At 36.1% G+C, this 144179-nt stretch overlaps 1 protein-coding gene across 2 annotated transcripts; it reads left to right on the forward strand.

The window, feature by feature from the left end:
• The first annotated feature begins 7061 nt into the window (after nucleotides 1-7061).
• LOC149575268 (uncharacterized) lies at nucleotides 7062-118277 on the forward strand. 2 transcript variants are annotated; one of them, XM_089815057.1, is made up of 8 exons: nucleotides 7214-7564; nucleotides 7652-7893; nucleotides 61590-61628; nucleotides 61763-61833; nucleotides 116706-116770; nucleotides 116862-116951; nucleotides 117184-117276; nucleotides 117616-118277. In XM_089815057.1, the coding sequence occupies exons 1-8, from the start codon at nucleotides 7361-7363 to the stop codon at nucleotides 118021-118023; spliced, it is 1212 nt and encodes a 403-aa protein (XP_089671183.1). In that variant the 5' UTR covers nucleotides 7214-7360; the 3' UTR covers nucleotides 118024-118277. The 2 variants fall into 2 exon arrangements, with proteins under 2 accessions (XP_089671181.1, XP_089671183.1); XM_089815055.1 differs by having other exon boundaries at nucleotides 7062-7893.
• The last annotated feature ends 25902 nt before the right edge of the window (nucleotides 118278-144179 follow it).

Consider the following 144179-nt stretch of genomic DNA (forward strand, 5'->3'; position numbering starts at 1 on the left):
AGCTATAGTGAGGATCTGAAGATGTATAGGTTGTTTGATCCTAATTCCAAAGATGTCTTGTTTTGGAGAGATTTTTAGTTTGATGAGAATTATCCTCCAATGGATCCTCCATCTCCAACTTCTTCCTCACTACCCAGTACTTCCTCTACTTCTCTACAAGATTACACATCCTCTAAGGAAGATATAGATATTGATCCCCCTTCACCACCTCCACTATATGTTCTACAAGTACCCAAGTAGGCTCATGATATTGTTGATGCAATTGGATCTTTAGTAGGTGATCCTATAGATGCTTGTCACATTGGTGCTCAGACTGCAGGTAGTGGCCTTTTGAGTCATGCCATTTCAGATGATCCTCAGAGTTTTTCACAAGTGACAAGACACCTAGAGTGGGATAGGACTATGGATGAGGAGTACTCTTCTTTGATGAAGAACCACACATGGGATTTTTGTCCTCTTTTGAAAGAAAGAAAGTTGGTTCGGTGTCGATGGGTGTACCATACCAAGTATGTTGTAGATGGTTCTATTGATAGGTATAAGGCACATCTTGTTCAAAGTTTTTTTCACAAGTTGAGGGTATTGATTACTCTAAGACCTTTTACTCTATTGCCAAGATGAATTCTATTCACCTTGTACTCTCTCTTGCAGCTTCATAGGGATGGATAGTTTTTCAGATGGACATGAAGAGTGCTTTTTGCCATGGAGACCTTCATGAGGAGGTCTATATGGAGTAACCTCATGGTTTTGTGTAGGACTCTTCATTGGTATGTTGGATTCAGATTTCTTTATATAGTCTCAAATAGGCCCCTAGGGCTTGGTATGAGAAGATGGATTCCTTCTTGCTTGCTTCATAGTTCACTCAGTGTCATTTTGATCCTATAGTTTACATTTAGTGTCATGTGGCTGACTTATTAATACTTGTGCTTTATGTTGATGACCTCATCATCATAGGAAGCTCAATCTCCATGATACAGGGTGTTCAAAAAGCATTGAGAGAGTAGTTTGAGATGACAGATCTTGGACTTCTACACTACTTTTTGGGCCTACAAGTTATTTAGTCTTTAGATGGGATAGCTATACTCCAATAAAAGTATGCTCTTGATATGCTTCACAGATTTGGCATGCTTGATTGCAAGCCTATTCCCACACCTTTTTAGTCAGGTGTTATTTTATCTACCACTTGCTCTACTCCTACAATGGATTCCCCTTTATACAAACATCCTGTGGGTAGTTTGTTGTACCTAACACACACACATCCTTATATTTCCTTTATGGTTTGAATTGTCTCTCGATTCTCCCATGATCATCATGAGAGTCATTAGCAAGCTTCCAAATGTATCTTGAGGTATATTAGAGGTACAACATGTTATGACATTCACTGCACATCAGGATCCTCACATTGTTGGTTTCACAAATTTAGATTGGGCTAGTGATATTGATGATCGCAAGTCTACTTTTGGTTTTGTATTTTGTCTTGGTTCTGGTTCTATACAATGGTCTTGCAAGAAGCAACATGCTCACATATTATCATCTAAAGTGGCAAAATACAGGGCAAGTTGTATTGGCTAGTTAGGAGGTTTTGTGGCTTTGATAGTTGATGACAGAGTTCGGATTTTCTCTTGATAGTACCACCTTTCTTTGGTGTAACAATTAGAGTGCTATACACATTTCACACAGCCTAGTTGAGCATCAGTGGATCAAGCACATTGAGCTTCACATGCACTTCATTAGACACTTGATTCAGGATGACGCTTTGAGCTTGGAGAACATTCCTACTACTTAGCAAGTTGTAGACATCTTCACTAAACCTTTTGCATGCCCACTGTATCTTGAACTATGTTCTATGCTTGTGGTGAAGGAAGTTGTCCTTGAGAGGTCTCAATGATGAGTCCTTCCTTCCTTCTTTTTCATGCTATCTCTTTTTGGAGTAGAGTTTTTCCCACTAAGTTTTCTCTATTTCTCCGTTTCATTGAGATTTGGTTGTGATTGGGTACCTCCCAAGTTTTCTTTCAACATTGCATTGTAGTTTCCTTGCTCTTTCTACATTGTTTTTAGTTGCATTATTGCTCATCTTAAGGGGGTGTTAGAGTAAAGCGTTAATTTTATTTTATTTATTAAATGTGCTTTACTCCCTTCTTAAGTACTAATTGTAATTGACCAAAAAATATAAAAATATATTATATTTTGTTACATCATATTAATATTTAAGTTTATACAAAATAAAATCACACGTTTAATAGGAAAAATAGTTTCAAAATTTAACATGTACTAAAATTTTGCATATAGAAGAAAAGAATTCTACACCCACACCCACCTCCCAAATATTGAAGTACTCATCCCCGAGACATGCTTGTATTGAGTACTTGCACACCCAAGTACTCCCACCTCTTCCATTCCAGAACCATGCTTTTGTTGGAATGGGTACTTGGAGTTCTATTTGAATTTTATTTTTTAAATGTTACTATGTTGAATGTTCAATTGTTCTAGTTCATGCTGCAATTTTGATATGTTAAAGTATTTTAGTTTGGTATGTTCTATTGAAGCATCATTGCATAACAAGCATTTCAAGTTCTTTATGTATACTATATAACACCCCTCCCCTTGCTATCATCCCTTGGTTGTCCCCCTGTCATCCCAAAAATGAGGCTCATTTTCTCTCCGTCCTGAAAACTCATCCCAACATCCCCCCATCCCGACATACCCTAGTACTAGGGTTACATTGAAATAAATTGAATTTTATTTTGTATATTTATGATTAAAATATAAATTAAATTTCAATTAAAATATTATATTAATTTTTTTTAAATATCAAAGAAAATTAACATTAGTAATAGAAAAAATGATATTTTTTATTTCGTATAAAATAATAAAAAGAATAGGTTTCTTGTAAACTAACAAACCCTTCTTCTAGTTTAATTATGTTTAATAAATGATTAAACAAAATTTTATTCTTCAACAAGTTATTAATAAAATAAAATAAATTTAAATGTAAAAAATAATTACCTAAAGACCAACTTTCTATTTTTACTAACAAAGTTAGATGGAAAAAAGTATTAAAAAGATCAATTACAATATTGTTTAACTAGAATAAAAGGTTAATTGTACAACATTAAATACCTTTAACACAAAGTGATTAAAGAAAATAAAAAATAATAATTAGATAACAGATAACTTGGTCCTAATAAAATTAACAAATAAATATTTTTGAAAATAAAATAAAATATGTATTTTTCATTAAACAATACATTACATACTCTAATTTTTTAAACCATTTTTTTTCTAATTTTATTTATGTAATAATAAGGCTATTATTCTTATTATAAATAAATAATAATTTTGTTTGAAATATATTGACATCCCCAAACTGTAAACAATAAAATCAAGAGCATTAGTTTTTAGCAATGTAACCAACATGATCAACAACTCTTTTTTTTAAAATATGACTTAAAGTAAGCCAATGGAACTTTTGTATGAATGATGTAAAGCAAACTCATTACTCCAAATGGATCATCTCAAATATTCAACATTTGAATCTTTTTAATGAACCCCTCAAGCCTTTCATGTGACCTCCCCCTACCTTTGACCTCATAAATGTTAAAAAAAATAATAATAATAAAAATATCTTCTCCTCAATACAAAAAAATAAACTAATAAAAATATAAAAATGTAACAAGGGGCGCAAGCGCCAAAGTTCTTGCCTTTAGTGCTATGCGTTTGAGGTAAGAGTTGAGTGAAGTTGTACATTTGATTGCAAACTTGAAGTAGAATGTCAAATGTTCATGGTGATGTACTGCATCAAATCTACTTTTGTAAGTTCTAAGAATATGTAGATATCAATATAGATTTGACAATCTACAATTTGGCTTTCAATGCTTACTACCTCTTCTTACAACATAAGCATGTTCACTTTTTTCATTCTTCTTAAAGGATTTTTCATGTATACACTTATTTTATGTATCATGTTGGCATGCATGTACATAAACCAAAGAGAAATCACCAAATTCTATGAGAAGTGTTGGTTTTACATTCTTGTAGTAGTTTGACTTATTGATTCTCAAAGTTTCAATATGTTAAGACATTTGTACATGTTTTGAGAATTTGGAGGAGTACGGAGGGGAGGGGGGGAGTGGAGAATGACAATGCACATGATGTATAAATATAATGTTAAAAAATTAATTTGTCAAAATTAGCAAGATAATTTTTTATTTAATACTTTATCATTAACAATATATAACAAAGACATTTTTTTTCATAGTGATTCTAGTTAGAATCAAACCTTTAAAATTGATTTGGCAAAGGGTAGGGATAAATGTGTAAATTGAGAAGTTGTAGTTTGAAATCAATTACCCATCATGCTTGAAAGCAATTAAGAATGAAAGGTTGGACTTATTCTTGAAACCATCCCCCATCGTATAAGTCCAAATGAATTTGATGCCAAAGATTAAATTAAGAATTTGTTGATTTTGACAAAGGCTATTAAATCAACAATTAATTGTCTAATAATGCAAAAAAATTGCAATTATATTAAAAAAGAAATTATTTATAAACATAAATAGAATCTTTAATCAAACATAGAAAACAATGTACATGCATTTTCTATGTTTCTATATTTCACACCTATTACATGGTATTCTAAAGTTTTGACAATAGTAGGCCATACATCTTGGAATGTGGAGCTTCCCATTATGTGACAATGATAGTGAGCTTGGTCTTTTTTTTTTCTTTTTTCCTTTTTGACTTTGGTCCCTGCAGTTTCAAAGATCTTGGATACATGTACAATTTTTCACATTTAGCATACATATGTACAAATGAATTCACCACTGAAACAATCACATATTCATGAATTAGCTCACCTTGTTTGAAATCTTCTATAATAGCAAATGCTGAGATAAGACTGGCAATAGTAATTGCATTGGGTTTGAAATGTGTAAGAAGCATTAATGTGAAAAGACTAAGAAAATGTAATAATAAATAATTATAGTAGTAATTGTAATTGACCAAAAAATAACAAAATATATTATATTTTGTTACATCATATTAATATTTTTAAGTTTATATAAAATAAAATCACACATTTAATAGGAAAAATAGTTTCAAAATTTAACATGTACTAAAATTTTGCATATAGAAGAAAATAATTCTTTCTTCCCAAAAAAATGTCCTATAATATTTTTTATTATTTTCTTATTGACACAATTAATAAAATACATATACAAAAGGAAAATCCAATAATAAAGTCTATAATAATAATAATAGATCATTATTTAAAAAAAAAAAATAAAATAAAATTTGTTTGAATTGGTATAATAACTTTTAATTTATGAATTTAGTTTCAAACTTTTATTTTAAAAATTAAATATATTGAAAAACAAAATTGAAAAAAATAATCCAATTTTTAATAATAATAATATAAAATAATAATAAGTATTATAAAATAAAATAAATAATTAAAACTAAACAATATTAACACTTCTTCATTAATAATAATAATAACAATTACAAAAATAAAATATAATTTTTTAATTTTTTTTTGAACTTATATTACATCATATCTCATATAAATCTCACTTCATTCTTTTCTTAATAGAAATTTTAAAAAACTAAAAAACACTAACTGAAAAATTCGCACACACAAACTTGATTAAAGCCAAATAGTATATACCGATGGGCTCTCAATAAACAAAATAATTATGCATTAAGTATTGGTAGCCAGTTCAGATATAATTCTCGAGCAATTATCACAATCCGCTCACAATAAAATATGTATTTTACAATTTTATTATCCATTTAATGATAGTAGCTATAATTTTAGTGACTTATATAGTACTAAAATTAATTTATTCATTGTCTCTTTTCTTGAAAGCCGATAGAATTGGAAATAAATTGCAATATTGACAGTTGTTAAATATAATAAAATTACAAAACTTTAATAAACATAAGTAAGCTTAAAAAATATGAAATCTAATTGGTGCATTTAAATGCAAATAGAATCAAACCAAAATAATAAAATAATAGTTACTTGCTGGCAAAAACTAACAATAATAATAAGGCAGGGGTCTTATGGGAAGGGCTTGGACTCTATTTTTGTAGAGTGGGTGGCTCATCGTAATTTTTCAGAGGGGCTAAAGCTTTAACTAGAATCTTTTCCTACAAAATAGGAGCCCCAAATTTTTAGCCCTTTCAATTTGAGCAAGTGAAAATGGGGTGGGGCTCGATTTAGCCTCACCAACTTAAGGGAGATTTCTGCCATTTGTCAACAACATCTTCCCACCAAAATGAAATAATCCCACTAAACAAAGTTGTGAAGAAATAATTTTTTTTAATTTTCAAAATTCATCTTTCTTGAATTTAATAACTAATATTGAAAGCAATTCACATATAAATCCATATATCCATAAGACCGCATCCCTTTTAAAAAATGTCTAAAAAAATCAGCCACACCCACTCTACTTTTAATTTTAAGGCCCGTTTGGTTGCAAGCGTAGGAATTGAGAATTAGAATAGAAAATTTGAATGAGAATGGAGAATGAAGAATAGGAATAGAAAAATGCAATCCAATCTTGTTTATCCCTTGTTTGGTTATGCAAGCTTAAATTGGAATAGGGTTAACTTGCAATCGGCGCCATTGGAAAATCGCTAAAATATTTGAAAATATTGTAAACAAACTTCCAACGCTCACCCCAGGTCAAAGCGGATTTGAAAATTTAATCAAATTTGAGAAAGCTAAAATGAATGTAAGAATAACAATTCCAATTACAAGTATTTTTTGGAATGGACAAAAGTTCATTTTGAAGCTAAAATGAGAATACGTATTTCTATTCCACGCACCAAACAAAGAATACAAATGATATTCTAATTTCCTATTCCTATTCCGGTTGTATTCCAGCAACCAAACGGACCCTAAGACCCAACAAGATTTTGCTGAAATAGCTCAAACAGCTCTTTGGCGGAGCGGTGAACATCCACTCCAAGCTGTAGGGAATGAATCTGAGCCTTCTATATGGTTATAGTTGGCTCCTTTATTGAACGCCTAAATAATACACGCGGTCCTGAATTCTGATGTAGAACGCAGTTGTCTGAACGCGTGGCATCGAATGGCAGGGAGTGCTACTTGTTGAATACGAATGCTCCCGAAGATTCAATTCCATCATGGAGCTCATTACCATTTGTTTAGAAGGATTACAAATTGATTGATGAATTTCCACCCATTCTTTTCTCAATTGAGATATCTTTTCTCAAATTTTGCTGCCTCTTTGTACGAGGATCTCCCAAATTTGCAGCAATTCGGTTCAAATTGCACTAAGTTTGATCATTTCGCTAAGAATTTGGTGTATATTGAGCTGTCTTTTGGTCAGTCTGTATGTGGACCCTGCATAGTCCCGCGGCTACAGAGCCGATTCTGATTCCGCACGGCAAATTATGCTGCCCTAGGCGGGAGAAACCGAAGCAGAAATTGAAACCCTGGGTGGAAGTCAGAGCATGGCAATTGAGGCCAAATTTGATGACAGTGGCGATGGGACGAGGTACTGCTGCGGTGGTTCTGACGTCGGGCGCGAGTGGTCACGTAAATGCCTTGATTTCTCGCAGACTTTTGAAGAGACTAGCGCTTTCCATATATGCCCTGTTTCTTTTAATAATTTCGTCCGCGAAGACAGAGGAAGGTAAGAGCCAAGCTTCGCATTTGAAATCATCTTCGGTGAAAAAAAGTTCTATTCGGTGGAAAAGTAACTTTCGCAGAGACGAAGAAGAGGAAGAAGAAGTTCGCAGAAGGCGGGCCCTTGCCATGAAAAGTCGGTCGTTTGATGGATCTGCGTGGAAGCATCGCCTTTTTATTAGCTCAAGAGAAGAAACTCTTTTCACTCAGTCCTGGACGCCACTAAATCGCGATGTAAAGTGAGTCAATCACTGTAGCTTTTCATACAAATCTTCTCTCCGTCACTTTTATGTAATTCATATAGAAAACGCATTATTGCACTTATGAGACTGCTGTTTGTACAGCTCTTCTGTAATTACTAGTATTTGTAATTTAATTATTTTCTTCCAAAATACACGTATATTTTTTCTTCAATTCATATTCATTCATGTGTTCAGTAATGAATCCTATCGAAGGAAGCATCCATGTATCGTCTTACAACAACGGGTTACACCATAGGTTTCTTCGTAGTACGTACCGTCGTCCATATCACAGATACTGACTGTACCCGGTACCGTTGTCCATATTACAGATACTGACTCACTATCGTAGCGGGTGTCTTATTGGCACAGGTTACGATTGCCGGTTACTTACATTACATCTGGTGGGGAAAATGTAGCGTCTATGCAGCAGATTATTTGCACCTGACGTCACAGTTTGTTTATATTTACTAACTAAATTAAAAATCACAGAACCATTGTTTGTTTTTCATTTTTCAATCTAATTAAATAAATGTCAACAAACGGTCATATCCGGTGCAAATAATCGGCTGCATAGCCAAGGGTAAAATATCTGACCCGTTCAGAAGATCACAAATAGGTACCTACAATAGCTTTAAGTTCATTAACATAGAAACAACAAGGTGCAGCATTTGTTGGCAGTTGGGTTAATTCTTTAACTAATTGATTCCATATCCAAGATAACATGGCTTATGATTTGAAATGTATTATAGGCCAATATTGGTCGGTAGAATTTGTAAAAGTGCATATACTTGTTTAGAAGATTTTGTTTGGAGGGGTACTCAAATAATAAACAAAGAACGTCTTAAAAGGTTTGTTTGATTGCATTGCTTTGCAGAATGAAAGAAATCATGAATAGGGTATAAACTAGATAGTTAAAAGTTGATAACAACAATTACTGAGTGAGTTGTATTTTGACATGTAATATTGTTACAGTTGTCGTTGCACCAAAAGATCGACCTATAAATGTTCAATGCAATCACTAGACTAATAGAACACAAGAGACGGTTAAGTCATGTTATGAATCCCGAAGGAGAATGTTGGCAGTTAGTCCAATAACTCCCTTCCAGCATTATCGGAGGAGATTTGAACATGTGTCCAAGCTCTAATAACACTTGTTACAAGCTAGAGTTTTCATTGCAACAAAAGATCAACCTATCAATGCCCAGTACAACCACTAGGCTTATAGAACACAAGAGGCAATTAAGCCATGTCAGGAATCCCAAAGGGAAATGTTGGTGGTTAGTCCAACAATATGGGTTCTGGCAAGCACTTTGCAATAGCTAGCCAGCTACGACACATACCAAGACTTAGTGCTTGGAACATTGTTTGCTCTGCAACTTGTTGGAGTTTGAAAAGTTATCCTATTCTCAATTTCACCAGTACTTATATCCCTTCTATCCCTTCTAGTGTTCATTACTGTAATATTTAACTGTTAAGCATACTTCAATACTATATGAAGCAAGCCCAGTATTTTAATATTGTAAAATTGAAAGTGGATGTCATATTAATTAAGCATTACCTGCATATATGATCATATCTAAAAATAGCAGCAAGAACGGGAATAAAAACTAAATAAAAGAGGGATAGTCTTGGAATGCTGATCACCGGCTTACAAAACATAAAAGGATCTTTTAAGACCTACCTCAACCAGAAAGGTGCTTTTGAATTTTTTTTGCCCTTTCCATCTTCCTTGAGTCTTTTTTACCAAATATACATTGACAGTGACTTTTGTTTACTTGAATCCCTGGCAACAGCGTTAAATGTTCACTGTCTATGGGTAAACTAGTTTCAATACATGTTACAGAGGTAATGGAAATGCATAACACAGAAGCAAATGTAACACAATGTTCGGGACACCACGCTGCTTATTCCATTAATATCTTCTCAAGTACATCCAAATGTAACACCAGACAAAAGATATTCAATAGAACATTATTACGAAGTAATTGGGAAATATTTGCTTGTTATTAACAGTGATCAAAAGATCAATTTATACAAGAGACTGAATGATGTTTCCTTAAGAACATATTCAATAGAACACAACATTGCTGCTCTCTTCCATCCGAGGGAATGTACATATAGTTTTCGAGGGGGTGCGTCATGAACCATTGTGACCACTACCTCCTACCCCTCATTATACAAACTACCAAAAAATGATTAACACTAACACATTTTAGACGACACAAGTTTTTCCAGACGGCTTAATATATTTTTACTGACAACAACATTCATTGCATATTGGGACTATGAATGTCCATTAGTTTTTACTGTGCTGTTCCTGTCAGGTTTTTACCTTTTAATCTTTTATCCTTAACGGCTCTGCTTTACTTTTATTTTTGAATTTTTAAACCAATTTATTCGAAGTATAAATGAAAACTCTACCCTAGCAACTTTTATATTTTAATGATTCCCAAACCAACTCTCCTATAACCGTCTCTCTGAAAAGGGATTTAAACTGGCACTTGGTTGTGGAGGACTTCTAAAGCACTTGGAACTTGAATTCTCATCTTAGTTGTTCTTCAACAGTTTTAGTGTGGTTCAATATCAACGGCAACACCCCTAGCTAGATTTCTTAGGGATTGCCAGTGCATAGCCAGTCAATAATGATACTGCAACAAATTCATTGACATAAGTATGCTAACTTTTATGTGGTGGAGCTCTTATGTCCAAATCCCATGTACCACTTTAATTGGCTATATACCTCCTAGATGCTTTGATTAAGATTGGATTTTGGTCAAGATTTGTTTTGTGAAATTTTGAATGACTAATTAATGTGCCCTGTAGATAACTAACTATTCCATTTCATCCTAATCTATATCTTTTTTATGTCTATATTCAGAGAACAGCTCTCCATTCCACAATATAATAATCCTTAGCTAAGAAGTGAAACTGCTTTTCACACAATCATAGAATTAATGGATCACAGAAATTTGATTTCTTTTTCCATTTTGTGATATGTTGTGCATGATAGCCATGGTTTACATATAGGGGCTTGAACTGGGGTCATCCTTATGATAAACACCTCATTTTACTCGATACTTACAGCCTGATGGACATGATTATATGTGTTCATGCTTCGGGGTGAGATTGTGTGTGAGTTTATCAGCATCAACGTTTCGGATCATACTCATTTCTTTCCATTCTTAGCTCTCTCGTCCTGATGATGGATCATTGAGTATGATCCGAAAAGTTGATGCTGATAAACTCACACACAATCTCACCCAGAAGCATGAACACAATATCATGGATTGTGGAATATTGTGGAAATCTGTTGCAATTAATTATTATATGTGTTAGAAGCTACAATTTACTTAGATTCAGATGCTATCAAGTAGGCAGTTGACTCCATGTATATGTCTCCATAAATTTTAGTATAACATTTATTATTATCAGTTACTGTCTATTTCAAGTTCTCCCATATTGAATTTGTGGTCCTTAAAGCACGTCTGTAGTTGGTGCATTGTTGAGCTGATAGTGTAATATCACTTTTCATAGAAACTTGAAAATATAATATGTTCCTCTTGAGAATAATTTTATAGATGCAGAAGTAAATTTCATTCAAATCACATTGTCCTATGAACATCTCTTTGTTTGGTAATACTAATAACCAATAGGTACAACCAATGTTTCCTGAGAAGATGATTTTCTTCTATCATTATTTTTTTTGGCAAAATACTCCCTGAGGGGGGAGCTCCCATTATTAATTCCATTAAAAAAAATATATAAAGTGGATCTTCAGCAATGGGGAAAGCTAGGAAGGAAATACCCCGACCAAGGCAGGAGCTAGCTTCAGGGATAATGATTAAACCTTTATAGACCACAGTATGGGGACAAACCCCCTAGCATGTTGAGCTCGTCAGTCTGGGCGACCCAGATTTGTGTATGATAATCTACCCTATTCTCATGGGAGAGAGCCGAATCAAGTAATAACTTCAGCCTCTCAACTGCCACCGCTGCCCAAGGTCCTTTCCAAAGGTCCTCATGTCTTTATCATGCTGGATTGAATTAGTCTTTCTTCCTCTTCAATTGCCTCTCTGGAAAGCATGTCAGCAGCCATGTTTGCTTCACAGAAAACATGCCTCAGCATGTAGTCCCTCAAAAATTCAATAGTGGCAAGATACCATTGATCCACATCCTAAATTTCCAGATAGGTGCCTTTTTGGAGACCAACGCATTTATGACCAAGTTGGAATCGCCCCCAATATCTACCTGTTTGATGTTTTAGCATCATTACTCCCCAAATTAAAGAGCCATTGTTATCTCAGATTTTCTTGGATGCCACATGTTGCACTGTTAAAATTTAGCTTTAGCCATCCTAAAGGGGAAGAAATCTATTTTGCTGCCGACCTATCAGTTTTCTTTTTTATTGCATTACCTTTGGGAGGAATTGATGAGGGAGCATCTTAACCATTAAGCTATTATGGGAGGTTCATAATATTGTAATAATTAAGTCATTCCTAAAACCATGTAACGAAATGGTTAAAAGTGCTTACAATTGGCATGATAATGTTTTTTTGTTTTTGAAAACAAGAAAAGTAGATTGGCATTGTAATGGGAGAGCTGAAAGAAGCATTGAGTATCAGGTAGATGGGTGGTTGAAATAACTACCTAGGATCTCTTTTAAAGAGATCACATTGTAACCAAATTAGGGAGAGAGAGTCGATAGGAAAATTGATAAGAAGTGGAAAGATAATCACTTTTGGTAGGATTAGTTAGAGCAGCCAAATGGCTCTCTGATGACAGCCAGAGAGTCATGTCATTTTGTAATCTGCAGATGATATCATAATGAAAGCATGTGTTTATAGTTATTTAGTGTGTCAATTGGCTTAGTCATATCTTATCGATTTTGGTTATATCATCTATGTAAACCTGATTTGTTTTGTTTTCTCTGTGCATGGTGATGGAACACAACAAATAGAAGCTTTGCGGTATTTCCATGTTTTACTGAGGATGAGAGTTGTGCCAAGTTTATGTTACAATCGATTCTTTGTATTGCAGATTCTTGAATTCGGTTCCTCTCTTTCTGCATGAACTTCTTGTTTATTTCCTCAATCTTGATATGTAATATCAAACCCGGTAAAAGATGAGATCGGTTATAATGTGGAGGGAGCCAGAAATGATGCTCAACATATGGAGACTGTTATAGCATGGTCAATGTGCTGTCAACCGAAAATGCAAGATGATGTCGTGAAGAGGCCAACATGCGTGAAGGAGTAAATAGTGTCATCCATTTTGGCAGGGGCTCAATAACAATGGAAAGGTGGAAGCATCAATGGTAGAACCGGAGAACAACAAGAGAGAAGAGATGGTTTTAAACTGATAGGAACCCGATGGTGAAGTGAGAACCAGGGGTGTGTAGATGGGATCCGATAAGAACGGTCTGTGGATGAGATGGACCAACATGTGCATGCAATTTTAAAGAAGTTTAGCTTTCTGACTATGATAAGCATGACAGTATAATGGTGAAACCCGATGTCATTGCAAGCTTGATCCACACATATCCATCTCGCTTGGATTATGTTGTGGGTGGTAATAGATTGTAGTTTTTTTGAAATTTCGTGAAAAGTAATTTGGAAGGGTCCCAACGATGCTAGGGAACAATGAGATAGTGGAAGGAATGAGCTGGTTAAAGAGATATGGATCGGGTCAAATGGTGGAGGGGGCTCGATGATAGAGTTCGAGTTCTTAGAATGGTGAACGACAACCCACTGGAATGCAGTGTTGAGTGGTTTGAAACACAAATTCTCTTCTTTGTGAATCTTGTGGTCTTAAAGAAGGTGATCAAGAGTCATTTGTGTGTGAATCTTGGCGAAAGAGATGGAACCCTCTAATCAGTGTGTCCATAGAATGGGTAGTTTTAAGATTTGATAAAACATTGGGGTGTTGCATTATGGTATAAACTCTAAATGTTAGTAGCTACGAAGAGCAATGAGTTTGTGTAACAGGCTATTTACATCAAGTGGTATCAGAGCCAGCAAAAGGTCTGGTGATTTGGTGAGTAGAATTTGTAACTGGTTGCTAGAGCAATCCATCAAAGCTGCAACAAAACAGATGTGTTGATGTCAGTTTTTATACCACATAACATATTAGCAATTGAATATCTGATACAGAGTATTAAACACACAATTCCTCTCTTGAAAAGTTAATACTCATGGGACATGAGAATAACTCCAATGTTCCTTACATCTGTGGATACTAATTTAGTATATCGATGTGATTTGCTAGTAATCATGTAGGCGGGCTTACGTTATTCATTCAAAGATAACTTGGTGGTACTTCACTTGCTTGACTTGTTCTTTTCTCCTTGATCACTTTCACTTTCAACTACTCCTACCACTAAATGCTTATTGCTCTACTACTGCTCCTATGGATGGAGAAATTAGGAAATGGATGGGGATCTAACCAAATGAAAGCTTGCCAGTAGCTCTACCTCCATTGGTGCGATGATTCTAAGGGATACTCTTAGGATTTTCATACTGACACCTATCTTCCAACCCAACTTGAAGTACAAGCGAAAAGATGATATGCAAGTAGAACTTAGGAGCGATTGGACCAGATTACCACACAAGGCTTCCTAACAAGCCGCTAGGATGCTAGTGGCCTAGTATATAGGTCCCTATCAAACATTCACTAACATCACCATACAATTAGCCATCTAATTCTACTCTAACAACATGAAATGAAATCCTACTTTAATTTGAGAGATGAGAACCATGCAATACACCAAAATGATCATGTATATCCACCATGCAAGCCACAACAATGAATAGAGAAGAATTTTGATAGTATTTTGGCACCAATTCTCCAACATAACTCCCTCACAAATGAGAGCAAAATGGCCTTATATAGAGGCTCCAAATTACAATGAATGGCCGAGGTTAAGAGGCAAAATCAAGGGCCAAGATTATATCTTACAATCTCTAATTAGGGTTACCATTATTCAACCAATTACTATGAGGGCACCAACTTTGTGGGCCAACGAGAAAATTACAATAATTTGTTAACCAATGAGAACATAGGACACTTGGCATGATTTGATTGCATGCACATGAAAGTGCCACCTCATCAACCTTATCTTATAAATCTATTGAATCCTTGAGATAAGGTGAAGCCTTAGATGCTTGAGCTTGTCCTTAGAAACTTTCTCATCGCCACTCAAACTTGCTTGTACTTGATGTCTTGACCTTGAAAGGATGAGGTCTTCATGCACTTGGGGTAATCTTGTCTTGGCCTCGGTGGCTTCCTTGGATGCGAACTTCTTTGCAACTTGAGAGCCTTTCCTCTTGGTCACTACCTTGAAATCGAACTTAATCTCCCCATTATCCTTGCCTTCCTAGTCTTCCAACCTTCCCATTTGAATTTAGCCAACCTAGCTTGCACGAATAGCCAAGCCTTGCCTAGCCTCAATATTTTCAAATCTCTTCTACTAATCTGCTCTTTCTTGAATTTGTTGGGCTTCTTGAATCTTAATCTTCAATCAAATTCGCCCTTCACCTGATTTCATTCTTCACCAAAGCTCGCACTTCAACCTTTTCCAGCTTGCAATCAACTAGAAGGGCGAGGACTCCATGTGGAATTGCTTCTAGTTTTGCACTGCCCTAAGTTGTAATTCTAGATTTTCACTTATAATTCTAGCTCAATCAAATTTGCCCCTTCCATTTCCAATTTCATCAATAAAGAAGTACATCTAGTTTTTGGATTGCATACCTTGAGTTAGGCCCATGGTCCGACTGAGAAGCACCATGAGATCGCCATATTCTGATTTGAAGTCTGTTACTGTGAGCCTCGATTATCTGGTGACTCCTTTCCTTCGTGCAACCAATTCCGCTTTTGTAGATCTTTCCCATGGGGAATTGTCCTTCCTTTAGTTTGTCCTTTACCTGTATCATATTTACTATACCGACATTGGTATCAGTGATTTGCCTCATTTTCGAGAAGAAAATTGTTTTGGGCATCATATCCTCTTTGTCTTTCTTAGTATTTGTTCCCTTAGGGTTCTTGCTTGCACTAGCATCTACCATCTTAAACACTTATTTCTGCCCCTTTATTCTAAGTGATATGGACTACCCTTATCAATCTCCAACCTTCTTTCTATCGATGGATTCTACACTTATTTCTGCTTCACCAAGTCCTATCACTACACTTATCAATCTCCAATCTTCAACCTAGGGGTGGGACTGCCACTTATTTCTGCCCCTTCGTTACTTAGGATGGACCACACTTATATCTCCCAACTTCAACTTAGAGTGGTCTAGCTTATTTCTACCTCACCAAATGCTCTATCATGAATTCTACACATATGAATCTCCAATCTTCAACCTAGGATAGGATGATGAAGCGGTGGATGATGAATGCAAGAAGAACCAAGAGAAGCAAAACTAGACAAGAACAATAGAGCGAAATCTGCTTAAGGACCACTTTCAACTCTAAATGAATTGAACTTACCTTTACCAATGGCCGGGTCTTCTTTTGAATTTTGGATCAGACCTAAGAATTTCAAGCCCCTTGCAAATATTGATGCCCTAGCTGAAGAAATCAGAATTCTGCCCACTTGAAATTGCCCATGCATGTGCCAAAAAATCAGACTTTAATCACCTATTTCCTTTGCCAAATAATACTGTCCAGATCTGATGCAAAATCAAAGCTCCTCAAGAAAATTAGAATTCCACAAATTTCGGCTCCACAAAAATTGGCTCCACAAAATTTGTAGCCCCACAAAATTCGCAGCTCTCTATGGAAATTAGACATCAATTAAGAATCATCTAGGGCAAGGAAAATCAGATCTGCTTTATAAAAATTGCCAAGAACTGCCCTATAAAAAAAATGCCAAGGAAGAAGAGCTGCTCACATATGCAAATCAACCCTTTGCCAAAAATCATCCAAGGAGGAAGAGCTACTCCAAGCATGGAAGAGGAAGATGGAAGGAGGAGACAAGGGGAAGGAGAGCCTTCTTATACCCAATTCACTTGCATTCCCTAGCTGGCTGATTTGCACCTAGGAGAGGGAAAAAAAAAAACAGAAAACATTAATTAGTGCCCAATCTAGTCCCAATTAAATGATAAGCCAAAAATTAATTTTGCCACAATGAGATTTGCATTATTAAATTGCCAGTTTGACTGAAATTGCAAAAATAAAATTAATAAAGCCTTGGAGATGCTAAACGTTTTCGTTTAATAACGATTTAGTAATTAATATATTATTAAAAATCGGATTTGGCAAGCCAAAATTGATTTTTTCAATTTTAAATTACTAATTTCTTTAAAGACTTTAAAATCTTAAAAGCAAATTTAATCCATTTAATGCCAATTTTTGCAATTTAATCCAAAATCGATTTTGCAATGCAATTTTAATTTTAACAAAAATAAATAATTTCTCTAATATCCAAAATCGATTTTTTTCAATTCAATTTCACTATCACAAAATTTTCATTTCACCAAAAAAAATTAAAATTTTCCAAAACAAATAAATCCAAAAAATTATTTTGAAAATGCTAAAGATTATACAATAATATCCAATTTTCAAAATAAAAATCGTGTAAGTCCCCAAATTCAGAATTTTATCTTGCCAAGTGTTGTTCTTTGTAATTTGTTCGACCTAAGGATAAAATTAGTCGTTCCAGAAAATCAGGCTTAAAACCAGGTGAAAAATAAACCTAAACCTTTCTCCCTTCGGGCTTGAAGGCATCCAAGAAGTAAAATTTCTAAGATCGGAAATTTTTGGACAACTTCAAAAATTATTGCCAAGGCAATCAAAAAAAGGGGGTCCCCAAAATTTTGGGGTAATGATGTGAAAACTTCACAACATCTAGCATCAACCCAAAAAAATGTTCCTGAACATTTCAAGAAATAAGTAACTTAGAACAAAATTTTCAGGATGTCCTATCCACAAATCTACTTAAGGACGAGCACTCAACAAAGGAAAGAACTCTTAAGTTGATCCTAAGCACCCTGACCATAGGTTACTCGCGTGTGTGCAAGTGATTTATTCCCCACTCGACAAGAACTTGATAATCTCTCAGATCCATTGAACTTAGCTATTGTAATATCTTTACTTCAAAAGCAACTTGGATAGAGCCCCACTACCAGTCAGGCGTCTATAGCCCCAATGGAGTTATCGCTGTGACACCACAATCATGGTTCTACCTTTAGTAATTATTTTTATAGCGCCGGTACAGATGATTGCACACCCTTAACCAAATTTCATATTTATTTTCACTTTGATATTGCTTTTTCTCTTTTCTCATAATATTTTCTCTTTTTTCTTTTCTTTTCAATCTTTTGTTTGGTTTGCAGGCAATGAAGCTTGCAGAGGGTTTAGAAGACCACAGTGGCACTGAAGCAGGTGTATGATTTTTACTAAGTCAAATTTCACTTCAAAATACCAAGAACTCAGAGTAATTAAGTGTGAGTAGAATGTTGTAACCATGTCAATGATAACTTAAGAACCTCCATCAAGTTTGACCCAAATTTAGTACAAGTCCTACCATAGACCAACGACTAAGCACATCCTTAAATCTCTGAGCCTTGTTAAATGTATTCAAGAAATGAACAAGATAGGCTTTGTTTTGTCACCAAAATATAGAATCTACACACCTCGCCCACGAGTGATAACATGGACCCCTTTTTCCCTTGCAAAGGCCCAAAACCAAAACTGCTCTCCAACTAAGGGAAGCTAACCAAAAAAAAAAATTCCCAAGTCAAATGACTTGATGCAAATCAAACTCAAGCTCCCTCACAACATCTTAACTAAACAACTAAAAGTAATCTACTCTAACCAACTGAAAGTCAAACTACTCTAACCCTGGGCCAAATGGTCCAAAACAAACTCTACTCTAAAGAGCGAAAAGCAAACTAAACTACTCTCTTGAACCAAATGGTCCAAGACAAACCTACCCTAACTATGTACAAGACTCTAAAGGGACAACACTAACTGATCTAATATATACACTAGATCTAACATGGTTTCTTAGGATGTTCAAAAGTAACAAGGTTGGGGTGATAGTTCTCAATCTCACAAACTCATCCTTATACTTTGAAAAAACTTTGGTCACCTCAAATTCAAACTCTAGAAAATTATCATGCAAGACCAACAATTGAGGCAACTCATAAGGTCCATGATTAATCCAAATACAAGTTGTTTCTCCGAAATTTCCATAATCAAAATAATAAAAAATTACAAACCTTTCATCTTTAAGAGCAGAGAAAGAAACAACTTAGTGTGCTTCAGGTGGTAACTCTTGTTTAAACCTCAATTGATCATCCACATACTTAGGACGTCGCAATTGGTGATGAATCTTCCCTCTAACATCTACATCGAACTCATTGGTAGTCTAGGTAGGATTAGTCTTGGAATCAAGCTCATGAAATATTGTCTTTGGGGGTTTGTCCCTGTGAACAATGAACCATGAATCCTTGTGAATCTCCTCAAGTGTATCCTCAAAAATCAAGGATTTTTTGATATTCACCCCATCAAACACCTCCAAGTTGCTCGAACACAATATCCAACTGTAGCATCAAGCCAAACTATTCTTTATTTTCCTTTTCCATGGGAGCAACTTGATCACCACTCAACAATCCTTGCATATCCTTGTCAATAGAAGCTTCATCATCTAGCATGTAATTTCCCTTTGAACTCTCTTTAGGAACACCTTGCCATTCTTTATATAGACTCTCACCAAACATAGCACCTTCAAGACTGATAGGAGAACCATCATACATCTTTATGAGTTGCCCATCAACTTCCATTTCAAGTGGCAAAATTTCTGGAGGTCGAAGTTGATGGTGAATCATGCCACTTGCAACAACTTGATGACCTTGAAATGCTTCAGGCAATGACTACTTTTGTATTTCTTCTATAGGATCTTCAAGCATCCCCCCAAAGAATGTGGTAGAGATAGCATCTTGTATCGGTTTATCAAATTTTTCCTTATATCTTGATTCTCTTGTGATATCTTGTAATTCCTTGTTCAACTCACCCACTTGATTGTCTTCCTCTTTAAGGATATTTGAAACTTCTTGCAACCCATCCTCAAGAGTCACCTCTTGAATTATGCATGAAGGCTCACCAAAGATTTCCTTTTCATCCACCTTTCGACGTTCCATTTGTAGTTCTTCGTGTGCCTTCACATGTTGACCTTTGCCTACCATCCTTTCTCTCTCTTGGATAAATTCAATTGTTTCCTTGATTTTCTTGTCAACCTCTCCACCTCGTGATATAATGTGTGAAGGTTCATCCACTAGTTTATCTTGAACATTAGAATCAACCATATCATCTTGATAAATCTTACCTTCTTCATTCATTGGTGTCCAACTTAAAAGCTGAAAGATATCTTTACCACCCCCCACTGATATTTCCTCATACCAACCCAATTGAAAGTTGACCAAGTCAATGGTGTCTTGGCAAGATGGGCAAGTAGACTCTGAATGTGAGAGACCGTGTACACTGCACCAAGAACTTTTTCCATATATGTTTTTCAGTTCCCTATTGATATCTTCTTTGAAGACAAAAAAATCTTTCTCCGAATTGACAAGGATCGTAGGCCCATGTATTTGTGAAAAATAAAATTTTCCTCTTAATGCCAAGTCCACTCTTAAGAGAAACACCAAACAATTCATCTCCTCATGGTCTATAGTACCATGTATCCTACACTTACCTTGTTGGCTCTTGATTTAACAGTGTTTTAATAACCAAGTATGCAGGGTAAGATTGCATCTATGGGCAGTTATCTCCAATAATGGACACAATTCACCAAGAACCCGGGCCAACTATAAGGCTACACTCCTTCACTTCAGGCTCTGCAAAACTTAGGCGGGTGAACCTTTTAGGATCCAATTATGTGACCAGTGCAATGAGCATAATCAGAATCCAGAATAACAGATGAAAACCCCTAAATCTTCTATACTTAACCAGGAATCACAAGCATGAAATAGCTAAGAACATGTCTCATGAAACTGGTAAGCTAAGTGCGGGTTAAACTTTGAATAACTTTCAACTTGAAAGGGGAAACGTTTGATTAATGATGTTGATTCAACACAACCTCAAATATGCAGCAGTATAACAAGTGATCCTATAACTGATCAGTGCCTAATCCATTGGGCAATTCCATGAATTCAAAACATACATCCGTGACATCAGGACATATTTCGTATACCCAGACATCAGATCTAATCACCTTGTGATTCAGACATCAGTGTTCATTTCAGATCTCATTCTCACAAAATATCCTTCTTAAGTAACCAATAACCTTGTTAAACATATCAAGCATTTACTTGGCCCTTTGTTCCAATAGCAAAATACATCAGACATACAACCTGAAGGGGATGCAAATCGATCTCAGATCTTTGTTCCAAAACTACATAAGACTACAGATTACTAAGACAGGAGATGAGAATCAGAATGAAACTAATGAAATGCTTGCTCATTTGTATTGATTTCCTTGAAACTATACATTCAGATGCATAAAATTAAAACATGAAAACACCTAACATATCAGAACTCGCTGTATTATCTGCACTACTGCTGTTCACATGAGAGAATTATGTTGAAGAATGGTGTCTCAGTATTGGGAATACATCAAAACTGGAACCAGAATATGGTATCATAGTAATGTGCAAAATTTCTCCAAAGAACTGGAACCAATGGTCTTACAACGAAAAATTGGACCTTGTACAGTGAGAAAGAATGAGAATGATATAGGATGAAGGAATTCCTAGATTTGCTCAGCATCTGACATGTGTCCACTTGAAATTCCCTCTCTGTGCCGTGAAAAAAATCTCTCTCTACCTTCTCTCCTCAACTACCAGAATCAAATCCCTGCATTTTACCTCTCAAAGGCATCAAATGTTTCAGAAACCTGATGATGAAAGAATGTAACTGATTTTGGTGTCAAAATGAAATCACGGTAAAAGTGAAAAACCAGTTACAGTAACCTCAAGAAGCCAAGATAACCTTGTCCAAATTGTTTTCTCCACATTCAGGCTTCAAAAGGCCTTCAAATTTTCCCTCTAACAAATTCTGATGCTCAATAATCAAATCTGCCTGTTCTGCTGCCAATACCCTAGGAATCGCAAATTGACCTATAGCAGAAACCAGTGAGCACCTATACAAAAATCGACCTCAGATTCAGAAAATTCATCTCGTTCTGGTTCTGGTGGTATATTGGAGCGCTCATTTTAGTTAAAAATTGCTCCAGTTATGGTCGTTTGAAAATCAGGCCTCCATTCACAAGGTTGCACATAAAAGAATAAAATTGAAAAATTTAAATTATTCTATAGTTTGCACTATAGAACATTCATCATTTGAAATCAATTTTTTCAAAATTGACTAAACGTGCACACAGAGGGATATATATATTTTTAATTTAAAACTCCTTTTCCTCCTCACCCAATCAAACAACGCCATCTGTCATTATCCTACTGGCTATGGTCTACACAACAGCGCCACATGTCACCTTTTTACTAGCTCTGAACTCGAGCGGGACCCACCTCTGAACTCTGTCGGTTTTCTTCAAATTTTTGGCAAGTTTTTCTGCGACTTCACCTGTCCACATCAACACCATGTTATCCACGCCACATCAGCGTCGCTATCTCGCCATACTAACTTCCTTGCATCTTTCCTATAGCGAGGTAGCGATGATCATTGGATTGTCCATGTGGCAACATCTCCTGAGTCTGGATCCACATCAGCATCTTTGCTTTTTCATTCAAAATTTAGCTTCGACAACCTGCCATCTGTCCGGCTGGGACCCACGCGCGCGTGCTGGCTTTCACAAAAGCCTCTTGTCTTGATACATTAAGCCTATGGTGTGGAATTGTATTTAAAGAACAAAAACCCCCTTGTACAAGTGATGTGGGATATATGTTATTTCATGGCTTTGACAATGCCTCCCCCATTTTTTAACTTCTTGTGTGTGATCTGTTCAATGCACTCTCTCCTATAAGTGGGATTATATGCCTTTGCGACATAATGTTTTGATTTGTGCATTTTAAAAGAGGGATTATGATTTTTGCTGTGGCTTTTACCTTGGACATCGTCCTCTTCTCCATGCCATGGATCACTCTTTATCACACTGCATTATTGTGTTTGCAAGTTTTTATTTTTGTTTTTAATGCCATTGATTTATATTTAAAATTTCTCCCGATGACCTCTATTTGATGTTTGAAAATCAATGGAAATACCCAAATACTTATCTCCTTTTTAAATCCATCACACTTTTATTTTAACACCAGACCCAAAGCGTACTCCATATTTACTATAATCACTCAGCCTTTACATTTTGTATAGTGTCGTCATTGATAGTGCTGGTAATATTGATAGTCTTTGAATCTTTATTAATATCCTTGCCTTTTACCGCTGCTCCCAAACAATTTGTTTACTTTCCAAATAGTCCATCATTATTTGTTTGTGGCTAGCTGTCTTCTTTGAATCAAACTTTCAATACTGCCGTAATCTTCTCACACATGATGATATATTTAATTTTATCATTTAACCATAGAGGATATATACATGCATAAATATTATTGCTGCAGCTTTGCTTTGTGTTTCTTTCTCTTTGATCTATGAAGATGTGCCCTACTATTAGCTTCACCTTTGCTGTTGTTATCATCTTCATCCATACTGTATTCTGCATCATCCGAAGAACAGGCATTCAGACTCTCCTGAGCTTGGTGCTTTAATAGCAGCAATGTTAATTAATACTCTTAATTTATTGACAACCAATGTAGCCAATGCCTCTTTTTAATTTGCAAGTCTCCTTCTTGCATTCATTAGTTTGTCTTCAACATGTGGTGCTCATTTGATGCAGCTTTGCCTCTACCCAGAATAAACTCCAAAGTGGCTCTTCTTCTACTGGCAATGTTTTCCTCTGTCATTTTAGAAAGGTATGGAATCATACAACTGGAAACTCCATTATTGCTCTCTTTACCATATAAGCTATTTTGTGTTTTGACTGCTATGCAGAGAAGGCGGCCTTTTTTAATTAAAACAAAAGTGAGACATTTGAGTTGGGTTGAGCACAAATCGGCATTGTAATATTTAGATAGAGAATGCTCCCTTGTCAATTATTTTCAAATTATAAACTCCAAAAACAAAATCTCGGCATATCTCATTGGAAAATAAAATAAAAAATTATTCTCCTTCAAAAGATCAAGATCACCCTTGATTTCAATTCTTTGCATCAACCACCATTTATTTCTTGCCTTTGAGAACCAACTCCCACGGATGAGTTGTTACACATGGGATTATATGCATTTTCTCCCAAGTCTTCACATGTAGAACAACCCACGTATCCACTTGATTTTAATCACTTCTGCAAATTGTGAATTTGCGTCTGGAGACCTGCCAGCTGGCCTTAAAAACTGATTCAATCAAGTAACCAGGCCACGCAAATCGGCATGAGTGTTCAATCCTACATACTCTGTAATATTGCAAATTTTTAGCCTATGAAGAATTTCCAGTGAAAATATTTTAATTGCCGAACATCCATACTTCAATTATCCTGCAGGCAAACTGTGTTAAAAAACATAAATTGGGCTCGGGTTCGGCATTATAAATTGGGTTATTGATCACTTGGGGTTCTAAAAACCAGGGTATAGGTTCTTTACCATGAAGAGAATATAATTCTGTGGTTTGGGTTCATGATGAATCATAGGACACATTTGGCGAATTTTCGAAAATAGGCACTTGGAAATTTTAAATTGGGAAATGTGCCAAAAAGTAATTTTTGGTAAATGGGCGGACATAAGAAAGTATGCAAATGGATTCGTCATGACTTGAGAATTGGCATACCTCAAAGATTTTCAGGACACAACATGATGGTACAATCAATTTAGGCTTATCAATCATAGGATCAAAGTTATAACGTGCCGAATAGGGGTACGGATCAATCTAGAGACCTGTCATAACAAAACAATGTAAACTGGGTTTTTAATCATGTTATCAAATTGATCAAATGGATTCGTCATGATCTCAAAATTGGAACATATGAAGTATCTGACCCCTAGAACACAGTGCAAAGAGAATTTCTTCATTTGGGTCAAGTGGGTCATAGATATAATTGGTCGAACAGGGCTTCCCAAAATTGTGAACAACTACACAAATGCACAAAACAGTAGATGACCAACTTTGAGGGGTTCGAAACCTAGTCAAACGGATTCGAAACGACTTAAAACTGGGAACATAGGTTCTCTGGTATGCATACTAAACATCCCCAAAGTGGTGGGTCATGACACATTCTTGGGTAAAAGATATTCAAAGACAAACTGGGCCTCCTGTCGCTATTTGACACTTGGCAGAATTGCAAATTTTGACACTAGCTCAAAATGGGACTTCACTGAATGATTTGGGATGGCAAAATAACATTGTGGATCACATGCATATGTCAAATGAAAGGTGTTAAGCCAGTCAAACACCATCTAGGCCTCAAACTGACAACTGGCTACATATGCATAAAAAGCACTTTAGGGCATTGATTCTTCAAAATTTTCAAAATGTGACTAAAAGTGGACCATGCAATTTTCAGTCCCAACATACCTGATGCTGCAAGTTGAGACAAATCCCATGGAGGTAACCTTTTTTTCAAATTAAACCAAATGGGAAGTACGCCCACTTGCCTATCCATTGATAAACTTTTTCTTTTTTTGATTTTTTTTTTTTTTGAATTTTGTTTTTTTGGGATTTTCACTTTAAAAGAGATCTCTCATCTCAAATCTAGCTTTGAAAGCTCATTCCTTGTCAACGTTTGCTCTGAATTTCCAAGTTGATCCAAGAATGAAAGTCATTCAGCCCTCCTAGCGCCAGATGATGTCAGTTTTTATACCACATAACATATTAGCAATTGAATATCTGATACGGAGTATCAAACACACAATTCCTCTCTTGAAAAGTTAATACTCATGAGACATGAGAATAACTCCAATGTTCCTTACACCTGTGGATACTAACTCAGTATATCGATGTGATTTGCTGGTAATCACGTAGGCGGGCTTATGTTATTCATTCAAAGATAACTTGGTGGTACTTCGCTTGCTTGACTTGTTCTTTTCTCCTTGATCACTTTCACTTTCAACTACTCCTAACACTAAATGCTTATTGCTCTACTACTGCTCCTATGGATGGAGAAATTAGGAAATGGATGGGGATCTAACCAAATGAAAGCTTGCCAGCGGCACTACCTCCATTGGTGCGATGATTCTAAGGGATACTCTTAGGATTTTCATACTGACACCTATCTTCCAACCCAACTTGAAGTACGAGTGGAAAGATGATATGCAATTAGAACTTAGGAGCGATTGGACTAGATTACCACATAAGGCTTCTTAACAAGCCGTTAGGATGCTAGTGGCCTAGTATATAAGTCCCTATCAAACATTCACTAACATCACCATACAATTAGCCATCTACTTCTACTTTAACAACATGAAATGAAATCCTACTTTAATTTGAGAGATGAGAAGAACCATGCAATACACCAAAATGATTATGTATATCCACCATGCAAGTCACAACAATGAATAGAGAACAATTTTGATAGTATTTTGGCAACAATTCTCCAATATAACTCCCTCACAAATGAGAGCGAAATGGCCTTATATAGAGGCTCCAAATTACAATGAATGGCCGAGATTAAGAGGCAAAATCAAGGGCCAAGATTATATCTTACAATCTCTAATTAGGGTTACCATTATTCAACCAATTACACGAGGGCACCAACTTTGTGGGCCAATGAGAACATAGGACACTTGGCATGATTTGATTGCATGCACATGAAAGTGCCACCTCATCAACCTTATCTTATAAATCTATTGAATCCTTGAGATAAGGTGAAGCCTTGGATGCTTGAGCTTGTCCTTAGAAACTTTCTCATCACCACTCGAACTTGCTTGTACTTGATGTCTTGACCCTGAAAGGATGAGGTCTTCATGCACTTGGGGTAATCTTGTCTTGGCCTCAGTGGCTTCCCTGGATGCGAACTTCTTTGCAACTTGAGAGCCTTCCTCTTGGTCACTACCTTGAAATCGAACTTAATCTCCCCCATTATGCTTGCCTTCCTAGTCTTCCAACCTTCCCATTCGAATTCAACCAACCTAGCTTGCACGAATAGCCAAGCCTTGCCTAGCCTCAAATATTTTCAAATCTCTTCTACTAATTTGCTCTTTCTTGAAATTGCGGGGCTTCTTGAATCTTAATCTTCAATCAAATTCGTCCTTCACCTGATTTCATTCTTCACCAAAGCTTACACTTCAACCTTTGCCAGCTTGCAATCAACTAGAAGGGCTAGGACCCCATGTGGAATTGCTTTTAGTTTTGCACTGCCCTAAGTTGTAATTCTAGATTTTCACTTATAATTCTAGCCCAATCAAATTTGCCCCTTCCATTTGCAATTTCATCAATAAAGAAGTACATCTAGTTTTTGGATTGCATACCTTGAGCTAGGCCCATGATCTAGTTGAGAAGCACCATGAGATTGCCATATTCTGATTTGAAGTCTGCCACTGTGAGCCTCGATGATCTGGTGACTCCTTTCCTTCGTGCAACCAATTCTGCTTTTGTAGAATTTTGCCATGGGGAATTGTCCTTCCTTTAGTCTATCCTTTACCTGTATCATATTTACTGTACTAACATTGGTATTGGTTATTTGCCTTATTTTCGAGAAGAAAGTTGTTTTGGGCATCATATCCTCTTTGTCCTTCTTAGTATTTGTTCCTTTAGGGTTCTTGCTTGCACTAGCATCTACCATCCTAAACACTTATTTCTACCCTTTTGTTCTAAGTGATATGGAGTACTCTTATCGATCTCCAACCTTTTTTCTATCGATAGATTCTACACTTATTTATGCCTCGCCAAGTCCTATCACTACACTTATCAATTTCCAATCAACCCAGGGGTGGGACTACCACTTATTTCTGCCCCTTCGTTACTTTAGGATGGACTACACTTATCTCTCCCAACTTCAACCTAGGGTGTTCTAGCTTATTTCTGTCTCGCCAAATGCTCTATCATGAATTCTACACATATCAATCTCCAATCTTCAACCTAGGATAGGATGATGAAGTGGTGGATGATGAATGCAAGAAGAACCAAGAGAAGCAAAACTAGATATGAACAAAAGAGCGAAATTCACTTCAGGACCACTTCCAACTCTAAATGAATTGAACTTACCTTTAGCAATGGCTGGGTCTTCTTTTGAATTTCAGATCAGACCTAAGAATTTCAAGCCCCTTGCAAATATTGATGCCCTATTTGAAGAAATCAGAATTCTGCCTACTTGAAATTGTCCATGCATGTGCCAAAAAATTAGACTTTAATCACCTATTTCCTTTGCCAAATAGTATTGTCTGGATCTGATGCAAAATCATAGCTCCTCAAGAAAATTAGACTTCCACAAGATTCACAGCCTCACAAAAATCACAGCTCCACAAAAATCGCAGCTCCATAGAATTCGCAACCCCACAAAATTCGTAGCTCCACAAAATTTGCAGCTCTCTATGGAAATCAGCCATCAATCAAGAATCATCTAGGGCAAGGAAAATCAGATTTGCCTTATAAAAATCGCCAAGAACTGCCTTATAAAAAAAAATGCCAAGGAAGAAGAGCTGCTCTCATATGCAAATCTGCCCTTTGCCAAAAATCGTCCAATGAGGAAGAGCAACTCCAGGCATGGAAGAGGAAGATGGAAGAATGAGAAGACAAGGGGAAGGAGAGCCTTCTTATACCCAATTCACTTGCCTTCCCTAGCTGACCGATTTGCACCTAGGAGATGGAAAAAAAAAAAAAAACATTAATTAGTGCACAATTTGATCCCAATTAAATGATAAGCCAAAAATTAATTTTGCCATAATGAGATTTGCATTATTAAATTGTCGGTTAGACCAAAATTGCAAAAATAAAATTAATAAAGCCTTGGAGATGCTAAACGTTTTCATTTAATGATGATTTAGTAATTAATATATCATCAAAAATCGGATTTGACAAGCCAAAATTGATTTTTTCAATTTTAAATTACTAATTTCTTTAAAAACTTTAAAATCTTCAAGGCAAATTTAATCCATTTAATGTCAATTTCTACAATTTAATCCAAAATTGATTTTGCAATGCAATTTTAATTTTTTAACAAAAATAAATCATTTCTCTAACATCCAAAATCAATTTTTTTCAATTCAATTTCACTATCACAAAATTTTCGTTTTACCAAAAAAATAATTTTTTTTCCAAAACAAATAAATCCAAAAAATTATTTTGAGAATGCTAAAGATTAACAATTATATCCAATTTTCAAAATAAAATCGTCTAAGTCCCCAAATTCACAATTTTATTTTGCCAAGTGTTGTTCTTTGTAATTTGTTTGGCTTAAGGATAAAATTAGTCGTTCCAGAAAATCAAGCTTAAAATCAAGCGAAAAAAAAACCTAAACCTTTCTCCCTCCGGGCCTGAAGGTGTCTAAGAATTAAAATTTCAAAGATTGGAAATTTTGGACAACTTCAAAAATTATTGCCAAGGTGATCAAAAAAGGGGGTCCCCAAAATTTTGGGGCGATGATGTGAAAACTTCACAACAAGATGTTCTTGTGCGAAGATCTCATGAGTAGATGTCTTGGTATTGTCTCCACCAAGATAAGGCTGGGTAGAAGGTGCAAGTGAGCAACCACTAAGCGAAGGGTGGTCTGTATTTTCCAAGATCTTGGGTGAGTAAGATGGCAATAAGGTGATGATGTGAAGCGACATTAAGCAATGTGGATACCGGCCTAGTTAGTTGCAACATCAGAGTGAGTAGCCGAAGCGTGACCCAAACAACATTTCCATGGGACATGGAAATCTTTTAAGTCTGGGAGTATGATGCGGGAGCATCTTAACCATTAAGCAATTATGGGAGGTTCATAATATTGTAATAATTAAGTCATTTAGAATTTCTTAAAACCATGTCTAAGAAATGGTTAAAGCACTTAAATTTGCGTTATAATGTATTTAAAACAAGAAAAACCGATTTACATTGTAATATGTAGGAATGCTTAATAGCATTGCATTTATTAATGAGTGGGAATGTCGGGTATAAAAAAGGTGGTTTTAATAACTAACTACAATTTTTTTAAAAGAGAGAAAAATGTAACCTTAAAGGGGAGAGATTGGAAAAGATTACAAAGTAGGAAGAAGAGAGCACAAAGGGAGTGGGAAAAGAGTCGGCTCTTTAGCCTCTTGCTAGAGAGCCATGCATCTTATGTATGCTGTGTATATTTCATGTTCAAGGCTTCAATAAATGGAATTTTTTAGAACCCATTCTCTCTATCTTTCCTGCATGATATGTTTTATGCAATCGGTTTTGCTCATGTGCAGTTGTTTTGGCAAATCAAGTTTCCAGATTTATGTTGCATTGGTAGTTTAGATGTTCTCGGTTTTGTGTTATCTCAATATGGCATTGAATTTGTTATGAAACGGTTATGGATTGAAGAATGTGGGAGTGTGAACCCAATACGCATCAATGGCATTCTTGTTCAATTTGTATTCTGTATGTATCTCAAAAAAAAAGACCCTCAGTACGAGGGCCATAACTTTCCAACCAATTGTTGGATCTTGATGAGCTTTGGATATGTTGTTTCAAAGCTAATTGCATTGTAATATGTAGGAATGCTTAATAGCATTGCATTTATTAATGAGTGGGAATGTTGGGTAAAAAAAAGGTGGTTTTAATAACTACCTAGAATCTCTTTAAAAGAGAGAAAAATGTAACTGTAAAGGGGGAGAGATTGGAAAAGATTATGAAGTAGGAAGAAGAGAGCACAAAGGGAGTTGGAAAAGAGTCGTCTCTCTGGCCTCCAGCCAGAGAGCCATGCATCTTATGTATGCTTGTGTATATTTCATGTTTAAGGCTTCAACAAATGGAAGTTTTTAGAACCCATTCTCTATATCTTTACTGCATGATATGTTTTATTCAATCGGTTTTGCTCATGTGGAGTTGTTTTGGCAAATCAAGTTTCTAGATTTATGTTGCATTGGTAGTTTAGATGTTCTCGGTTTTGTGTTATCTTAATATAGCATTGAAGTTGTTATGAAACGGTTATGGACTGAAGAATGCGAGAGTGTGAACCCGATACACATCAATGGCATTCTTGTTCAATTTGTACTCTGTATGTATCTTAGAAAAAAAGACCCTCAGTCCAAGGGCCATAACTTTCCAACCAACCGTTGGATCTTGATGAGCTTCATTGCGCCCATCTTCACCAGAGCGATCGAGGATTTTTCATCTAGTTCAAAAGTTATTCATGTTTGAGTGTGGGTCTATCTAGAGACCGCAAAAAAAAAAAAAACAAAAAAAAAAAACAATGTTTTGATAGAACCTGAACCCGATCATAATATGAAAGAAGCTTGGTTTGGAATCCAACATGCAACAAGCCGAGCATAGCATGGAGTAAGCTAAAGGAATTGTCATCTTAATTTCATGTTCTTGTATATGCTGAGATAGTTTATGGGGTGTATTTAAGAGGAGTTGATGAGTACATATTGGGAGAGTAAGTAGTTCTGAAGGCGCCTGATATGCATGATTTAGGGTCTATGTGTTGATATGGGGTGTCTCTAGTTATGTTTAGTAGCCATGAATGAGGAATGAGAGAGCATCAACGAACCTGTTACATCAGGAACCAAATAAATCCATTGTTTGAAAATTTGTCATCCCATGAATTATACAATTTGCATTTCTTATTTGCTGCGTTTACATTATGAAATTCATAAGTAGGAGATAATTTCCATAGCAAGTCAAAGTGTGATATTGCTATCAGGATTTAACTATGTGATTTTTCGAGTCACACTCAATGACCCATTTTCATGAGTAGTGATTCAACATGAATCCATCTCTCATGAGAATAAATGGAACACTTGGCATTGGATCTAGGTGATGCTCACAAGGGTGAAGCACCGAGACTTCCCGGGAGGTCACCCATCCCAGTACTAGTCCAACTTGAGTGCGCTTTGTTGTCGGTAAAATCTCTATTGTAGCTGACGGGTAGAATAGTATCCGAATAGGCACGTGAGGGTTGAGTCACCCCTTTGGAAAGGTATATGTACACCATCCAGAATGGATTTTGGAATTATCATTGAAATCAATCATATTGAATATTGTAGTATCTTATGTATACATGCGAATAATAAAAGAAATACTTCTATGTTACATGTTCTTGTCTATTGTCTAAATGCACTAATAAACCGTTTACCTTGTACGGTAAACATTTATGAAATATCACCATTTCCTCCATGGTTAAACCCAAAGCTTGCAACCCCATTTGCAAAACCTTCACCAAGTGTTGTGCCTTATAAACCATTCATTAGAAAGCCCCTTAAGCTCATCAATTGATAAGTAGGAGATAATTTCCATAGCAAGTCAAAGTGTGATATTGCTATCAAGATTTAACTGTGTGATTTTTCGAGTCATATTCACTAATCCCCACCTCAATTTTGGATAGTAAACCTTGAAAAAATTTGTATGGGCATCTTGGTAAAGTGACCATTTCATTGTTTCCATATTTGCCAAATTACCATTATCGGAGTTTTTTCAATAAACAAGACCGAAGGGTCCTTATACAAAATTGGCTAGTGCTTGAACAGGTTCCTTAAGGTATTGGGAAGGGCCCCTTGCCATTCGAGTAACCTTTGGAATTTTGTCTGGCAATCACGTGCCACTTCACAATTGACAAAGAGTTGGTCAATTGTTTCCTCATGTTCTTACATAAGGGTCACCAAAAGGGGCCAACCAAGCCCAATCACATAAGACGGTCGTCGTTTAGGACTCTGTGATGGAGGGTCATTCATGCAAAGACACTGGCTTTGGGAATGATGTTTTAATCCTAGCACAACAATGCTCCTGATCCTTTGTAGCAACAATACCCAAGCTTAGTTGAATATTCGCAGCGCACCAAATGTATCAATGGGTTGGTATTAAAAAAGAAAAAACTTGGTTTCTCCATATTTATTCGTTGTCCTTTATCATACATGTATTCCTTGAAGACCCGATTCATTGTATTTTCTTCTGCTATGGTGGCATAACTCATTGGAAGAGTGTCGTCAACAAAGAATTGATGGGTAATGGCTGCAAGAGAGTTAACTATCTTGATTCCTTTCCATCTGCCTTTAGCAACCTCTTCATGGATCCTTATACAATTATACTCATAGAGTTAGCCATTAATACAAACAAAAATGGGGATAGGGGATCACCCTACCTTTGTGAAGAATCCCCATACAATTCCATTGATTACAATTAAGTATCTAATGCATGAGATGCATTCGAAGATTCAATTTTTCCAGTCCATTCTGAATCAAAGTCTCTCCAAGCATTCATTTAAAAATGGAATAGCACCCAATCGTCAACTCATTGGCAATTAGATGTCATGGATCTCTTACAAAAACAAAGACACTTTGTTTCGGAGAGACAAGTTTTGGTAGCATCAGCTTTAGTCTATAACAATCACTTTGGCTATGATTTTGTAAATAGTATTGCATAGGGAGATTGACCATAAGTAAGCAAAAGATTTTGGATCCTCTTTCTTTGGAATGATTATAATATTTGTGCATTTCAAGTTCTTCAAAATCTTCTCCTCTTTCCTAGACTCCCGCACCACCTCCCAAATGTCTATGCCCATAAATGTCATGTCCCCATATTTATAAGATTTATAATAAAATAATAGTCCGAATAAAATAATAATATAAATAAAATAGAAAATTGATAACATATAATTTATATTGATTGATATAATCATATGGTTTTAAATATTAGTATGATGATAAAAGAATAAATTATAATAATTTAATATTATCAATAAATAAGATAATAGTTAACCAAATTATATAGAATGAGTAATTATATTCTATAGTTGATAGACAACTATTATAGGTAAGATATAATAAATATTAAATAAATAATCAAATATATTGAATCATATATTCTAAAGTATAAATATTATAATTTGAATACATAAAATATATGTATCAAAGCAGGATAATATGACATAACAAATACATGGTTAAATAAGCTAAAGTCACCACAGAGGAGAAGTCATGACTCTTCCCAAAAATATATAAGGGAGCAGAGAATGGAGAAAGGGGAAAAAAGGGGAGATATACAGTATCACCACCCAAAGATTCCCAACCAGAATTCAGAGCGACTAGAGACAGAGGCATGGACAGCGAACTACAGATAGTTTAAAGATGGAAATGGTGACATTCTTTTAGATGGCAACTTCAATCCTTGGAAAAGAGGAATAGAAGGGATAGAAATAGCATCAGAGGATATAAACAAAAGAGCAACGCAGACCCTATATATACTTTGGCATGGGGAGCTGATTCATTTCAAAGTGGTGCACAAGTGACTGACCCTATGTTGATTATCAGACGACAATAGAAAAACTCCAGTGATCAAGTCTTCTATGAATGCATCGAGCATAGAGGAGGGAGAACAATATCATCCTACAGTCATCAAAGCGGTTATCAGCCAATCACGGCAGCACAAAGATATCCATTAACAGCATGGGATAGGAGAAATAAAAAAATAAAGAAGACTTGATCATTAAGGAATCAGCTATGCAGAGGGCAAATGCAAAAGATGGGACTTTATGGGCAGCACATGTTATACTCTACGGTCAGCATTGGAGAAAAATGCATCAACGGGGGAGCATGCTCAGAAAATCCAATCACCACTTGGAGAAACATCGTATTCAGCAATCACTCATCCGATAATCTCAAGGAATGGACAAACAAGAAGAATTCCCAGGGATACCATCAATAAATATTAAGGAATGGATAAATTATCAAGGAGAAATGAAGCAGTGAAGATGGGATAAGGCACAACAGGAGCAACAATAGGGGAAATGCTAGAAGCATTAGATGATAGTATTCAGTGACAAAGAACATCAACATACAAGTGTGGGAAGCTTCAAAGAGTCAGCGATAATAAAATAAGGACGCAAAAACACATTACAGAATATATATAGATCTAATTATTATACAGCATGATGAGTGAGTGATGAGATGTCTAGTGGACAGAGGGAGATTCCACTTTCAATAAAGCAATGGAGGAACATACTTTTTCATTTCTTTTTATTGTGAATTAAGAAGGCACAAAGATTGAGACTGTAGCCAAGTTTCATAATAGACAATAAATGATTTGGTAGAGTAAAACACCAAGAGAAGATAAACTTAAGTGGCCAGCGATTGTCCAAAAATATAAACAATGATCATCTAAAATTTATCATTGACCATGTAAGGCATTGATACATGTATATATAAAATGCGTCCCTTCAGATTGCTCATGACATACACAATAGAAGATAAAACAAGCATATGTTGAATTGACACTAAGTAAGACATTCAACATTTATACATCCACTCAGTATTCTACAAACAGTACGCAAAATACCTAATCAGTAATAAATAAGGAGAAGAGAGCCATTTAAAATTATTATAACACCTTCAGATCATGGTATTTTATCCTTAGTAGGAATCACAAGAGATAAGAAAATATTATTCATTCCAAATGGGAGAGAGATAAACTAGATTCATTCCAAATGGAAATAAGAGATCAAAAAAATAGATGAAATTGAACAAAGATTATTTGTTATTTAGAATGGAAGGAACAATGATTTGAATCAAGTTTTATTTTAATAAAAGACATTTTTAATGTGTAAATTATATATTGAGCCACTCTACAATTCTTATTTAAAAAAAGAAATGATTCAAGAGCTAAATTTGGGGCAGCCTCTATGTTCCCGAGGATGCGTACCCGGCCTAAATCTAGGAGTTTCGGAAATGGGGATGTCCCGAGAACGGGGGGATGCTTATGGGATGTCCCCCAGCTGTCCCCAAAAAGGGCAAATTACCAGGGGACGTCCCCGAAACGTGGGGATGATTAGGAAAAAAGCCGTCCCTGGTACGGAAAGGGGCGCCTAGACGTCCCCCAACCGTATTGGGTATGGCCAGCCGTCCCTAATTTTTTTTTAAAATTTTTTATTTTATTTTTGATTTTTAATGCAAAAAAATTAAAAAGTTTATATTAAAAAAAAATTAAGCCTCCTTGCTAGGTCGCTGAGGTGGGCCCCACCCCTCCAAATCCGGTAGAGGTAGAATAGGAGCAGTAGTCTGTTTCATTTTTCTATGTTATGTTTTTTATGTTGAACATCAACATGATTATGATACATTGATACTTATTACTTTATGGCAGCGCTCTAGCCTTTGGGCATATAGCTTTAGGTATATTTAGATTTAGATTTAGATTTATCATGTTTATCATTATGATATTGTTCACTGATATTGATATGCATTTTGACAATTGAGTACAGAAATCAGATATTATTTCCTAGATGGCATTCAAATGTTGTATGTTACGATTCTATAGTGTTTAAATGACATGCTTTGTGCTTAGTTTCATATGAATGACATGTATATTTGCAAATTTCAATGTATACATTAAAATTTTCTTATATATATATATATATATATATATATAGCCGTCCCCCCCCGTCCCCAAAATCACCCAAAAAATTTGCCATCCCAGAAACCCGTCCCACTGTCCCCCGCCGTACCCATATTGGAAACTTGAGGGAACATAGGGCAGTCCCAACAGGGGACATTACAATAAATGTCTAGTTATTTTGGAAAATCAGCGTCATAAACCATCTAGCTTAGGGGCTTTATCCAGATGTATCTAGAATGCCACTACTTCAACTTCATCTCTTGTCACTGGGGCCATACGCATTTTGTTATCTTCATCCGGTTCCAACTTCTGCTTAGTTTGGTTGAATTGTTAAACATTTGTATGAAGATCCCCTTTGATGCAGAGATAAATTCAACAGAAGAAAAAACAAAAAGGAACCAGCACTAGAAAGAGATAGATAATAATTGTTCTTCTAATTAATTCATCAAATGAATAGTATATACACTTGCTCTCCTATAGATTTCTTCTTTCCGTAATTTCATATCCAAAAACTTGCCCCAAACCTAAACCTAAACCTAAAACTCTATTTATACTTGCTAAGACGGTCTACGAAACATTCTAGATTATTACAAAATAGGAGGAACAGCTTACAAAATACTCTTGATCAATATAGAATGGGGAAGAATGACCCCACAATGATTTGTATGAATCCCAAGAAAAGATCTTATCGTAATGACAAAATCGGGATAAATTCTTCTTGTAGAAATCCTATCCAAAATATTTTATGTGGGTGCTCCTGCACCATACTCCCCAGGAATTTTTATCTCAAGCCCACTTGAGATGAGCGCTTGTAGAGTGGTACCTTGCTTCTTGATATCTTGTTCGGTCATCCACACAGCATCTACATCCAAATAATCTTTGAGTTTTACCAAATACTGCTTGGACTCCTTTTCTCTTGTCTGCTTTATGACTTTGGTGTCAAGTATCCTTTCTAGCTATGTTGTCTGCGTAAATGGTAGATGTTGAATGTTTTCTGTATTAGCAATCTGTCTTGTATCAATTTCTTCAGTGGGTGCTTTGAATGGTGTGAGGTTTGCTATGTTGAAGATTGGAGAAATGTCAATCTCAGGTGGCAATCAAATCTCATAAGCATTGGTTCCAAACTTCTTCAATATTTGATAAGGACCTAGTTTTTTCAACGTAAGCTTGGTAGATTTACCTTTTGGTAGCTTCTCTTTCTTGAGATTTGCCCATACTAAATCTCCCACTTCAAATTCTAAGTGTCTCCATTTTTGATCTACATGCTTCTTATACTTGTCAGAGGTCGGTTGGAGTTGTGCTTTGACTTCATCATGGATTTCTTTTATGGCTGTAGCAAATTCTTCTCCTTGGGCACTAACTTCTTGTTGTGAACTCATATCTCTTAACTCAAAAATCCCTCTAGGATGAATTACATACACCACTTGAAATGGTGACTTTCCTGTACTTCTATTGATGGAGTCATTATATGCAAATTCAGCTTGGGGTAGGATTACATCCCATTTTGCTGCATGTTGTCTTGTGAGTGTTCTTAACAAATTGCCCTGTTGTTCATTTTCCTCACATGTTCAATGATGGAACAAATCATGATGGAAATAAAATGCTAAAGGTAAATTTCTCCCACACATCTGACTGTGAGAGTAGCCTCTATGTACTGATATACATCTATACTATACTGAAATCAGTAACATAAAAGAGGAAAAAAGGGGAGAAAAAGGTCATGGGCACCAGTCATTGCCTGTAATGACTGGTGAAGTGGCGTCCATCTGCATCCACTGTCTTGCTGTTCCGGATCTCGCCCTTTCCATGCTTCCAATCCTTGCGTCCACAAAAGAGAAAGGATTAGATCCAATGGATCTAAGTAATGCTGATAGCTCACTTCATCTCACTTTCATCATCTTACATGCTATTCATCTCAGTAAAATACAGACGTACATCAGCAGATAGAAAGATCGATCATGAAGAATAAAAGTATTAAAGGGACAATTCATTTTGTTTTGAAACCTTTTACTTATAAAAGCTGGTGAAAATAGGAGAAGTATAGTAGGTGAGATTGGTTTGCATATAAATAACAGCAAAGGAAACATTAAAGGGACAAACTTTCAAAGTTTTGAAACTTTTTGTTTCGCTCATATAGCAATAATGAAAGCCACGGTGAGAAGATTTAGACACAGCAAAAGATAAACATTTTCAGCCAACAGAAAGAATGCATGCTACAGTTTCAAAAGACAAGTATTGTTGAAATTGCAAAAGAAAGATGCCACAATAACAATAGAGGTGCCTTGTTTTTTATTTTGAAAGACAATGGTCTGTAGAAAAGGAGGTAACTGTTTCATTCCAACATTTCAAGTGAACCATGAAAAGTAATAATTAAGGAAACTAGCTGAAACTTTAATTTTTTGCACGAGAAGCACAAATTCAGATTACAAAGTAGAACAAAGCAAACTGAACATCTTTTCAAATAAGGAAAAAGGGCAAGCAATACAAACAGGAGAACAGTATAAGTTTTTCAGCAACCTATAAAATTCTAAAACTTATTTCTGTTACACACACCAAAGATTGTAAAAGAATTATTGCCCAAAGTGAAGTGATGCTTTTCATAACTGTTTTGTTTATTTTCAAGACAGTATTCAGCAAAAAGGAGATTCTTAAGCAGTTTCAGAACTCGTATTGAGAAGGTTAAAGAAAGAGATTGAAATGCATGGAGGAATGAGAAGAGTATTCTAAAGAGGAAGAGAATCTACATTCTAAGAGAGGGATAATGCAGCCTGAGAATTATCCAAAAGGTTTACACAGAATGCTCTGAAAACAGAGATGAGCCTAGTGTTATGGTGACTGTTAGCAAAATAAACATTATGTGTAACAGTTTTGCAAAGGTCTGAACAAAAAGATGCATATACAGCAGAAGACCACGGATGGAATATCATTTTGAAGCCAAAAAATCCTCATAATAAGGCACAGATTTGAGTTATCTGCAATGTCTTCATGCATAGTTATTTCCAGCAAAGATAAGACAATGGAATGTCAAACAAACAGAATGTTCATAACTTCTGTATAGTAACGTCCAGCAAGTCAACCACTATCTGGGTGTCTTATGAAATTTCATATGACAAAAGAAAGAAAAGATGAACAGATGGAATCATTTTTCCTACATACACATGAAGCAAAGAAATTTTCATAAGGAGATGAGGAGGAAAAGATAATTTAACAGGGTCACGATTTATTTTTTATGTTTCCAAGCAACAGAGAATCAGGCAACAACAGAGGAAAGCTTCATTAAAAAGAAATCACAAATCGGGAGGTTCACGGCATCCAGAATTCAAACCCAAGGAGAGCAGATATAAACAAAGATTGATTTTTAACGACTTTCAGCAAGGAGTTACTATTTACAAGAGTAGTTTTGCAAATATCTCTTTAAAAATTTCATATATAGCAGAATGGAAACTTACTTACAGCTTTAACAAAAGCTATATGAAAAGTCGAATCAGAGAAAAGGTCTCTACCTTCATACCAGCATAATGTAAGAACCAATAACTCAGATTTATGATAAACTTACAGCAAAGAACCACAAAAGGCATCCATGGAGTCGGCTTCAAAAGAAATGAAAGAAAAAAAAAAACTTCATGATTGCATACCATGAACCATGAATCTCCAGTCGTATCTTCCAGAAAAAAATGCAAAAAATGGTGTAAATCCGTGGCCAGGAATGAGTCCCATGGCGTCTAATGCCCAACAAGCAAAGGGAGAATAGTCTGCTATCAGAGCACAAAACCGAATATAACAGCATAGAGAAGAAAGGATGTCCAAGTCAAAGCAAGAGAAATTTATAAGAGAAGGTAGATTCGGCTTTAAATACCTGTCAAAAGCCTTCAAAGAAAAATCAAAACCCCCTTCTTTCTCCATGCCACGAGTCTTAGAAATATACATGGCGTCCAAACACTAAAGATCCTTAACAAATCGTGCCTTCCAGCAGAGGAAAATTGTATGATATACAGGCGGCTAGGGTTGAAAGAAACCCTCATTTTCTCTTATGCAAAATGCTAAAGACTCCAAGATAAGATAAAAAACCAAATAACTTGCCTTTCCTTTGCATTACACAAACTCGCCCTTATCAAATTTGATAAACTTTCGGGTTCGGCCACATATGAGGGGAGTTGGAGATATTTATTTTTGCATAGGTTTGTTATAATGCGATTTGCATTATTAATTATACTTTTGCATATATTTGTTTCAAATTATTATGCTTTAAAGTTGATTCATTCAATGATCAATTTAAAGATAATAAATTTTAAATTGCAAATTAGAAGAATAATACAAGTAAAAAGGGATAGACTCTTGATCAAGTCTTACTTTTACTTTATTATTACTTTTTAATTGCATAAATATTTAAAAGATTGTAATTATTATTTTTTATAATTGATAGTCTTATAAATCAATTATTAAAAATAATAAACATTCATGCAATTAAAAATAATTAAAAGTCAAGAGTCAAGACGAGTTTAAGGAGAGGTTGGTATTTTCAAATGCCAAATTTTAAGGGGCAGATGCAGTTGATATTTTTAGAGGCCTAAGTTTTGATTGAAGACTTCAGAGTGCATTATGGAGTGATTATTGGCAGTTTGGGGGACTTTTTTACACTTTTCTTATGCATGGTTGGTGAAACTTTCAGTTGGGGATATTTTGAACATGTTTTTGAAGTTTTCAGAGGTTCTTAATAATGAGTTAACTCATTATTTTGACTCAATTCTCCTGCTTTGAGACAGTTGTATTGTTGATATATACTCCTCTGATTTTTGAGGAAGGGGTTCAGATTTTGAGAGAGGATGCTTATGTGATTTCATCCTTAGTGCCTTTTTCTCCATTATTCTGATCCATTATGCAGATGTACTGTTTTGAGGGCCTTTGATGAAAATAAAGTTTTCATTGAAACCAGTTTTGGAGTTAACAGATTTAGTTGTATGCATTAAGGTGATTGATATTGTTCAAATTGTGTTTTGATAATAGACCTTTCTGAATGATGTCTTATCTTGTATCTTCTTTATCTAAAATGCTGTTCATAGGTTTTGAGTTGTGTTTCCATTATTGATGTATTCGATTATGATCAAATTCCTTTTCGTATATTTTCAAGTTCATGAGCCTTCTCTTAAATTATTGATATGAATTAGTGGATCTTCCAATAAGGTTTCTTGTGATTGTCTTGTCAAAACTTTCATTGTGTCTCAGGTATAGCAGTGTTTTTGTGTTATCAATCTTAGTGTATCACCTTATTTCTTTGAGTTTTTCGTGTTTTAGGTTGTTTTTCTAGCCTTTTCCATCTGAAAGTCTCACTTCTCCATTAGTACAAGAAAGGTCTAAGATATATCATACAGGAACCGGCCTAGAATCTGGAGGTTCAGCCAAGCTATAAGTTACCCACAACTTTTGGCTGATCCCATGTTTTTCCAAAATCGCTGCGAGTTTTAGGACTTAAGGCAAATTTTCAGGGTGCAGATTTTGGAGATAACATGCCCAATGTTCTATTAAATACCTCTGTTTGGCCATCAGTTTGAGGGTGGGAGGCTGATGAGAATGATAAATTGGTTCCAAGTTTGCTCCATTAAGTTCTCCAAAAGTGTCCTACAAACTTCACATCCCTGTCTGAAACTATGTTGAGAGGTAGCCCGTGAATCCTTATGACTTCCTTGAAAAAGAGATCTGCTATATGAGAGGCATCATAGGTCGACTTACATGGTAAGAAGTGAGCCATTTTGCTGAACCTATCTACTACAACAAATACACTATCATGCCTCGTTTGTGTCCACGGCAGGCCCATTACAAAATCCATCGTTATGCTTTCCCAGGGTCTAGATGGTATTGGCAAAGGTTGATAAAGACATGCATTTGTAGTCCTTCCTTTGGCCCTTTGACAAATCATACATGTTTCCACAAAATTTCTAACATTAGTCTGAAGTTTAGGCCAATAGTAGTACCTTCTAACCAATTCTAAGGTTTTATCCAAGCCAAAATGTCCACCCATTGTTCCACTATGCTTCTCTTTGATAATGTTTTTCATCATAGAGCACCTAGGTACACATAGTTGTCCTCCTTTGCAAATAAGTTTGTCTTGTATCAAAAAATAAGGAAAATCAGCATGGTATCTTTCACCAAACTCCATACATATCTTGTAGATGTCGCCAAAATCTGGATCTGCTACATACATGTCCTTGAGTGCTTCAATTCCCACACTTTCTAGCTGTATTTGGGAGACAGTCAGATTCTTTCTACTAAGATCATCAACAACCTTGTTTGATATGCCCTTCTTATGCTTAGATGGTGAAGGTATGAGCCTAAAAATACTCCACCCATTTCATGTGCCTACGACTTAATTTGTCTTGGCTATTCAGAAAACTAAGTGCTTGGTTATCAGTATACACAACAAACTCCTTTGGCAACAATTAGTGTCTCCACCTTTTGAGAGCTTGAATCAATGCATACATTTCTAGGTCATATGAAGAGTATTTCTGCTTGGCTTCATTGAGTTTTTCACTTGAGAAAGCCACTGGTTTTCTTTCTTGACTAAGAACTGCCCCTATAGCAACCTTGCTAGCATCACATTCTACTTGGAAAACTTTGTTAAAATCAGGCAAAAGAAGAATTGGCTTCTCACTAACCTTTTTCTTAAGCAATTCAAAAGCTTCATTTGCTGATTAACTCCATGCAAACTTACACTTCCTTCCTCCTTTAATAGTTTCTAGCATTAGAGGACATATATGACTGAAATTTCTTATGAATTTCCTATAAAATGTAGCAAGACCATGAAAGCTTCTAACATCTCCAACTGTTCTTGGGGGTGGCCAAGATAGTAGAGCACTTATCTTATCTTTATCCATCTTAAAGCTACCTTGGGAGATCACAAAACCAAGATATGTTAGCTCCTCTTGCATGAACAAACACTTTTTCAAATTTATTACCAATTTCTCCTCATGAAGTCTTCTCGAAATCATGTCAATGTGCTCTAGGTGTTCTTACTTTGTCTTGCTAAAAATTAATATGTCATCTAAATATACTATGATGAACTTGCCATTGAAGTCTTTGAGTATTTCATTCATAAGTCTTATGAAGGTACTAGGAGCATTAGAGAGTCCAAATGGCATTACCTTCCATTCATATAATCCATCATTGGTTTTGAATGCTGTCTTCCACTCATCTCCAACTCTTATCCTTATTTGATTGTACCCACTTTTTAAGTAAATCTTGGAGAAATACTTTGCACCTCCCAAACAATCAAGCAAATCTTCAATTCTTGGCATTGGAAACCTATATTTGATTGTAATCTTGTTAATGGCTCTAGAATCAATGCACAACCTCTAGGTTCCTTCCTTCTTGGGTGCCAAAACAACAGGTACAGCACATGGGCTTAAGCTTTTCACAATCAAGCCAGAATCGAGTTACTCCTTTACTTGTCTAGCAATCTCTTCATTTTGTTGTGGTGTCATCTTGTATGCAGCCTTATTGGGTAAAGTAGCTCTAGGAATGAAATCAATACAATGGCTAATGTCTCGTATAGGTGGTAAAGACTTTGGCATACCTTTTGAAATCAAACTTTCATATTTATCCAAAAGTTCTTTCACTTCATTAGGAATTGCCTTCTTTGTTTCAGCCTCCTTTTTGTCATTTCCAATGGATTCTTGTGGTTGTGGGTTAGGCATCAAAAGAAAACAAGGCTTATGTTCATCTTTCATGTCCTATAAGAATTCTTTTTTATCAACCATCATAATTTTGGCTTCCCTCTCTTTATTTTCTTCCACTTCTTCATGATCAACAAATGAAATCAATCTAATCACTTGTCCATCCTTCTTGATGGTGTATATATTGAGTTTTCCATCATGTTGTGCTTGTAAATCATACTGCCAGGGCCTACCAAATAATAGGTGGCATGCATCCATGTCAACTATATCACACAAAATTCTGTCCTTATACTTTCCAATCTGAAAATCAACCCATGCTTGCTCATTTACAAGAGTTTGTTGACCCTTTGTTAGCCATGAAACCTTATAAGGAAAAGGATGAGGTATCCTCGTAAGTTTTAACTTTTGAACCATCTCAAGAGAAACTAAATTCTTAGTAGATCCTGAGTCAATAATGACTTTACATACCTTACCTCCAAATTTGCAAGCAGTCCTAAAGATAGTTTTCTTTTGTGGTGGTTCCATGGTAGTAGGCACTTTCAAAAGTGTTCTTTTCATCATTAAACTTTCTCCTCTTTTAGGTACACTATTTGAGTCAGCCATCTCCTTCTCTCGGTATTCATCATCTTGTACCAAATGTGCTCTTTCACTTTGTGAACTTGAACTTGCTTTATCCAGACACCTAGATGCATAATGTCCCTTCTTATTGCAATCGAAACAAATAATCGGACTTGCCCTTCTACCACTAAATCCACCTCTTGAATTGTCTCTTCTACCTCTGAAATTACCTCTGAAATTTCTTTCGCTTTGACTGGTTTCTTGCTTTGTCTCCTTATGATTTTCATGGTTTTGTCCTCTTCCTTGGAAATTTCCTCTTCCCCTTTGATTTCTTCCTCTTCCTCTGCTATTTTGTTCTTGCCTTCTTTTCAATTTGGCTTCCACCTTCAATACTAGTTGATAACATTTCTGTACTGTATCAGGACACAATAAATTAAGTTCTTCTTGAATGTTCAACCTCAATCCATTGAGATATCTAGCAACTTTTACACTTTCACATTCACTCTGCTTTGCCCTCAGGCTTAAGTTTTGGAATTCTTCAATATAGGCTGTGACATCTAGCTCCTTTTGTCTTAAACTTTGTCTCCTTTGATGAAGTTGGATTTCATAATCCTCAAGTAAGTATGTTTCTCTCACCTTGGTGCACATCCTTTCCCATGGAGTTATCATGTTCTTACCTTCTTTGACCGTTTCTCCTTGAGTGAAATTCCACCAAGTGAGGGCTGGTCCCTTCAACTTTGACTTGGCAATCTTTACCTTGTCCTTTTCTACTAGGCTTCTATCCAATCCACAAAAGCATCAACATCCATCTTTCCTGAGAAGATGGGTAGGTTAGCTTTGGCATCCTTCTTACCAACTCTTTCAAGGGCTTCTATGAAGTATCTTTGGTCTGCAGGTAAGTTAACTGCCTCCTGCTCAGGGGTATCTTGTTCTTCCCCTTCTTCCTCTTGCTTTGAGGAAATCTTTGCTCTCTTTTCCATCGGGCCCTTCATCTTCTCAAATTCATCTAATAACCACTTATTGATCTTCTCATGTTCTTGCATCTTCTTTGCGAGTTTAGCATTGGTGACCATGTTTGATGTTTCAGCTTCTGACTTTGATCCAGACATAAAATCTAATTGCCTCAGGAGCTTTCCCCAAGCTCTGATACCAAAAATGATGTAGAGATAAATTCAACAGAAGCAAAAACAAAAAGGAACGAGCACCAGAAAGAGATAGATAATAATTGTTCTTCTAATTAATTCATCAAATGAACACTATATACACTTGCTCTCCTTCAGATTTCTTCTTCCCATAATTTCATATCCAAAAACTTGCCCTAAACCTAAACCTAAACCTAAAACTCTATTTATACTTGCTAAGACGGTATACGGAACATTCTAGATTATTACAAAATAGGAAGAACAACTTACAGAATACTCTAGATCAATATAGAATGGGGAAGAATGACCCCACAATGATTTGTATGAATCCCAAGAAAAGATCTTATTGTAATGACAAAATCGGGATAAAAGATATTTTATGTGGGTGCTCCTGCACCACCCTTCCTCTAGCCACATTTCTCTTGATTTCCCTTTCTAGTAACAATCCTCACATGCTAAAGATGGAAGATATACAATAAAGGAGGGTTACAAACTCTTACAATTGTTAAATATCAGCAAAGTTCCTAACCGTGCGTTCTCTTTTTTTTGGAATAAATTTGTTCTCCCCAAAGCTGGTTGCTTTGCATGGTTGGCTTTGAGGAACGTAATTCTTACTAGTGATCGACTTGAAAAACTCCACATTACTCATCCTTTCAAGTGTACTCTTTGCACGGTTGAAGATGAAACTGCGGACCACCTTCTTCTAAGCTGCCCATTTGCTCATGGCTGTTGGACTTTTGTGTGAAACAAGTTGAGTTTCTCTATGCCTCTTCCAAGAAAACTTTGAGACTTGTTTCAAACATGGCTTGTGCTTTTTTCTAAATCTTTTTTTTCTTCTATCTAGAGTTGTGTACCCGCTGCTGTGGTTTGGGCTCTATGGTGGGAGAGAAATAAACACATTTTTCGCCAAGATTTTAACTCCTTACAAATAGTTCAAGATGACATTCAAAAACTAGTCTCTGAAGTTGTTAACAACATCTTAAATGATAAATGCAATTATTTGTTCTCATCTTGGGATGGCAAAGTTATCAAGGAATGGGATGGTTTACTTGCTTTGTTCCAAACAGCAGCCTAAAGTATCCTCCAGATCGTTCATCAACCAAATGGATCCCCCCTTCTACTGATTTTGTTAAGCTCAACTTTGATGGTGCATTGAGAGGTAATCCGGGTAAATTTGGCATTGGCATTTGCATTAGGGATCATGGTGATATAGTGCAAGCAATCAAAGTTGTTCCAATTCGCCCAAGCACTAACAACATTGCTGAAGCTCAAGCTTTGCTCATTGGTCTAGTGTTGGCTAAGCAAAGACGGTTTAATAAACTCCATATCGAAGGTGATTCCATGATTATTATCAATGCATGCATCAAGAGATCACTCCTGAATTGGAAACTCATGTATATTATGAATCAAATTCGGAATCTTTTAAACTCTTTTGATGACCATTGTATCTCAGATATCTACCAAGAAGGTAATGGAGTCGCTGATTATCTTGCTAATCTTGGCTGTGATGATGTTAATTTTGAAGCATTCAGCCCATATACTCAATACTTTGAATGGCAGTGTTTGCAAGAGCTTATTGAGAATGAGAAGTCTTGACATTTTTGTCAGCAGTTGTTCACAACTTTCAGTCTATTTTGCCACAAATTGGCTCTTTTCTGTTCTCTTCTTTTCTTTCCCTTTTCCTATTTTGTAATTGGGCTGGGATTCAGAGTTTTCTTCCTGGTTCTTTCTTTGATGAGCTCTCAAATCAGGTTTAATTAATAAAATTTTCAGTGGTTAGCCCACTTTTTCTGAAAAAAAAATCCCCGTGTGCTAATATTTCGTTGTAGTTTGTGTTGAGTTCTTTCTCCTTGTATATTTCACTTTTTTCATCCCATTATTCATTACCACTTCACTCAATGTGGCCATTTCTTCCTTGTTTCTCAACTACCTAGCAAATATATTGTTGGAAGATGCTCGTTCCATACATTTAGTTTACATTTCAAAACTTGGAGCTTCTGAAGAAAGTAAACATCTTTATTCCTTCAAAGATGTCAAACTCAACCCTACATGATTCCATAAGGTTAATTAAGTCTGACCTCATGAATCACATTTTCTCGAATCTAATTTGACATATCTACAACAGACTATTTTCTAAGATAAGTAGCTCCACAGGAAAATGATTTGAGACTAGGATTGGTTTGATTGATGTTGTAAGTTGGTTGGGGGAATTTAATCAAGCTTTTGAGAAAAGAAACCTATCAAGCGTCTCTCCTATTTTAGAGAATCCATTGCATGTGTGTCTCCAAGTGTACAACCCATTGGTAACTTTTACCTTTGAGAGACTGTTTGTTATCACAATGTCAACAAAATCTTCTTGAGATTGGACTGTTTTGCCACTCCCACCTATCTTCTTACTAGAGTCTAATATGGTTGTAGAAGCCCATAGCCAACATGTATGTTTCTTTATTTCCATTAATGTCAATGTGATTGTATCCCATGTTAGGTTAGGTGTTTTATTTTCTTGGTTGGGTTTATTATTTTCCCTTTTTTCCTATACTTTTATCAAGTTTTCTTAGGTTAAATAAAGTGAGTTTAATTAGTGAGTAGGTGATTTGAGGTTTTGACATCCTACAAGGGAGGTGGCATTTGCTATCTTGGGAAGATTTTGTTGCTATCTTTAATGCACATAGTGACATCTTCCTATTGGTTAATTTTTCTATTGTCAGTAGATTCTATATTGTAGCCGACGAGTAGAATAATATCCAAACAGGTGCGTGACGATTGAGTCAGCCCTTCGGGAAAGTATATGTACACCATTCAAAAGGGACTTTGGGATCATAATTGTAAGGAATCATATCGAATATTGTAGTATCTTTTGTATACATGCAAATAATAAAAGTAATACTTTTGTGTTACATGTTCTTGTCTATTGTCTGAATGCATTTACCTTGTACGGTAAACATTTGGCACCATTGCCTATAAGGACCAGGTGTTATGAATGCCGAACACATTGAATAAAGATAGAAATAAGAATCCAGAAGATGACAACATAAGAGTGGCACAAGAAATATTAAACTGCACACAACAAAGCGACCGGAGGCACAAACTCCAACAACTCGCTGAAGGGTATGGTAGTGGTGTCACAAGAGGTGACCACAGTACCACGGGAGCACTGACGAACAGAGTGCAGTTGCCAAGTCAATCAAGGGAGAGGTTGATAGAAGAAGCCCGAGAAAGGCGAAGGGTGATCGAAGGAACAGAGGAAGCATTGGCAAACTGGTGTATGCTAAGGGGGAATCTGGACGGAAGGGAAAGGACCAGCACGACTCAGAGTATCGAAGAAACACAAGCATTGGGTGAACTCTTCGTCCCTGATACACCTGACGAACAAATACAGTTTGGTTGAAACAACCAAGTCCTTGAGGAAGCCTTTACGCCACTCGAGAACGTAGGTGTCTGTAATGCGGGTGTTCAAAGCGGGTACAAGAGTACAGAACAATGCGGGTACCAACAACATCGTACAACAAAAGAAAGAAAGGGTACCAATGGCTGGTCCAAAGGAAAAGTTACCAAAGTTTGACGGGGATGGCATGGCTGACCGAATCAGACACTACAAAACTTGCGAAACAATTTGGATAGTGAATGGAGAAAATGACCAGGATGAATGGGCAAGGCAATTTCCAGCCACCTTACGAGGTGTAGCAATCGATTGGTTTTTTGACACCGATCCGACAAAGCTAACCACATGGGAAAATATAAAGAAGGAATTTATTATAGAGTTTCAACTGCTACAAGACGACGATGAGATAGTAGCAGAAATCTACAACACAAAACAAGGAAGAAATGAAACAGTCTGTGTATATGCTAGAAAACTAAAAGAATTAGTAAACAAAATGGAAACTAAGCTAGCAAACGGGCTGAAAAAGAGATGGTTCATAGAAGGACGATGCTCAGAGTTAAAACAAAAAATGAAGATTGTACCACCATTGTCGTACACTGAAGTGTACAATCAAGCGATGGACTTAGAGAGTGAATAGAAAAAGAAGAAGAAGAAGAAAAGCAGATCATCCAACTTGGATGAATCCTCTTTCGAGAATAGTAGTAGTGATGAAAAGGGCAGTAAGAAGGTCCGAGCCCTCTAGAAGGATATGATCAGGATGATGAAAGAGTTTAAGAATATGCAGAAAGGAAATAGCCAGACCAAAGAAAACGAGCTATGGTGCACAGAATGCAAGACAAAAAGTCACACTAAGGGATCCTGTCTGAAGAATCAATTCTGTGATATCTACCAAATTGCGGAACATTCCACAAAGGAATGCCCGTTCAATATGAAAACAAGAGGGCCTCAACAAGTGCTCCTGACATGGGAAGCATCCACGTTAGGAGGAAACGAAAACACAAACAATGATAGTGCCACCTTGGGTGGGTACAGAAACAACAGAATGGGACAAAATAACACCACCACCAACAACAATAATAACAATAATAATGGGGGCCGTAGTTGAATTCAGTATGATGCGAACAACTGACTGATGGTGCAATGTCGGGCATGCAACTTATGGGGCTACTTTGCACGAAACTGTACAACGACAAACACACTGAAGTTGTTATGCATATGGTGTGGTCTTGGAGACCATGAAGATGCCAAGTGCCCGAAATCGAAATCAAGAGTGAATTTGATCAGTATTGAATCAGGAATGGATGAAGAGGAAGTCCTGGCAATTACACGTAAACAGGTAAAGCTGTACCCAGACTCGACAGAAGAAAAGAATAGACTGGAAGAAGCACGGGTGAAAATTGAGAAAGGGATGCAGACAGAGAAATCACAAACAGAGAAGGGGGACATTGCGGGTATCTCAATGAGGAACTACGCAAAACATAATATCATAAGGTGGATATTACAAATTGAAGTGCTAGTAAAATTAAATGATTTGATCCTCACAATGCCCCAACTACGAATGGCACTCACAAACATGGCCCTGGTTGCTAAACAACTAGAAGAACCTAGGAAGGAGAAGGGAAGCAAAACAAGCATAACAGACCCAATGTTGCTAGCCCTCAGATCAGGTTGGCATCCGACGGTCGTAGAAATGGTTATATTGGGAACGATCCTCTTAGACACAATTGTGGACGGAGGTTTAAGGGTAAATGTCCTACCAGAAGATACCTGGAAGAAGTTGGGATAGTCGACGTTGTGGCCACCCACGTTCCAAATGCTAACTACAGACCAACATGGCATTAAGCCTCTAGGGATCCTAATGGCACAACCAATAACTATTGGAACACAACTGTTCCTGCTTGACTTTGTAGTGATCCTGCTAAAAAGAAGGGGATATGATGCCATTCTTGGATGAGGATGGCTCGTACAAGCAAAGGTTAAACATGACTGGAAGAAGAATACACTATCAATGGAGAGTAGAGGATAGAGATTTATTATTGATTTACACAGACAAATGGTGGGAGAAGCTGGATCGTCCAATTCTGAAGGAGAGGACGAAGGTAAGAAGCAAATGGATGGATGAAGGAGTCCTACGGTTAGAAGGTGGATCAAAGGATGACAATTTGGATTTGGTAAATGGTCTATTTCACTGGCAGATGGAGGATTACGAGCTCATCCGAGCTGTAATATGTTAAGAGTCGACGAAGGTAAGAAAGGAGAGGAAAAGGAATGTCCAAAGGAATATAGAGAAGCGGAAGAAGGAAAGGTAGTTACAGTTGAAGTTGAAGGGAAGAAAATATTGTATGAACCCAACAAAAAGAAAGATTCCACTGTACGATACACGATGAACGAACCGCGCTGAAAGAAAATGTTATGCCGCACCACGGATTTAGTAGAAAGGTATACGCAAGGAAAACACATCATATGGTCTGCACAAGAAACAAAGAGGAAGGGCTTATTAAAAACTTAAGTAGCATGGAGTGAAGGTTTTAAAATCAAGAATATAGATATTGACAGCAAGGAGTGGCTGTCGACAGAATTCATGGTATGGGCCACACAAGTTACACAAAACAGGCAAAAGGCATAGCACAACAAGCACTTGAAGTTGAATAGATTTCAATTGGGACAACTAGTGTTGAAGTATAATGGGCGTAACGAGATCAGACCAGGCAGATTTAAAATAAAGTGGGTCAGGCCATATAAAATCCGCGAAGTGGGCAATAACAAAGCAATCAAACTATGGACGCTAGACGGAAAGGAAGTGGTTGACGCAGTGAATGGGTCGAAGTTGAAAATCTACCAAGAAAGAAATAATGCACCTCCTTCGTGGACGAACAACTGAGGGACAATATAAAAATAATAAATATTAATGTATATATGTAAATAGGTGTAAATAAGAATTAAAAATTTCATAGTTGGCAGAAGTAGGAACGCACATAACGCAACGAAAAAAGCATGGTATGGTCTTTATTAGTCACCATATGGGAAAAGAGACAAAAGTAGCATTGTAGCCGTACGGCGAACACAGAGAGAAGAAATAGCGTTGTACGACCAGAAGATAAAGGCTCATCGTATGGTGAACAATTTCTAAAAACAATCCATTGCCAAACCATACTGTACGACATTCATGTAAGGAAGAAGAAACGTATGGGCTTATGACTCGACAGGCAATTCATATCATACTTTCGTATGGAAGGAGGGAACTGAAATGCAAAACGTCATACGGTGTATGACCCATACACAAAATAAAAGTAGGCAAACATCACTAAGACCGTACGACCAAACAGAGAGTACAAGCAGAATTGAAACAATAGAGAGCACAAAGATGATAGTACGGCTGCACAGGCAATATAAAAAATAGAAAGTGGAACCAAAAGCCATACATCGTATGGACTCTCAAAAGGAGTCATTCCGTATGATATAAGAAGACATAGAAGTGGAAGGCGACATACTGTATAGACTTTGAGAACAAGGGATTGAAGCAGGATATACCGTACACCTAGGAGATTGAAGGAAGAAATCTGTAAGAGCTCGTACATCCGTACAACTTGGGTGCAAGGGAAATCATCGTACAACAGTCTGAAAAGTGAACTGTACGGCCTCACTTCCGTACATCCCTGAGGAGGAAAATGTTACAAATGTAAATGGCAGAATACTTGAATGAATTAATCAGAGATCAAACTGATCTATATATACAAAGAGGAGAGTCAAATAGAATAGAATAGAAACATTCTATTCTAGACTACACCTAAATATTAGAAACATTCTAATATTTACAGAGATATAATAAGATACAATAGCGAGCATTAAAAAGAAACATGAAGGTTATTTTAATACCCCCCCTTAATGCTCAATCTATTTACTACACCAATAGATCCCCTGAATTTAACAAACTTGTCAGGACCAAGGGGTTTTGTGAAAATATCTGCTGATTGCTTTGAGGTAGGAACATAGCGTAACCGAATAGATCCATCTTCTACTAATTGTCGGATGTAATGGCAATGAAGCTCTATGTGCTTGGTTCGTTCATGAAACACTGGGTTCTTGGCAAGTTTGAGTATGCCCTGATTGTCTGAAAACAAAGAAGTTAGACCTGCTTGACGAATATGCATATCTGCAAGCATCTGCCGGAGCTAAACTGCTTCACAAGCTGCCTTGACAGCTCCTCTATATTCTGCTTCTATAGAGGAGAGTGCATGTGCCTGTTGCTTCTTATTGGTCCAAGTAATTGCTACAGATCCGATACTAAACACATAGCCAGGAGTAGATTTCCTGTCATCAATTGAGCCGGCCCAATCGGAATCGGTGAATCCACTAAGCTAAGGAGTAGTACTCCTTGTGTAAAGAAGACCATAATCTGAAGTACCATGTACATAGCGTAACACACGTTTTGCTGCAATCCAATGATTAGTCTTGGAGTTTGTCATGAACCATGAGATGTAGCTGATTGCAAAACTGAGATCAGGTCTAGTAGTAGTAAGGTAGATGAGACTACCTACTAGCTGCCTGAAGAGTGTTTCATCTACAGGAGGAGAAACAGATTGTGCGGACAATTTCAGACCAGTCTCCATAGGAGTGGAGGCAGATTTGCAATCCTTCATTCGAAACCTATCAAGCAAACTTCTAGCATACTTGGACTGAGACAAAAAAATACTGTTGTCAGTTTGCCAAACCTTAATACCTAAACAATAATGAAGCAATCTGAGATCTGTCATATCAAAAGTTCTTCATAGATCCTGTTTGATTTCTGAAATCAAATGTTTTGAATTTCCAGTAATGATCAAATCATCCACATAGACAACAAGAAAAAGAATATCATTACCAAAGTGTTTAATATACAGATTACTGTCTGACGGACTACGCTGAAATCCTTCAGCAACCAAGTAATGATCAATCTTTATGTACCAAGCCCTAGGGGCCTGTTTAAGACCATAGAGGGCCTTCTGGAGTCTACATACTTTGTGTTCTGAACTGACAACCTTAAAAACCGGGGGCTGCGTCATGTAGACTTCTTCCTTTTATTCACCATTGAGAAAGGCGCTCTTCACATCCATCTGATGAACTTTCCAACCATACTGAGCTACAATTCCAAGAAGAATGCGAATAGTACTCATCTTGGCTATCGGTGCAAATGTCTCCTCATAATCAATGCCTTCGTGCTGGGTGAATCCTCGAGCAAAAAGTCTGGCTTTGTATTTGTCCAAGGTACCATCTGCATGGTACTTGACCTTATAGACCCATTTACAGCTAATGGGTTTCTTCCCAGGAGGGAGATTTGAAAGAACCCAAGTGTGGTTCTTTTGAAGACTCTAAAGCTCAGCATCCATTGCTTGTTCCCATTCTAGAATTCCTTTGGCCTCTGCATATATTTGGGGCTCAGGGATACTGTGGATGTTGGCCATAAGAGCTATATTAACTGTGATGTGCTGAAGGCTCTTATTTCTGGAGGTTCTACCCTCAATGAGTTCATCAAGACAAAGATCACTAATCGTTTGAGCCCACCATTTTGGCCGAAGAGTCGAGGAGCCAATATTAGATGCTGTCGGAATAGCTGGATGAGAAGCAGGAGCAGGAGTTGTATTATCTGGAAGTGACTGAGGTGGTGTATCAGTAGCATCAGATGACTCATATAAAATAGAAGAACCCAAGTCAGAGATTGTTGAAGACTGAATCTCGGAATGTGGTGGGCAGTCAAAGAGCGGAAATTGTCCAAATTCCTCATCAAACACAACATCACGACTGAAGATTAAACGATCAGTATTTACATCAATTAGTCTGTAGGCCTTATGTGTGTGACTGTATCCTGTAAACATAAGTTTCTGGCTTTTGGAATCCAACTTAGTGTGTTTGGCATTAGGAATTCATACATATGCCAGAGAGCCAAAAACTTTCAAATGGTTGATCCTAGGTTTGCGACTAGACTGGGCTTCCTCAGGAGTCTTATGATTAATTGCAAGGGTGGGTGACCAGTTAAGAAGGTAGACAGCTGTGGATACTGAATCTGCCCAATATTTTCTGGGAACATTTTTATGTTCTAGCATAGCCCTAGCCATTTCTGTGATGGTATGGTTTCGACGCTCTACAACACTATTTTGCTGAGGGGTGTGAGGTGTGGTGAACTGATGTCTAATGCCATGAGTTATACAAAAGGCAGAGAAAGTAGAAACAGAATTCCCCCCCATTATCGGTCCTAAAAGTACGGATGGAGGAACCAGACTCTTTTTCTACTAGAGCTTTAAACTGCTGAAATACAAGAAAGGCATCTGATTTTGCTTAAGAAAATATACCCACATTTTGCGACTGAAATCATCCACAGAGAGTAAAAAATACCTATCCCCAGTAATAGAAGGAGTATTCATAGGACCACATACATCAACATGGACTAGCTGGAGTACTCTGTATGCCCGCCATGATTCACCATTCTTAAATGGTGTCCTATGTTGCTTCTTTGCTTGGCAAGCTCCGCAAACGTGATGGTTTTGGGTCTGAATATTAGGTAGGCCATGGACTAAATTATCCCGAGCAAGTTGTGCTAGATATTGAATTTTTAGATGACCGTATCGTTGATGCCAGAGACTATTGAGAGCAGATGATTCGGCGATGAAGGCATGCTCAAGGGAATCACCTGAATCTACAAGCCTATAAATACCATGATCCTCAAGACCGAAAACAAGGGTAGTGCGAGAAGCACGATCAATAATCGAACACTTATTTCCACTGAAAACAACATCCAACTGAGGAGAGTGCTTCATAATCTGACTAACAGACAGAAGATTATGTTTCATGCCAAGAACATAACATACATTGAGAAACATGAGTTTTCTTCCTCTAGACTGAATTTGAACATTGACCTTGCCGACAATATTGTATTCTTCACCGCCTTCAAAGATTACTTAGTCAGAATAGGGAGTGAATTCAACAAACCAATCACGTCTATGAGTGAAATGTCGAGAGGCACCAGAATCGATGTACTAGGCAGAAGATTTCACGTGATTTGTAGGTATGCTGGCCATAAAGGCATGGTAGATAGATTCTTTTTGCTCTGAATGTTGGGCAGCATTGGCTTGCTGTTTAATTGAGTTCGACTTCTGATGCTGCTGATACAGATGCTTATAATATGTGAATATTTCAAATGGCACAAACTTCGAGGTGAGAAAATGAAAGACCCAAAAAAATTGGAGTACCCAAAAAAGAGCTTGAAATACCCAGAAATAAAATGTTGTCGGAATTCGGATCCGCTGCTTAGAAAATTGAGGCACAAAAAATGAGGCATGCACAAAAATCTGATGAAGACCCATTTGAGATTTCAAAAAACCCACCAAGAATGTGTGATCAAAATTTTTTTCCGAAGTAAAAAAACTAGGGTTTCGAGCAGAATAACAGTCGACGGCCAAAGAGGTCAAAAAGGCAGAAAAATGATGTTTGCAGGTAAAAAAAAAAACAAAACCCAGCAGCTGAAATGTGAGTAGAATATCCAACAAGGATAGACAGACCCGTTTTTGAAAAAAAAAACCAAAAAATCCCGCTTTTTGAGATCTGGGTGTGAACAAATTTGAAAAAACGACCTCCAGATTTGTAAAAACAAACATCAAATTTGTGATTTACAGACTAAGCCACGGGTTTCCAAGAAAAAAAAAAATTGGCAGAAAACAAATCCACTATTTTCCAAGATCGTCAGTAGCTGAAGACACAATTTTTTAGTCGATTTGCACAGAGGGTTTAAACCCTAGCTCTGATACCATGTTACAAATGTAAATGGCGGAATACTTGAATGAATTAATCAAAGATCAAAATGATCTATATATACAAAGAGTAGAGTCAAATAGAATCGAAACATTCTATTCTAGAGTACACCTAAATATTAGAAACATTCTAATAATTACAAAGATATAATAAGATACAATAGTGAGCATTAAAAAGAAACATGAAGGTTATTTTAATAGAAAAATCATTGATCGTACAGCCACAAGTAGAGGGGAAACTTAGTGTATTGCTGCACCATTGGAAAACTTGATTGTACAGCCGTATGGCCACGTTAGGAGTACGATTGTCATTAGATAAAGACATACGGCCAAGGAGAGGATAAATTGCTACGAAAGCAAGGAAATTCAGACACCATACATCTATAAGAGGAAGAATGGCCCTGTACAGACAAAGAAGACACTGTACGGTAGTAGATTATGGGTATGATGCCAACTGTATGACATAGGCATAGTCAGCTATACAACACAGAAGTCTAAGATCACCGTACTTGAAGGGAAGTAGATTGCAGTACACCGGTAAACACAGAAGAAGGGTGATAGGAGGTTTAAAAAAAAAAGGACGACAAACCAAAATAGTTGAGAATGGAAAATGTATAGTACCAGAGGGACAGACATAAATAGGTAATGATGAAAACATAAGCGGTTGGCAAAGAGTGTGGGATTGGAAGAAATTCACAAAAATGGTGTGTTCCATGGACTTTTGTGTGGGTTTGAGAGTGCTAATTTGGTCTTGGTGGCAGGGGCGCTGCCCTTAGACCCCCAATTAGTGTAGTTATTAGTTGTGGGAAGTGTGACCAGTTGATGAGACCTGGAGTTGTTGCAGGCATAGAGTGTCTGTGTGCTAGAGGTGGAGAGAGCACTAGAGCAAGCCTTTCGAGAAGGGTGCTACACTTTGAGGCACTCAGAGTGGGTGTTTGACATGAGGTTGTCTTGGTGGATGCATAGAGAGCTCGGGAGGATTTGATCATCCAATCGGAGGTAGTAAAGCGACACTTGGCTCAGCATACCCAGGGGCTGGAAGTAGAGAGGGCGGCACAGGTGGCTATCAAGGTCAGATTGGCTAAGGTGACAATATTGTGTTAGTAGAGGCTACAGATGCAACGTGTTTTGGAGACCAGTTTGGTTCAAGCACGGGAGAAATGTGAATGTGATGTGATGGAAAAAAATCTATCCTATTATAGTTAGTCATAGTTAGTTTATTCTATTTTGTTAATTTGTCTCAGATGTTTTGTAATTGTCGTCCGGAGACGACTTTACTTTTTGGGGGGTATGATGTTGTCGATAAATTCTATATTTTAGCTGACGGGTAGAATAGTATCCAAACAGGCGCGTGACGATTGAGTCACCCCTTTGGGAAAGTATATGTACACCATTCGGAAGGGACTTTGGGGTCATCATTGTAAGGAATCATATCGAATATTGTAGTATCTTTTGTATACATGCGAATAATAAAAGTAATACTTCTGTGTTGCATGTTCTTGTCTATTGTCTTAATGCATTAGTAAACCGTTTACCTTGTGTGGTAAACATTTTTCACCTCTTCCTTCTTCTAGGTCTATTAAAACTCACTATCTTTCTTGTATTTTCATATAGGTGGAGATGGTTATCTGATGCCACTTTTCCTTGGAGTACTACACATAAGCTTTCTCTTGGTATTATTGTTTTTTTGTGCATTTCATTTACACTTTATTTGATCTATCTCTTTTAATTCGATTTTGGGTTGATATCTATTTCATAGATTTTAACATGTTGTCAGAGCAGGTTTTGGAAAATTAGATTATTTATGGAGATCTTGTACATCTTGCTGTGTTTCCTCTTGTTTTGCATGATCTAAAGATCCAACAAAGGTATATGAAGATCCAATAGTCTTTGTTTTGCATATATGTGTTTTTGAGATTTGGGTGATTGTAGTATTTCTGGGCACTATGTCTGGGAGCTCAAAAAACCCCATTTGCATATAGAGTTCATGCAAATCGAACACTGGAGGCTTTGCATGCCATTTTTTCCTTGTTAGATCCCTTTTTTACATTGTGGCCACATTTTTTGCAAGTGATAAAGAAACTTCCTTTTTGGCGTTTGGTTTGCCACGTTGAAAAATTATTTGGGTATCAATTAGTTTTTTCATGCAACCAATAAATTGTGAGAAGACGCATTAGAAAGCTTTAGATGGACCCCTCACCATTGGAGTTTTTATTTTTGCACCTGTTCTTCAAATGATCCGTTCTTAATCATATGGAGGTATTTTATAGTGCAATTTTTTTTTTTTGAAAAGGTGTAGTTTTTCATGTTCTTTTTAGTGGTGTGATCATTTGTTTTCTTAGAGGTTCTTATTTTTTTAAAAATTTAGTTATTAGTAGATCTGAAGGGTAGTCCTCAATTTTTTAACTTACAAACAACTATAACTTTCACATATGATCTCGGATCGAGGTCATTCTTCTTTTGAAAGTGAATATTTTTTTCAGCACAATATATTGGTATCAGTTTGATGTTCTTATTCTGAGATTTGTTTTTACCTTTAGAAATTGGGTCTATTTCTTGGACATTGAAAAACTACAGAAAACAACTCCAGCATTGTAATTGAACTAAGCTATAAAGTGCCAACTTTTAATGTCTAGGGTCAATGATTTCTAATCTAGTAAAAAAGGGGGTGCGATTTCATGTGCTCTCTTTCTTTTCTTTCTCTCTTTTCTGCACAACAATCTTACTTTCTGCACTAAAATGGATCGAACTATAGTACCAATATTCACACCCTATAACTACTATGAGTTGAAGTAAAAACTGACAATCTATTTTAAGAAGTTGGGGTTGTTTAGAGTAACTATGGGTCTTGAAACTGAACCATCGCTACTAGTAGAAAATCCAAAATGGTTTGATAAATGTGATGAATCTTATGGTTATCTCCTGATTTTCTTTTTCATGTTGAATCTATTACAATATCAATGATGTATGGACTACTTCAGAAAGGTTGTTTGGTAGACAAGAAGAATTAAGGGGCACCAATTGGAGAATGAGCTAATAGAGTTGGATCCATGTAATTTTGATACAAATTAGGACTTCTCCACAAAACTAAAAGCTTTTGCAATTGAAGGCATGTGGGATGGACGAAAGATTCACAATTGATTTTGAAATACCTTCTCTTGATGATTTTGCGGATGCACTCACAAATGAACAAGAGAAGCTGATATAAATGGGCATAATTAAGACCTCTAAATTTCATGCCTTGGCTGCAAATCAAGGCACAAGAGATCAAAAAAGTCCTTTGAAGGAAGAAAAGAAACAAAAGAACCAAGGAGAAAAGAAGCAAGAACAAAATTGAGTGTCCCAAAAGGAGGAAACTATGTGTTCCTATTATAAAAAACTTGGTCATGATGAACATAAATGTTTGAAGAAGCAAATTGATTTGCCTCATCTTCTCAAAAAGAACAACATCAAGGTGCCTGATTCTTTCAAATTATGTTCATCTCAGGAATCTTAAAAGGACAAAAGGGGAAAGCAAAGGGCAAAGGCCCTAGTTGCTATTGCTTCATAGTCGAATTCTTGGATTATTGACTTGGGTGCTTTGCTCTACATGGTTGCATGAAAACATAGTTTTTCCTCCTTGGAGTCATGTTCTATGCCATCTATTTTTTTGGGTGATGATACCCCTATGAAAGTGTATGGGAGAGGGTCTGTCGACATTTGTGAAGGACTATTTCATGATGTCCTTTGTATTCCATGATGTCACAAGGGTTTGTTGACACTGGAAAAGAAACTTTAGTACTTCTTAGGGATTGCGATCATTCAATCACCTTTTGTTATCTTCATTGGACAACCTAAGTATGCTCTTGATATGCTCTCTAGATTTCGCATGGCTAACGGTAACCCTACACCAACTCCTTTTCTTTAGGGGTCAAACTTGAGGCTTCTTTCTCTTCACCTTTGGTGGTGCTACCTTATATTGCCAATTGGTTGGAAGCCTCATATATTTGACTCATTTATGGTTGGCACCTTCTTCTCGCCCAATCGTACTTGAGACAATTTTAGTTTGCTTCCCCCTTGCATTGGAATCCTGTTGAGTGGTCGAAGTTTCCTCCATTTTTTCTAGCTAGAGGGATTCGATTCACCCCCATTGTGAAGTCGAGGGTGAGGGCTTTTTCATGAGAGTCCTTACCATCTGCTCACCTTTGCCACTACAAATTCACGCCTTCATTCTGCTCTGCCACTGTTTGCCAAATTTTTCCACTTTCTTCATTGACTATTAAGGTGACTTGTTGAGTAATGCATTTAATAAAATTTCTGCTTTCTCATGGGGTGGTTCTTTATTGAATCAAAAAACTCATTTATACTATTTACTATACAAAATGTGGTTTTAAGATTATCTTGTCATTTTCTTTAGTAATTTTTATTTTTTGAAGAGAAAAAGGCAAATTGCTATATATGTTTCATGTTTTTTCAGGATATTAGATAGAATTTGATTTTAGTAGATTGTAATTTGCTCTAAATATTTTCGAATTTATTTATTTATTTTTTATTGATTTAATTTTTGGAAATTATTTGATATGGTTGCTTCATGCTTTTCTTCGAGCTTTTGGAAAGAATGTGATTTTAGTAGTTCACCTCTTGCTCCAGTTTTTTTTACATTCAAATCTTGATTCCTTTTTTTGTTTCATGGATTTTTCAGGGCATTGGTAATTATTTTACATGGTCTAAATGAGCACTGGTATGTAATGATTTGGTCTTGGTGACCTTGTTCTTTTTTATTATGCTTTAATTGTAGAAAAAGCTTCTATATAATATTTTTATGGATTTTCATGGTGTTTTATAGCTCATTTTGATTTCATGATGGTGGTTTAGTGGGAGATATACACGTTTTGCAAGGCAATTGAACTCTTGTGGTTATAAAATATATGGCATGGATTGGATTGGTATGTATGGCTTGAACCTGTTTGATCCCTTGTTTTAATCCACCGAAGGGCTGCTTACCAGATTTCAATTTTTGAAGTTCATCAAATGATTAATAAATGTTCATCTATGAAGCCTGGCCTGCATTTCTATAAATTCTTAGAAGAGTAGGATATTCTTTCATATTTCTAATTTATATATTCAGGTTTCATAATGCAATTTCTAATTACATTCATATGAATTCATACATATTTTTTCTGATAGAGTGATGACTCTCTATGGTGTATCTTTAATTAATGCAAGTAGAGAAACCAAATTACTTCACCATGAACATGTTATTCACCTAAGCTTATCTATGGCCTGGAAAAATGATAAACCATAAATGTAATGCATCATAGAATTGAAGTGGTTTCTACATATACATATAAAGGATCAGTCAATCAATCAATGGTTTGACTTTGGACAGTAAGTGTTGTAGCTGACATGAGATTTTTGTTTCAATTATATTTTGAATTTTATTTCTATGTAATTACAAATATTGAATTTTATTTCTATGTAATTACATGAGCTATTTGTATTTATTTCTTGAAAGTTTACATATCATTAACTTAACAATAAAGGAGAGGCTACAACTTGTATCCCGCAAAAAGAATTCTGCACTTCTTATTTGGTCAACTGTGTTAGGTAGTCATTTGTAACAGGGTTGGATGACCTTGGGAGTGAATGTAAAATTGTTTATGGGCATATTTACCTTGCTGACTTTATAATGTTATTAATCATCTTTACAACTCTTTTCTGGAACGAAATGAATTAACTAAATCATACAAAGCATGACTATACCCAAGTCTTATGTCCTGAGAAGACAAAACAAGGTTGAGATACGTCATAATCATCAGCTTTGTTGTCTTTGATGCTACCTTTAGTTTAGTGATTTTTCTTGATCAATATTTTGACTCTTTACTTACAGGCAATGAAATAAACTGAGTGTTGCTAAAGAATCCAGTGCCTTATGTTTCTTCTCATACTAATCAATGAGCGAAATATTGGCACTTCTCACTGCCAGTTGGTTCCATTTTTCATCTTCTGTTCTTACTCATTTGGTGTTTCATTCTCTTTCTTGTGGTAACTGTTGTCTTCAACCTTCTCTATCAAATGGCGGTATTGGAGCACAAGGGACAATGTTCTCTCTTTTCCTTGTCATCATCATAATGTTCATTCCCAGCATTTAGGCATGAAAATTGTCCCAGACAACCTGCTGTCAAAATTTGGGAAAACATAGTTCATAATTTCTATGAATAGACAACAAGATAGCATGTTTCTTATGGACCACTTACGCCTTATGAAAATTTGCTAAATTTCATTATTTGTGTTTATCACCCACCCACTTGGATAGTCAATACTTAATAGGTTAGTCATATAAATCCAAAAACCATTTATAGGAGCAATTCCCTCTACTGATCCATTTTCCTATGTACTCACTCAGTGGTAAGTATACTCCCTAACAAAATCTGGGCTCATATTTGACACTTCCCATGCAGACTTTGTTCTCATACTAATCAACGAGTGAAATATTGGCACTTCCTGCTGCCAGCTGGTTCCATTTTTCATCTTCTGTTCTTTCTCATTTGGTGTGTCATTCTCTTTCTACTGGTAACTATCGTCTTCACCCTTCTCTATTAAATGGTGGTATTGGAGGATGAGGGACAATGTTCTTTCTCTTTTCCTTGTCATCACCATAATGTTCATTCCCAGGATATAGGGATGGAAATTGTCCCAGACAACGTGCAGTCAAAATCTGGGAAACCGTAGTTTATAATTTCTATGAATAGACGACAAGACAGCTTGTTTCTTATGGAACCACTTATGCCTTTTTAAAATTTGCTAAATTTCATTATCTGGGTTTACGACTCACCCACTTGGATAGTCAGTAGGTTACTCATATAAACCCAAAAACCATTAATAGGAGCAATTCTCTCTACTGGACCATTTTCCTATGTACTCACTCAGTGGTAAGTATGCTCCCTAACAAAATCTGGGCTTATATTTGATTCTTCCCATGCAGAATTTGTAGATCTCAAGAATGAAAACAATATTTAAGAGTCTGATTTAGCTCTTAGCCATTTTCCATAATTTCAATGGAAATCTTTTATGGGGTGAGTATGGCATACATTGGATATGACATCTTGTAGATTATATTTGTTTGCTAATATGGTTTGTAATTGATAAACAAGGAATTGCTATTATTTTTTTCCCATCTTAGTGTGTTAGCTTTAAAGGGGAGTTTAAACAAAGCAACATAAAAATAGCTAACAACAAACTCCAGTTTAAGGATGAGGGTCTTATCTCAATACCAACTTCTCTTGGTGAATATATTTATATAATATATAGATGCACTCTTATACAGTTTGTGTAGCTTCTTAATTAAAAAATGGTGTCCCCAGAGCCATGAGCCTACCCTACCTCTCTATGTCAACCATTCTTTAAAGGCCTAAAAATAGTCTATAGACAACTAATTCACCAAAAGTTTTGTTGAGAAGAACAATCACTTCCATTTACTTATAAAATATTCCATCCTTTTCTGTCTGGTTGTTTTTTTCTGCCTTCTGGTTTTTTAGTATCACTCATCTATGCTCCCTTTGGTGGAAAGTTTGCAAATTACTTTAAGCTTCTTCATCATCTGGCTTCTTCTTGGCTGATGATATCTTTTCACATTCCAAGACAACTGTAATGTCCGCAAATTATAAATACCCAATTTTTGCCCCAAGTCACAACTTTTAGTTTTAATTGAAACAAAGTGGGGTTAGAGATACCTTTCACTTTGATTAAGATCCACAGTAAATATATAACTCGCACTTGCAAGTATTGTTGCTTTCCATATTCATGGAATAATAAGGTCTGATAAAATATATGGTATCCAGTCAAGAAGAGGTCTGCTATGGCTTCTAGAAGACAGATCTTTATACTCTTAAGTCTGCTAAAGTACTAGCAATCTGATGTTTTCCCCTTAACAATCCCATAAATGCTTAGATAGAGTCTTCTTCACAAGGTATGACTGAATCTTTAATAATAATCTGCAGATGTATGCTCACTACAGATGAGTAGTAAGTACGGATCTATTATATGAAAGAATTAGGAATGCTTTGATTTTGGCTGTTTTATAATCGTGATATTGCTATCATGATTCAACCATGTAATATTAAGTCAAACTCCTGAACCCATTTTTCACGAGTAGTGGCTCACAAGAACCCATCTCTTATGAGAATGAATGGAATAGTTAGCACTAATTGCATCTATGTGATGCTCATAGAGGTGAAGCTGATGCAGGAGCATCGAGGTTGGTTTTTGTGGACCCTATGTTCTCCAAGCTTGGGGTTATGTTTGGGGCCTATCTATGGACTGTTCACTATGTTCGCATAGTGTGCTTGAATTGATTGTGTTCGAGCTACAACTCTTTTTGTGGCTGCTTGTAGCGTGTTCTTCCTTTGTTGGACAGCCATTGGAGATTGTTTCCGCAGTCATCAATCCGTGGGAGTTAGCTTATGTGATCTTAGATCTAGGTCATTGGATGGTGTGTGGACCTATGTCTAAGGCTACATGGTTTTTATTTATCATATGAGTCAGTTATGTTTGTAAACTTAGGGTATGCCCTAAGTGTTTATTTAATGTAATCTGCCAGGTCGACTTGTGGCTTGCTAGGTATAAGTATAAAGTGTTGAGATGTCTAGAGTCATCAGTTTTTAGGATGCAGTAGCTAGGAGCATCTTGAGGGATGATAGCTTGGAGATGGATCTTTGCATGTGAGGAGTGAGTTGTATTCTTCTTTTTAATGGCTGTAACCAAGAAGGCCTTACAACTTGACATGTTGGATGTAGATTTTATGATTCTATTATGATAATAAGTGTTGTTTTGGATCTGAATCTCTATGTTATTGATTGTCTTCTGTTGTGTGGTTACTTGTTGGGGCGTCGGTCACCTCCAAGGGGGGTACACCCGGCCTTGCATTGCATTAGATGGTATCAGAGTGGATGAAGTAGATATGGTTGATTTGCAGATGTATTCTCTTGTCCTTGATGGATTGGAAGCCTTTGGTCAAGATGAAGTTGGGTGTAGATATTTCTTTTGGCATCAAAGTGTGGGACACGCTATTCTATTTACCTCGGAAGTCTCATGTAGGAGCATCTAGCTTTTTGTTTTTGTGAACTGTTACATCCCAATTTTTGCCCTAAAATTTTAAACTGATTATAGCCATTGAACCAAGTTATTTCTTTTATGTTCATGTGAAATTGAATTAGTTTATTATAGCCGTTGTTATAACATGTCAGATATAGCCGTTGCTTATTCCTTCGTGCTCATGTGAAGTTGAATTAGTTAATTATAGCTGTTGAATCGATTTAATTGTCATATGAAATTGAGTTAGTTAATTCTAGCCGTTGTATTAATTTATTCATGATCATGTGAAATGGAGTCAGTTAATTGTAGCCGTTGTACAGTTATGATGAATAAGTCAGTTATTATGATATTGATGAAAATCTTAACAGACATTTGGTGATTGAATTAACAACATATAAATTTTGAATTGATGTTTTGGCGAGTATGTTGTTGTGACTAATCACAAGATGAAGACCGGAGAGAGAGGGGAAGCATTGCGAAACGAGGTCATCGGAAGGGGATGGTCATAAGGTTCAGTCATCAGAAGCAACAGGTTTGACCTAAAATCATCCTGGCAAGGTTATTAGGACTTGGCAACATATTTCATGGTGGAACCGCATGAGCTATAAGTAAAACCTATATATCAAAAACAATACAAAATAAAACATAAGACGTTACCTTTAAGCAATTATTAAATAATAATATCATTTAAATATTATTTTATTCTCTTGACTATGGTCATAGGTAAATAATAATAAAGTGACACCATTACATTAAAAATATTAATCCAACGATGCCACCTTACCAATACGTACCTATAAACTTAATCAATAAAATAAAACAAATATAAATGATATTAATTATATAAAAACTCTTCATCTTCTTTTCTTTTCAATTTTCCCTCCTTTTTATTTCTTCCTTTAGCCAATTTGATAAAGAATTCAAATATGATCTTGTAACTGATGGTAGCCGTTACAAACCTTTAAACATTCTCAGCATCCATCCTATTTCGGCATCCTACATCCGTAATTATCATCGGCCTTCATTTCCATTGCAACCCGAGACTCTATGTTAGATATTTGCAGATATTAAATTCGGCCTTGCTTGCAATCCACTTGGAAAGTCAAATCGACTGTATTTACAGCCACTGAGCCAGGGTAGACAGTTATTATCAAGTGCAGACTCATCTCAGGATTGAATTTAGAGAGAGTCGAGTAAGATGATCCCACTCTTATAAATGTTTTACTTTTATTTATATTTCCTTGTTATCACGTCTGCTATCTTGAGTCGGCAGTCTATTATGATAAAGAAAAGCCGCATAGAACTTAAGATACTGCATATTAGAATCAGTAAATTAATTTCCAGTATCATTGAATTGAAGTATGAATATTCTAGTCAAACAATGGAGTTTGTTATGTTTCCAGTCTGCCAATTGTTTACTTTATTATCATTGCCATTAAATCAAACACCTTCCTTTACTGTCCGAATGTGTGTTTAAACTGTTTTCTTTTCTTTTTAGAAGGAAGTCTTTTATTCCTCAAGAGCAAACCAAATACATCCTGCTATAAAATTTAGTAATAGAGATTGAGATAATGAACTGTAAGCACCAAGATATTCACCAGGCTTATGCCAGAATATGGTGTATAAGGTGTAAAGTCTCTAACTGAAGATATTTAGAGGGCACCAAGGAATCATCGGCTATGATTATGGTGAGGAGGTGTAGATGAACCTGTAAAAAGAAAATACAAAATGATATCAGCAAACAATGAACATATATATATATATGCATTAGCTCACGCAAGTTCCACTTCTGAAATAAGTTGTCAAGCTGAGTGGTGGAGATTGGGTTGTAAACCCACATTATGAAATCCTTGGCCAGGGTGGAAATAGGCAAACTTGCCGGAAACAATTGATCTTGTTGTTGTCCAGACGCGTCAATTATTTCGTCGAATAACTGTTGGGACCTCAATCCACTTGGATATTCTGATGACTGGATCAATGAACATCCCAAGCCCGACCTCGAGGTAGGGAGGGCCGTTCTATTAAATTAGAACTTGTGGGGATAGGTAATGGTCCACGGCTGGGAGGTTAAGCCTATGCCAATGCTTCTCCTCTCACCAAAGCTAGAGCTTAGACAACCAATTGAGAAAGCTTCACAAATTAATCTATATGATCTTTTAACCCTGTAAGTTTAGTATTTCTATTCAAGTTTGAAAGTCGTTTATTTTAAAGATCGTTAACACATTGAGATAGTTAAATGTTCATTTCATTCTTAATTTCTTTTCAAGATCATCTGCCATTTATTTTGGTTAAAACTAGAGATAGTTAAATATTTACTTTTAGCTGAATTAGTTGTAAATGTTTTCAAATTGCATTCTTGATAATACAGCATTCTAATATAGAATTATTTCAGTTTATATAGCCGTTGGGATATCTTAGTCATGTGAATAAGGATTGGAAATCAGTTAGTTATAGACTGAAATTAGTTAGTAAAAATCCGTATGTTACATGAACCCTATGTTTAGCGAGCTTGGGGTTATGTTTGGGGCCTATCTCTGGATTGTTTCCTATGTTCACATAACGTTTGACTTTGGATTGATTGTGTTCGAGTTACAAATCTTTTTGTGGCTGATGGTAGCATGTTCTTCCTTTGTTGGACAGATGTTGGAGGAGTATCAGTCCATCATAAAAAATGATGCATGGGACTTTTTTTCTAGGCCTCAAAATAAATGTTGTTTCTTCCAAGTGGTTGTTCAAAATCAACCATGCAGCTGATAGGAGTGTGGGGAAACACAAGGCCAGATTTGTAGCTAGAGTTTTTTCACAAAAGGAAGGCATACACTATAAGGAGAATTTTGCACCTATAGCATGCTACACTCCATCAAAACTGTTATGGTTATTGCAGCAGTCAAGGGTTGAAAACTTTATCAAATTGATATAAGAACAACATTCTGAAATTGGATAATTGAAGAGAAAGTATACATTGAGAAGACATAGAGCTTTGTGATTCATGATAGGGGATCATATCATTGTAGGGTGAAAAAGGCCTTGTATGTTCTTAACCAAGCTTCTTGTGCTAGGTACGAGAGAATTGATCACTATATTTTGAGTTTGGGCTTCCAAAAGAATGATGCTGATTCAAATTTTTACTTCAAGTTAAATGTGACAAAGTGTGATTCTCGTGTTGATGATTTGTTTCTCATTGGTGATATCTCATTGTCAAATGTAAGGAGTTAGCTTTTGGATTTGAAATGAAAGATCTTAGTTTGTTGCATTATTTAATTGGGCTGGAGGCATAGCAAAGACGAAATGAAATTATATTGAACCAAGAAAAATATACTATTGATATTCGAAAGAGATTTGGTATGTTAGAGTGTAAGTCTATGGTAACTCCAGTGGAAGCAAATTTGAAAAAATTACATGAGGTTTCAGCCACTTCAGATTTAGTTGATCCTACTATGTACATGCGGTTCATTTGCTCCTTAATATATTTGGTTAATATGGGGCCTAATATTTGTCATGTTGTTAATACTTTGACTCAATTCATATATGAACTGAGACAAATTCACTGTTTGGTATCCAAACACATATCGAGAAATGTTCGTGGTATAGTGGGATATGTTTTAAATTATTCATCATGCGTAGAGTTGAGCTTTCAAGGGTTCTCTAATTTAGATTGGATATATTGTTCGCCTGACAGCAAAAGCACTTCAGGTTGTTGTTTTAGCCTAGGTTCATCTATGATTTCCCATTATAGTAGGAAATAATCTTGTGTTGCTCAGAGTATAGCTGAAGCAGAATATGTTGAAGCATGTGTGGTTGCAAGAGAAGTTGTGTGTCTTTGAAAATTGCTTGCAAGTTTTTTTGGGCAGCCTTTAGAACCTACTACGATTCCTTGTGATGTCTAAAGTTGTGTGAAGCTTTCGGTTAATTCAGTCTTTCATGATAGGACCAAACATGTGGTAATTAAATACCATTATTTGAGGGATATGGTTTAGAGAAAAGCAGCCGAGTTCAAGTACATTTTTAGATAGGAGAAAACTGTAGACATTCTCACCAAGCCACTTCCTAGAGTGAAGTTTTGTTACTTCTGAGATAAGCTTGGTATAGTGAAGCATGTTGCTCTTGCTAGAGAGAATCTCAATGGTTCTTAACTTCTTTACATGTGTTAATGGGTTCTTCTCTATGAGAGAAGTTTGAGGTGCAATTTCTTGTCAATGAGTTCGCTGCGAGAGAAGTTCGAGGTGTAATCTCTTGTTAATAAGTTATTCTTTGTGAGATAAGATCAAGGTAAAATCTCTTGTTAATGAGTTCTTCTCTATGAGAGAAGTTTGAGGTGCAGTTTCTTGTCAATGAGTTCTTTGCGAGAGAAGTTCGAGGTGTAATCTCTTGTTAATAAGTTATTCATTGTGAGATAAGTTCAAGGTAAAATCTCTTGTCAATGAGTTCTTTTCTATGGGAGAAGTTCAAGGTGAAACCCTTTTTAAGGAATTCCTCTCTAAGAGAGAAGTTGGAGGTGGAATCCCTTGTTCCAACCTTTGTGAGTAGCCATGATGGAAGTCATGTGTGTGACTCCATGACATTATTTTATGTTTTTTGGTTCACTTTCTAAGAGTAGCTATGGTGAATTTTGTTATGTTGAGACAACAATTTTATTGAAAAAATCTATGATGATATTTTGTGTTGACATTATTTTTGGTTGCAACTTTGTACACTTGTCATGAGATGGAAAATTGAAGATCTCTCTTTCGCTCAGAGGGAGTGTTGAATTTTGTAGCAGCGATATGAATCTTCACTCATTTCTTTCTGCTCATATGTCTGATGCAATTCTTGTTCGTGTATCATGGGTTCATTGACTTCAATTTGTGGCAGTTCCTTGATTCTATCTTTCACCATATATCTTATGTTTGTTTTTGTGGCATCAATTGTTAAAAGCTTCTTTTATTGTTGGCATAAGATTTTACTTCTTTCTATTTGGTTGCTTCTATTAACTTGGACTCCACACATATATGATATGGCTCCACCTCTACTGAAGCATATGTGGTATCCTTGTGTATGCATAGTTGGCATACTCTCATCCAGCATCATCATTCTCTCTTCCGTTTTCGTTCATGGCAATTGTGTATTAATTGTTTTGGCTTCATTATGAACAACAATTTGCTTTGTTGGTTCATGCTCTCAACAACACTTATCGATTAGTGTTGGTTCGTTATGATGGATGGTTGGACACTTGCTTCAACTCAATAGTATTATTGTGCTTTTGTGTTGGTTCCTTGTGTTTTTCTTTGATAGGAAGCTTTAACTTTATATACTTTTAGGTGCATGAACAAACATGTTTGGTGTGAGTAATATCAGCGAAGTCGTTCATATGGTTTTATCTGAGACTTGATTATTGTGTGTTGTCTCTTTTCATGCTGTGGTATATGGAGACAATCATATATGTCTGAATTAGCATGATACACATATTTATTTGATACTATATAGTACGGTTTATTTTGATCAAAAGATCATTAACAGATTATATGAGCTTCTCACATTTTGTGTATTTGAAATCATTCTGAATAAAGGCATTATTTTTTGTGGGTTGGGTTGTTTCCCTCAGTGAGGAGTGTTTTTGCCAAGATGACTTTTGTGTATCTGTTACTTCTATTCTATATATATATATATATATATATATTGTTGCATTCATATATACTTCTAGTTAATAAATATAACAAAAATCCACGCCGTTCATAAAAAAGCTCTTACCAAGAGGAGTTTCAAGGGAAATAATTGTATTGTTGGACTAATCACTAGTGAACCCTAATGGAGCCTAAAAAATTAGGTCTCCATTTGTGAAATGATGTTGAGAATTGATAATATCGAAGGATTTATAAGCATGAACAAGATTGCTAAGGTAACCATTACCAATATTGGAAGTATGAGGAGCCAAACTCACTGTTTGAATGAAGTGGAAATTACCTTCAATTTGCCAAACTTGTTGAAATACTATGAATATAAATTGAAATAGTACTATTGGCAAAGGTGAGTAAAGCTTCTGCAGCTTGCATAATGTCTACATAGAAATAGTGATACATGGATACACTCAACAAATGGTAAAATATTCTACAGCATATAGAGGTCAGCATATTGGGATATGATTTACTCAGTCGGTGAAATATATGTTCTCTTCAAGGAAATATCTTGTCCTAAGGATTTTAGACCAAGTCCTAATCAAATGCTTGTTGGGACTGACAAAACATTTAGCACTTTAATTACAAATCACATTTCTAGCAGACATATGGGGTCATGTATACAAGAAGAAGTCGTGAAGTTTAGAAGTATTAAGGTGTGATGTCAAACCTATAGATAGAACTTGCATGATATCAGATTTCTAGAATGTGAGCTATAATCGAGACAATTTTTGAAGTCTGAATTCAATTGGGGTGTATGAATGATGTGGTTTGTTTTATTCAAAGGAATATGATGAAAGACCAAGTAAAACACAATCAATCAAATGACAATGAAGAAATTGTTAAATATGAAGCAAAATATAACTGGGGACACGACAACTATATCAGTCATATCTCCCAGAACGGTGATGATATTATCATTAGGCAGTGATTTGCATATATAATCACAATATAATTATCATACATATCCGAGTGAGGAAATAAGTGTGGTCAGTATAGTGTAAAGCAACTACATACGAAGTAAACATGGATGTGGATATGAAAGTAAGCATGAGCCTCAGTTGCTGAAGAGTGGTCTTCCAAGAGATTTTAGTGTTTTGGTGTGATTCTGTCTATACTCTTCATTTTGCGAGCATTGAGACTTTAGTCCAAAGCCATATGAAAAAGAGGAACATACTTGTGACTCCTTGATAAGTTTATATTTGACGTTTCTTTGAATTTGTTGTAGATAAGGAAGAGGTGAATTGAGCAAGTACAAACAAATTGTTGTCTTCAGGCACCCGAGCGAAGGATGGAGAACTTGAACATACCGTTGCAAAGTCAGAAGACTATTCACAAACCCAAGCACAGGAGAAAGGATGATGTGTTAACAATACCTACGGTGAAATGAATGAAATCTCTACAATGCAATGGCTATGCCCCACATGTTGAAGTTGTGTCGTCAATGTATTTCCTGCAATCATGAGTTAAGAAATATACACTTCGAAGGATATTACCCCTTGAGGAGGCTATAGGAGTATGTGCGATGGAAATTATAGGCACGGCCGTTGTATTTTGGTAAAATTAAATTATATTAAGTATTTTACATAGGTTAGTTATTTGTTAAAAAGAGGTGCGATGGTTGAGGACATACCTCTGCATCCTTTACAAATATGAGATGAAAAATCAAAAGAAGGAGACAATTCATATTCATATTAAATTTTTACATATCTTATGCAATATGATATATTTTATTCTTTCATTGGTAAAGAAATGAAGTTTTGAACTAAGCCCATGGATTGTGGATTATTGAATATATTCATATGCGATTCTAGAGTCAAACTGTATTGGATGGATGATCCATAAGTAGTGTCTCCAATGCAATTTTAATTCCGGCATGATCAGTAACAAATATTTATTTTATTTTATTTGCATGAAGCTTTAGAGTTAAAATATTATATAGTTTCATCTTTTATAATTATTATTTTAATTTTATAAATAATTTATATGATAGATAAGTGGACAGGATCAATTATAGCATTTTGAAATCGAACATCATAGATATTGAGAAATATTTAATTGTTTTCGAATCTTTCTGGTTTGTCTCCCTACCACAAGAGTTAAAATACATTCTAGACTATATTAAAATTGCATCCATATATTTGATCTATCGCATCTTGATTACTAAATTATTTATAATTTATGTACGTAGAATTTTATAAAGTTTTATGTTTTAAACTTATAAGACTGACTCTATCGCCCTTCGACACTGGTCCTTATATTTTTCATAATTCGCAATCCATACACTGGCAATTATTTCATATCTTTCCTTTGAAGAATTAATATATTCATTTGTTGCACTAATTTATACTTATTCCTATTCTAAAAACATTCATATATTTGTTTATTATTCTCAGTTCATAATTTACAAGTTTTTAAAGTTTTCTATAATTCTTGCCGTTTGGAAAACTTTTTTCGCATTCTTATTCTAACCAATTTGCTATAAGCATCCTGGGGTTCAGTGTTTTGTTCAGGATAAGGTACACCCACCTTGGTTTTGTAGAGCCAGATGTGCAGGGGTTTTGGATCACATCGATTGGTCTTGTCAAGTTGGCCATAACCGGTTGGATATCATAGCATCGAGTTGGCAAGACTCGTAGGATTCCAATCTGCAGTTTTGGGAACCAACAAACCCCTTCGCGTCCACGACATGGACTAACCGCGTCCCGTGGATCTATTTATTTCTAGTATTTGTATTGAGTGTTAACGGGTGAATCTTTTGGTGCAATGGCATATTTTTCCCAACACATATGACCCATGAATTGCCTTGAAACGTTTGCCAATATGCTCACCCAACTCTCTAGATCAATCTGCAATTTTTTAGGGCATCTGATTTATTGGCACATATAACGATGCTTATTTGAAGGGTTGTGACCTCGCTGGGGCACAAATGGTCACTTAGATTTGATAACTTGCAACAACTGCTGGAGGAACCACTCAAAAATCATGACTGCAGTTAAAATATCTTGAATATTTTCATTTCTCCTTGATACCCTAAACTCCAAAACTTGATGAAAACAATGGTGATTCATATGTGAAATTACTCTACCAATTAGGGAGGATTTTTCACCATTGGATCTAGTGGTTTGATGTGGGTTTTCATCCTCAAACAATCTTGGAAGAACTTCTACATTCAATCTAGCAACATCTTGTTGCATGCGCAAACTTGAATAATCCAAATGAGAGCCAACATCCTCCTCTATAGAGTGAGAAGGAAAAGGAGGAACTGACGATATATAATAAATTATTTTTCTTTAAAGGCCTTTTTGCAATATACCTTATGCCAAAGTCCCCCTTTCCCCAACATAATTTTATTAAATCAAAACACTAAACTAAATATTATAACATTAGCTTGATACCTTAGTGCAATTAGTTAAATAATTCAAGTCACTTTGCAGAAAGCCCGACAAGATACCAAAAAATGAAACTAATCATGCCAAGAAGGAACTAGTTCTAAAGAATGACATTGGGTGCCAAAATGGGTGCTTACTAAAAATAGATATATTTTCCAAGAAATGTTGAGGACAGCCAAGTGGCCAAAAATGCTGTAAAGAGCATCACTACAATCTTGAATATCAACTGAACTCCAAATCGTCACTAGATGCCAAGAAAACCCAAAATTGAGCTCTCCAACTATTTTTCAGATCTTCCAGCTTACCTAGAGACTTATGAAAGCCCCCAAAATTGGCCAATGCACACAAAACAACATCGCCCAAAAAAAAGGAAATTATAATGAGAGATTACCATTACCAACTTTCTTTTTTCAACATTTTGGAGTTTCCACGACAAAAGTTAGGGTGTGTTGTGAACTTCCTTTGCTTGTTAGTTCCTATTTATAGCTCAAAAAAAATTCAGTCTTCATCATTTAAGATTTTGGGATAGCATAATGTTCAAATGTGTGATTCGTCAATTTGTACTATAAACTTGAGAGATTATGCATGTACTTGTATTAGAGAAGCAAGTTCCTTGAGGCTTGTGAGGACTTTTTGGTGGCATTGAAGATACTTGATTGTATATCCATATTTCTAAATAATTGAAAAGGTTTCACACTAAAGAGAAAGTTTGAGGATCTCCAAGCATCCCATTAGAAGGGCTAGCAAAGAATAGAATCCTTTGTGAGAAGGTGCATCACTTGGAAGAAAGAGTTAAGCGGGTTGCAAGCTAGCAAGGACAACTGAAAAGAATTGTTCATGTGAATCTTTAAGCAATTGCAACAGGAGTTTATGGAAGAAAAGGAACTCATACCAAAATTCTAGTGTGATGAAGCAGAGCAGAGAAGTGTAAGGATTTTACAAAGAAAAGTAGACTAGCCTCTTCTCCAAAAGAACAACAAAAGGATAAGTTATGCGAAGTGGGTGCCCATGAACATATTTTATTACAAGATATAAAATATGTTGAATCCATTTGCAAGTCTGAAAACAATGTAGCTTCTTGGGAATGGCAAGTAGAAGCAGCAAAATACTCACCGCCACAATATGGACAGAAAATTCAGTAGTATGGGCATCAACATTGATTTTCCAATATTGTAAGCATGCATGTATTTTCAAGGTGATGTTGTCATTGTCATGTGTCATTTGTTCCACTTGTGGTATGACAAGAAGGAAGGAAAAATAACAGACTTTTATGGGCAAGTAAGGAAGAGACCCTGCTTATAATGAATGAGAACAGAAACAAATTACAACCACTTGGGAATGGCAAGTAGGAGCAGAAAAATACTCACCACTTGGTATGTAGCAAGTAGGGTGGAATTTGGAAGAAGTGGAACACTTTAAGAGAGGAAGTTTTTGATAAGCATGAGGTTGGAGATTCACTTCTAGTAAAGGAAATGATCACCACACTGATGGGTCACATAACAACCAATATTATATAATCTCATCATAGTTGTTTGACGATTTATAAAATCTTAGTTGTTGTGGCTTGCCTAGTCACATTTCAACTAGACTGTAAACATTGTAATAATTTATGACCTTCATTACAACATATTATACAGTAGAAAGGAAAAGCATTTATGGCAGCAAGTGGTAACATGAAGAGGCTATTATAGAATTTTTTAGTGATTTGGCTGTCTCATGTATCACAGGGGTTGTAATATGAAGAGTTTCAGCTGACAGCATAAATTTGTTGGACAATGACTGCCATTAAGATAATAATCATAAGGATACCTTTCAAACATTGAATTCCTTTTACAGTTGCATCTTTCAGTTCTGCTAGAGCATCATCACATGGTAATTCAAAGCATGGTAGTGTTGAGCATTTCCTCGGAGAATTAACAAGATGTGAATGATTCTTTTTATGAACAAATGTTGTGATACGTGTGCATACAAAGCATATTTACCTTCTATCTGAAAAAAAATTTGGTTCTGAGATTTTACTTGAAGAAGAGATGGGGGGGTGTTGTTTAAGACATTTAGGCACAAACTTAGAAATGGAGGAAGAAATTCTTCTTATTTCGAGAATAAATAGGCTTTGATAGGAAAAAAACCTTCAAGAAGGGAAGTATGATCTTTAAGGTTCTAATGGGGTATGATCCATGCGAGTCCAAGAAGGGATGGACTATGTCACTTGTTTCATCCTAAGTTGCTAGTTTGCATATGGGTCCTAGAATAAATATGAAGTAGAAAAATGATACTCATAATTGCCAATAAATAGGCTTTGATAGGAAAAGAACCTTCAAGAAGTGAAGTATGATCTTTAAGGTTCTAATGGGGTATGATCCATGCGAGTCCAAGAAAGGATGGACTATATCACTTGTTTCATCCTAAGTTGCTAGTTTGCATATGGGTCCCGGAATAAATATGAAAGTAAAACAATGATACTCATAATAGCCAATAAATAGAATATTAAAATACTCATATTCATCATTTGCAAAAATTAAAGTACTCAAAGTCTCAAACTATCATTTATAGAATGAAAATTCAAATAGCAATCAATATTTATTAGTTCTTATATTCTTCATCAAAAGCATCAAGATCGACATTTGACTCAATTCTATTGGAATCACAATCATCCAGACCACCAGTCCCACTAGGTACATCATGCGCAGGAGTTGCCTCGTGTATAGAGACTTTGACAAATTGTTCTATTGTAGCATCTAAATTGGCACACTCAAGGGTTATATCCAAATTCTTTGTAACACCCTCATTGTATTTAGGTTTACCATGTGGCAAGAGATGAAGATTGGAGTGTGTATAGAGTCTAGACCAAGACCTTTTGTTTGCTGCACCCAAATGGTTGCGCTTGACTAAGTGGGTGGAGTATATACTCCAAATCTACTTAGTTGAAGAAGATACTACAACCTCTTGAGTTTGCATATAACATTTATTATTAAATTTTATAAAGTTAAAATTTCAAACATAAATTACAAAATTATATCATTATAAAAATAAAATATTATGTATAGCATGATATAATCAAATGAGAAATGAGAAAACAAAAAAAATGAGAACATGTTCACCCTTCCTGAGGCTCGCATTTCCAAAATAGGGACATTTTGGGGATGCAAGAGGGGGATGGGGTGTCCTCATCCCCACCACAATTTGGATGTTTGTAGATAAGCATTTCCCAAAGCATCCCTCAAGCACCTTGAAGATGTTTGGAAGTCTCAAGCCATAGATGCCTCAAAAGTGTATTTATTTCCTTTTTTTTTGGGGAGGGTGTGTGGTTAGGGTCAAACCCTAATCTGTAGTAGGGCCTATCCATGCCCTGTATACCTTACAAAACCCCCTCAAGTCCTCACTTTTTCTCACATTAAATTTTTGATATAGCATAATCTCTAATATGACAATTTCATTTGTCAAATTTTATTTACTATTCAAGTATTTAAAAACTGAAAATCTTAAAATCTTTAGAATTTAGCATTTGCAATTTTGCAATTTTATTAATTTTCCAAAGTTTGATTTGAAATGTAACTCATATAATTGTCTTTGTAACTAGTTGTTCAAGTACTAATATGTATATCAACACTAGCCAACCCTCATCCCCATCATTATTCCTGAACTTAGGCCTTTGTCCCTTTGTGCGCAAAACCCATACCCCATCCCCCCATCGTGAATGTTTTCCCCCACCCCCTATCTTGAAACTCGGTGGAAGACTGGAAAAATAGAAAGATGCATACTTGAGAGTATTTTGATTGCAAGGTATTGCAAGTAAATATAAGCTTGACCATATAAATATCACCACTCAACAACACTTTCTCCAGGTAATATTTGTATGTCTTCACTGAAAATATCTTTTGAAATGCATCCTTGTAGCCAATAACAACCTCCCTATCCCTTTGTGGTGTCACCCTCTTTGATATTAAAGTGCTTCTTTGCTATGATAATTTGGTGACAAAGAAAATGTTGAGAGATGTAAGTGGATGGCCATTTTGTTCCAATTGTCAATGATAATCTTTCATACAATTTTGAAAATTGTTTCCATTGAGACATATTCTTTCGCTTCTATTATTCTTCTTATTTTCTCATCCATGGAGTCCATGACATCATAAATTTTACCTAAACATGGGCAATCAATTGCAACGTATTTAATTGTGTGTAATGGACACCCAAGAATGCCCAAAAGCTGAACCAAGGCTGAAATTATATTAATGCTGAGAATGCTGCAATCAATTACAAAGAGATGTATTCCAAAGGCCAAACCCTAAGGGAATGACGTCTAGAATGTTACAACAGAGAATGAACGTCCTCTATTGCCCAAAAAAAGAGTGTGATTCACACATCCAAGCTTTTATCAAATGCAAGTCATAATCATCCGATACAATAATCCGATGCTCAACAATGAGACTTTCAACCCTATTTATCCTTTTCTTCATCTTTCTAGAAGGAACTAAAACATTAATTAATTGTAAGAGTTAGAAGCTTCCTCCTTCCAATAATTAATGCATTCTCTAGAAATCCCTCCCTAGCAATAATTAATTAAATGACGAGAGGCTTCCGTCCTTCCAATAATTAATACATACCCTAGAAGCTACTCCCTTGTAATTAATAATTAAATTAATTAAATACAAAGTCACCTTTAAATTGAATGACTTTATAAGAAATTAATTTAATTTCTTCTTATCCTCCACTTAGACTTTGGAGAACGTGAGAGCTAAAAGATGGGATCATTACAAATCCGCCCTCCTTGAAATTGCTTGTCCTCAAGCAATCCAGCAATACAATGAACTCCAACCTCCACCCGGATCCCAATTGAAGTAGTACGCGACATCCTTGAAGACATTAAACCAACTACAAATCAGCATCATCAGGACCAACCACATGTCGTGCAAGTTAGCTCCCAAAACTTGTCCTGATGAAGTATAAGTCTGGATGTCACCAGAAGGCGGCTCCACAGAAGATCTATGAAATCTCTTCTTCCTAACTGCTGCAACACAAAACTGTATCTTTGTAGATGGTGAAAACAAAGCCCAACTCCACTTAGGAGAGTGATCAATATCAACCTCAAACATCAAATTGTCATAAGACAATGTGGCATCCATGTTGAACATAGTACTATCGTAGAAGTGAACATCAACACTTTTTTGATCGATAGTATAATATGAATCTGTCACTATATCACTCACCTCATTAGCAATAACAGGTGTACTATCATCAAAGCACACATCTACAACTGCATGCATACTACTAAACTCCTTGTTGGATGGTTCAATTAACAGAGAAGTGGCTGCTGATATGACAGTATCCTCACATTCTCCTAATTCCATTATTGTTGCATCGCGATCCTCTGACAAAGCTTCATATGTGGACTCCTGACTATCACCAACAACATAGCCCGGTGGTGTCTCAATCCCATCTGAAGAATCAACTACCTTCTGCTCTGGAGCGACATACAAATTGTCAATGTTGATGCCCATCTTTTTAGCCATAAGTTGCAACATCATATCCATTCGCCTATTCTGCTCCTGTTGCATCCTATTCTGGTCTTGTTGCATACGTCGCCCCTTCTCTAATGTACCCAGTAATCTAAATATTACATTTTCTTGATCTGGACTGATATACATTTTGTCAAACACTTTTCCCTCTATCCGGCTATCTATAAGATCTCCACAGGATGGCAGGACTTATAGCTTTGATACCACTGTAATGGACACCCAGGAATGCCCAAAAGCTAAACCAACTGCTGAAATTATATTAATTCTAAAAATGCTGCAATCAAGTACAAAGAGAGGTATTCCAAAGGCCAAACCCTAAGGGAATGACGTCTAGAATGTTACAACAGAGAATGAACGTCCCCTATTGCCAAAAAAAAGAGTGTGATTCACACATCCAAGCTCTTATCAAATGCAAGTCATAATCATCCGATACAATAATCCGATGCTCAACAATGAGACTTTCAGCCCTATTTATCCTTTTCTTCATCCTTCTAGAAGGAACTAAAACATTAATTAATTGTAAGAGCTAGAAGCTTCCTCCTTCGAATAATTAATGCATTCTCTAGAAATCCCTCCCTAGCAATAATTAATTAAATGACGAGAGGCTTCCGTCCTTCCAATAATTAATACATACCCTAGAAGCTACTCCCTTGTAATTAATAATTAAATTAATTAAATACAAAGTCACCTTTAAATTGAATGACTTTATAAGAAATTAATTTAATTTCTTCTTATCCTCCACTTAGACTTTGGAGAACGTGAGAGCTAAAAGATGGGATCATTACAAATCCGCCCTCCTTGAAATTGCTTGTCCTCAAGCAATCCAGCAATACGATGAACTCCAACCTCCACCCGGATCCCAATTGAAGTAGTATGCGACATCCTTGTGGACATTAAACCAACTACAAATCAGCATCATCAGGACCAACCACATGTCGTGCAAGTTAGCTCCCAAAACTTGTGCTGATGAAGTATAAGTCTGGATGTCACCAGAAGGCGGCTCCATAGAAGATCTATGAAATCTCTTCTTCCCAACTGCTGCAACACAAAACTGTATCTTTGTAGATGGTGAAAACAAAGCCCAACTCCACTTAGGAGAGTGATCAATATCAACCTCAAACATCAAATTGTCATAAGACAATGTGGCATCCATGTTGAACATAGTACTATCGCAGAAGTGAACATTAACATTTTGTTGATCGATAGTATAAAATGACTCTGTCACTATATTGCTCACCTCATTAGCAATAACAAGTGTACTATCATCAGAGCACACATCTACAACCGCATGCTTACTGCCAAACTCCTCATTGGATGGTTCAACTGACATAGAAGTGGTTGTTGATATGACAGTTCCTTTGCATTCTCCTAATTCCACTATTGCTACATCACCATCCTCTAACAAAGCTTCATATGTGGACTCCTTACTATCACCAATAGCATAGCCCGGTGGTGTCTCGATCCCATCTAAAGAATCAACTACCTTATGCTCTGGAGCAACATACAAATCGTCAATGTTGATGCCCATCTTTTTTGCCATAAGTTGCAACATCATATCCATTCGCCTGTTTTGCTCCTGTTGCATACGACGCCCCTTCTCTAATGTACCCAGTAATCTAAATATTACATTTTCTTGATTTGGACTAATATACATTTTGTCAGACACTTTTCCCTCTATCCAGCTATCTATAAGATCTCCACAGGATGGCAGGACTTGTAGCTCTGATACCACTGAAATGGACACCCTGGAATGCCCAAAAGCTGAACCAACTGCTGAAATTATATTAATTCTAAAACTGCTGCAATCAAGTACAAATAGAGGTATTCCAAAGGCCAAACCCTAAGGGAATGACGTCTAGAATGTTACAACAGAGAATGAACGTCCCCTATTGCCAAAAAAAAGAGTGTGATTCACACATCCAGGCTCTTATCAAATGCAAGTCATAATCATCCGATACAATAATCCGATGCTCAACAATGAGACTTTCAACCCTATTTATCCTTTTCTTTATCCTTCTAGAAGGAACTGAAACATTAATTAATTGTAAGAGCTAGAAGCTTCCTCCTTCCAATAATTAATGCATTCTCTAGAAATCCCTCCCTAGCAATAATTAATTAAATGACGAGAGGCTTCCATCCTTCCAATAATTAATACATACCCTAGAAGCTACTCCCTTGTAATTAATAATTAAATTAATTAAATACAAAGTCACCTTTAAATTGAATGACTTTATAAGAAATTAATTTAATTTCTTCTTATCCTCCACTTAGACTTTGGAGAACGTGAGAGCTAAAAGATGGGATCATTATAAATCCACCCTCCTTGAAATTGCTTGTCCTCAAGCAATCCAGCAATACAATGAACTCCAACCTCCACCCGGATCCCAATTGAAGTAGTATGCGACATCCTTGTAGACATTAAACTAACTACAAATCAGCATCATCAGGACCAACCACATGTCGTGCAAGTTAGCTCCCAAAACTTGTGCTGATGAAGTATAAGTCTGGATGTCACCAAAAGGCGGCTCCATAGAAGATCTATGAAATCTCTTCTTCCTAACTGCTGCAACACAAAACTGTATCTTTGTAGATGGTGAAAACAAAGCCCAACTCCACTTAGGAGAGTGATCAATATCAACCTCAAACATCAAATTGTCATAAGACAATGTGGCATCCATGTTGAACATAGTACTATCGCAGAAGTGAACATTAACATTTTATTGATCGATAGTATAAAATGACTCTGTCACTATATTGCTCACCTCATTAGCAATAACAAGTGTACTATCATCAGAGCACACATCTACAACCGCATGCTTACTGCCAAACTCCTCATTGGATGGTTCAACTAACATAGAAGTGGTTGTTGATATGACAGTTCCTTTGCATTCTCCTAATTCCACTATTGCTACATCACCATCCTCTGACAAAGCTTCATATGTGGACTCCTTACTATCACCAATAGCATAGCCCGGTGGTGTCTCGATCCCATCTAAAGAATCAACTACCTTCTGCTCTGGAGCAACATACAAATCGTCAATGTTGATGCCCATCTTTTTTGCCATAAGTTGCAACATCATATCCATTCGCTTATTTTGCTCCTGTTGCATATGACACCCCTTCTCTAATGTACCCAATAATTTAAATATTACATTTTCTTGATTTGGACTGATATACATTTTGTCAAACACTTTTCCCTCTATCCAGCTATCTATAAGATCTCCACAGGATGGCAGGATTTATAGCTCTGATACCACTGAAATGGACACCTAGGAATGCCCAAAAGCTGAACCAACTACTGAAATTATATTAATTCTAAAAATGCTGCAATCAAGTACAAAGAGAGGTATTCCAAAGGCCAAACCCTAAGGGAATGACGTCTAGAATGTTACAACAGAGAATGAACGTCCCCTATTGCCAAAAAAAAGAGTGTGATTCACACATCCAGGCTCTTATCAAATGCAAGTCATAATCATCCGATACAATAATCCGATGCTCAACAATGAGACTTTCAACCCTATTTATCCTTTTCTTCATCCTTCTAGAAGGAACTAAAACATTAATTAATTGTAAGAGCTAGAAGCTTCCTCCTTCCAATAATTAATGCATTCTCTAGAAATCGTTCCCTAGCAATAATTAATTAAATGACGAGAGGCTTCCGTTCTTCCAATAATTAATACATACCCTAGAAGCTACTCCCTTGTAATTAATAATTAAATTAATTAAATACAAAGTCACCTTTAAATTGAATGACTTTATAAGAAATTAATTTAATTTCTTCTTATCCTCCACTTAGACTTTGGAGAACGTGAGAGCTAAAAGATGGGATCATTACAAATCCGCCCTCCTTGAAATTGCTTGTCCTCAAGCAATCTAGCAATACAATGAACTCCAACCTCCACCCGGATCCCAATTGAAGTAGTATGCGACATCCTTGTGGACATTAAACCAACTATAAATCAGCATCATCAGGACCAACCACATGTCATGCAAGTTAGCTCCCAAAACTTGTGCTGATGAAGTATAAGTCTGGATGTCACTAGAAGGCGGCTCCATAGAAGATCTATGACATCTCTTCTTCCCAACTGCTGCAACACAAAACTGTATCTTTGTAGATGGTGAAAACAAAGCCCAACTCCACTTAGGAGAGTGATCAATATCAACCTCAAACATCAAATTGTCATAAGACAATGTGGCATCCATGTTGAACATAGTACTATCACAGAAGTGAACATTAACATTTTGTTGATCGATAGTATAAAATGACTCTGTCACTATATTGCTCACCTCATTAGCAATAACAAGTGTACTATCATCAGAGCACACATCTACAACCGCATGCTTACTGCCAAACTCCTCATTGGATGGTTCAACTGATATAGAAGTGGTTGTTGATATGACAGTTCCTTTGCATTCTCCTAATTCCACTATTGCTACATCACCATCCTCTAACAAAGCTTCATATGTGGACTCCTTACTATCACCAATAGCATAGCCCGGTGGTGTCTCGATCCCATCTAAAGAATCAACTACCTTCTGCTCTGGAGCAACATACAAATCGTCAATGTTGATGCCCATCTTTTTTGCCATAAGTTGCAACATCATATCCATTCGCCTATTTTGCTCCTGTTGCATACGACGCCCCTTCTCTAATGTACCCAGTAATCTAAATATTACATTTTCTTGATCTGGACTGATATACATTTTGTCAAACACTTTTCCCTCTATCTGGCTATCTATAAGATCTCCACAGGATGGCAGGACTTATAGCTCTGATACCACTGTAATGGGCACCTCTGAATGTCCCAAAAACTAAACCAAATTGCTGAAAGGAATTATGTCAAACAGTTTGCATTCAACCTCTTATTTCTCTGTTTAATGTTTTAAACCCCTTATAACTCCGAAAATCAAACTTTTATTTGTTTGTTGTGTTTTGTGCATGGAATTGGTATCATAAAACATAAATAAGAAAGAAACTACAATAATATGCAAAGTGGAAATGAACTACAGCCAAATAAATATTATTTTCAGAATTCATAAAACCAAATACATGGCAGATTTATCAACTCACTAATTACTTCAGCAGTATTAACATAATACTCCAGCCCATGCTTTCGAACTTGCTGCTACAATCCTTTGTGCTTCAATCAGTCCACTACCTTCATAATACCATTCCCTCAAAGCGGCATAAGCATCAGACAAGTAGTGAAGAAGATATGAGCAAAGTACCAAATCTGCCTGTAGCCGAAAATGCAATTAAACTGCCTGAAAATGAAGCTAATAAAAAAGAATTCCAAAGGCCAAACCCCAAGAGAATGACGTCTAGAATGTTACAAAAGAGGATAGACATCCTCAAATGCCAAGAACGGAGCTGCAACTCACACACCAATTTCTTCTCATATTCAACCTGCCTAATGAAGCCACAAATGCTTCCTTTTATTCTATTTCCAAGGGTCTGCTCAGCTCATATGGGCAATGTGGGATAAAAGATGTGTAATATATAAAACATATATTAAAATACCCCTTATGTCTCCCTTGGGTACACATCACCATAAATTAAATATTAAAGTAACACTTTAATATTTTACAATTAAATTAGACGTTACTTTAATAAAACTTCAGGCATTAAAATGTATTAGCAATCAGACTCCGAATAATGTGAGTGATAGCTCATCGGAAAGCTCTCACCGAGGAGTATCGAATCCAATCACCAAAATTGACCTGCACTGTGTCCTGCCGACTTACTAAAAATAGTAAGTATGCCTGAAACTGAGTAAATCAACTTCGTTTTGGCCCAAACTGGAAATGACTAGGCCAAAACACTCCAGGATCCCATTAAACCCTTCGTTAGCCCTCAGGACCATGTAGAACAAGGCTAACGCACACACACTTGGTCAACTGCTAAAATGGGGACATTACAGTCCGCCCCCCTTGAAATTGCTTGTCCTCAAGCAATCTCAGTCCAGCCTGCTGAATAACTTGCTCACTCTCCCATGTAGAATCTTCCTCCGGCAGGTCTTTCCATTTGACCAAATACTCCTTCACTATCCTGTTTCTAAGTTTCCTCTCTCTGGTGTCCAGAATAGCCTCGGGTACTAACACAAGCTTCCCCTCCTCATCCAAAGGGGGTAAATCTGCAGAAGGCACTACACTCTGACCAATGGCTTTCTTAAGCCTAGACACATGAAACACATTGTGCACTCGATTGCCCTCTGGAAGCTCAAGCTCATAGGCAACTTTGCCCACTTTGCGAATCACCCTGTAGGGACCATAAAATCTAGGTTTCAACTTTTCAGCTCCACTCTTCTTGAGCGATGAGTGTCTATATGGTTGTAGCCTCAAGTAAACCATATCCCCTACCTCGAAGCTACGCTCTATTCGGTGCTGATCAGCATACAATTTCTGTTGATTCTGGGCCTGTTGTATATTCTCTTTGAGCACTTTCAGGATGTCCAGACTATCCTGCAATAAGTTTTTGGCTTTGGGCACTCTACTGTCCCCCAAAACTAAATCCATGAAGCTAGGTGCTTCATAACTATAGAGTGCCATGAAAGGAGTCATCTTGATGGACATATGATAAGTGGTGTTATAACAATACTCTCCCATATGCAACCATCTGATCCAAGCCTTTTGTTGTGTAGTTACATAGTTCCTCAAATATCCTTCTGCCCATTTATTCACAATCTCTATTTGCCCATCTATTTGCGGATGATAACTAGTGCTAGGTGTAAGATCTGTACCACACAACCTAAACAACTCTTGCCAAAAAATGCTCATAAACTTACTATCCCGGTTGCTGACAATGAATCTGGGCAGCCCATGTAACCTGAATATCTCTATAAAGAAAAGATCTGCCACCTATGCTGCTGTGTAAGTGGACGAAATAGCAAAGAAGTGAGCAAACTTTGTCAAGCGGTCCACCACCACATAGATGCAATCCCTTCCCTGCGCTCATGGTAAACCAGTGATGAAGTCCATCGAAATACTTTCCCATTTCCTATTAGGAATGGGCAAGGGCTGTAATAAACCTGCAGGAAATGTGTGCTCTCCCTTATTCTGTTGACAAACCACACAATCCCTGACATACCTCTGAACATCATCCTTAAGCCCTTTCCATGAAAACCGCTCTCGGATCTGCTTGTAGTTCTTGAAGACCCCCGGATGTCCAGCCATGGGTGCATCATGAAATGCCTTCAGTATCGCCTCTCTCAAATGTGATGACGGAATCAAATAAACCCTGTCCTGAACTCTAATCAATCCATCTATCACCTCATAGCGATCATCCTGTATGGTACTTGAAATCAATCCAGAAGCCCAAGCATCTCCGACATACTCTGCTATAATCCGATCTCTCCAATCTCCTGAAATCTTTGCCAGAGCATATAAGTGAGGTCTCCAAGATAAGGCATCAGCCACCACATTTTTCTTACCTTTGACAAACTCTATGTCAAAGTCATAAGCCTACAATTTAGTCACCCATTTTTGTTGCCGGTCATTAAGATCACGCTGGCTCATGAAGTATTTAATACTGTTGTGATCAATCTTGATCACAAAACGTCCACCTACCAAATATGATCGAAATTTGGCCAATGCATGCATTATGGCCAACATCTCCCGATCATAGATAGAATAACTTTTCTCAACTCCCCGGAGCTTCCTACTCTCGAATGCAATGGGATGCTTCTCCTGCATCAATACTGCTCCAATCCCATCACCTGATGCATCACAATGAAGCTCAAAAGGCTTCGTGAAATCCGGTAGAGCTAGAGCTGGACATGAAGACATTACCTGCTTGAAATGCTCAAAACACCTCTGTGCTGCCCCTGTCCACATGAAGGCTCCTTTCCTGGTAAGATCTGTCAAGGGTGTAGCAATCTGTGAGAATCCCTTAACAAACCTCCTATAAAAACCACATAAACCAAAGAATCCCTTAAGCTATGTAAGGTTGGTGGGAGTAGGCCACTTTACAATAGCTCTAATCTTTTCGGGATCAACCTGAACGCCATCTGCACTAATGATATGCCCAAGGTAAAGGAGCTCAGTCATGCCAAACTCACATTTAGATTCCTTGGCATACAATGACTCTTTCTCCAGAATAGATAACACCTCCTCCAGATGATGTAAGTGCTCCTCCCAGGTCTTACTGAAGACCAAGATGTCATCAAAGAAGATCAAGACAAATCTCCTCAGCTGCTTCCTGAATACTTGGTTCATACAACTTTGAAATGTAGCAGGTGCAATTGTTAGACCAAATGGCATAATCATGAACTCAAAGTGGCCATAGTGACATCGGAAGGCTGTTTTCTCAATGTCCTTTGCTCTCATCCTGATCTGATCGTATCCGGATCGCAAATCAATTTTGGTAAAGAAGCATGCCCCGTGCAACTCATCAATCAGCTCATCAATCCTAGGAATGGGATACCTGTTTTTAATTGTTTTCTTATTCAGTGCCCTGTAATCGATGCACATGCGCATCGTCCCATCCTTCTTCTTTACCAATACTACTGCTGAAGCAAAGGGGCTCTTACTGGGCCTGATATGCCCCATCTCCAACAAATCCTTAATTGCCTTCTCTATCTCATCCTTGTGTTTCTTAGGATGATGATAGGGAGTAATCATAACTAGTTTGGCTCCCTCCTCGAGCTCAATAACATGTTCCATCCCTCTGTCAGGAGGAACCCCATGAGGAATATCGCTAAATACTTTAGCGTGTCTATCAAGTATCTTCTGGATATCTGGTGGATCACTCTTTTCTTGTGGCTCTAGTGAAGTTGGCATAATGTAGCACTTTGCCGCCCACTCTATGTCATCATGATGAAAAAGTCTCTGCATTCTCCTCAAGGACACTACTCTGCAACCTCCATCTGAAAGTCCTCTAAGTACCACTGTTCTGCCCTCATGCTGGAATCTCATCTCGAATTTCGCTAGATTGAGTGTGAACTCAACTAGTGAAGCCATCCATGTCATGTCGAGGATGACATCATAATCTCCCATGTCCACAACATAGAACTCATCCTCCAACTCGTAGCCATCTCCAAACCTGATGCGAAGATTAGATATCTTCCGAGTGCATAATAACTTATCACCGTTAGCCACCATGACTTTAAACCCATCATGCTCCTCTGTCTGTAACCCTCTCCTGGCTACCAACTGTGCATCTATGAAGTTATGTGTAGCCCCAGTGTCAATAAGAGATATCACTTTCTGCCCCTGGATAGTACCCCTGACCTTAAATGTGATTGCCTTTTGGGCCCCTGTCAAGCGTGCCAACGATCTATCATCCTTAGGAATGTTGCTCTCCTCTATAGTGTCACCCTCATCTGAATCGAAGTGCTGATCCTCCCCTTCTGACTCTGACTCTTCTGCTGAAAAATACTCCATTTGATTTGCCTTAGCCTTGAGAGAACATTTATGAGATAAGTCCCAAGGCTCTCTACAATGGAAGCACAACTTCTTCTTCCGAAGTTCATTCAAGGTTTCATTGTCTAGTCCTTTTGATCCTTCTTTGGGTTTTCTATACTCTTTCTGGAACGGTTTTTTGTCTTTGTCCTTGCGGTAGGAAGAATCTGTTGAATGGTTTTTTCCTTTGTATATCGAAGGGGCTAAATCTCGTGCCTTTTTAGTTGCTTCAGCTAAGGTGAGTGGATCATGTCCCTTCACCCAACCTCGTAATGGATCAGCAAGACCATCACAAAATAACACCACCAATCTCCTAGGAGAGATATCAGTAACAAGTACAGACAAGCGCTGAAACTCGGCAATGTAAGCATCCACAGAACCTGACTGTTTTAACTGTGCTAGCTCCTTGAAATGTAACTCGGGATCCTTAGTGTCAAATCTCTCAATCAATGTTTCGGTGAATTCCTCATAGGATGTAATCTGATTATGCCCCAAAGTCACCATGCCATGATGCCACCATTCATGTGCAACGCCATCCAAGTGCATAGCCGCATACTTGATAGCCTCCTCCTTAGGCATAGGATTTAGCTGCAAGTATGTATCTACCTTCTGCACCCAAGCTCGTGCAGTCATCTTCCCTGAAGCATCATAATAAGGTAAAGAAAGTTTTCCAACTTTCTTACTCAGCTCAAAGTTTTGATTCCTCCCTCCTGCTTTAGGCATGTGTCTCATCCTCAAATCCATATAATCTCTAAGAGAAATATCTGCCTGAAACTCCGGTCCACTAGCCTCCCAGTCCCTCCTGAACTAATCCTGTAACTCGGTAATCTGCGGTTCGTTTACTGGTTGAACCGGATCTCTGGGTGGGAAAGTGGGTAGAAGAGGTCTCGAGCTCGCAGTCCGTGCTGGGCGTGCAACGTGTCTAAAGTTATCAGCCTCATTCCCATTGTTGCCGTGTCCATTATTACCATTACTGTTATTCTCAGGACCATTGTTGTTGCCTTGGCCTCCATGGTTATTGTTTCCCCCGTTGCTATTGTTTCCTTCGTTGTTATTGTTTCTGTTGTTGGCATCACTTGGATTAATATTGACACCCATCTGTCTAGCCATGGTCAAGAAATTAATTAATCATTCGATACAATAATTAATTATCTAGAAGCAATAATCATCCGATACAATAATCCGATGCTCAACAATGAGACTTTCAGCCCTATTTATCCTTTTCTTCATCCTTCTAGAAGGAACTAAAACATTAATTAATTGTAAGAGCTAGAAGCTTCCTCCTTCGAATAATTAATGCATTCTCTAGAAATCCCTCCCTAGCAATAATTAATTAAATGACGAGAGGCTTCCGTCCTTCCAATAATTAATACATACCCTAGAAGCTACTCCCTTGTAATTAATAATTAAATTAATTAAATACAAAGTCACCTTTAAATTGAATGACTTTATAAAAAATTAATTTAATTTTTTCTTATACTCCACTTAGACTTTGGAGAACGTGAGAGCTAAAAGATGGGATCATTACATCGTGCTCATGATGGGCCCAATGAAATTCAAAATATATTCCACACGATCCCATTACTCATCATCTAGGATCAATGCTTTTCCTTTTTGAGCTCTTTTTGTGTTTGATTGCCTCTATACACTCCACAAGCTATTGATGACCTTGGAACTCAAGGTCTCTCACACCTTCACATTTCGTCTTTAGAGAGTTGTATGGGATACAAGTTGACTTTAGATAACCTAATGTGGTATAAAAAAATGAACGTCACATCAACAATAAAAAGTTAAAATTAAAGATATATTTTAAAAAAATGTAAATTACTTTTGATGACTCAATCTTGGAGAAGGTACTAAGGATGCTTTGTTACATATGATTATTAGTGAAAAACATTTGGATATCCTTATGTCCATGTAGATTTGTTTGAAGCACTCAATTGTTTGTCACTTTTTTGCAATATCAAATTGAGTGAATAAATTGCACATGGTGTGCAAGAAAGGTGACTCTATGTTCCCTCCACTATATGCCCAAATGCCCTATAATTTTTAACATTGTCTATTCTGACTTTGGAAAACATTTATAAGCCCTACCATTTCAATAGATTTAATGAAGATATTGACAATTAATCTTGCCCCTCACAATCTGTTACCTTAAAAAATGGGTACAATAACATTGATCAATAGTTTCTTTTTCAATCTTTCCATCCATAAAAAATGTTGGACACCTTTTTGGGCGATGTATCCTTGATAACTCTCAATGATGTCTCTACTGGAAGTTTTTGCTTCTCTAGTAAGGTCGTTCACATGTGTTTACACGAATGACTAACATAATTGAGAGGTTTATTGTAAAGGGCCTTTAGGGCTTCGCCATATCTTGCCAATAAGTTGATCTAACAATGTCAAAAGAATGCATATTACCATAAAGGAAACAGCCATTTCTCAAATTTTTTGTCTCCCTCATTTCATTTTTTGAAGCCTTGTGTAATGACCCTCTTTTTCATGAAATTGAAACATTCCCTTTTTAAAAGATGGTAGCGTTATCATGGAAGGATGTAGGCTAACTAGTTCTTAAAAGCCATTGGTAGGTTTCTTCACGCTTATTTTGGCAAGAGGATATGCAAGAGTCTTTGAATGAATAACTTCCTATGTGGCATCCTCGTTTCATTTGATATAAGCCAATATTTGTTCCTTTGACAACCCTTTTTAATTTGATGTAGGAAAACCTTTAATTCCTTGTAAAGGAAGGACATGAAGTGATCTTTTTGCTGAAAATATGAGCAATTATACTATTTTCTACATTGCTACAATGCCAAAGAAACCTCCACCAAGAAATCATTGAATCATTGATACATGTCACCAAAGAGATGACATTGTATCAAAATTAAAAGAACTCAGCATTTTGGGCAACTGAAAAAATAACTTTGTTCCATTTTGTATAAACCTAAAATTAAATACATTAACAACACTACAATTGACTTATTTTATTTTAAAAATCGACATTAGAACCCCTTATTATGGATGAAAAGTTAAAAAATATATTCAAAACTTTAAAATTAATAGAAAAATTACATTTTCAAAAAAACTTGAATTTTTTTGGAAACATTATAGAGATCTAGAGGAAATGGAGGATTTTCTCATCTTTGATAGCTAAACCTTTCTTTGCTGCAATTTTTAATCTAACCTTTTCTTGTAGGTCTTACTCTAGCTTGGAGGAAAACAATGTTATCTTGGTGCTTTGTGTTTGTCAAATCAGGTGTACGAACCAAATACCCTCATTTTAGGGTGATTGGATGCATTGGAATCCAGGGGGAAAGTGAGACCAAAAAACAAAATCACTTTTTTGGTATCCTAGGCCACTAGGTTCACCCCAAGTACACCCAAGGTATCATCTAGGCATACTTAAGAGTAGACCAATGCCATATTAGTACTCTTACCATATCGGCACTCATAAATAGAGGTACCCAATACAATAGGTTTCATTTTTTTCCAAGAAGGGATGGAATGTATCACTTTGCTTCTCTCTCCAAAAGAAGACAAAATGCTCCACACACGATTGTGCATGTCTCCACAGCTCTTCATATTTCTCACATGAACTTCCATGTTCTCTACGCCTTTTCATTTACTCCATGACTCTTCATATCCTACACATCCCTTCATTTCCTAGAAAAAATAAATCAATTTAAAGACGTGGGGTGTTTAGAGCAACAAAGAAGCGTTTCACACTAATGTATCATCAAGTGAGGCAAAATGGATTTTATTATTAAGGGAGGAAAATGGAGTGACTAGGAATAGTGGGTACAACTGAATAGTATGGTGACAGATCAAATAGATAGAATAAGGATGTGACAAGGATATCATAATGGGGTATTGGATGGAAAATTGGACATCATAACATTATGATGAAAGGAGAAAAACAAAATGGGTTGAGAGGCCTTTGTTTTATATAATTCCCAAGAGGAAAAGTCAAGGGCTAAGATAGTATTAAATGAGGATTAAGGCTTTCCTCAAAGATGTAGTCAAGATGTAGTCATGTGACAAGTGGATACAAGATAGGTTTAGGGTTGGGAAGTGCATTAGGGCAATAGGCTTATGTGAATGTCTAGGATTAAGAGGCTTAGTTTGAAATGAATCAAGAGGAAAAGTGACTTTGACTTTTAGGAAATATCTAGGTTCAATGAATCTAGAAAAGGCTTGGTTAGACATGTGAGTGGACAAGGTGGGACTCTTGTCACATGGCTACAAATTTAGATTATGATCCATGTAAACAATTTGAAGGGCTAGGATTAAATGATTAAGGATAAAGGGATAAAGATGAAAATTAAGGAAAAAGGGATAAAGGTGAAAGTTAAGGAAATTAATTTAAATAAATAATGAATAACTACTTAATTAATGAAATTGAGTTAAAGGTATAGAGAACTAAATAAATAATAAATGTTAATTTAACCAATAGGATGGATGGAGTAAATGATGAAATTGGATAAGGATGCTTTTTAAGGTGTCTACTTTTTTCCCCCTCTTTGTGGTGATGTTGCGGCTCAGAAAAGTAATATTTTTTTGAAGAAGAATAAAACATGGTGGGTAGGCAAGGGATAAGGACTAGTGACATGATGTCCCCTTTTATTAAAAGGATGGAGTAAGCCATGCCCATGTAATGGTGAAAAAGGATGATAGGGTGTTCTTTAGCTTATGCTTGTAAACTAGGAAGCAAACCTATATCCTTTTATTTTATTACCTTAATGAGATTGAATCCATTTAGTTTAATCTCAAATCTGATTGAAAAGGATTGGATACAAAGTGGGTCCATTTGTTGTTGTTTGAGTTAAAAATAACTATGCAAAGATTGTGAATTGGATGCTAGATCTAGGCCAAAGATGAGAAATTGGGAGTTTTTAACATACAAAGTAGACCACAAAATAGATATGTAAGAAAAAGTGATAGATCTAAAAAAGAAGAGACAAAAAGTGACTTGTGTTTGAATCTTCGGTCGAAATTAGGAGGTCAACGTTATTTGGGGAAACCTTGACCCAAGAAGGTTGGATGTGGTTGTAATATGTCTTTTTGGGATCACAAGGCTACTTAGAATCTCCCCCAAAAAATCATTGGAAAAGTGCAAGTCAATGTTGGGTGGAGCAACGTCAAACCTACTTTTTTAGATACAAAAGCTTTCAAATTATAGGTCTCTGTCTACTCTTATCTAATTCCAAATATGTATATCTGATCTTGTCACCTACACATGCAAAGAAGGGAAAATGTTAGGTTGATTGGGGTTTGCCTAGGTCGAATCCTAGTTTTGGAGTTAATCGTGGAATTGAACTGAAAGTGTGATGTAATGGAGCAAAGGCTTGATTTGAAATTGAAATGCTAGAATGAAGTATTATACCTTCATAAGTCTCCCTTGTGTTGAAATCTTCATGAGAACTTCAATGTTGACTTTATAATAGGTTGATCATAGATTCCCATCTTGATTGCTTGAGATGTGTACTTTACTTGTTGCTTTAATGCCTCGATGATGCTTGATTGCTTGCTCAATGATGTCTTGATTGAATTGAATCAGGAGATGATTGCTTGATTCTTGATGATGATACCTCAAATTTTCTTTTATAACTTAGTTAATGAAACACATTCAATTTTCTAAAGCAAGCTAATAAGGAAGAGAAGTTCTTGTCCCTATAATCGTACCATTCAAGGGTCCAAAATTGGGCACTTTTTGGCAAGTCAAGGATACCCCAGATGCCATTGACGAACCAATCAGGGTTGAGTCAAGGGTGCCCCACATGACCTTGACCCAGGTTAAGGGTATCCCATTTGCCATTGACTAGCAAATATGGGCTTAGTCAAGTGCCAATGACCAAAAAATTGTTAAAGTTGCCAGATTTAGTGCGAGAGAAATCAAACTTGATCAAGAATGGAAGGCCAAAAACATAAAATGAGGTCTATGTGAGCATGAAAGTGTATAGAGATACAATTTACGATGATACAATCCTCTCAAGGGGACATGTATGTTTGAGGAACACATATGTGCTCTTCAAATTAATGGGAGGATTAGAGGATGAAGGAAATAGCATGGAAGATGAAAATAATGGAGGAACAAAGGGGAAAATTATTTATCATCAATATCATAATGGTATAAGGCTATAAGCAACCTAGAGTTCATATTGTATTAGACATTATGCACCAAGGTTTAAGGAACCAAGTTAACAATGTCCAATGCAAACACATCTTACAACACCATCATATGGAAGATGAAAGTGGCAATAGGATGCAAAGACATTGATAAATACAACAATGATAGTACATACAAGCAACAAGCAAGTATGCACAACAAACTAAAAACAAAGGACTACGCTCCAAGTCAATCTGAAAACCTATTGATTGATTGATTGATGATGAGGATGAGGTTAACAATAACAACAATGTGTATGTGAAGGGTTGTATTGTTAACTATGAGAATTTGGATTGGGAGGGATACATCCCTGGACCAATAAGATAATTAACTAGTCTGGATTGAAATCAATGGACTTTAAGATAATGGACTAGATTGTAAGAGTGGATTGCTTAGATTGGAATTGATTGCATTGGATAGATAATGTAGGATACTTGAATAGAAAAGGATGCAATAGAGGAATGAATGGGAACAAGGAAAACTCAAAGCATGGTAAAAGAAGGATGGACATAGATAACAGGCTAGATTGCAAGAGTGGATTACTTGGATTGAGATTGACTGTATTGGATGGATAGCTTGGGATATTTGAATAGGAAAGGATGCAATAGAGGAATGGATGGGTACCAAAAACAAGGTAACTAAAAGCATGGTAAAGATGGAAGTATGGACAGATTTCTTAGATAAGTTATGTGATTGAGTAGAAGGATGATGCATCGGAGATGGGAGGATAAGAGGAGGGGGATCCATGTACTATGTTGCGAAAGAACAATATGGCCCACAATAGAGGTGGTGTAATTATGAATAGAAGATGGTAAAGGATTCTTGAGATGGTAGGATGGTGCATAAGGTATTTGAATGGTAGAGGAAGGAAGGCTTACATTTTCCAAAATATGCATAGATATTTTTTCACTAGTCTTCATCAATATCAAAAGAGAAAAAGAGAAAGATGGAGATGAAATAGATGGAAAAGGGTTGTTGGAAATGGGATGGAAGGATATGGTAGATAACATTTTTTGTCTAGGTTCCTCTCCACTATTAAATTTGTGAAGAGAATATGGATTTGGATGGGATAGTAGGAAGGAGATAAGATATGAGATATGGGATGGAGGATAATGCAAGAAGTGGATAAGATATGGATGTCAAAATGATATTATAATATGGATAGGGTAAAGATGTATGCATGTATATGTTGGCTCTTGCCTTATCAAGATTACATGAGGAAAGTGAGGATGGAGTTGGACATGAGGATGAAGATTAAGATAAGGTATATAGAATTAAAAAAATGGATAGGATATGGATGTATGCATGGATATTTCCCCCCTAATCTTATCAAGGTCAAAGAAGGGAAGGTGGGATGGAGTTGGATAAGAATGTTTTGGATGGAATGAATGGTAAAAGAGTGAGGACATGGGATGGAAGAATGTGTAAAATATAGTAGATAGGTATGTGTTACATCCCAATTTTTGACCTAGCTTGAAATATAGCTATTGAGGTTCGAATGAAGTCAGTTGGCAGTTTAATTTGATATAATCTAGTGAAATGGTAAGATAGTTGATCGTTATGATTTCAAGTGAAGATGACATGTGAGTTGATCATTAATCGTGAATTCATGGAATTAAGATGAAAGGTTAACTGTTATTATTATTTATGATTAAATAGTTTAATAATTTAATTACGGAGAAATTCCTTGCAGGGAACTTGTCGAAAGGGTGGAAGCATTGTTAGAAAAGAATTAGGCAGGGCATCACCATCATTGGGTAGACAGGTAGAAGACCTAGCGATTTGAAATAGGGTACATCTATGGAACTGCATGAGTTATTTAAATAAATAATTTAATTAAAATAATTGAGTTAAACTATAAAACGTATCTTAAAGGATTTTAATTTATCTTTTGTTATATTGTTTTTAATAATTATTTATTTGATACATTTAAATATAAAATCATTTAGCACCATTATAATTTAATAATCAATAAAGTAATGTTGATTGTACTTTTTAGTTTTTTATAATTAAAATAACTTTTAAAACTTCCTATCTTTTCTTTTCAGTTCAATTTGAGAGGCATTCAAATGGCTATCTCTATAACTGAAGGTAGCCGAAGAGCTAAGGCCGGGCCAAATTTAGTAGATATCTTGGATCATTTTTTTGAAGGCAACTTTTATATATACTTTGCATTCTTCCTTTTACCTTATGGCTGGCTGAAGTTAGTAAGTCGAAAGACAACCTATTCTGCACTGCTTTCATTGGCTTTTCTATTAACCTGTATCACGTTTGAACAAGGTAGGGAATTCTGAGAATAAACCCGACTTTCATTAACTTGCTACCCCAAATACTTTCCACTTTCATGGCATTTTCCATCCATGGGTTCAGTGCGAGGGAGAGTGGAGTCTATCCTTTCCATCCACAGAAGCAAGGAGCAGTCTGTGCATTCACGTGGATATGCTGAGCTCTGTTGAAGCCATGAATCAACCAAGACGACCTTGCATATTTTCTGGTGTTGTTAACATTAGCCTCCATAGTTTATTGTATGTTTTTTGATACCCTATGTTCTTTTGTATTCCTTCGAAATCTTCTATGTTGGATTTTGTATCTAGAATGTTCATCGTAATCTATAGAATTTACAGGTGTATTTTTATTATTATTTGCAAAGAATAAGATTATTTAACTATAGATGGTGCCAATGAAATAATCGAATATATAATAGTGTTCCTGTTCATGTTATACAATAGTGTTCATTGGTTCCTTTCCAAGAATATAGTGAACTGCGTCTTTCAGACACCAATTGATAAATATGTCTTTCTCTAATTAATTTACCAGTTTCAATGAGTAAAGTAGTGATCTAAAACATTTCCAGAACACATAGTCTATTTAAAGATAGTAGTGACAATGATTCTACATATGGCACATAATGCCTAGCAGTAGTCCTTGAGCAAGGTTATAAGATATTCTACATTGAAAGATTTCTTATCAAGAATTTTGACTCTGTCTGTAATTAGCTGAAGCATTGAGGACTTGTTTTTTTCAAAGAAGATTTGAATAGGATTCTAGTACAAGACATTAATTTTAGATATTTCAATTTGCAATTTTCAGTTGTATTCACCGTAAGAGGTATGAACTGGTGATGTTGTAAATTCTTGTCATAGTGCATTGATGTTACAAGACCTCGTCTCCATTAGACCAAACTCTATTTTTGACACCTCCAATTTCCCATTGTGGGACCCAAAGCCCTGTTGTTTAATCCATGATTTAGCTTCCTTTCTCAACATTTATCAAGATGATATTTAGTTCGACATTTATAGATTGACCACTTTTAAATTTAACCTTTTTTCTGGCAAGTGGGAGTTAAGTAACCATGGTATGGATCCATAAATTATTATGTCATCGGAAATTAGAAACAAAACCTGAAATCCTTAAGAACACCACAGATCGTGAAATGCTGAATACATGTAATCTTTAGTATAATTGGCAGAACTGGTTGTTCTGAGAAAATTCCTAACACCTAGGACTTACCCGACTGTTTAGCCAATAAAATGGGTGATGAGGTGGAAAAAAGGAATCCGTAATAACATGAGTCAGTATCAGCTATGACATTTTAATATGAATTAATTAATAGCTCATGCATAATCCTATTAATGTAATCTCCTGCTACCAAGTCATATGGTGAGTTAATTACCAAGATGCCTAGTGGATGGCAAGATGATCCCTGTCTATTCCGAGTAGGGAGGGCATTTCTCATTAGAGATCGTGAGGGGATAAGATTTGGTTCGAGGCTGGATGGTTAAGCCCCTGACAATGTTTCACCCCTCCCCAAGATGTCAGACGTACGTCAGACAAAGATAAGTTTTACATTCAATTGTTAATCGGAAAACAAGTAATATCACTTTCATTTATGAGGAGGTAAGATTAAATCGAGTTATTTCATTGTTACTGTTAATTTACACCTAGATATAAGAGATAAAATCATGGATTGCTTTTCATTTATATGAATATCGATTATAAGCATATTTCTAATCTTGAGATACTGTCACAGTTAAGTAATCGGAGGAAAAGGAATTTGAAGCCTTAATTGATTGAGAGATGACTAGAACCCTAAATGATACAGCGGTATCGGAAACCCTAATTGAATCTATGGTATTGGAAGCCCTATTTGAATCAATGGTATAGGAAGCCCTAATTGAATCTGTAGTATTAGAAGCCCTAGTTGAATCCATCGTAGTGGAAGCCCTAAGTGAGATAGCGGTATCAGAAGCCCTAAATGAACCGAAGGTAAATGATGCCCTAATTGATACAGTGGTATGTGATGCCCTAATTTAAAATATAGTTGTATTTAATTGTAATTATCATTTGATTTTAAGATAGTAGTTTGTAGATGATAGTTTTCATATGAAATTGTTATAGTGTATTTGTGGACTAACCCGAGTGGTTGCAGAAGCATCCCTAGTTTGATTTCGATCTCAGTTCTTAAAGGTATGTGGTTTTCAGTTTTTGTAGTAATTTCATTTGATGGTATTTCAAGTTTTAGTTAAGAAATTTTGTCCAACAAATTTTTACGGTAAATCTTATTCACATGAACATGACTGATATAACTGTCTTCCTATGAAACAAAGTAATAACTATATTCTTGAGTATGATAGATGTTAATTTAGACTGGGGAAAACTGGATGTTACAGTGTGTAAAGGTTATGAAGACACTTAACCTTGTCAAGATTAAAGGTGGGAAAAGGGAATGAACTTAGATGGGATGGTGTATGAGTACACAGTCTAAAATGCTAAGGTAGCATGTGGATGCATAGTATTTGTATGGTTATTGCCCCCAATTGTAGAGTGCAAGAGGATGGTTGATGGAGAGATGGCTGAAGGACTTAAGCATCTAGTTCTATGGATAGTATCCCTTTAAAGTGTGGTATAATAGACAATGGAAATTGGAGTTATTGCACATAGATATTGGTAGAATTATTGTAAGGGGGTGGATTGGATGGGAAAATGGAAAGGGATAAGGATTTATACAAAGGATTGGATTAAAGGACGATGGATTTTGAATCATTGATGGGATAATGGAAAACTTGTAGATAAATGGGTGGAAATCAACATTGGCACGCAACTTCAAGAGTAACGGAGTTTTTGGAGAAGTGGTTTGTGAAGTTTGATATTTAAACAAAGCAAGGATGGATTTATAGGTTGGGTGGATTGAGAGATAGGAGATTCATGAGGTTTAGTGAATTGTGGTTTGCTTGATTTAGAGAGGATGGAGGTGGATGTTTGATTTAGAGAGGATGGAGGTGGAGATTCATGAGGTCCCAATTCCATAGTGCGCCCCAATCTTTGAGACGGGAAAAAAGGAGGGGTGGGGGGGACGCATCTTTGTGTTACTATGATTTAGTCTCATTTGCTAATATTCCTTGGTGCATTTATTAATAAAGGAAATAGAGGATGGGAATAATGTGGATTTGTAGGATTTAGATGGAGGGATTTGGTATTTTGGAGGACTAGGATTATATGGTTTAGGATTATGGCTTGTGGGATTAGGATTAAGTGTTGGAGGATTATGATATGGATTGGGGGATTAAGTGGGGTATAAGGAACATAGCTTGAAGAATGATAGGATGAAGGATTTGGATTATGGGTGGAGGGGTCATACAAGGTTGGAGATGGAGGTATGGGCATTGGATGAGAGTTGTGTGGGTGAAGGATAAGAGGGAGATATGGATAAGGAATGGGATGAATTTACCTTGTAAAGATAGGATAAACATGACTATTAGAAATATATTGAGGTGCAATAGGATTGTTTGTACTAGTAATTGCTTGGCCAAAAGGAATTTGATTATGGAGGGGTGGAAACTGGAGCACTTTTGCTAGCAATAATGGTTTCAAGGTGATCAATAATTCTCATCATAGAGATCATATTTGAGTTGGTCAACAAGAATATCACTACCATTGTCATTATGATTAGGGCTTCAAATCACAATTTTGTCTTTCTTGGTTAGGATATGGATCCATGTTGTTGGATTGAGTGGGCATGGATAAAAGAGGGTTAAAAGAGGATGGATTGGAAGGAGGATAGATATGTTGGGTTAGGATTAGACATGAATGTGATTTGGAAGATGAAGGATGATGGATATTTGTGGATCAAAAGTCAAGACCTCAAAAATGACTTAATTCAATTAAGGATGTTTCTCTATACTTAAGATAGATCAATGTCCTTATGCAAATTGGTTTTGCTTTCTACTTAAGATAGGAAATGTTATTCGAGTAGGATTCATAGGATTTAATAACTAAACTAAAGATAGAATAATCTTAAGAAAGGTTGGATTATGGATGGGATCAATAGCTATACTTAAGATAGACTAATTCTCTTAAGCAAGTTTCTATTTTGGTTGTGATAAACTCAAGGTCTTGATTTTTCATGGGAAGGCTCGATTTGAAATTGGTGGTTATATATTAGACCTAGGATATTTTTGTGAAGGATTCTGATGATGATGAAAGGGTATGTGGGATTGAGTCCTAAACCAAAATTTGATGTACAAAGGATTTTTACTTTGATTAAGGATTGGGATAAGATGTTTGATTGAGATAAATGGATAATGGGTGATTGATTGAGTCCTTAACCAAAATTTGATGTACAAAGGATTCTTACTTTGATTAAGGATTGGGATAAGATGTTAATTGGAAGAGAGGATGGGTTGATGTTTAGTTCTCAAGAGATGATATGTTAGATTTGACTTAGGCGTTATGTCAAGATGGGAAGAATGGGTAATACGGTAGGTTGACAAGTAGATATGGATGGAGGAGGACTATGGTGATATAGGATGGGGGTGATAGGATGAAAACATCGACTTGCAATACATTTGTACAGAGAAGAATTTTTGTCTGATTTTTGAATTATTTGTTTTTGTTTTTTAAGTTTTTATTTGGTTTTTAATTTTTTTGATTTCTTGACTAAATATGAATACAAGAAAATAATGCAAAAAATCCTAAGGCCCAATTTTGATGATGTGCCATCTTTTGGTTTTAAGTGGGGAGTATGAATTAAAGTCTAAACAATCAAACAAGTAAGACATGTGAACAAGCTTGACTTAAGTGGGACCATCAATCTTTCTAATACAAGGTACAGTAATAAATGATGGTCAAAATGTCTCAACTAGGCTTCCCAAGCTCAATCAGGGCATCCTCCATATACCACAAGGTTATATGTGAGGTCAAAATGAAAGGAAATATTGCTAAATAGCTGAGAGGAGAGGGTAACCCACTCTCGACCTTCACTTCTCTAAGGTATAGAGTTCTTAGTGACGTAGCCAAGATTAAGAATATTCCACTTCTAAGAGGTGTGTCTTTCAATGCACCCACCTGCTCTTGATACTCGTTGGAACACCGGAGTTAAGGTCATCTCCAAGGTTGATAACTACCTCTAGGCAAGTCCGCTAAAAAAAGAAAACAAAATCACTTATTTTTTATACTCAATATCACTCTAAGATGTAGAGAATAGCATATGTCTTGGGGTTCCAAATACACTTGCATATTTCAAATCCTAAATACAAATGTAAGGGATAAGTTTTAAGCCCAGTTTTAGATGTGAGAAAACATAGAAACCAAATTTGTTAAAAGAAAAATAGATTGACCCAATGGATTGCTTTAATAGAAATGATATAAAACTCTTGAAATGATAAAAAAAAATTATTGCTATCATGTAGCAAAACAAATGTACAAAAAAAAATTGTTTATCACAAAATTATAAATAACAATTTTTTTAAATTTTACATAGTCAAACTAAATTTGATATTTTTGCAACATATTTTATCCTTCCAAAAATGTAAAGAAATTTGAAAAATTGTTTTATTTGCTCTCTATAAAGAAACTTATGAAAATGCTCAGTTGAGAAAGATCTAAATTTTATTTGACCTCCTAAACAATAGTACAAAGAATAGGCCCCTCCAAAACATTCATTGATCTATGATCAGAAAGTCGAAATGATGAAAAACATAAAATTTAAGAATAATTCACCAACACTTAAGAATGTAATAATTCTTAGTTTGTGGTGACTAATTAGGGAAGTACTGTACATACTCCAAAATTCTTCAATAGGGTTCGGGGCTAGGTCGAGCCTTAAGCGAGGGTTTTGGGGCGGCAGCCCCCAATACAGCTGTGGTCGATAAGCCACAACTGTTGAAGGCGTAGCCCCTAAGAAATTCCTTTTGGGGGCTATTTTATCGACATTTTTGGGCCGACATGTTGTAACTAATTTTAACCCTAAAGCGGCAAAAATACTTGTATAAAATGCCTTAGGGTTAGCGGTTCTCATAGTGTGTGATGTGATAATAGCTTCTTGCGGTGGTATTGAACTGTAAGGGATTACAGATTGTAATTGGGTTGTAATCATTGGATAATAATAATATTGGAATCGTTGTTGGTGGACGTAGCCCAGGGATTGGGTGAACCATGTTAAATCTGTGTCTTGTGTTATCTTTTGTGTGCATTATTATTTTCTAATATTGGATATATTTGCATGTAATTGTTATTTCTACCTTGTTAATCCTAACAAATGGTATCAGAGCCTAGTTGTTTTAGTTATCCTCTGCAAAAAAGTATCATGGTTGAGTGGGAGTGATGGTAGATGAGGGTAAGTTGAAGGTTGAGAAGTTTAATGGGAAGAACTTTCAGTTATGGAAAATGCAAATGGAGGACTATCTTTATCAAAAGAAATTATGGCAACCATTAGAAGAAAAAACCAAGAAACCGAGCACTATGACAGATGAGGACTAGAATATTTTGACTAGAAGGGCACTTGGAAGTATTCGTCTATGCCTGACATAGTACATAGTTAGTACATTTAATATTACAAAAACAAAGACAACAAAAGAGTTGATGCAAACCTTAGCAAGGTTGTATGAAAAGCCCTCTGCTTTAAACAAGGTATTTCTCATGAACCATTTATTTAATATGAAGATGGTAGAAGGTGGATCTATTGCAAAATATTTAAATGAGTTTAATATGGTTACTAGTCAGTTATCTTCTCTGAGTGTTAATTTTGATGAAGAAATTAAGGCTCTCTTGATTTTGTGTTCTTTGCCTAAAAGATGTAATGACTGTGAGTAATTTTGCTTTTGGATCTAATACCCTAAAATTTCATGATGTGATTGATGTTGTTTTGAGTGTGGAAACTCATAGAAAAAACTCAGGTGGATTCACATGAAGAAGTTTTTTGAACGCACAAAGCAGAGGTAGAATGACTGGGAGAGGAAACAATTTTGAAAATCACGAGAAATCAAGAAGAAAATTAAAGGGGAAGGTCTCAATCAAGAGAACCAAAAGATTGTTGGTATTGTGGAAAATCTGGACATAAGAAGAAAGATTGTTGGACTCAAAAGAACAATGAAGGAGACAAACAAGAAGAGAATGAGGAGACAAATGTGGTAAGTGATAAATTTGAAGAGGATGCTTTGCTTCTTTCCTTGGAAAATGTTGATGATTCATGGGTTTTAGATTCTGAGGCTTCATTTCATGCTACTCCTCATAGAGGTTATTTTTCTTGATTATGTCCAAAGAGATTTTGGGTTTGTTTATTTGGGGGATAATGAACCCTGTGAGATTGTTGGAAGGAGAAAAATTAAGATTAAGTTTCAAAATGAGAATCATTGGCTACTACAAGAGGTCAGACATATTCCAAGGCTGAGTAGGAATTTAATTTCAGCAGGGCAACTAGGTGATGAGGGTTGCATAGTTACTTTTAATGATAAAAATTGGAAGGTTTCAAAAGGTTACCTTGTAGTAGCAAAAGGTGTGAAAGTAGGCACCTTATATCTTTGTATAGGTTATACTATCCCTTGTACTTTAATTGTTTCAGAGAAAAATGAATGTTCAGGAGTAATTGTTGTAGATTCTAATACAACACTATGGCACAACAAACTTGGGCACACGAGTTAGAAAGCTATGAAATTACTTCATTCAATGAAAGTTTAATCAGGTCTAAAATGTGTCAGTATGGATTTCTGTGAAAGTCGTGTGTATGAAAAACAAAAGAGAGTGAGTTTTGTGAAGAGTGGGAAGGAAAAGAAAAATGAGAAATTAGAGCTTATGCATACACGATGTATGGGGACCAACTCAGGGATCTTCCCTTGGTAGCTCTCATTATTATGTTATATTCATTGAAGATGCAATTAGAAAAGTATGAGTTTATTTCCTTAGACAAAAATTTGATATAGTTATAACTTTTAAGAAATGGAAATGCTTCGTTGAAAATGAGACTGGTAGAAGGTTAGAATATCTCAGATTTGATAATGGTGGTGAGCATTGCAACAATGTATTTGTAGATTATTGCTCCAGTAATGGTATTTGTAGACAAAAAACTGTTCCAAGGACTCCATAGGAAAATGGAGTGGCTGAACACATGAACAGGACAATAATGGAGCATGCAAGGAGCATGAGGTTGCATGTTGGGCTGTCCTTAAACATGTGGGCAGATGCAGTATCCCCTCAAATACGAAAGTCAATATTAAATCATAATAATCAATATCTCTATTATTAAATTGATTGATAACTTAGATATTTATTTATTTCATAACTAGATCTCAATTACTAGATAAATATAATGTAATAGTTAAAATAAAAGTAATAAATCAATTATCCAATTCCAATTACATATCAATATCAATTAATAATACTATTATTATATTATGATTGATTTATTTTAGTTATTTATAAATCACCAAATATCATTTAAATTGAAAACTACATATATTAAACTGTACAACTTGTCACAAGTGACGCGACCAATCCCAAGATTACGTACTATAAGTATGAGGCAAAATGAGGACAAAGGCATCATCACTAAAATGGCAAAATAAATGACTACTGAATCAAATGCACAAAGAGATAAAGTAAATGAAAACAAGTTCATATGAAGGGAGATATAGGGAAAGAAAAAGCAAGAGGAGAAGAGAGGAGTTCAAAAAAGGAAAAACGAAAGAGGAATATACTATGAAGAAAACAAAAAAGTGACTTTTTGAGAAGGTTGTGACTCTTGAGAAAGAAGAAATAAAAAGGGCCAAATAAGGATCCAAATGGACCACGCAAAGAGGAAGGTAAGAAATTTATGTTTATGGATTATATTTTCTTCATTATAGTTATAAATTTATTATATTAATTAATCATACTTGTAGATTATATATATATTATCAAAAGATATTATAATTCATTTAAGTGGTATTTAGAAATATAAATAAATAAATTATTTAGTTTGTATATTTTTCACAAAATGAATTAAGAACCCATATTGCCAGTATAAGGAAATTGCTTGCCTATATACATGGCTTCATGCCAGTATAGAGTCAGGAATCGTCTTTATATAAATGGCTAAGATGGGATTGATGAAATCTTGTAGTGCTAGTATAGGAAGTGAGATCCTCATATAAATGGCTATCATGCCGGTGCGAGAGATGAGTAACCTTGTATAAATGGCTAGATGAGAACAAGATAATGGCTAGAAGTAAGGAGAAAATAACATATTTCTACTTTTTAGTATTTAATCCTAACATTAATTTTTCAAGTATTAGTGTCCCAATCTGACCCTAATAGTGGGGACATTACAGCAGAGGCTATTAATACTGTTGTATATTTGATTAATAGAGGTCCCTCTACTCCTTTGGGTTGTTGTATTCCAGAGGAAGCATGGACTAATAAGAAGGTGAGTTATTCTTTTCTCGAAACCTTTGGTTGTGAAGCTTTTGCACATATAGATTTTGAAAATAGAACAAAACTGAAAGCTAAGTCAAAGAAATGTATATTTGTTGGATATGGCATTGCTGAATTTGGTTATAGGCTTTGCGATTTCGAAAATTATAAATTTGTGAGAAGCAGAAATGTCATATTCAATAAGAGTGTTGTACAAAGATTTGTTGCAGCAGCATGAGAAGAAAGCAAATGATTATTAGTACTGGATGATATTCAAAAGAATGATTTTTAGTAGTTTCTCATGCTCTGCAACAACAAATACCACACACCCTAGTGAATGTTAGACGGTCAACAAGGCTAAGTAGACCTCCAGAAAGATTTTCTCCCTTTTTGTATTCTATTAAATTAGCAACTATTGGTGAACCTGAATGTTGTGATGAAGTTGTGCAGGTGGACATAAAGATTCAGTGGAAGTCAGCAATGACAAAAGAAATGGACTCCTTGCTGACAAATAAGACTTGAGATCTATGTAAGTTACTTGCAGGTAAAAGGGTTTTACACAATAAATGGGTTTACAAGTTGAAAGAAGAGGATGAAGATAAGAAAATATTTTAAGCCAGGTTAGTTGTAAAAGGATTTGCATAGAAAAAGGGCATTGATTTTGACGAGATGTTTTGTCTTGTTAAAATGACTTCTATTCGCATTGTTTTAAGTATTGTGGCTATTGAAGATTTGTATCTGGAGCAGCTTGATGTTAAAACAACCTTTTTTTATGGTGATTTGAATGAAGAGATATATATGACACAACCATAGGGATTTGAAGTCAAAGGTAAAAGAATTTAGTTTGTAGATTAAAGAAAAGTTTATATGGCTTGAAGCAAGTACCTCGGAAATGGTATCTTAAATTTGATAGTCTTATGCATGAGCATGGTTATACTCGATGTCATTTTGACCATTGTATTTATTTTAAGAGGTTGGATGATGACAACTACATTATTTTTGGTTATATGTTGATGATATGCTTGTAGCTGGGTCTAACATGGATCACATTAAGGGGTTGAAATGGCAGTTAACACATTCATTTGCTATGAAGGATTTGGGGGCAGCAAAACAAATCTTTAGTATGAAGATTTGCAGAGATAAGAGTAACAAAAAATTGACTTTATCTCAAGCTGATTATATTGAGGTGTTGCAACGTATCTATATGGAGAATGCTAAAGCGATCAGCACACCTTTAACTAGTCATTTAAAATTGACTAAGGAGATGTGTCTAAAGACACAGAAAGAGGACAATTTGTCCAAGGTACCTTATGCTTTAGTTGTAGGAAGTTTGATGTATGCCATGGTGTGTACTAGGCCAGATATTGCACATGCAGTGGGAGTTGTTAGCAGGTATATAAGTCTTTTTGGAATTGAGCATTAGAATGCAGTCAAATGGATTCTCAATTATTTGAGAGGAACATCCGGTAAATGTTTACACTTTGGGGGCTCTACTACTAATTTACAAGGCTATGTTGACTCAGATTTGGCAAGGGATCTTGATACCAAGCAGAGTACTACAGGTTATGTATTTACTGTTGGTGGGGTAGTAGTGAACTGAGTTTTTCAGTTATAGAAGGCGAATGATTTATCCACTATATAGGCAGAATATGTTGCTTCTACAAAGGCAGTCAAGGAGATGATATGGCTTTAGTTCTTCATGGAAGAATTGGGACATCGATGGAGGGACGATTATTCGTTTATAGATAGTCAGAGTGTCATCCAGATTGCCAAGAATTATGCTCTGCATTCGAAGACAAAACACATTTAGCTATAGTACCATTTCATTCGATTAGTTTTGGATGATGGATAGCTAAAGTTGGACAAGATACATACAAATGATAATCTAGTAGATATGTTTACAAAGGTAGTGACACGGGAGAAGCTGAAATCCTCAACTTCGGTTGGTCTTCTAGACTGAACATAATGAAGGAACAACTGAGTCCAGGGTGGTTTGATCCAGTGGGAGCCTCATGGAGTAGCGACATTCCTCATGGAGTAGCGACATTGTTGTAGGATCAGTCTCTAAGTGGGAGATTGTTGTCTAGGGTGGAGCTTAATTAGTCCACAAGTGGGAGATTGTTAGTTTGTGGTCACTAATTAGGGAAGTATGGTACATACTCCATAACTCCTCGACAGGGTTCGAGGTTGGGCCGGGCCTCAGATAGGGGTTTGGGGGCAACAACCCCAATACAATCATGGTTGATAGGCCATGGCTGTTGGGGGTTCAGAGGTGTAGCTCGTGATAATTTTTTTTGGGGCTATTCTATCAACATTTTTGGGCCGATATGTTGTAACTAATTTTAACCCTAAAGCGTTAGAAATACTTGTATGAAATGCCTTAGGGTTAGGAGTTTTCATAGTGTGTGATGCGATAATAGCTTCTTGGGGCGGTATTGAGTTGTAAGGGATTATAAATTGTAATCAAGTTGTAATTGCTGGATATTAATAATATTGGACTCGTTGGTGGACGTAGCCTAGGGATTGGGTGAACCACATTAAATCTGTGTCTTGTGTTCTCTTCTGTGTAATTTATTTTCTAATATTGGATATATTTGGATGTAATTTTTATTTCTCCTTGTTAATCCTAACAATTCTAAGGATTTTTTTGTAACTTCTTGAGATGATCTACAAACCTTAGTACATATTTTATGGAAAAATTCCAAGCCATTTGAAAGTTATGGAAAAATCTTTAAATACTCTAAAGTTTTGTTTTTAGCATTGCCTTCAAAAGTTGTCCTTGAGATGTTTTGCACATCAAAATAAAAAACTAGCAAGATGGGTTTAAAATAAAGCTTCAAAATCAAAGGTCAAATAGAGATGAGTCCCTTCAGGCATGCCAAAATGAAGAGAAGAAAAGATTTAAGGTAAATAAAATAGAAGATAAATGCAATACCCACACATTACTTACACCCAAAACCCTTACTATATTGTGCTTGAAAATTTAACAAAAAACTTAGCCAAAAATTGTAATGTCCCTTTTGGGATATTCGTATTTCAGGCCTGGAAAACAATATTAATTGCTAACAACTAATGTTAATAATATTAAGTAACAAAAAGCTATGATAATATTCAAATCCATGTGTAAAAAAATCATAATATTTAGATGATAAATTGTAGGATCATTAATATAATAATATTTGATTGAATACATCATAGAATATTCCTCATAGCCAATTATTTCATGAATTTCTTTGAATTGCTTGCAAGCCGCAATCAAAAGGTTGGTCATTAGTTGTATTGTGAGAGCGTGGAAGAGGAGTCACCCTTCCATCCCTTAGTCTACATTGGAGGCTGGTTGTCCTCCTTGATCAAGCCCAAGAGCTTGGTTGGATGGTTGTCTATTCCTTCCCACAGACCATGAGCATGGAAGGTCAATCGTCCTTTCACCTCTCATGAACTTGAAAGGCTGGTCGCGTGTCCTATTTGCAATGCATTTCACAAATCCAAGACATAAGTTCTCAAGGACTCTGCTAGACTATTGTCAATTAAATGCATTTTGATGAAATAATAGATGTATTTTTAAATGGCTACTTCTAAATATTATAATTTTCTGCATCAATTTTTATTCCAAATTGATGACTTACATTCCTTGATGGATTGTTGTTGAATGATTAATATGTGGACCAATTCATCTCTACAACTAAGGAACTGCGGAAGATGAAGAGAATTGTTGCAGTAAAAGATCTTACATTGGGGTTTTATGAGGAGCATATTAGGCCTATTGTGACGCATAGGTGGAACGTGATGAATACCCCGCTTCATATGGCAGCCTTTTCTCTAAATCCCAAATGGTATGCACAGTTGGGTGGAAGGGGCCTTCGATGTGATGATCCTGAGGTATTGGATGGCTTTACAAGAGCCATTGATAAGATTTATTCAGCTCAAGAGGCCTCTACTCTTTGTGCATCGACTTCGCCAACCTTCTTGGCCCAAACTTGGGTAAGCCACAAGCAAGGTTGGATAGAGTTGTTTTGGCACGGAGAGATCCTATTGGATGGTGGACCTAGCATGGGAGAGATACACTTGAGTTAAAAGCACCGACCACTTGCCTCCTTGCACAGGTCACCGATTCCTCAGTTGCAGAGAGGAATTGGTCCACATATTCATTTATCCACTCTTTCTGAATTTTAGGATTCAAAAATATTGGTAAAAATATATGCACAACTTCAAGGGGAAGGTGATACATACCAAAATTTTACAATTAACCTAGAAACATCATAACACTCATAAAGAATCAAATGGAGGGAAGAAATTTTCTCCAATTAGGTTAGGGCACTATACATGCAAGAAGAAAAAAAGCACTTTGTAATTGAAATTCAAAGACGTTTTGGGCACCATTAAACCTGGGCCCTTATATGATTAGAATAGGAAAATGAATTTTGAGGCCTTAAAAGAATTTGGGTCTTAACTCAATCATGTGGAGTCTTAAGAGCATATTGTGCCAGTCATAAAAATGAGTTTTATGTTAGAGAAAAATAAAAAGAACTTGAGTTTCAAGGTATCAAATTCTTATAATTATCACAAGTCAAGAATATGTCTCCAACAAATAGGTGATCAGTTGGACAATAAGTTTTGGACTCGTATAATTGGAAATGAGGCACTCCCACGAATTCAAGAGGAGGGGATGGCATTGAGGGATTAAAAGCTATGTTCCTCTAAGTTTCTGAGACGGGGACGGCAAGACAGATTTCCAAGAGGACAATTTTTTTCGAAATTTTTTGGGATGGGGGTGTGGTGGGTGGGGGACGACAAATAGGGACAGCTACACACTCACACACATATATAGGGAGATTTTAAAATATACATGTCATTCATATCAAACTAAGCGCAAAGCATGTCATTTAAACATTATAGAACCATAGCATACAACATTTGAATGCCATCTAGGAAATAATAACCAATTTCAGTTTTCAATTGTCAATATGCATATCAATATGTGAAAAAAAAATATTTAAATAAAAGTTTAGCAATGGACAATATCATAAAAATCTGAAAATCTAAATATGCCCAAAGGCTAGAGGGCTGCCATAAAGTATACTATCAATGAATCATCATTATGTTCAAGTTCAACATAGAAAACAAAACATAGAAAAATGAAGCAGATTGCTTCTCCTATGTTACCTCTGCCGCCATGGCATCAAAATCAGAGTCCTCCTCACCACCTTCTCCACAGGAAGTGTAGTCTCATCTAATGAAACCCCAACCAATCCTGGTGTTGTATCATCCTCATCTATCTGGCCACATTCTCAGGCTCAACATCCCACCGCAAAGCTAGTGTCTGCCTATACTCTGGATTCTAATGATCTGCAAGTCGAAGAGAATGATGCACTGTCACTATCTTCTCCACTTTTTTAGAGGTAAGTTTGTTCCTCTTGACAGAGTGGATAAATGAATATGTGGACCAATTCCTCTCTGCAACTGAGGAACTGACAACCTGTGCCTTCGATTTGATGGCGAAATTTGGGCTAGGAAGGTTAGCGAAGTCAAGGAACTGTGCACAAAGAGTAGAGGCCTCTTTAGCTGAATTCATCTTATCAATGGCTCTTATGAAGCCATCCAATACCTCGACATCATCACATTGGAGGCCCCTTCCACCCATCTATGCATACTATTTGGGATTTAGAGAAAAGGCTGCCATATGAAGCGAGGTATTCATCATGTTCCACCTATGCGTCACAATAGGCCTAATATGCTCCTCATAAAACCCCAATGTAGAATCCTTTACTGTAACAATTCTCTTCATCTTCCCCAACATACTATCAATAATCTCATATATCTTTCCCAAACTAGGAGCATCAGTATCAACATATCTAATGATGTCTACAATGTGTGCTATAATAGAGAAAATATATTTGCAAGATGCAAACAAAAATTAAAATCAGAATTAGAAATTTAAAATTTTGAAGACTACTAGTATGAAAATCAGCAAGCGATAAACTAACATTAAATTTAAAAATCAGCAACTTACCTCATTGTGGACCACCAACTCTCATCAAGGATCTTTTGCTTCACCGTTTTCCTTCGGAGGACTTAGAATTGGACCATCGATCCCACTCTAGATTCACCACCATCAATTGAAGAGCCTTATACACCTCAATCATTCTCTCCATCAAGATGAAATATGTGCAATATCTATAGAGACAATTATAAATTAAAATGAAATTTAACATTGATGATTAAAAACATCACATGTAAGTTTGTAACAATAATAGATAAAAATAAACATAAATAAAACTAAAAGAAAATTGTAATTAAAATTGACATACCTTGTCTCGGCTGGTTTGAGGAACTCTTTAGAGGATCTGAATAGAGCAAGTGAAGTGTGGTGGTTGCATATAAACATTTGCACTTCTCTAGCTTCTAACATCGCTTGTTTCACCCATTCAATCTTCCCTATGTCCTTCAATACATTGGTCAAGGCATGAACACAAGGGGTCCAAAAGATGTGCCTATAAGCACCTTCTATCATCAAACCAACTAATTTGCACACAGGTGCAGAATTTGTGATAACCTGTACTATACTAGCCTACCCAACCTCCTCTTTAGCATCTCTCAAAATTGTGAACTGGAATTCTGCATCCTTCTTCTTTCTTAAGCAATCTATGGCTTTAAAAAAATAAGAGGTAGCAGGGGATGCGACAATGATATTGATGAGTGGCCGATGTCTAACATCGGTCCACCCATCCATTGCAATAGAGCAACCCATCCTAACTCAAGTGCATTTCATATCCTCAAATAACAAAGCAACCCTTGAGTACTCTTCATCTAGGATGGTGGTTCGTAGCTTATGTTCACCAGGGGTACAAATGAAGGATTCATATTCAATATATCTTTCCCAATTGGTTAAAAATAAGTGGAACGGGCTGCATGATATGGGATTCTATTAGCACCAAAGAATCTACCAATGGATGCCTCACACTTTTTCTTTGTCTGTGCATTAAACATATTTTCCACCGAGCCCTTCTCATCACCACTCTTCTTTATCTTCCCTCTAGATTCACTAGGGCTGCCGCTAGTACCAATGACAAATGACATATGCCTAGGTGATTGTGACGAAATAGATGGTGATGTTGCTGTCAAATTTTGCCCTTCCATTTTAGCTTCTAAGTGCAATCTTTGGCATTCTAATATTTGTTCATCAGTCAAGTTAGGAAAAGCTTTGACTTCATGGCATGCAACACCTAAAAAGTGTGACTTCACCCTTGTATAGCTGTCCTTAAAATCATCAAGACAAACATGGCAATCCCACACCTTAGTCCCTTCTAAATTCTTCTTATCTTTTGGCCTAGGTGTGACATATTGGAGGAGAGGTTTTTTCCTATTGAAAGGGCCTTTTGCAAAATCCTTCATGATGGTGGAAAGGCATTTAAACAAATCAGATTTAGGATCAACTCTTTTCCTAGTCCCACTACTAGCAACATCACCCCCAACCACAGTTTCTTTCTCATCACCACTGCTAGTACTCACACTGCCGCTCATTGTGCTTTGTTTTGAGGTTTAAATATGCAAGGGAAATATGAGCTGAAAAAATGATTTTTTTCCTTAAAAATCCAATTTTTCAATCTGCAAATCTATTTAAAAAATGGAAAATGGAAGCATAAAGAATTCCATACTTGGTGCACAAAATGGGAGCCCAAACCCCTGCTCAAGCTCTTGGAAACAAAAAAATCACCTCCTCTTCTTACGAAATGAAAACCTTAGCCAGCTGCAACACACTCCAACTTCATAGCAAAACCAAACAAATGACAAAACAACCAAAATGTGGTCTCTTTTAACCTTTTAGGGCATTTGGAGGGGTGGGGCCCACCTGGGCGACCAAGTTGGAAGCCCTAACTTTTTGTGTTCAATTGTTTAAATTTTTTGCATGCCAAAAACTGGGGATGGCTGCCTATCCCCGGTACGGGTGGGGGGTGTCTGGATGTCCCCTTTCTATACTAGGGATGGCTCTTTTTTACCCAGGCATCCTTGAGTACCCAAGACATCCCTTGCCAATTTGGTCATTTTGGGGACGGTTGGGGGATGTCCTATACCCGTCCCCCCATCCCAGGGACGTCCACATCTCGAAAACTCGGGGTTTTTGGGGTACGTAGATTAAAAGTGAGATGAATGGGGGCTCAATCTTATTTGAATATTTAATCTCAATTGGGGGTTCTTGATAAAATATTGTGGGACATGTTTACATTCAGAAGATAGACAAGCCACCAGTAATAGGTAGCTAGGGTTGAAAACTTATCGTTGCATATCTTTCATGTACCAATGCTTAATCAGATAAATGGGAAATACAAGAAGTTTGGGGCAGTCTAAGCAAAGTCTAAGGTTGTTAAAGGTAGTGTGGAAGATGGATCCAATATCATGATCATCGTGGGATCTGAAGAGAAAATGAACAGAATTATGTGGCTGTGGTAGAGCATATGCTCAACTATTAGTATCCATATCTGTTTTTTTTGTTTTTTGTTTATTGTGTGTGTGTGTGTGTTTCTCTATTTTTGTGGGCATTAATGCCTTTCTTTGGATGTCTCATTTGAATAAAAAACATACATATCTTTATCGACATTTTATTACATTCTCCTGATGTAATTTCTATGGCAGGGAACCTAGTTCTGTTATTTTGTGCAGCAATTTTGACTCAATTTATTCAAACTGCATAGTTTAAAATCAGTTTTCATCAATGCCCACCATCGGCTTATTATGTATTACAAATATTGATCTGTATGCTTTATTATAATTTATTATAAGCATCCATGAGTACAAGATACTTTAGCTCCTTCTAAGAGTTGACATGCTATCACTTTATTTCTCCTTAATAAGGAATACAAATCATTAGCTGCAGATGTTTCTTTTATAGGCCTCAGTGTCCTTTGTAGGGAATACTTATTTAATCATTTGGTTTTACAGGCCATGGTGGTAGTGATGGGCTGCATGGATATGTACCATCACTGGATCAGGTTGTTGAAGGCACGGTATGCATAAACAAGTTCCCATATTTTTAACAGATATAGGAAGATATTATTATAATCGTGCAATAATATATTACACCACCTTACCCTACAGAAAATGTTTCTACAAAAAGTAAGATCAGAGAACCCGGGAGTGCCATGCTTTTTGTTTGGCCACTCAACAGGAGGAGCAATTATCTTGAAGGTAGTATTCTATCCTTCTTGATTTAATGGTTCCAAATAATTAATATCCTGCTTGGAGAATTCCTTGATTGACATGATTTTGATAAATAAGTTGGATTTACTAATTCTAGTTTTCAATCCTGAAAATTAAACACACTACTTTTCTACCTCTTGTCATTTATTTACTGTGAATATGATTATTAAATGTTGCTAGCACATACTCACCTTGACTTTCATATAATACATGTTTGAAGGCAGCATTAGATCCTAACGTCAAGAAAATGGTACGAGGAATTGTCACAACTTCTCCAGCATTGCGTGTGTGGACTGCACATCCAATTTTTGTGGTAAGACACTAAATTTTGAACTGGATTTGTTTTTAAGAGCATCCGCCCTATATTACACTGTTCAAAGATGATCTAAGAAGTATGGAACTAATAACTGAGTACTATGATGTTAGGGGCATCTATCAATATAGGCTGGGGGATCAATACATTAATCTTGGCACTTATACGTAAATCAATTTCTTTAAAAAATAATTAGAAGTTGCTAACATTAAAAAATAAAAATGAAAGGTTCAAACCAGTTTTAAGACGGAGCAAATTTCAACAAGATTTTAGTATTTTTTTTAAATCTTATATTCAGATAAAAATGAATTTGATAAATGTATGCTTGAATAATGGCAGGCAATTGCACCATTATTTTCACTTGTTTTACCAAGATATCAATTGAGTGGAGCAAGTAAGAGAGGATCAGCTGTATCTCATGATCCGGAAGCACTTATTGCTAAGTACTCTGATCCACTAGTATACACTGGACCAATTAGAGTGCGAACAGGCTTTGAAGTACTTAGAATCTGCTCATTTTTGCAGGAGAACATGAAAAGAGTAACTATTCCCTTTTTAGTCCTCCATGGAACTGCAGACACTGTGACAGATCCTACTGCATCTCAGGATTTATATGATCAAGCAGCTTCAAGTCATAAAACAATAAAGCTTTATGAAGGACTTTTTCATGATTTATTGTTTGAACATGAGCGAGATGAGGTTGTCAGTGACATCCTTGATTGGATGGATAATAAACTGGAGTCCTAATGTGGTCCACATTTGTCTCTTTGCCCCTGCCCATTTCAAGAAAATGTAATAAAATATCTTGTTATTAAAAAATTTAGTCTATGACCTTGTCATGCGAAATAAACATTTTATTAGTGGCGTTTATGCGATGAAGAACTTAGAGCTAGTTGGCCACCAACAGCTGATGTTTTCACCTTGAGACTGACAACTTCAATAATGATTGAAGTCATGTTAGTTCTTCATTGTCTGGAAAAGATGTGTGGTTTTATGATCTTGATAGTTCTCATTAGCTTGTGAAGTTCTGCTCTTTTATAGGTCAAATATTCTGTAAAATATGCAAGAATGCACTTGTGATCAAACAAAATAAAGTTGCTAAAATACATTAGGTGGTTTGAAATTTGCCAAAGCAAGGTTCATCTAATCTCTAGCAATAATTGTCAATTAATTCTGTGAAGCATTTTAATTATTTAATGTCCTCAATTATTCAATAAATGTCCTTGTCTGTAATATATGGCAAATTGAAGACGATAAGAATTGACGAAGTTATTGGCCTTCCTATGATTCTATTGACCTTTGCGCTCTTTTGGCCTGTCATTTTGCAGTTTTCCATATGATGTCTCAAAAGTCCTTGTTGCAACAAGGAGCTCTTTAACTCTTCTTCTTCTGAATGCCTTTGAATTTCTTCGTCAACACCTGATGCTTTGACCTCAAAATTAGAAGAAAATAAGTCCTCTATATTCCAAAATAGCTCCTCATCCTCCATCCTCCAAATCTGATGAAAATGACTTTAGCATCCCGGAACTTTCCTTCTTCTATGTCCTGTTGATGCACAAGTTCTGACTCCTATTATGTACTCGTCCCAGGTATTATTCCATGCATATTCAGTTCATCCTCATCAATATACTTAGGGAGTTCATCAAATAATTCAGAAAAAAAATCTTCATTTTGTGCAATATAATCTGGAAGCTCGACCCAAAAATCAATAATAAATACCTTCGAATCGGCAGGCTTTTCATCATCTAAAACTTGTAAATCTTCATACCTAACCTCTTCTACCTTTTGTAGAAAATCTAATTTGTCAATCTCAATGTCTTGTACAATCAAAATAGCATGTGAAAGATTTATCTCTGTCTTTTCTAATATTTTTCCTTCTCGTTCTACAACTTGATAAATCAGATTATTATTGAATTACAAAGTTTGTATTAGGCTTGTGGAATGTTGCTCTTCAGGTACAAAATCTCTGATAAGTTTCTTGTATGGCATTATTGTTTCGGAACAAACTCACTAATATTGGGGGCATAAACATACGAATCTCCTCTTTTATAGGCTTTGGAGGATTAATAATAAAATTGAAATTACAGGCTTAGACTAATCACGAGGCCTGAGGTCAATTTCATCGGCCATAGGCAATTGAAGCCCTTAGAGCAATTTCATAGGCGATGGTAAATTTGTACCCCCGGTTGATTGATTAAAAAATGAAATATTTCTGGCAAATGAAATATTAGTAGATGACCTTAAACGAATGTGGTACTCTATCCCATGTCTTTTGTGAAATCTCGTGTACCATTGTATTCTTGTCAAATTCAGGGCAATTGTCAAATTCAAGGGGTTGCCTTAAACGGAACAAAAAACAATAGAGCTGCCTAATTTGTACTTTTTCATATATCGTGCCTACTAGATCTTGAAACCAGAAGTACGGAGTGGTTAGGTGCTGGAAATTATAACCTTCTTGAAGGTTGAAATTGTTGCCCACACTCAAAACTTGACAATATTGTAGCTCAAATGAACACTCAAAACTTGACAATATTGTAGCTCAAATGAACTGAAAATTGATTTGTGTTCCGTTGAGCATGGCAAAAAGCATGCCAAAAACTGTTGTCAATCAGGTTTGCGCATATAGCAAGATATAAAATCTAGCTAGTTTGTTGGAACATGGAAACATTCTCTGACTATGGTTATCCTATGGCAAGAGTTAATTTTTAAGATTAAAAGGTCAGATTCTTTTGGTACTCACCTATTTTAGATTTGAATGAGAAAAGGGATAGAAAGATGTGCTTGTGAAAATGAAAGTATAAAACTAAGGGTGATACACCAATGCAATAAATTGATTTACAACCAAAAACCTCACATAGTTAATAAAAAAAACACTTCAAACCTACAACTTAATTAGAGAAACCGTGCAAAATTGACTCTTATGAAAAGTCCTTGTATTCTAATATATTAAAAGGAAAACAGCAATGTTTTATTATATTGAACATAAAAAACAAGACACAATCACATACTTGCACCACACGATATCATATTTTGCATTAAACACTAAAAGTATATTGATTAAACGAAGGTGAATCAAACCACTTACAATCAATATTGTACAAAGAAAAATAATCAATAAGGAATAACCAAGAAATCTACTACAAACCATCAAGTCCAATACAATTTGCTAAAATATGCAATGTGCAAAGATCTAGCAAAAAGAGAGAAACCCTATAAAAGAAAAAGCTTAGACTTTATAGGAAAGTCAAGCAAAAAGCAATTCAAATTGAACTCGACTCTCAAAATGACAAAAATAGAAGACAAAAATAAGAAGTTGTCCTTAGATTCAAGCCAAACTCATCAAATTTGCATGATAATGCTCTTAAAACCCCTAGCATGCATACTCATATGAAATCAACAACTAAGGAAACCAATTGTCTTATAAATGCCCAAAATAGCCTCAAACTATCCATGCACTCATGAAGGAAAATAAATTTCTCTCGTCCATAATATGCATGTGTGAAAATAAAAAATGCCTTCTGAGGGTTGAAAAAGAACTCTAAGTGCATGTAGAAAATAAGCATCACACAACCACTATCTAACCATGTGAAAAAATAAACCCTGAAAGTGTTAGATAATTGAGAGTGAGGGTGAATTATTTATCCTCGAGCCCTTTCAGCTTTCCACCACACTTGTAACAACTTGTACTTATCAGATAACCAACTCCGTCATCACTGAAACTTAATCTTTCATGTGCATCAAACAGTTTTTATAGCAATGTCGAATATTAACAACTTTCACCGACTTACAAAAATAGTAACAATTTCAACATACGAAAGTAAATAACATGAAACAGATCCAAACACATGTTGACACCATTATTTTTTAACATGGAAACCCTATTAAGGGAAATACCACCTGGGACCGGTAACCCAAAATATTTTGACTCTTTTGAAGTGAGCTCGGTTAAGAGCCAATGATGTTAAAGGTTACAAAACACATTGTTATGTGTGACCCTGTTAGAGGATTTTCCCCAAAGATCATCTAGACCTTATCACCCTTCAATGAGTGGCATGTCTAAAGGACTTATATAATATAAACATTCTATGGAATGTTACCATACAAATGGATTTACAAATTAAGACTGTTAAGTCCACTCGGTTAAGAGAATTTATGTTACAATGGTTAGAGAGTAACAATCAAATAATCTTTTAACATTAGCAACTTACTTTGTTTGATTATATATCCATTCTACTCAATATTTTTACTCATTGACTAGCCAACATACTCAACTCTTCACTTCACTCCAACTCGCACCTCTTATCTTCAACTCCTTTTCATCCACATTTCTCTCCACTCAACCAACAAGATTTTCATCCTTGTCTCTTCCTTATATAGACATATTTTTGTTGCTTCATCTCATGAATTAGGATTCTTGTGAATTAATCTCATCCACACGATCTTAGGTTCATTATATCTGTGTTAGGTACAAATCTTGCCAATTGTATCTTCTCCTTGGAACTTGTACCTTTTGTTGGATCTCAAAACTCTTCTCAAATATTTTCCATCATATCTTTCTTGAATTTCTCCAACTATAGATCTTTCTAACAAACTTCGTCCTTATCTTGGAATCTTCTAGAATAGTCTCAATCTTCACATTGTGTCATCCCTTAATAATTTTCTCACAAAGTGTTCTTCATTTACCGAACGATGTTCTTCTTTCGTCAACCTTCCTCTTGCTTGGTTAATATTGTGATTGGTTAACACTTGATATGCTTGGTTAACGCTTGTTTTGCTCGGTCAATATTGCCTTCGCTTATATCACCTTTCTTCATTTTCATTTACCAACAGTTATCTCTAGCTTGGTATACCTTATCATTTCACTCTCCAACTTAACCTCTTCTCTTATCGACTAAACTAAATTGCTTATACATGATCTTAACACTTCATGAAATCATGTAAAACAATCAAACCAATATTAAGTTGTCATAGACTGATTAATCAGTTGCCCTTTTAGTTTCTCATACTTGATATCACTTATTCATTCTCATCTTCGTACTTTGTCTTCAACTTATTTATCCAACATCTCATCCATTAGATGATTGCAGCTTACACGAATTAATATTGTCAAATAGCTTGACATTAGTGACAATATAACAATGAATATGACTCTTTCACACATACTTTGTAGCTCTGTTATGATCTTCAACTTCATTAGCTTCATCAATCTCCCTTTTACTTTATCAACATCAGTTGTGTCCAATAATCTCGGCTTTTGCATTTGATGACAACACATTATCAAACATATCATCCAATACCAAACACCAACATCTTCAACAGTATGTTAGTTCTCTCCAACTTGATCTTCTATCGTCATCTTCAATTTTGTCTTCATCAAGTTCTTTGCTATGTTCTTTAACAACTTATAGTTTCTTTCATTCTCCCTCACTCCCTTCATTATGCTCTTCTTCTTCTGCTTTAATCAACTCCCTTTTGACAACATTCCCAACTATTTTTCTAAGTAATTCTCCCCCTTTGTTTCCAATACATCATCTCCTTCTTACTCAATCTCTCCCTTTGTTTCATTTTCACATATACTCCTTTACTTATTCCCTCCTCTATATATATTCCCCCTTTGAGAACAATGGCAAAGGTAACCTATAAGCTTCAATTCGAAACTTATAAAACCTTGTATTTATATTTTGTACCTTGCATGTAGTGATCCCTTCCTTTTCATTACATCCTTTCACAACTTTAGGATAGCCTAAAGAGTGAACTCTTGCATCAACTCCATAAAGATGTTTTGATTAACCTCAAATTCATGCAATCATGCATCTCGACTTAGTGAACATTAGATAGGGGAAGGGCCCCTAATTTACCTCATAGATACTCAAATGTATCCTTAGGTATTGGCTTAGTAAAAATATTTGCAATCTGTTCTTTAGACTAAACATATTCCAGTCTGACTTGTTTTTCTTGAACTTTCTCTCTCAAATAGTGATACTTGATAGATATGTGCTCTGTCTTTGTAATCATGAAGTATTCTTAATTTGGTAGAACATCTTTTGTTGTTACTTCTCTCTTATAGATCAAACCTCTCCATATTTGATTTATAGATCAAACAATGCTACCCATAATCCACATATCATATTTTGCAAATAGTGTGCATGAGGCAACAAATTAAAGTTTACTATTGTGGTCGACCGAACTAGTGTCATGTATTGTGTTCCAAAGCCGCTCTAAATTCCTATACCAGTGTTGTGAACAAGGAGAATTCACTAGAGAAGGGCTAGTGTCATGAATGACTGAACCTGAACCAATGATGTAAATGACTAAACCAATGTGTGTTGAGGGTCATGATTAGTTGCCTCCTATTGTTGTGTGTACCATGTGCTGGATATTGTGAGAGGAATCTTCATTTGCATCTTCAATTGCGTTGCCGGTGAACTTGTTTAATAGAATATCTGAACAACATAACTTTTTTTGACTTGTCTTGTCTTGTGGGAGTATTGTGGACTAGACTATATAGTGTTTTGGATTGTAGCAAGGTGTGGTGCTAGGTTTTGTGGTTTCTATTGGTGTTACTTCGACTTCAGGACTACTCTTTTGCTGACTTGAACAACCAAGCGCAACTTATTGGTTACTATTTATGCAAGCCTTTCTGGAATGGGTTAGTTATTTGCAAACTATTTGTTAAAATGCCTGAGCTATGTTAATGTTGTGAGTTTTATTAGAGACATCTAGTTGTTGGTGTACCTTTCTTGATCATCTAACTTGCTCCTTGTGAGTCATGGACCCCCTTTTCGATCCAATTACACTCTAGCAACTTGTTGATCACTTGACCAAAGCGGAGTTTGATAATGCAACCTTGAAAGATGTTGCTGCTATGTCATCCACACTCTTTGTTAAACTCTTTGAACGATTATCTTTGTTCGAAGCTAGGGATCACACTCTTTGGGATATTGTGCAATCCCTAGTGGCTGAAACTATAGGCCTTAGACCGAACCTAGATTCTTTTACTATGCAGCTCAAGGAATTGGACACTATCAAAGAGAAACAATCATAGATTTTGGAAAGGCATTCCTCTTTGTTAACGAAGATTGAAAATAAGGTGAATACTTGGGCCTCTTTGTGCTTTGCTATTGCTGCACCCCTTTCAGGTGTTGAGAAGTTGGTTCAAGGGAAGATGGATGATGAGCGGGTGAGGTAGACTCGTGAATCAAACCTACGGGTTTGTGGTCTCCCCTCCAATGTTGATCCCCTCCAATGTTGATCCCCTAGTGGCTGGGTACTCCTTCCACATTGATCAGCTTGGCATCTTAGACATTACACTTGATGTGTGTTGGTTAGGCCTAGATGGCATTCTCTTTATCTGGTTTCTCTCCCTGTTTGACAAGTTGCAGGCTCTTAGGGCAAAGAGGAAGTTATTCCCTCTTTCCCCTAAGATTTACTTAGAGGAGGACCTCACAAAATCCTAGATGGCAGAGTTGAAGCACTCTATGGGCCTCGTGTCTGAAAGGTTAGGAGCAATGGTAAGTGGGAAGTCATCGATAACCTCAAGGTAGTGATTTGTGACTCTCCTCCTAGTGGTTGGATATTGAGATAGGCCCCCAAGGCTGCATGACATTATCGCCAATAGTTGGTCAAGGATGGAACCTACTCTAACTCTCTTCTTGTCAACTGTTTGAATGGTAATGACTCTTTGTGGTCCCTCCCAGGTCTCCTCCATGATGTTGTTGGTTCTGCAGATATCCTAGTAGTCACCGAGATGCATAAGAGTCCTATTTGTACTCTTCCAGGTTTTGATGCATATAAGTGGCTATCTACTTGTAGGGAGGAGTTGTGTGCCTTTGGTGGTGTTTAAGGCTCATACGGTGTGGGCTGTTTGGTTAGGGATGATCTTTTCAATGCTACCTCTTTGGTCCACACCAACATCCATGCTAGATTCACGTGGATCCATATTAGTCCAACTAGTTAGCGTCATAGGGACATTTATATCATTTTTTGCTACTTCTTGCTTGCCTCTTCCCCTTATGCCATTCATAGTGCAAAGGACGGGGGCCCTTTGCTTGACTTATATGAGTGCATCTCCAAGTTTGTGGCTATGGGTAACATCATTGTTCTAGGGGATTTTAATGCTCAGACTAGAGATTTGCAAACTCCTATGTATGATTGTCACTCATATTGGACTTGCACTTTTGAGATTGATCACACTATCTTGGGTCATTAGGGCACCTCAGATGATTGTCAGGGGTCACTCTCTATTTATAGTCATCACCTCCTCTATCTTTGTGAGTCCTCGAACCTAGTGATTTTGAATAGTCTCTATTGCTTTCATGGTTCTGATTTGTTCACTTGCAGACACCATGGTGGGGGTGCCAGTGTGGTAGATTATGCGCTCGCTTGTGCCCCCTTCATTCCCTTCATTCACCACTTCATCGCCACCCACCTTCCTCTGGCAGGCCATGCTCTTCTCAACCTTGTGTGTCACTTCTCCCATCGCCTTTTGTCTCCTTCCCTCATCTACCCCCCTTCCTGTGCCCAGTAGGTGCTTGTCCACACCCCTATTTGCTTCCACTTCCTTGAGAGTGATGGTGACCTTTTCCTCTTCCATCTTAGACGACTCCTTCCTCTATTTGGTTCCCTTTTGTCTTGCAAGGTCTTCTCCATGTTTGTAACATTTTGTCCACTATGATCTAGGAGAACTACCCCCATCATCGTACCTCCTATCATAGCACTTGCCCCATGAACCACTGGTTTAATGAGGATAGTAAGTCCTTCCACTGCTGCTTACGCTCTATGTTCTTGTCACACTCTGCTGATTTCATTAGTATTTTTTGCTCCTATAGATGTTTCCTTGGCTATAAGAAGCATTCCTTCATCTCTTCCTAGTGTCGCACCCTTTGTGACACTTTATCCTGCAATCTGAAGCTCTTTTGGTGTATTTTTCTCCCCTGCCACTCCTCCCCACCGTCCACCCTCGACCTCTACTCCCTCACCACCCATGCCTCCACTCTCTATGATATCCTTGGTCAACCTTCTCACCTCTTTACCCCACCTCCTAGCTATCACCTCTTCACCCTGTGCATCATTTGTGAGGAAATTAGATTCATGAGCTCTAGTAGAGATGCAGATGAGGAGGGTTTTCAGGTTGAGCTCCTCAAGCTTAGCACTCTTGTCCTAGTTTCCTTTCTTTCTGCGCTCTTCAATTGTGTTGTTTGTACTGGTTTCCCGAACTCTTGGTCGAGGCACATCATCTATCCAATTCAAAAGACTAACTTGACTTTCAGATCCAAGGAACTATAGAACTATCATGATTGGGCACACCTTTGCTAAGCTCTAGATGCTTCAACTTTGAATGTTATTCTTTTTGACAAGCTTGACAAGAAAGCATGTAGGGCCAAAGGTTAGGCTGGTTTTTGGGGGACCATATTGTTTCATTGTGGGCCATCATTGAGGAGACTCACCATCTCTCTAAGTAAGTCTACTGTTGCTTCGTGGACTTTCCTAAGGCCTTTGATACTGTCTTGTGGGTTTCCCTCTTCCACAGATTGAGAGACATTGGCATTTCAAAGACTTTGTTGACTAATTATGAGATTATATGAGAGTGCTACTGGTAGATTCAAGACGCATGAGGGTTTCTTAGCCCCTATTCAAAGCACTATTGGGATGAAACATAGCTTCCCTCTTTCCCCTACCTTGTTTGGTATCTATATCGATGAGCTAGAGACTTTCCTCAGGGATTCCTCACTCCCTATGGATGGTAGCTATCTACATCAAGTCTTTATTTCCATTCTTTTGTTTGTTGATGATGTGATCCTTCGAGTCTCCTCTTCGAAGTGTCTTCAGAGACTTCTCGATGGCTTGGCCTCTTTTTGTGACCTTCATAAGCTCTCAATGAACTTGAGAAAGACTCATGTTATGATCTTCAACTGCCTAAAGACCTCTCATCTGCACTTCTACTTCGAAGGTCATGGGATTGAGATCACCACTTCATATGTGTACCTTGGGGTCAAATTCTCTAGATCATGCTTTAGTTTGAGACTCGCTATTGAGCCTAGGGTTAGTAAGGGTATCGATTTCCTTGCTATGCTTGAGAGATAGTTCTTTAGACATCACTTCTAGGACACTTCATCCAAGTTGTCCCTCTTGAATACCTTGATTTGGTTGATGGTTCTTTATGGCTCTGTGGTTTGGGGACCCTCTCTCCTTGATTTGGACTAGGCTTCCATTGAGCGTGTCTAGACCCTTTGTCTTCGGCGTATTATTGAATGCCATTGGTTCACTCCTCACATCATTATTTTGGTCGAGTTTAGGGCCCATCCCTTTAGGTTGGCCACCGTTTTTGACTTGATGTGGTTTGTTCATCATCTTCATGGTCTTACTAACTCTGTTGGTGACTAATGTAGATACTTTTACTTGGCTTACTACTCCTTTGTCTTTGTGGCGGAGTCCGACCTAACCTCTTGGGCCCATTGCTGGTTTGCATAGGCTTCATCTTTGTTGGGTTAGATTGGGATTGAAATTGACCACCTCCCTCCCTAGTTCTCTCTTGATGCTCTTGCACACCTCCTCCCCTCTTAGTAGGAGTTGAACCAACACACCATACTTATATTTATAGACAATATATCTCTATGACTTGGTGTAACCCAGCTAGTGGGTTATGCCTGAAGATGGCCTTTTATGCAAAACACTTTCTGATTATCAAGGATGGTATCATTATTTCCCCTAGTTACTTATCTCAACATTGGTGTCATACCTTATGCATATCTTTGGGATCCTTTAGGGTTGGATCTTATCAGCTTCAGATTCAAACTGATCACCACATGGGTAGAGAGGACCAAACCTGTCACTTATTTACCTTGGGCACGATCGAGATGGAGATCCATTTCAACTTTCACTGTCCTACCTACTACAAGATTTGTGGGGGATTCTATTGCTTATTTAGGGAGTGTAGCTCCCTCATGACCTTCTTCAACTACACAGACCAGAGATGCCTCACACTGTACCTCAGAGAGACTATGTAGCTCTATGACCACACCTTACAACTTTTATTCCCCTGGAGAGTGACCCTGGTTTAGCTCATCATTGATTTCTTCTCTCCATCATCTCCTACATGTGGGACAAAGTGGTCCTCTAGTGCCACCATCACTAGTCACTCTAGATCTGTGAGACCTCATAGTGGTTATACTTGTTAGCGACACCCTTCCAGCTCTTCTCAATGGTGGTTTAATGTTCCTGCTTGCCCTAGTCCATACCCTTTGATGCTTGGCTTCTTTCTTCTAAGGAAGGACCCTTAGTCCTTGCCTCATTCTTGTGCTCCTGGCTCCTTCTTGTTTCTCTCATTTTTCCTTTTTTTTTTCTTTTCTTGGTACCATTTGGTGCCCTAGCTACTAGTGGTCTTTAATCTTGTTTGCTTTTTAGTCCCTTAGACCTTTGTGGTCTCTTGTTGGACATTAATAAATTTACTTTATCTTATCTTTTCATACATCACCAAATTCTTTGATATGTTTATTGCACTTGTATTGTCATTGGTTCAATTACTTCCTCTTGTATTCCTTCCAACAATTGTTTGATCTACACAATGTTAGAGTAGTTGATAGCAACAACTACATATTCAGCTTCACAAGTGGACTATGAGAGACAAGTTTTTTTCTTATGTACTCATATCACAAATCTTTTCCCTAAAAAGAAAGCTCCACCAGTGGTACTATTATGGTCATCAATAATTCTAACCCAATCAACATTAGCATAAATCTTCTGCTCAAACTCACCATTTTTCTTGTACCATAAACCATACTCATCTATTCCTTTCAAATAGTTAAAGATTCTCTTCATAATCATGTGTGTCTCCTTAGGATTAGAAGAAAATCTAGCAATGATTCCTACATCATGAGCAATATCTAGTCTATTATGAACAACATATTGTAGTTTGTCAATAATAGATTTGTAAAATAGTTGATTTACCTCTTCAGTATCATCTTCCTTTGATAGTTTACACCATGTGATCCTCAGTGTGCTAACTAGTTTAGAGTCTTCCATCCCAAATGTCTTCAAGATCGCCTTGATATATCTAGATTAAGTTATGTATATACCATCCATCACTTGTTGAACTTGTAATCCAATAAAAAATTTAATAGCTCCAAACATTGACATCTCAAAGTCCTTTCTCATTTCATCAACAAATGTTTTGCACATCAGTTCATGTCCTCTAGATATAATGTCATCAACAAATATTTCAACAATTAGGATCTTATCTTCAGCTTCACTTTTCAAGTATAGATTGTTGTTTTCACTTGTTCTAGAAAAATCAATCTTCATCATATATGAATGTAACCTTTCATACCATTCTTGGGGTGTCTATTTTAATCCACATAATGCCTTGTGTAGCTTACATACCATGTTTCTCTGTTCAGGATCAACAAAACCTTCTAGTTATTCAATGCAAAGTTCCTCTTCTGGTATTCTATTCAAAAATATAGACTTAACATCCATTTGATAGGCTTTAAACCCCTTTTAAAAAACATATGCAAGTAATATTATTACACCTTCTAGTCTAGTAATAGGGGAAAATGTTTCTCCATAATCAATATCTTCTTGTGCATAAACCTTGCAAACTAGTCTAGCCTTGTTCCTTATGACTTCTCCATTTTCATTCAACTTATTTCTGGATATTCACTTAATATCAATCACATTCTTATCCTTGGGTCTTGGTACAAATGTCCATGTATTATTTTTCTTTGTTTTTTCAGTCTCCTCATTTGTAACATTTATCCAATCATCATTCTCCAATGTATCTTTAAATGTTCTAAGTTCAAATTCACAAATCAACTAGTGTTTGTCTCTTAACTTACTTCTTATCATTACTCCAACATCTCTGTCTCCAATAATTTGGTTCGGTGATTGATTCCTTCTGAAATAGTTTTATAGTATAGGCTTGATTCTTTATGGTTCTGCATTATCTCCACTAGGTACATGCTTAACATGTTGCTCAATATTAGGTTTTTGTTGCTCAATGACTTAAGTTGTTGCCTAGGCAATGTACTCAGTAAAGTATCAGGAACACCTCCTTGCACATAGACAAACCTATTGTAATATTTAGGTTCATTCTTGTTGTCTTCATCATTTTGTTCTACAAACTCATCAATTCTTACATTTGTACTTTCAATCATTTTGTCAGTTGCCTTATTCAAATATTTATGTCTTGCTTTTAGTGCAATAACCTAGGAATATGCTTTCATCACTCTCTGAATCAAAATTTTCATTCCTATCATCTTTCAAAATATAACACCTACTTCAAAATATTTTGAAATAGCTTACATTCTCTATATGTATATACCAGAGTGCATAAGGTGTCTTGTTTGTGCCTTTCTTGAATTGTACTTGGTTCAGTGTATAGATTGCGGCACTAATGGCCTCTCTCCAATAGATGTTAGGATTTAAAGAGACGTAAATAATAATTACATGCAACCAATATCATAAAATAATAAAGTACATAGAAGATAAAACAAGACACAAAGATTTAATGTGGTTCACCCAATCCTTGGGCTATGCCCACCAAACAATGAGTCCAATATTCTTATTATCTAGTGATTACAATCTAATTACAATTTGTAATATTTTACAATTCAATACTTGTTGGCAATATGGTGAAATAGATGTATTGAGTGTTGTCATTTATGGCAACATGTATTTAATTTTCATTTATATATTTAGAGAGAAAATTGTCTAAGTATTAGACAGTTTGTAGGAACACAAAGAGAAGATGTGATGTGTATGGACAACTCATTTAGAGTTAGCTTATGCACAATTAAGGAAAGCTCTATGACAGTGACATGATGACGTATATCAATGTGCAAATGTGTATGGATAATACAACATGGGTTATGATTGAAATACCAGTATGGGTATTTAACAATGAGAACAGAGCATAGTAGAGAATCTTGAGGAATTATTTTGGTGACAAATAATTACTAAGTCATGATGAGCTGACTATGTGGATATTATTCCATAAGTTATTTGATATTATGCCAAGAATGTGAAAGCATGAAGGCCAATTAAGAAGTAAATTATGAAGATGTGAGGTATAAGTAAAGATCTTATCTTGCAAAGATAAGTGTGAAAGATGTGTGTGATATGTGATGAACTATGTGACATATGTATGATCTATGATTAATGTGAAGTCGATGATATGCAAAATACATTTGATATATGATCAAAGCAAGTGTGAAATAAAGAAGACATAAAGAATTATATGTATATCTATTCTTGTGAAGAATTGAATTGTATAATTGCATTTTAGGGTAGTGGGCTCTTCTTGTGTACATTGTATTTGTGCTACCAACTCCTAATAGGGTTGAGGCTTCTAACAAGGCCTAGTCATCTAACAAGGACTCAAGACACTATATGTACTTCATAGACTCCTAACAGGGTCAATATCCTTAACAAGATCCTATTGTTTAGTGAATCATCTAGTGGGTATCATCCCCACCAAGGTTTTCCCTTGGCTAGTGTTTCCCTAGTTAACAAATAATGGTGTTATGAGTTCTCTATGTGCATGGTTATATTCATTATTCAACATTGTTGGTTTACTCTCATATGCAAGTTATAAAGTAATTAACAATATTTAGTTGTGGACAAATGTTTGTAGAATATTGATTCACCCCCCTCTCAGTATTATCTATTTCTAATAATTGGTATTGGAGTGTAGTTACTAAGAAGAAGTTTAACAACTTGAGTAAGATCTCAATAGATATGAAAGAATTGAAGAAAAACCTTGAAGAAGCTCTTGATCTAGTTCTTGTTCTAATTTTTTCCATCTTTGTCTCTGATCATGCATGTCTTTTCTGTGAACTACAACTGATAACCTTTATCCACTAGTTGTCTGACACTCAGAAGATTGTGCTTCAAACCATCAACAAAATATACATCCTTAGTGTTAGTTTTACCATCAAGAGTTATAGATCCAATACCTTTAACATAACATGCTGCATTGTTTCCAACTCTGACAATGCCTCCACCATGACTTTTAAAGTCAACAAATTTGTTCATCACCCATCATATGATGTGAACAACCACTATCAATTATCCAATCAGATTTCTTTTCAACCTATGATACCAAAACTATTTTCTTTGGACTTTCTTCTTTAATTGCTACAAATCTTATTTCATCATCACTAGCACTTATTGCTTGTTCATCAAAATCATCTTCTTCATTTGTATACAAACACTCTCTATCTCTTCTAGGTTTGAAATTTCCTCTATACCTATTCTCTCTTTTAGGACACTTAGATGCATAATAATCAAATTCATTGCAAGTCCAACATTTAAAGATTTTCTTACCATTTTTCTCTTCTTACTAGAAGGGCTACTTCTTAAATCTTTTTGTCCTCATTATATCTCCTGCTACTAGCAAAGTATCCTCTAGCACTTGTGCTCCTTGATAAATTAGGTCAAATATTCAAGGCATTGAAAGTTGTTTTTGTTCTAGTCAATTCTCCAGACTATCTAAGCTCATTCTCAACTGCTTCAAGTCTTCCAAACAATGTCTCCTTTGTGAAATCTTTGGTACAAGATATCAACAAGTGTATCATTTGAACTGATGACTTAAATGGTGGTGTTAAGCTCTTCAATATCTTCCATATAACCTCATCATCTTCTTTGGTTCCTCCTTGAGATCTAATACATACAGTAATGTTTGATATTCTACCTACATATGTTCTTATAGATTCATCTTCCATCATCTTAACATCTTGAAATGCACAAATCCAACTTTGTAGCCTCAATTTCTTATAATGTTCATCACCTTCAAAACTATTTTCCAAAGCTTTCCAAATCAAATGGGAAGTAACACGTGATTTTACTTGGTTGTATTCAATTTCATGTTGTGCAGACAATAGTGCTTCTCTAGCTCTAATGTCACACATGAAAAAATCTCTTTCTTCCTTGGTACAAGTTTCCAAATCACTTTTAGAAGTGACTACTTTTTAAATTTTGTCAAAACTCAATATCTTGGACCCATAGATAGAAGATGTGTCTTCATCTTTACCTTCCATTTGTCATAATCTATTCCATCAAACTTCAGACTATCTTTCCTGAACATGCTTGCCATGGATCTCCCAAAATTGTTAAACTTTATCTTCAAGAACCTGATGGTCTAATACCAATTGTTAGAAACAATAGTCCACCAAGATAACTAGGGGGGGGGGGTGGCGAATCAATTATCCAATAATTAAAACATTTATCAACCTTAAAAAATCTTATCCATTGAACCAAAGTAAACATCAACCATAACAAGATGCACATTGGCAATTACACCAGATATGTTAATTAGGGAAACCCTTGATCAGATGGAAAAACCCTAGTGGGAATGATGCCCACAAGATGATTTACTAATATAAATATTCCTAGCTAGAGGATGGACCTTGTTAGGAGTCTATTACAACATTTAGTACATATGAGTCCTTGTTAGGAGACTTTGAATCCTTGTTAGAAGATTCCAACCCTATTAGGAGTTGTACAAGACAGAAAGACCCATTGTCCAAACAATTTATGGAGCAAGATCACTAAACTTACTATCCAACTGATCTCTCAACTATTCCTTGTAGAATAATTGTGTGTACTATACTTTAGCTTCTTTCCTCTAACCTATCAATCGTACCAATCTTTATCAGCCTTGTAAACCAAGTCATGAACCTTGGATCCAAGTATCGAACTTCGGATCACATAATAAAACATCGACAATGAAGTTTCCTTTACTTTTGCTTTGCTTTGCTTATCTTCACATTCCTCTCTTCATGCTGCTTACAATCATTCACATTCCTCCATACAAGCTCATACATGATAAAGGAAAATGTCCTTCCTTTATACTGAATCTATAAAACAATTCCTTGAGTTGGTTGTTACACCTTCTCAATTAATTATTATAGGACCACATTAAGAACACATTACACTTAGTAATAACATTAATCTTTTACCTTGCAACTTGAATAACTTTTCGTACACGTAATATTATGATGAGACAACTTAGAAACATCACCACCAACATGTCTTCTTCACATACTTAACTTAGGCTTCTCAAAATAACAACTCTGCTAAGAGATATAACAATTTTATGAAAACATGCCTCTGTAAACTTTATCTTAAAACAGTCTTCATCAAAACTTGTATAAATTCTTCCAAACTTAATATCTTATGCTTCCAAGGTTCACTACGTATACTAGACCCATAGTATAATCTTTCTTTAACCTCTCTACTAAAAGTACTCAATGATTTGTCCATACCAACTTGATCTTTACCTCCATTCTTCTGTTAGATACTAAAGAAAACTGCTATATTGACATTAATTAAAACATAGTCATGAATGTAACATATCATCATGATAATGATCCAATCATTTTTCTACAATACTCCCCCATATGAATATCATCAACATTCATGCTTCTAATAGAAATCCCTAATCCTGAACCATTTTATGAAATCCCTAACCCTGAACAGTTGCCACGTATTGACAATCTCCCACTTGGGGACTAATCAAGCTCCACACTAGACCACCTACTTGGAGACTAAGTTTTTAGCAATACCGCTACCACATGGGGCTCTCACTAGATTGAACCACCCTGTACTTAGTTCCTTAATTTTTTTAGTCTAGAAGATGAAAGATAGTTGAAAAGGGGTTTAGCTTCTCCCTTATCACTACCTTTGTAAACATATATGTTGGATTATCATCTGTATGTATCTTGTCCAACTTTAAATTTCCTGTTGGTGCCCAAAGTAGCAGATTAGGTTTCCTATGGAATGTTGATCCAATTATGGGAATTCCTAATAAAAAATTTCCAACTGACAAGTTCCACTCAAATGAATGCGAACCTCTACAATTTTAGCTGTGTAGAACCAAGGCTAGTAGGCCTATACCTCACACCCTAGAGGCTTTTTAGAGCAGATAACTTGGGGGACTTGGGTGTTGATTAAAAAGTTGAACAAAAGACAAATGAAGGTTAAAGGTGAATACAATTTTATTTATGTTGTATATATATAGGTGTGATGTGCAATGGTCAGGGATCTTTGTCACGTGGATCTGTGCCCTTTCTGCAATTAGCATGAAAACTCAACTGACAATCAACATACTAATGCCTTAACCAATGGAATATTTATCATATTACTATCAATTACTTAAAATGTTAAAGTAACCCTTAGAGATAATCAACGACCCCTTTATGACAACTATTTTCACTTTAATGCTTCAAATTGACAAATGGATTAAAATAGCTTCAATACTAAGTCTAATTGAATTTAATTCCCCTCAAGAGCCCAATAAGACAAAGTTACAGATTGAAAAATTAACACAGTAACTTTGATTAACAAATATTGAAGAACTTTAAAACATTCATACAAATCTGAAAGCAATTAAAGAAAATTCAAAATTTAATCTAAGGAACAAATTAAACAATAGATAGATGATATCACCAAAAGAATAAATGAGCATGTCAAATCTCTGTATTGCTTTTGATATTATTCACCACAAAATTTTGTGTTATTGGTGCATACAGATAACAACAAGATCCAGAATGATCAAAAGAATCCCTTCTCGATTGACAAAATGTAGGTTATAAATATGGTGATTGTGAATGATTTTAAATTTGATGATCTTGGTATCCTTTATAGAAACTCAAAGGATGCATGCAAGCTTTAGATCATTGTAATGCTTCCTAAAAAAACCCTAAACACAACTAAAAGCATGATTTACAATGCAAAAACTTTAATCATCATTTGATAAATGATCATGTGTATTGGATTTGAGAAAATAATTAAATCTTCAACACTTGTTTAATCTCCCTTTTGATTCTCTTGACCAATACTTTAATAATTTCAATGAATAAACACTGCACACATTAAATAACTTAATGAGATATTCTAATAAAGTAAATAAATTAGGGTTTTATATTTAATTTATATATCCCTAAATCTATTTCTCATACATAAGCATCATTTTTAAAGAATATTATAAAAGACACATAAAATAATTTCATAAATTTGACAAAGTAAACAACCATTTTAGTAAAAATCCTATTACATTTAGTAAATGAAGGTAAAATAATATCTCTATGCCAAAAATATATTTCTATAAGTATTTCATTTTAAGGACTACATAATTCTATTTTAAAATTCCTTTCCTTAACATGAAGCATGAGATGGAAATATTTATTTTTTGGAATAGAGATATTATTTTACCTTCATGTAAATGTATTAGGGTTTTTACTAAAATGGTTCAAGCCATATAAACTTTTCTTCAATTTGCACACTGAATTGTCTTTACCTTTGACCTCAAACCCTGTGGTTTTTTCATACATACATACATATATATCCAAATCACCATGAAGAAAAGTTTTTTTAACATGAAGTTGCTCCAAATGAAAATCTTCAGTAGACACAATACTTAAAAGAGTATGAATAGAAGTCATTTTAACAACCAGAGAAAATATCTCATCAAAATCAGTTCTTTTTTTTCTATGCAAATACCTTTACAACTAACCTGGCTTTAAATCTTTTCTTATGCCCATCCTTTTCTTTCAGCCTGTAAACCCATTTATTATGTAAAGTCATTTTCCCTACAGACAACTTACATAAATTCTAAGTCTAATTTTTCAGTAAGGAGTCTATTTCATCTATCATAGTAGACTCCCACTAAAGCTTTGTATCCACCTACATAGCTTCATTATAAAATTTAGGTTCACTAGCATCTGTTAATAACATTGTCCTGCATTTTGCCATTACAAAATGTAGGTAATAGTATAAAACTTTTTCAACTTAGTTTTGCATTTCTCTAAGATTGGTTCATTATTTAATTGGTTAGTATTGATCAATCAATTGGCTCCAATTAATATAATGAACTCTTTTACTAAAGACTTTTGTCAAGTCTTTTTTATTTTCTGTTTGGTGAGCCTATGCTTGATTTTTAAAGCCTTCACACATCCATTTTTTATGCTTTTCAGTGTGGTTTTTTCTTTTGGTCTTTTAGTTTTGCTCAAACCCTTGGTTTTGGCTTTTCCTTCAATTTGGTATATCTTAGGGCTTAATCGGGTTTCACAGTCAAAAGTTGTGACCATTTAAGTGCCCAAAAAGTGTTACATCAAGATGCAATTGCATATATTAAAATATCATGTTATATTTTAATGTTGACATTACTTTTTTAAAAATATAACATCAATTTACTTTATGTTTTGTTTTTAAATTACTTTATCACTTAAAATTTTCACTTAAGGGACTATAGAGCACTTTATGTTATATTTTCATGTTGAGTTGCTTTTTAAATTTTTCACTTAAGTGACTTTTTTTAACTATATAGATTGATTTAATATTTTTGAGTTTCTTTATATTTTAATTTTAAAAATCTTAGAAAATATTTTTGAATAATATTTGCAAATAATGATTATACTATATAGTGTAAATATTATTTTTGACTCAATTAAGTGACATTTCCTCAAAAATCTATTGAACATGTGCTTAATTGATCATTTAAGTTATGTAAATGCAATATTCAACCCATTTACATGTAAATATGTAATGGACCCACAAGAGTACATTTTTAACTAAAACACTTGTAATGGACTTCCTAGAGTCTATTTTGCATTAAAAACCTTCATTACATGTAAATGCCTTTACATGTAATTACATCTTGAGTCCACATTTTAACTTTCCAAAGTCAAAATTGTTTAAAATATATTACGTATTGCATATTTTTAAAATATGTATTGACTCTTTGAGAGTGTTTTTATGAAGGTTGGACTTTACATGCAAGTTCGAAAACATGTAATGAGGCTTGGAGAATGTGTTTTGCCTTTGACATGTTATTTAAAATATGTAAAAGCTTCCCAAGAGTGTGTTTTACATAAAAAATAAATTATTACATCTTATTCAAAACATGCAAACCTCTCAAGAAATTTTGTTTTGCATGAAAGGCCAATAAGACATGTTATTTAAAACATGTAATACATCTCCAAGAATGCGTTTGGATTCCCAATCCATGTAATAGCATGTTGAGACCATGTTTTTCCTCCAAGACAAAAAAACATCCATGTTCTTTCCCGAAGAGACCACATTTTTGGATAGAAACTCCATATTTTTTCACTCCATGGCATGAAATCCATTTTGCAATGGGCGTTTTGGCATTTTCATGCCATTCCATGCTTAAAAATTTGAATCTCCTTGCAAGAACATTATTTCTCATTGCATTTCAAGGGCATGTTTTAGCAAAAAAGATCATATTTAGAGTTTTGGATCACGATTTGGGCCAAAGGAGAGGCATTTTGGCATCTTTATGCATGATCTTGCTATTGGTAAACATGTTTTTTCTTTCTATTAGAAAAAATGATTCTTGTAATGACCCCAAGAGACCACATTTTTTATAAAAACAAGTTTTCTTTGGAGTTTTTAGCAAAAATGACTCACATTCAAGTGATTGTGGAGCACATTTTTAGATATTCCATATCTAAACATCCATTCAATGCTCATTTTGGATTCATCATTTGCAAGGTTGAAAGGGCCAAGTTAATTGCTTGTGGATTCCAACTTTGAGGTGAATTTGTATTCAAACCTATCAATCCTCCACATTTGGCTCTTTGATCTCCAAGTAAGTGGACATTTTCAAGATTGATCATCAATCCATGCTTATCTTACTATTTTCATGCATATTATGGCTTCTTATTGCACATTTATCCAAATGTATGCCATGTAAAATGAAAATTCTCTTTAAATAAGATGAAAACATTCATTTTTAAGTGTTTGGAATCTCCCAAAATTCCAATTTTGAATTGCATAGGAAAGTGGTTTGGTATTTGCCATGTTTGAGTAAAAACCCAAAGGTATGTTTTTGTTTTGTGTGTGGTTTTTTTCTCTTTCTGCTTGGTGTTTTGTTTTTTGAAAAGCTTAATGATATTTCCCAAGAATCTATAATCGTTCTCCATCATTTCACTTTCCAAAGTGTATCACTCCATTTCACCAACACATGCCAAAGCACATTGCATCTACTTCTTTCATATGCAATTACATTCCAAGAGCAATTATATGTAATATCACTCTCCATCTATAATCACATGTAATTTTTGTTAGAATCTGATAAGATTAATAACCTAGAAAACTCGTGCAAAGAATAAATATCTAAACTATGAATGCAAATGATACAAAATCAAAATAGCATCATAGAGTTAGTCTCCAAGAGAGTAATGCAAATGCTGGAAGCAAAATAGAATTAAGAGGATGCAAAAATAAGAGATGCAAATACAAGCCAGGTAGCATGCTTATATAGACTAGGAAGAGGGTGAAGGTGGCAACACCAACCAATGAGGAGCAACCATCTATCGGACTCAAGATAGCAAAGTATCTTCCCAGGATAGCTAATGGATGCTCACGTGTAGGAAGGTGACACCTCACAACCATTCACCTAATAAGACATGCTTTATTAACCTAAGCGAGATTATTAAAAGTGTAGGAAAAACCTAGCAAAATAGGAAAAAAATTTAAAAACTACATTAACACCCCCCCATAAGCGAAACTTAGGTGGATGTAGAAATGGGTCTCGGCAAGTCAAGCCTGATGAGGTACCCATGTACATAAAATTCCCCCAAAAGAGAGAGAAAAGAGACTCCCCAAAGAAAATTAGGACTCCAAGTGAGAGGAAGCGCCCCCCCCAAAAGATGAAGCATCCCATACCCCCATCAAAGCTTGCAAATTTTGTTCGGTAGATCCACTTACATCGAACAATTTTTCTTCCCTTAGAAAAAGGGACAAGATCCCAAGTGTGGTTCCTAATCAGGGAACTATACTCTTCCTGCATAGTTGTATCCCACTTAGAAATACCAAAAGCCTCATGAAAGGACTGTGGATTTGAGGCAGTAGCAATGAAGATATGTAGAGCATCCTGGAATTGTGAACGAGTCTGCTTGGTGTCTGATGGATCTCCAATCCAATCACCTACAAATTGCAAGGTTTGTCTAGCCCAAAGTGGACCAAAAAATGGAGAATCTAGAGGAGAATCATCAACCTATGAATGATGACTAGGAGAGGAAGGAGGCGAGTCCTCTGAATCACTCTCTGCATCAAAAGTGGAGGTAGAAGACTGCTCAAGTGAATTTGACCCATTAGAAGATCTATCATGTATTCCAAGTGACTCTAATGTCAAAGTAGAAGGCAACCTTGTGACCATGCTCTGCTGGTTAAGCTGATGCAAGTAGTGGAAGTTAAGATGGCCAAACTGCTCATGCCATAATCTGCTCACATCACTAGAGTGAGTGAGCAAAACAGTCAAAGGAGGATCAGGAACAAAGTGAGAAAACATATAGAGTCATGACTGATGATTAGCTCTCCCAACTACAATTATAGAATCATTGTGCAACTCACATATCTCCACTGATCTAGGAGCGAACTCAACCCGCTTGCTTAAACTTGTGTGAGTGATCTGGTATACCGATAGGAGATTAGTTGACAATGAGCGTACACAAGGAACATCATGGAATGTGCCAACCCCCACATCAACAAACCCTCTCCCACACACGTCAACAGGAGTGTTATCACCCATCAAAATAGAAGGCATAGTACAAAGCTCCAAGGATGCAAGTTCTTCCTTAGATGAAGCCATGTGGTGTGAAGCACCCGAATCAAGAACCCAAGTGGATGGTGAGGAAGCAACTGCAAAAAGGGCCTTGCCCTTTCCTTTCCCCCTGCTATTTTCTCTTTCCTTGCTAGACCCTTCATTAGAACTTTTTTTGATAGACTTGGGAACACTAATATTATTCTTCTCAAGAATGTATGTCAAGTGATCAAGTTGTTTCTGCAAACATTTATGTTCATCATGACCATGTCTTTTACAATAGGCATATTTGACCTTTTCTCTCTTAGACTTATCACCCTTGGAAGATGGTGTATCAATAGTTGCTTTTGAAGAAACCAGTATCTGATCCTTCTTCTCCTCGCTATTCTTTTGTTTCTTGTCCTTACTATTGTTGTTACTACTTTGTCCTTGTTGTTCTTTTGTGCCTTGGTTGGCAACCAAGGCATGTGACTTAGAGGACTTAAGAATGCCCATCTGGATTAGCTTGTCCTATTCTCGAGTGAGATTGACAGCAAAATCATCTAAAGATGGCATGGTGAATTGAGTACCAAGTGCACCCTTAGTAGCATACAAGGTAGAGACAAATACAAAATATTCTGAACTTAGCTTAGAGAGAATACTAAGAATCAGTTGTTCATCTTTCTTTTCAATTCCACATTGTTTTAACTGCAGTCTTAGTGATTTCAATTTGGTGAAGAAATCTTGGATTGTGTTGAAATTTCTTGGACTCAAACTAATTAATTCATTTTCTAACATATGACCCCTCATTGAATCTTGTGTGCCAAATAGTGTTTCTAGCTTTGTCCATACTTCATTTGGTGTATCCAAAGACTCAATGTGAAATAGCAAGTCAGGAGAAACAGACAAACACAATGTTCCAAATGCCTCATCACATTTGTTAAACCACTTAGGCTTATCTTCATCTTTAGCAGGGTCAGTTTCAAGTCCCATAGTTATCCTATTTAATCCAGCTTTCCTTAAGTGAATTGTCATGTGTGATTTTCACTCAAAGTAATTGTATGGAGTTAGGATGGGCATATTTGTTTGATCCATGATGAAGAAATGCAGAGAAAAAATGCTAGAAAGAAGAGAACCCAGCCACGATAATGCCCCCCCCCCCCCTCTTTACTCAATCAAAGAACCCCCCCGCCCAAAGAAATATGATTTGGCACTTTATTTTAGTGCATTTTCAACTACCACTAGAAAGAAATACTTAGTGGTCTTGATTTCAATGCATTACAAATCCTCATGAAGAGCATATGCTAAAAGTGAAACTTGGGCACAATAATCAAGGAAACAAATAGCACCACTATGATCTACTCAAAAATCATGCACTTTCAAAAAAAGAATCACCTCGATACGAGGTCGTATGAGAAAACTATGATCCTCCAAATTTTCCAAAACGAGAACTGTGCACAATCACGGCTGAGAATTTGTAATTTCTGAAGAATTCATGCATGAAAATCAAAAAACAACTCCACTAATGGATAGAGCACAAAAAAATAGCCAAGTTGATAACAAGAATCATCAAAATCGAAGTCCATATGAGCAAGAACGAGACATTTGAAAATTGCGTTCAAATCTGCGACTGCCAACAGAGAGGGGTATTGCTGTAGCTTTCTGCGCTAGATCCTGCGAAATATATAGATTGCATGCAAAATCTAAAAGATACCCAGATGGTTTTTCGGCGCTGTGAACAAAATCCCGAAAGCGTTTTCCTTGCTGATGTATAGAAGATGTTGCTGTAGTGTAAATCAAATGCCTTTAACAGTAAAAAATGGCTCCAAAAATAAAGAAACGACCCCAGCAACCAAAATATGACATGCAAATGTTGGATCAGCTTCCTAAGTCCATCAATGGCATGCTGAAACCTACAATACTGATTGAAACTTCCAAATATGCAAGTTGGTTGTCAAATTTGAGATTGAAACTCCAGAGAAAAACCGTTTTTGTCAAAAAATTTCTGATTCTCAGAATCATCCAAAGATGCAAGAGAAGAGCATACTTCATTTTTCAAAAAACTACAATAAAGTTTATTAGCCCCCCGCCCCCCCCCCCCCCCCCGAATCTCTCAAATAAGGAAACTAAAATCTATTCTTGCACATAGAAAAGCTCTGATACCATGTTAGAATCTGATAAGATTAATAACCTAGAAAACTAGTGCAAAGAATAAATATCTAAACTATGAATGCAAATGATACAAAATCAAAATAGCATCATAGAGTTAGTCTCCAAGAGAGTAATGCAAATGCTGGAAGCAAAATAGCATTAAGAGGATGCAAAAATAAGATATGCAAATACAAGCCAGGTAGCATGCTTATATAGGCTAGGAAGAGGGAGGAGGTGGCAACACCAACCAATGAGGACTAACCATCTATCGGACTAAAGATAGCAAAGTATCTTCCCAAGATAACTAATGGATGCTCACGTGTAGGAAGGTGACACCTCACAACCATTCACCTAATAAGACATGCTTTATTAACCTAAGTGAGATTATTAAAAGTGTAGGAAAAACTTAGCAAAATAGGAAAAAAAAAAAAAAACTACACTAACAATTTCATCCTTCATATGCGTTTACATGTAATGTCATCCTTCGGACCTCATTGCATGTTTACATCAAGTCTAGATTATAGGTAAATCCATTTACATGCAATTACATCTAGAGAACCCATTTTGGCAAAAGGTCACTCTTTGAATACCAAAATCAGCCTTGCTATTTGCATGCATTCCTATGTACTTAGCTTGCATTCCAAAGAGCATTTACATGAAAACATAATCACACATACATGCTATCCAACTTCCTACATCTCAGTTTTTCCCTCCGCACATATTATTCATATCACATCCAACTCATTGCGTACATTCCATGAGTGTCTAATCCATACTCTGAATTTATTATTTCTCAAAGATCTATCTTTGCCAATATTCTTGTGGAGTTAGTATCCATATCTTCTGATGATGTGTTCACACTTTGAAATTTTCATGTTGCAGCACAAGAGATTCCCTTGTCTTTGAAGTCAAAAGGAAAGATGAAGTATCAATATGTCAAGGAATTGGAATATGCAACTATGTCTCATGTTTCTTCTACCTTAGATAATATTTTTGATACAGAGATCAAACATGTGGATATTGATGAATTCCTACAAAGGGTAAAAAATCATTCAAGTGGAGAGATGAGGCACATAAAGAAAAGTAGCATTCATCTTGTATCTACTTTTCCTATGGTTCTCTGGAACCTGAGTTCACCTTAGGATGTGCTTGGCATTTTAGTTTTAAATCCAAAATGATAAAAAATGTAGATAAGAAAGTTATCATTTGT

This window comes from Cupressus sempervirens, chromosome 2, assembly GCF_028749045.1.
Source record: "Cupressus sempervirens isolate cs-2001-9-10 chromosome 2, ASM2874904v1, whole genome shotgun sequence".
Lineage (NCBI taxonomy): Eukaryota > Viridiplantae > Streptophyta > Pinopsida > Cupressales > Cupressaceae > Cupressus > Cupressus sempervirens.

What these genes read in the sequence shown, in the direction of transcription:
- LOC149575268 (XM_089815055.1), top strand. Translation starts at nt 7,361, where the DNA reads ATGTGGACCCTGCATAGTCCCGCGGCTACAGAGCCGATTCTGATTCCG. An exon ending in CCACTAAATCGCGATGTAAA is followed by an intron (nt 7,894 to 61,589) that starts GTGAGTCAATCA and finishes TGGATTTTTCAG; the next exon opens with GGCATTGGTAATTATTTTAC. An exon ending in CTGCACATCCAATTTTTGTG is followed by an intron (nt 117,277 to 117,615) that starts GTAAGACACTAA and finishes GAATAATGGCAG; the next exon opens with GCAATTGCACCATTATTTTC.